Source organism: Uloborus diversus, chromosome 4 (assembly GCF_026930045.1).
Source record: "Uloborus diversus isolate 005 chromosome 4, Udiv.v.3.1, whole genome shotgun sequence".
Lineage (NCBI taxonomy): Eukaryota > Metazoa > Arthropoda > Arachnida > Araneae > Uloboridae > Uloborus > Uloborus diversus.
This window is the reverse complement of record NC_072734.1, coordinates 106,803,500-106,947,678: the sequence shown is the minus strand read 5'-3', so window position 1 is coordinate 106,947,678 and position 144,179 is coordinate 106,803,500. Positions and strand designations below refer to the sequence as shown.

Below are 144,179 nucleotides of genomic sequence, written 5' to 3'. Positions count from 1 at the left end.
GGCGGCTAGTAATAAATAAAAAATTAAATTTAAAACACAGTAGAAGATAAATTTACCAAAGTAGTATTCACTGGAACTTTTCAAAACCCACAAGAAAAGCTCACATGGCGTGATGCCCCAAAACCTGAGGAGCCAACTAACGTCAACACTTTTAGAAACCACGCAACCAGGGAAATGTTATCTCACACATAATTTGAAATCCATATCATTCAGATGTCAAACAATAGGATTTCCAACATAAATGTTTCAAAAGAAATTGCGATAAAATTAAAAGCTTGAGTACCAGATGGGTCAACCGATGTTGTTCAAACAAATTGTAATCCAACGAAATAGGACGAATTGACCACAGAAGCTGTCTTACAGAATTTAAACCTTGGTTTCCCACTCGTTTCGCCAGAACTTTGATTATTTTCTTATTTTTTAGTTTACTTTCCCAGTGCAAGTCAGAGAAAGATGAAGAAAAGCATGAAAGAAGGCTTAATGCAACTAAAAAATATCGCGAAAAACAAAAAAAAAGTCAAAAATAATTAAAATAACTAAATAAATATCGAAAAATTAAGTAAGTAGGTATTGAGATGGGTGAAAATGTCGGTCTGTGAGTCTGTATGTAGGCCTGTCGGTCTATCTGTCTGCCGGTATGTATGTCTGCCCCCCCCCCCTAATAACTTTTGAACGAATAATCCAATACGAACAATACTCTTTTTTTTTTTTTGTTCGAAAGATCTCGGCGAGGACACTTCATCCCCATTGTTTCGCGTCAAAATAAGTTTCAAAATTCAAAAATTCTTTCCACAAGCGTAACTTCTTCAACGCTTTCCAAAAGTCGCGGGGCAATGAAACTATTTGAACTGGTCCTCGGATATTCTTGCCTGTATAGAAATTGTTAACACTTTGACAAACACAGGAACTTTTAACTGAGAACAATTCAATTATAACACATCAACTAAAATGTTAGATAGCAAACTAAACTTGTTAGATAACAAATACAGCATGAAGATTTAATTACTGGAAACGAATTCGCGCGAAATGTGATGAACTCCTTAAAACTGAAACTGCTACATCTTTATACATAAAGGGCTAATCTCTGTCCGGATGTCCGGGGTAAACTTGAAAACTACTGGACGGATTTTAACCATTTTTTCACCATAGATAGCTACATTGTCAGGGAACAACTTAGGTTATAATTTATTGCTAAAGAACTTAGGTTTAAAAAGTTATGGTGGAAAACAGTACATTTCATGTAATTTCCCCATTAAATGATTAATCATAAAACCCATTGATAGGAAAATTCATTGCCTAACAACAGCAATATTAAAAGTAATCACAATTAATATTTTTAATCAAGGCTTCTCTGGACAAGCATGACATTGCTTTCTTAGGAATTGTATCCTCATCTTTATACATAAAGGGCTAATCTCTGTCCGGATGTCCGGGGTAAACTTCAAAACTACTGGAGGGATTTTAACCATTTTTTCACCATAGATAGCTACATAATTGGGGAACAACTTAGGCTATAATTTATCGCTAAAAAACTTAGTTTAAGAACGTCGTCATCGAAAACAGTAAATGTCATGTAATTTCCACATCAAATGATTAAAGATTAAACCCATTGTTTCTAAAATTCGTTGCCTAGCAACACCCATATTAAAACTAATCATAATGTAAATTTTGAATCAAGGCCTCTCTGGAGCAAGCATGGCATTGCTTTTTTAGGAATTGCATCCTCATCTTTATACATAAAAGGCTAATCTCTGTCCGGATGTCCGGGATAAACTTCAAAACTACTGGAGGGATTTTAACCATTTTTTCACCATAGATAGCTACATAATCGGGGAACAACTTAGGCTATAATTTATCGCTAAAAAACTTAGTTTAAGAACGTCGTGATCGAAAACTGTGAATGTCATGTAATTTCCACATCAAATGATTAAAGATTAAACCCATTGTTTCGAAAATTTGTTGCCTAACAACAGCAATATTAAAAGTAATCATAATGTAAATTTTGAATCAAGGCCTCTCTGGAGCAAGCATGACATTGCTTTCTTAGGAATTGCATCCTCATCTTTATACATAAAGGACTAATCTCTGTCCGGATGTCCGGGGTAAACTTCAAAACTACTAGAGGGATTTTAACCCTTTTTTCACCATAGATAGATACATTATGAGGGAGCAACTTAGGCTGTAATTTATTCCTTAAAAACTTAGTTGTAAAAAGTTATGGTGGAAAACAGTAAATTTCGTGTCATTTCCCCATTAAATAATTAAGTTCGTAACTCCAATAAATTATAGGGGGCGCAGCAGCCACTGTCTAATGGCGGATGAAAAAAGGTGAAACAAACAAATGCCAAAACTTATAACTTGCTTTGACGTTTAGTTGAATGACAGTACTTTTTCATCGTATTTCTGCGAAGCTTTTTTTTAAATTCTTCTGAAATTACATTACACCACAAACTGCTTGAAGCCGGAAATTTACCCCAAAGAAAACTCGTGGAATGGAATGTTTTACCTTTTTCTTTAGTATTGGTAATCACCGCAAGGTAGCGTATTCGAGCTTTGAAGTTGCGAATATAAAACCCATTGTTACAAAAATTCGTTGCCTAACAACAGCAATAATAAAAGTAATCATAATGAAATTTTTGAACCAAGGCTTCTCCCGAGTAGACATGAGTTTAAACATTTGGAAGCTCTACTTTTTGCATCCTTAAAGAAACATAGTAGAGAGCTTTTTTTTTTTTTTTCTTTTGAGTGTGTACTATTTAATTAAATAAAGCGCACGGTTTTTTCAGTGATCTTTGTTTTTGTTAGTTCATATTTTGGAAATTCTTCAAATTTTTATATGCTTAAATTCGTGTTTTCGTTTCTAAATGAATATTCGTTCGTTTTTTATACTTATTGCTATTTTACTTTAATGGGTAAGGAAGAAGCTCGATTTTTAATCACGTCAAAGTGATATGTTTTGAGTTCTTTCAGTTAAAACAGAAAACGAAAGGAAGTAGCGATTGTTTCTAACATTTATTTCTGACCCAGGCAACGCCGGGAATTTTTGCTAGTACTGCTACAAAATTCTAAAGACTGCCACGAGTTGCGCGAGTTCGGCTGATTTATAGAAACTTAACTACTCAGTTCAGTTCAGTTCTTCAGCGTTTTTCACACCCATATTTCACTTTTTGATTTGAACAATTTTTTGTTCAATTTCGAACAGTGAAAAAAAAACTTTACGTTTTAGTGCCCACGGTGAAATTAAAGGCAATCCCAAACTTAGAGGCAAATTTGCTTCAATCAAACTTTGTAGGAAAAGATTTCAAATCAAAAATATCTTTTTGATTTGAACCATTTCCTGTTTAATTTTGAACAGTTCAAATCCCTTAAAATAAGTGCCTACAGCGAACCTAAAAGTCAATGTAGATCCCGAACTTAAAGGCGGATTTACTTCAAACAAATTTTCTTGGCAGTAGCTCTTAACGACCCACTCCTGACTCCGACTCTTGAAATTTTCGGGCAGTCAACTCCCAATCTGACTCCTGTACCCGAAAATTAGTCGGACTCCGAATTCCCAACTTCGACTCTGACTCCGTAGCTTTGGCAAAAACTTAGACACGGAGGGAAAATGACTGACTCTGAATTTGTCTTCGACTGTGACTCCGACTCGGAAAAAATTGACAGAGTCGCGGACTGTAAGGGAAAATAACCGATTCCAACGCTGAGTCTTTGAATTGAAAACTTCCTACTCCCGCCTCTAACTCTTTTACTCCAAAATGAGATTGTCTCTGAGTCCGACTCCGCTGCCATGGTTTTTAGTTAGAAAAATGCCGTTTTTGTTGAGTTTTGCCAACGTTTGGACAAACGTTTGGAGAGAAGTTTCCAGAGTTGACCCCGTAATGTTTTTTTTTAAATAGTCTTATTAATTATAATATCAATAAAAACGAGGAAGGTTGGACTGTCTTTGGTGATGTAAGGGTAAGGAAGACTCTTCCCGGAAAAAAAATCCTAAACCGATGTCTTAAAGACGAGAATTAAAGCCATCTTTAGTAAACTTAGAGCAAGGGGTTTGGGGTTCTCTCCCAGAAATTTTGCAAAGTTTAAAATTTTTTTGAACGTCTTTTAAAGCGTATTTCAGAACTAGGAGTGATAGGATTCGAAAGTTCTCCCAGCACACCCACCCAGCACCCACACACACACACACACACACACACATATATATATATATATATACATATATATATATATATATATATATATATATATATATATATAAAGGTGTCCCAAGATATAATGGCGAAAAAAAAATTTGTGAAATCGAATACGCATACCCTCCAAATTTTTTCCATTTCACCTCAGAAACATGAGAAAAAAGTTTCATTGGAATAAAATAACGGGAACCCGTGCCGACTTGAGGTAAAAGTTGGACCTGAAATCCTGTAAGGCGGGGATGGAAAGATAGCTAACTGTATAATTCCTTACTACACGCAACATCAATTTATTTATAGCAAATATTTACAACAATATTAGACTACAAGGAACATTACTGCACATATTTTTATTTCAATGTTTGCTTTTTGCAGTCAGGATAGAGCTTCCGGTGCTCTTCAACGCAATGTAACACAAATTGTTTTCGTTCCTCATCAGCTGTCAGCAAATCATGAAAGTCCTGCATCATTTTTACCGCTCTTTCAGCTGCATCGTTTACTGCTCTAAGCATTGAGACAGTCTTTTTCACATCAGGGAATGAAATATTATTGACCATAACATAAAAGCTGGATGAATTTTTGTAGAGCAGCTTTAGAGATAATTGGGTCCACATTTTCGTACTTTCTTCAAAAAGCAAATCTTTTTTGGTTGCTTTGACTGCCAAAATGCATTGAAGCCATGGTTTCATGTATATTGTCACTAAAAACAAACAGACATCAAACAATGCTTCACTTTCCTTCGTATCTAATTTTAGTTGTGAACTAAACAGTAATAGTTTTAGGGAGTAAATCGCTCGAGCCATCCATCGAGCTTGGTGCATGGCTCCTTGTGATCTTATTTTAAATTCATCTTCTGTATCTCCACCTAAAAATATTATAGGCAGTTCTATCAACTCTTAATAGTCATCCCCGACCGTAATATTAGTAAGTTCAGCACAGTAAAAGTCCAGTAAATTTTCCAAGTTAGGGTACAGTTCGGAACAACTCTGCAGTTCCTCCATAGCACTGTATTTTAGTGGGATAGATCAGTTCATATATATGATAGCGGCAAGCAAAGGAAAGCATTTATCTATCAATTTGTTTGCTCAAGAATAGCGCAAGAACCACTTAAGGACCTGTTTTAGTATCACAACAGAGAGTTTTAACTTTGTCTTCGAGATTCCAATCTAAAACTGCCTTTCAAACAGCCTGTGTTTGTTCTTTTCCTGTAGAATTATCCAGTTTAGACTCAGATATGAGTTGTTCGTCAATCCATATGAAATAATTATAGATAAGCGATCTTCTTTTGATTTTTGAGCACCCAAAGCAGGCAACAGTTTCATATCCCAAAGTAAATTCACTACATATGGTACCTCGTGCTGAAAACCAATTTTTATTCTTTTCTCGTGCTCCTTCCGCTTTTCGGTTTGAATGTATCTCGATTGTGTATGTGTTTTTTTTTTTTTTTTCGATAGTCTTGAACTGTTAAATTAATTGTGCCCTCTTTCACTTGTATCATTCACAACTTTGGGCATTTTAGCAATATCTCTTTCCTTTAAATAGCTTCCTTCATTTTGCCATGAATCAGAATCAAGTAGGAAAAAATCTTTTGGTGTTTGTAATCTATCAAACAGTTTTATTGACTTGTAATTGATTCTATAAAGAGGAAGATCTTTACTAAGAAAGTATTCCAAATAATCTACTGTTATCTGAAATTTTTTATACAGTCATCAGGCACACCTTTCTTATTAACAAACATTTTTTTGGACTAGTCTTTTCCAATCTTTAAAAAGTTCATTCCTTCATCCAATACGGACAAAGCTACTAGTTCATCCCCTAAATACCATAAGAGTTTTATGAATTTTCCAACTACTGCTTCTACTGCATGTTTGTCATCATTTTTGTACGCAGCCATTGGCGTCGTCAGCTGAAATTTATTGGGGGGGACCATCCTGACTCTGTCATTTTCAAGTTGCATTAAGAAAAATTCATATATATATATATATATATATATATATATATACAAGTTGGATTCGAAAGGAGTTTAATTTGATGTTTTTTAATTTAAAAAAAAAGTATATAATTCACCGTTATGACATTCACGAACCTACGAAAAGCACAACTACAAAAATAAAATAAAACACAAATAATTAAGCTTTCATGATATCATATTTTAATAATGCAATCTTTAAAAGTATTTTCTTAATTTTTTCAGTTAACAAATGTACCAAAATTTTGCTTTTTTGTTGAATCCTCCATACACTCAATGCATATGAAACCAAAAAACAGCGAAAACCATGCCCATGTAAATACGTTAATTTCTGATTTCTCAAAGACAGCAGGGAAAGTTCTGATCCTATTTAGTTGACAACAGGGTTGCCAGGATTAAGAACAGTAAATACAGGACAGGGTGCAAGCTTCTAGGAGTGACAGTGGGGGGGGGGGGGGGTATTTTTGAGGCGGGTCTATTCATGATAAATTTGAAAAATTCAATCGCAACAAAGCATTAAACCTCACAAATGTGCCTATTATCCAAGTACAAAAATCGTTTTCATTGCAATTGACGGCGCATGTGCAGAGATATATTTCCAACATTAGTCAATGAACAAAGAAGAGGAAACCGTCCGGTTCCTCATGGTCTGCCGCGAAAACAAAAACATACAAACCAAATCAAAAGCAAAATAATTTTTGAACGCGATTTTCTTATTGCTTATTAATTCATTTTTTGTTTTACTTATTTTTTCTCCTTAAAATAATGTCTCTTTCTGTAAAATATTGTTATCAGCTAGAATACGGGACCTTAGCATACGTGACTGTCCCTTGCAATCTGGGACGTTTGGCAACCAGGATTGTCAGATTTAAGAACAGTAAATACGGGACAGGCTTCTAAGAGTGAAAAGAGGGGGGAGGGGTAATATTTTTTGGTTGAGGGCAATTACTGGTTATGGTGTATTTTTAAGGGGTGATAAACAATCATGTTTCAATAGTTTTTGAAAGATTCCTCTCAGTATGTTTATTTGTGAGTACACTTTTGGAGAAACTCTAACTCACAGAATAAATCAAGCAATAGAACGAAGTTCAGTATACATATCGACGTTGATAGGAACAGGTGCTAATTATTTCAGTCAAATTTTTCGTTTTACTTATTTTTTTTTTACCTTAAAATACTGTCTCGTATTAGAAAATATTGTTATTAGCTGGTATACGGGACCTAAGTCGTCCCGTAAGAAAGTTCCCCGGGACGCGGGACAATTTTTCAAAATACGGGACTGTCCCTCGAAATCCGGGACGTCTGGCAACCCTGGTTGACAGGACTGCCTTGAGAGGCACACCCCAGAGATTGAAAAGTACTGGCCTACACAGAGAACAAACAGCATTTGGTGTATAATTGAATTCTGATCAACAAACGATGGGAAAGAGATAGAGAAATGAACTGCTTTTTTCTGACACGTGACAATAAGTTTTAAAATGGTTATTTCAATAAAATTTGTTCAGTAAAGCAGGATTATTAATGGGATAATTTTTTGTTAAGCTTTAATAACTAAAAGGAGTATTATTTATTCCATTAAAATTTATAAAAGATGAAACATTTCAAAAAGAAAACAGAAGGTTGAACGCATTACTCCGATAGGACTCATAATGTCAAAATATTGACTGTAAAGCATACCTGATTAGCAGGCATTCAGTGGCTACTCGATAGGAGGTCAGAGTGAACTTTCATAAACTTTCCTTTCCCAGAAAATTTTGTCTGACGAGTCTTCAAATTTCGAGTACTTTTTTGTGAAATATTGCATTTAAAAGATATTCTCATTAGATCTAATGATGTGGGTAATTAGGAATTTCATTTGGAAAATCAAGAAGTAACCCCATCTGAATAATATAAAATCGGGGAGTCCCTGCATGTATTACACTAAACAGAATGGTACTTACCTATCACGGTCTTTTGACTTTTTGAAGACGGTTCCGTGGATGCTGATGATGATTCAGTAGTTAAAAATTGCTCAGGTTCATTTGATGTAGAAGGTTTGCTACATTTTCCAGTTTCAAGCCACCTCTCCATAGCCGTAATCGAATATGTAAAAAAAAGTATTTTACCAAAATAGGAGCGCTCTTCAGGTCACTTACTCTCACGGAGACCGAAAGACCACATGAAATTATCTGTATTTTTGTCGGAACGTTTCCCAATAGGGAAGCTCCTTTTATTTCTGTCTTTTTTTTTTCTGGTCATCTTGCGCTTCTTTTTTCGTTGGTCTATCGGAAGTGACATCATAATATCCATCGTTATGCTGGCTTACGATTTGCTTTTTAATTTGCACGTTAATTTTTAGACTCCTCCTCTTTTTTTCTGTAACGTAACGCTTTTTTTGGTCAAATTTGAGATGCCGCAAACACATTTGAGAAACCACGCTTCGGTAAGGTACTTTGAAGCCACGTGTTGAATAATGTCAAACATATGACACGTCTCCTTTCCCTTTCTACCTCAAACTTAACCTTTGACCAGCTAAGTGGTCTTCTAAATTTTTGTGCATCCTATGGCCAGGGTGTTGTTGCCAGCTGCAAAGAACCGCCAAAGAGGTCTGGTGTCTCAATTTCTTTGGGTAACATCGGGGTCGCTATAAATTGAATCGAATCGGAGAAACAAACACTGCAAAACTCGAAACAGAAACCTGGAAGCGCCGAGAAACGAGATAAGAAAGGGACAGAAACTCAGATCCCCGTCGGACTTCTGTTGACTTATTAGCACGAGAGTCGTAAAAAAAGGAGGGGGGGGGGGAGTTGTCCATCTAGTTTCAGTATCTCAAAGTTGTCCCGTTGTTTCGCCCTAAATAGCAGCAAATACGCTGGAATGACTTTCTGGCTGGGGAGTCCGGCGACACGACTATGGATGGTTGACATTGCACTGGGGAGAAGGTGTGCCCTTTCTAGCATCCTCCACTGAAGCTAGTGTGCGCAGAGAGCAGAGCAATGGTTTCATTGTAGTTCACTTTCCGACATTCCATTCACTATACACATCACCTATTTTGTTTTTTTAGTTTTGGTTTTTCGATGTTCATTTCGTTTTATTTGATATGAATTAAACATGGTAAATTATATATTATGCAACTATTTAAAGTCTTCAAAGCAAAAATAATATCCCCAAAATAATGAATTTCATCTTGACAATTATCGAGGGAGTCCGATTTTCAAATATTGAGGGGGTCCGGACCCCTTGGACCCCCCCGGCCGCGACGCCCATGTACGCAGCTACTTTAGACACATTATATTATTTAAAGGAGCCTCGATTAGGTTGCTGCAAAAAATATTTTCATGCAGCATTTAACTGTAAAACAGCATTTAAGAACTTTCTCTTCATGTAAGGTAAATTTATATTGTTTCCAAAATATATAAATTTCAAACAATTAATTCCTTTTGCCACCCATCTGGCTCAGGGATAAGCTCCAAGTTGCCGAAAACGTATCTCTCTAGGAATGAATTTACCAGGAAATATTATTACAAGTTATGAGAATTCTCTCTAATCTTAAAGGGAAAGATCTTTCTCAATTCCACTTTTAACGAAAAATAATCTATCATCAACTTCATCTCTTAGAATTTAATTTGTATGTGCACTTGATTGAAATGTTATAAGTTCTGAATGATGGAGATCTTTCCACAAAATTTTGAAGTGCTTAAATAATGAAATATCGGGTCTAGAAGAGACAAGAATTTCTTTAAAGATACTTTGCAGTGAGATTTGAAGTGCATGATGATGGCAATCCAAATGTAATATATCACCGTTCAGTTTTTGCTCTAAAAAATTACATGTACAATTTATACGGCCGAAATGCAAGCCGTTTTATCAAATACTACAGCTTGAAAAGTTAGCTATATAGAGCAATCATCTAAAATATCATATATAACTGAAAAAATTTCAAGTGCAGCACCTGAAAGTATCTCGGGAATTCCGAAGCTGCTCAATATTAGGACCTGAAGCTATCACGGTAAGCTTATTGGCGTTCTTTTTCAAGTTATCTCTGAATGTATAGCTTTGTATTCCAGTGAATAACTACAAAATCTAAATTCATTAAATTTGATTTTACCTCTCGAAGATTTTCTCTTGCTCTCTTAATTGATGTACGATTGTTCACAAAGTCATTTGGATTTAAATTGTCTGCATCTACATAGGCTGTTAATAAATGAACAGCATCCTTATCCCTTTTATGGCACTTGTCTAACAAAGCTGAAAGGTGAGCAGATATTAATAGTTGCCTAGCTTTTTTACGTTGTTTTAAAACAGATGTAGAAAAAGGTTTAACAAGTTAGGACAAATACTCATTTCGGTTTCTAAATCTTGTACATAGCAAGAAGAATTTGCTGATAATAAAGGACTATGTATTGAAATAGAAGAAAATTAATTCAAAGTATAAATTTTTAAATTATTCCAATCTATATTTTTTTTTTTTTTTTTGAATGAATGCTTTAGATATTGAAAATATAGTATATTTTATGTTAGAGTTATCAAAGATTTTTCAAAATTTAAATTTTTAAAAATTAAAAATTGCATAAATGTTTAAGTTTATTTATAACTAAAGAACATGAAACTAAAATATAATTGCCATTACTTATATTTATAGCATTGAACCATATCGACCATATTTGCCACATCTATTACAGACACAGGAAATTTTGTCAATATCACTTCTAAAGCCTGGAGGAGGCAATTTGATGTCGTCAAATATCATTCATTAATGGTTTAGGTCATTCATTAATGGCCTTTGGAATCCTTTGTGTCCATCTTGGTGCTAAGAAAAGTTCTCCGCAGCTTGGTTTGGAACGAGTACAGAAGAGCGCTATGCCTGACCCAAGGCCAATTGGTGTACATGTACCCTCTGTAACATGTAAAAATTTACAGAATGAAAGTGAGAGAACGGTCGGTCTGGAAGTAACAGTATCTATTTAGGTTCAAAATTACTTTAAATATAAAACGTAAGAATATTTTACATAAAAATGAGAAAATGCGCAATTTTTTCTTCGAAACTCAAAAAAGGAGGCACTAGGGGCACGTGTTAATATTCATGGATTGACTTACAATTTTGCAAGGATCATTTCTTTGTATAATGGAACAAATTGAGGGGGGCGTCGCGTAAAATATCTACAACTTCAAAAATAAGGAGTACCCTAATATACATACATATACATATATATATATATACATACATATACATATATATATATATATATATATATATATATATATATATATATATATATATATAAAGATCTCCGGATTTTTTTTTTTCTCTTTTTTCTAAATTGAAGTATTAAAACCGCAGTTTTACTTTATCTAGGGGGGTTCTTTTCTTGAATTCTTTTCCACAAACTGGAGTATTATATCACAAATTTAGGTCATCATTGAATTTAAAGAAAGGAGGGAGTGCACTCAAAGATTTTCTTCCGAAAAAATTTCAAAACTGAAGTTTTAAAACTGAAATTTCAAACAGTATTTGGTGACGTTAATGACGCATAACTCAAGAATGGTATGTCCTAGAAAGTTGAAATTTGGTACGTAGACTCCTAGAGGGGTCTAGTTGTGCACCTCCCCTTTTGATTGCATTTGGGTGTTTTTAAAGGGGTCTTTTGCCCTTTTTTGGGCGGAAAGCATTGCTAATTTCGATGTAAACTTAAGTGGTGTTATAATTTGTCGGACACTTGGCAATATATCGCCAGTCTTTTGATCGCCAAGTTTTGTGGCCAACTTGGCGTCAAATTTAGCGATTTTTTTTTAAAATTTGGATCCAAATTAACCACTGTTGGTGATATTTAAAGAGTAAACTATTGAATCACATTAAAATTGCCAATAATGGGGAAATGACATTGAATTGGAGTAAAAGGAAGTCATGTGATGCACACATCAGCTCGTTTTTTGTTTTGTTAATATATTTATTTTTGATAAAGTTACGCGGTTCTGGTTTTTTTGCCGCACCGTGTACATTTGATTCGCACAGTCAGCAGAAACATAGTTCTGTGGTTAAAGTAATACTTGTTTACATGAAATACACCGTCAGCTTAGTCATTCTGGCGGTGTATTTCATGTATTTCTGCCTTAGCCCTGGCTATAGGGCGGTAACTTACTGAATAATGCTTGTTTGTTTCATGAAGGAAAATAAATTCTTCACTAAGTATATTGGTTTCACTTTTTCTGCGGAAAGTATTAAATTTTTTTGGATTCATGCAAATTATATTATAATACAACAACTTGTATTATTAAAGTTAGACGGTATTTTAACATATAAACAGGAAGGTGGGGGGGGGGGGGGGTTGTAGTAAGTTACCGCCCTAAAGTCAGGGCTAAGGCAGAAATACTTAAAATGCACCGCCAGCTCAGTTATTCCATCCGAGGACTGCAGTTTCGTGCTTTTTAGTACTCATCAGCCTGGAATAGGAACCACAGGAGCTGGAGGTGAAAAACCTCTTAAGGGAGCCAAGACAGTCAAACAAACTGGTAGCTAATGCAGAATCAGCAAACCAGATAAGCGATCGCAGCAATGGTGCGGTTCAACTCAAATTTGAGTGCATTAGCTACCAGTTTGGCTGTCTTGGCTCCTTTAAGAGGTTTTTCGCCTCCAGCTCATGTAGTTCCTATTCCGGGCTGATGAGTGCTAAAAAGCACGAAACTGCAGCCCTCGAATAGAATAACCGAGCTGGCGGTGTATTTTAAGTAGGAGGGGGGGGGGATTAGTATAAGAGCTTAAGCATGAGAAATTTATAATTTTATCACTTTTTGCTGAAAATTTCAATTAAAACTTACTGAAAAATTGGAAAAAGTCAGCTTTTCAAATTTTCCGGAGTGAAAATAAATTCCTTCAGTAAAAACGTTTTTTTTCCCGTTTTTTTCTGAAATTTTCCCTTTTTTTATTTTCTTTTACAAAAAAAAAAAAAAAGAAGTATTGTATTCGCAAAAAAATTTTCACTCAAAAATCGACCTTAAGTTCCATTTTTCTCACCCCCGAATGAATGAAAGAGTTTTTTTCGACCCGACCACACGTGGATATATGCCTAGAAACGTACAGACACTCGAAATATCCATTTTGACGACTCACGGTTAATTACAAAGAATGTTCTTGTGACGTCCGTATGTCTGTATGTATGTGCGTATGTGTGTATGTATGTATCTCGCATAGCTCAAAAACGGTATGTCCTAAAAAGTTGAAATTTGGTACGTAGACTCCTAGTGGGGTCTAGTTGTGCACCTTCTCTTTTGGTTGCATTCGGATATTCCTAAGGGGGTCTTTTGTCCCTTTTGGGGGGGGAATCATTGTTAATTTCAATATAAACTCACGTAGTGATATAATTTGTCGGACACTTGGTGATATATCACCAGTTTTTTGGTCGCCAAGTTTCGCCGCCAACTTGGCGACAAATTTGGCGATTTTTTTTATAATCTGGTTTTCATTTGGCCATATTTAGAGAGTTAACTGATGAATCACATTAAAACTGCCAATATTGGCAAAATTTATCTGTATAAAACATTTTCTTTGCTTCGGTTCACAACAAACTTGGGGTGAAAATATTTAAAGTGTTTCTTTGCTTACTCCGAGGCACTATTATCATTTAATTGGAGTGAAAGGAAGGCATGTAATGCACACACATCAGCTTGTTTGATGCACTGCAGCGAGAACATGCTGACTGGTTGTTTTCTCTGCATTAACACTGCTCTCGCAATGGAACGACTTTTACAGAACAACGGTAGGAGAACAGCGTTCAAAATGCACAAATTAGACCCTAATTGCAAACACTTATTGCTAATTTATGCAGTTATAATGCTTTTCTCTACTGTTACTTTATGAAACAAAGGTATTTATTCATTTCTGAATCTTTCAAAGTACGGTGGAAATGAAAATGCAACGAGTGGTAGTACCCATGGGTTCGACAACAAAAATGTCGGATCCTTTTGGTATAAATACTGGAATCGTGTCATTCCTATCCTAATAATAGTAATATTTGATTATACCTAATGTTTGATTGATTTGGTTCTAAAATTTAACAAATTACTAAATTCATTACTAAAACTAAAATTAAATAAAAACAACAGCATTTATATCCCGAAACACTAACACTTTGCCTTCCGTGGGGTTATGTGTGCTTAAGTACAAAGGTACATCATTTTGGCTTTGTAAGCTTGTCACAAGGACCAACATTTCGTGACATTAAAAATCCCAAACATCAGCTTGAAAACTACAGGGAAAATGACACCTAGAACTAAATCGAATAATACAAACCACGACATACAAAAGAAAAAAGATTATAGGTACAGGTATCGCTCGTATAACGCGATACTTATACAACACTGTTTTGATATTACACGGAATGAAATTTGGATTCGATATCACATGGTACAAAACTTTAACTCAATACTACACGGTTTTGATATAAAACAAACTTTAAACTATTGAGTTTTATTTTTGTTCTATAGTATACTGTTAAAAGCGAGCTGATGTGTGCATCACATGACTTCCTTTTACGCTAATTTAATGATAATATTGCCTTGGATGGAGTCAGCAAAGAAACACTTTAAATATTTTCACCCCAAGTTTGTTGTGAACTGAAGCAAAGCAAACGTTTTATACAAATAAATTTTCCCAATATTGGCAGCAGATAATGTGATTCAATGGTTAACTCTCTAAACATGGTCAAATAAAAACCAAATTTACAAAAAAAAAAAAAAAAGAAAAAAAAACGCCAAATTTCTCACGAAGTTGGCGACAAAACTTGGCGACCAAAAGACTGGCGATATAGTGCCAAGTGTCCGCCAAATTATAACACCACTTGAGTTTACATCGAAATTAACAATGATTTCTCCTCAAAAGAGGCAAAAGACCCCTTTAGAAACACCCAAACGCAGCTAAAAGCGGAGGTGCACAACTAGACCCCTTTAGGAGTCTACGTACCAAATGTCGACTTTCTAGGACATACCGTTCTTGAGTTATGCGACATACATACGCACATACATAGGTACATACGGACGTCACGAGAAAACTCGTTGTCATTATCTTGGGGATGATCAAAATTGATATTTCGAGTGTCTATACGTTCTTAGTTATATATCCACGTGTGGTCGGGTTGAAAAAAGAAACTCAGCATTCCTTCGGGGGTGAGCAAAATGGAAATCAAGGTCGATTTTTGAGTGAAATGTTTTTCGCGAATACAATACTTCCTTTTTTGTAAAAGGAAGTAAAAATGGATGATATTAACTCTAAAAAGAGATTTTTACTTTGTTTTTATGAAACTGATACAAAAAATTGTCTGTCTCTGGCTTGGTTCGCCTGTGTAACACTAACTTTTAACTTTTAAAAGATTTATTTTTCTCATCAATGTTCTAAAAGCAAACAGATGAAATTACTTTTTTTCAAGATAATGTAAGAAAATAACATTCGCAACTCCAATAAGCTATAGGGGGTGCTGCAGCCACTGTCTAATGGCAGATGAAAAAGGTAAAACAAACAAATGCCGTAATTTATAACTTGCTTTGACGCTTAGTAAATGACAGTAATTTTTTATCGAGTTTGAATGAAGCATTTTTATTTTTTCTTCTAAAATCACATTACACCACAAACTGTCTAAAACCTGTAATTTACCCCAAAGAAAACACGTGTAATGGAATGTTTTACTTTTTTCTTTAGTATTGTTAAGCACCGCAAGGTAGCGTTTTCGAGCTCTGGATTTGCGAATAAACATATAAACTGAATTAGACAAACGATAAATAAAAAAATATAGCTGAAACAAAATATGGAATGAAATAAATAGAATGATTCTATTTATTTTATTCGCAACTCCAGCCCTCGAATACGCTACCTTGCAGTGATTTATAAAATTATCGAAGAAGATAAAACATTGCGTTCCACATGTGCCTGTTGAGGTAAACATCGGCAGTTTGTTATGGGTACTTATTAACGCATTCCATGTGTCTCAGATTGCTTTCAGCAACAGAAATTGATTTGTTCCTCAATGGCATTCTCGAGCTTCTCAAATAATGTTAGTTTCCACTATTTCTCCTTAAAAAGTGAGTTGATTGTTGGAGATAGCGAAAGTGTAAAAGGAGAAAACTCTGGATTAACAAACTTCGCATCGGCATGAAATTAGCGACGAATATGCTCGTCTGTTCGAAGCCTTTTATTTGAAAGAGGATAAAGTGTTTTACCAGGTAAGTTTTTTTTTATTGTTTTGTGTGAATTTGTATACGTATGAGGTTTTTATTCTATCTAAAGCTCGAAAGGAGGATTGGTTAACATTAGCTGAAAAATTATTAGGGCTGTCATCCTTACCTATTTTAAAAATAATTAATTTAACTTACCTTATTTTACTGCAGCATTTAGTTGAAATGGACAATTATGCAAAATATATTCTGAAAATATTGTCGCAGAACGGAATGAACAATTTTCACCGAGAAAGAATGTTTAGAATTTGAACTAAGAACCTTGGCGAGATTTCGCTTATCAGTTAAAACATTTTTATGATGAGTGGAATAAAAAGGTAGAAAGGATATAGAATTCCATAAGTTAAAATAAATAATGGGAAGATCAATAAAAAAGAAAACTACCACTATTCTTATGTGAGAATTTTTTGAGGATTTGCATAGCATGATAGAATTAAATCATTTAATTCAGAAATTAGAAACATAGGAAAATAATAAAATTTACCGATTCGGTAATTTGAGAAATAATTCAGATACAAATGTGAAACAATATAGTGCTAGCCAAAGAAATATCATCTTCCTCTTTTGATAAACAATAATATTTCATATAAATAAATTATCTAGTATTAAATGTTGTGAAAAATGTAATTCTATCAAGAATTGATAAACATCGAATTGAAATGGCTGCTTTAGAACAACAAACTATATGGTTTGTATTAATTTCTAACGTTTAGTAATGCTTCTTGATTTCTCATTTCTTTCTACGTGGGCCTTCGTTTTAAATGTTCATACATTTAATTCATTCGTCATGGAAATGATTTAATTGATAAGCGAAATCTCGTCAAGAAACATTATTCTTTCACACAAGACTAAAACATCTACCCTAAAACAATTTTTGGCTCTTCCACCGATAATGGCAGCTTCTGCAAAGCAATAAAGTAGATGTTGGCACTATTTTAGCGATTAAAATTCCATGCTTTTATTTTTTATTCAAATTTTTTACGTTCTTAATAGATTTTTCGCTTCTTTCTGCGACAAATATTTTCAAGAATATTTGCATACTGTCCACTTTAGTTAGATGCTGTAGTAATAAGGTTATTTAAATCAATTATTTGAAATTAGGTTAAGGGGAAAAAAGGAATTTTTCTGCGTGACCCCAGTATTTAGCCAATGTTATTAGGTCCGGTTTTTTTTCATCGAAATGAAAAACCAATATTTATTCAAATTCACTCAGAATAGGATAAATAAAATGTGTACTCAGTTTTTTAGCAGATATTTTTGATGTTACGCTGTATGCGTATGACGATTCCAAATGATAAATCACGCAAATAAAAACAATACGCTTGTTTCGCTTAAAATGGAGGACGTGGAACTCAATGTTTTACCTCTTTCGGTAATTTTGTAAATCATCGCAAGGTAGCGTAGCTCTGGAGTTGCGAATAGCAAATCTAATTTTGGATCAGTGGGGGTGTTGTATGTTTTAGTTCCCAGTTTTCGTTTGTATGTTTTAATGAATCGAAATTTCAGCGATTATAAAATTTGTACCTTAAGACTTGGTTTCGGTATAACACGGTACACATTGCATGATTCGCATTAGTTCAAAATCTCGTATAACACGGTTTTGATATAACACGAAACAAGTTTCGATACAACACGATACATATTGACCTGATTTATGTAACGTGCATGATTAACTATTTTAAAATTAAGTAAAAAAATACATAAAAAAGTCTCCTATAACGCGGTTTCGGTACTACACGGTACAAACTAATCGTGTCATCCGAGGGACACCTGTACTCACTTTTTTTTACTTAGACCCTAAAAAAAAGGAAAAAAAATGTGATAAAATCATATCTGTTTATTTGACGAAGTTAAAGCCTCGTGAGATACCGAAAAGGGCCGAGACGCACCTGTTGAGTCCCCCACCCGATAATACCCGGAATGGGGTCGTTTCCGAAATTTTGAAAGTACAGTCGGACCTCCATATATCGAACTTCCACATATTAAAATTTTCTATATATCGAAATCCCAGCAAATTTCTATGTTCATTACATAGAAAAATTGTTTCTATATATCGAAAAAATCTCTATATATCGAAATTTTTTTCGAGACATTCGTAGATTTTTTTTTCCTCTTTAGACTGTTTGTCTCATGAAAAATAAAGGTTAGGGGAGAAAATTATGTTCACTAAAGGCTGCTACGAAACTCATAAGGAATCTGGGGTTGAGAGGTATGTAGATAGGTCGTTGTTTCGTTTTAGAATTCTTAAATTCTTTCAAGTTTATTTCAAATATCTTAGGTGTAACCAATAACATTATAAAATCAGTTTCCAGTCATCCCTTTTGTCTGTTGATTATCGTTCCTAGTCGTTTTAGCTGCAGTAAAAATCATCAAGTTAAGTAGATTAATTTTTTACTTTTCTCTCGATTTGTCAAAATGAAAATCCCCTAATGTTGCGGATCAAGTTGAATTACCGAAGAATGAAGATGTATGAAGGCGCAGAAATGTAATTTCTATTATTTTTTTTAATTATTAACTTTCATTTAATCCGATGCTCGTATAAATTAGAAATTAGGTTTCATACACGAAAATTAGCTTTAATTATAATATTTTAGGATATTTTTAGGATAAAATAAGATCGTTTCTATATATCGAAATTTCTATATATCGAATTTTTTCCGGCAATTTGCTACTTCAATATATGGAGGTCCGACTGTATTTTTTTCTGGAAGAGTATGCTTAAAAACATAGAATTTGACCATTTTTTTTAAACATTTGACAAAGTTTAATGATTTTAAAAAAATATTTTAATCAATGCGCTTTTATGTTTTACGCTTCTGCACATGACATCACAAGTGATGAAATACCATTCACTGAATCCATTAGCGCAGGGAGCAACATTTAATTCGCTTCATTACTCATTTTAGTGACAACTCTATGGTTGATAGCCAATGTAGAGCGCAATATTTAATTCGCTTCTTTACTCATTTTAGAGACAACTCTATGGTTGATAGCCAATGTAGAGCGCAATATTTAATTCGCTTCGGAATTATTATAACCAGAAAACACGGTAGACAGTAAGCGTAAACATTCCGCACACCAATGAAGTAGCGCCAAAGTTCATCACTTGTGACGTCATAAATACCACGCTTTGTTTGAAAAGTCGGACATTTAAAAAAACTAATTAAAAATCAAACGTTTTGAAAATAAAAGATTTTCCTCGCTTCATGTATTTCTTTTTTTTTTTCTTTTGCTTATTCCATCAACTTCAGTCATTAATGTAGTACTTTTGACTGATGGGAAAAAACTCCATTCTTCGACCAGCGTCGTAGGTATAGCTGTGCGTAGGATCGTAGGTACAGTTTGTAAGCGCTGTTCCTATGAACGATATCACTTTAAAGGGTTTTAAGTCATTCAGTCCCTTCATAACATCCAGTGAAAGTGCAGTTCAGAATTCAAACTTCAGTATCTTTACTTTCGTTGTCTGATAACTCTACTAAGTCTAATATTTCTGAAAGCGCTGAGGTAAAAAAAATTTGCTCCGCAGCTTGTGAATCATTCAAAATCAAAATGAATCAAAAATCATCAATATTCAGTGAGTTTATCGATGAAAATCCCCATCAATGTTAATGGAAATCAAACTTTCATGAAACAATGAGCGATACAGTTTTGTGTCACATTTTTCTTGGTAGATGATATAAAATGCAATACCTCTTACACGATAAACTTTTTCAGATGGAATTTGTAGTGAGCTGAACGGAAAGAAGTTATGAGAAATGGATTAAATTATTTTTCTAGTTTCGAAAGAAATATGTGAAATTTGTCATCAAAAATGAACAAAGTCGAGTTGGCATTATTTGGATAAAATTGCAAACAGCTTGCATACGGTGAACAGAAAAACGTACTGCGAGGCATACAACAATGGTTTGGGGCGCAATTGCGTACAATTCCATATCACCTCTAGTTCGTATTCAGGGCACTATGACGGCCCAACGATATTTGGATAATGTGCTGAGGCCGATGGCAATCCCTTACCTTCAAGGGCTATCTAATGCAATTTTTCAGCAGGATAACGCCCAACCACGCAGTGTTCGCATCTGCCAACATGCTCTCCAAGGCACACAGTTGCTTTCCTGGCCACCATACTCTCCTGACCTGTCACTAATCGAACATGTGTGGGATGTAATTGGACGTCGTTTGCAGACTCTGTCCCTGTCTCGTTCAGAAGACGAACTGGTTGAAAGGGAATAGAGAGCCATCCCTCTGGACACCATCCGCACCCTTATTGACTCTATACCTAGACGCGTTTCTTCGTGTATCGCTGTCCGCGGTCGTCCTACACCCTACTGAGTCGACGCCGTTCTCGCTCTGTATTCTGCCTATCATTTTGAAATTAAGATCAATTATTATTCCTTGCTGTCTCTGTCTTTTTTCCAAATTTCATCACTTCCTGACCACTCCTTGGTGTTGCATTTTCAATGCCGAACAGCGTATTATGATGCTAAAGAAATAAAAATGGAGAATTTTTATACACTTTTAAAATGTGTCTTTCAAACTAGATTTTGCAATACCTGTATTGTAATAAACAATTCAACATCCCTGTTGGCTGGGTGGCGTGGTTGTAAGGCGTAGGCCTTCTGTGCCGTGGTTCCGCATTCTGCCCCGCGGTGGCCAGTTGGTAGATTTACCAGATACAGAAAATTACCACCTCTTACGTCATATGAATGCGTGGCATGTAAAAGATCCCTTGAAGTGTTCGTTTGGCTTTAAATGCTCTTGGCAAACAAAAGCCCTAGAGCAGCTTCGCATCGAAGAGAGCCCAGGTGCTAACATCTGCTGGAAGCTGGGCGTCTCAATATTTGTGCCACTTACGTCCACGACTTAACGGTGGCATGTGAAAGACTGGATACCCTACCGGGGGTTCGCTCTAGGTCTGCAAAAGGCTAAATAGCCAAACGCAGCACCATTAGAAAGAAGGGGAAAAAATAACATCCCGTTTCTCATATGGTTCAAAGTTTCCGTACGTGGCAAGATAACTTTGAGCAAGGTTAATAATTCAGTTCAAATGGTTTTTATTACTATGACTTCTTACTTTTGGATGACTCATGAGAAGGTTTTTTTTTTCTTTAAACGTCTTTAAATTTCTTTTCCTTTTCTTTCTTTTTTACAGCTTTGTAGCAATTGTAATTACACTAAAACACAAGTGATTTGTATAGTTAAAAATAGAGAAATTTTGAAGCAATGTTTCCCCCTGAGTACTTTAAGATAAGATTTATTAACAAAAACAGTCATACATAACAAACAGTATGCAAAATAAGATAAAGTTAAAACATACAACGTGAATTGCAAATGACAGTCACAAAACATTAAGAAATTCTAGGTTACAGCTCAACATGAGTTAATAGTAAGAGTTCAACACTAAAGAGCGCCAAAGGCACTGTCCACAGTGTTATTAAATACGTTTAATTTGGAGTACAAACACATAAATATGTATTAAACAATATTGTATTCACAATTTAAATATATATATATATATAAATATAGATAGATAGATAGATATAGATATAGATATATATACACTGGTATGCAAAAATTAAGGACGAGACGGTTTTTTCAATATAACTTTGTACAAAAGCTTTCCAAATCAACACATTTAATACCGTAAGATCACCAATACGTATAAGGACATGTGTAATGTAAGCAACACTTACTAAAAGAGAAATCAGAGGGGAAGAAAGAAGCTTTATTGAAAAAGTAAAGTAGCATGGAGCGCAATGCGACTGAAGGCCGAAATATCCCTGTCATGGGTGTCCCAAGAAACATCCGGTCTTTAGTAGGGGATATGATCTCCCCCGACTGCTAGGCAGGATTCACAGCGTCTGCCCATGCTGAGAATGAGGGTGTCAATGAGTTGTTGAGGCTTTGCTGCCCATTCGTCTTGCAGCATCGAAGATCCCGAATCGTTACTGGTGGTAAGGTACGAGCTGCCAAGCGTCTGCCTAGAAAATCCCATACATGCTCGATGGGATTGAGATCCGGAGATCGTGCCGGCCAATCCATACGTTCAATATCCTCACTCTCTAAGAGCTGTTCGGCAGCTACTGTGCGATGACATGGTGCATTGTCGTTCATGAAAAGGAACTGCGAACCCATAGCGCCTCTAAAAAGACGCACATATGGAAGAAGAATCTCCTTACAATAACGGGTCCCGTTGACTGAACCTGCGTCGAAGATGTGAAGGTCTGTACGACTACCAAGCATGATGCCTCTATAAACGAGAACACCGCGACCTCCATACCTGTTCCTTTCAATGATGTTCGAGGAATGATTGCGGCTTCCCCGCTCTCTCCAGATGAGTATGCGATGAGAATCGCTACTCAGACTGAATCTGCTCTCATCTGTAAAGAGTACTCGTCCCCATTCATTTTCTCTCCGATTCCGGTGTTCCCGGCACCACAGAAAACGCCTTCTCCGATGGGCAGGCGTTAGAGGTACACACCGTATAGCTCGTCGTGCAAACAGACCACCACCGTGCAGTCTTCTGGCCACGGTAAAACGCGATATCAGTCGTCCAGTCGCCTGTGTCTTGTGTCTAGCGATTTCTCCCGCTGTCTGCCGCCTGTTTCTTCTGGCCTGTAAGACAATATACCGGTCATCTGCGGATGTGGTTCCTCGTGGACGACCACTACTGAACCCCCGGATAGCTGTTCCTGTAGTTTGAAGTTGTCTCCAAAGTCGTGAAACGATGCTGTGAGCAATTCCGAACTCTGCAGTCACACTTGTCACACTGCGGCCTTCCTCCATCTTCCCAATGATTCGACCTCGGGTAAAAGCATCCAGATGTCGTCTAAGAGATTGATTATTCGCCATTTCTCGCTGAGGCAGCAACTCGATGTGATTTTAACTGCTATACGGCGTGCAATCTCTTTGCCAGAAATACTGGCAAAGCCTGCATATCTGCGTATGTGCTACCGTACATCACCTTACTTAATCTCCTGATTGGTCTTTCTGTCCGCTCTGCCTCTTCGTTCAGCTGATATGCTAATTTTTCGACTTCGTCCTTAATTTTTGCATACCAGTGTATATATACATACACTGGGGGACAACTGCTAAGTACGGATGTCAATAGCAGCGTTACCAACCACAAAATGGAAGGCAGGGAAATATGGAAATTAGTATAAGTTCTGGACACTGTAAGACGTGTTGTGAGTATGCAAATTTTAGACTCACGACGTTACTGGTCACGTGATTGCGCTGATAAGCGATATAAAGGTTCGGGCGCGTGATGACCATTGTTGTTCAAAAGCAAGTTTTGATGGAAAAGAATCAATTGACGAACTTGCATTTTTCAGTATGTCTTTCCTACATCCCTTAGATGATTTTATGAGAGGCCGTGAGGTTGGCAACATCGAAGAAGGGCATAAAAATTTAAATGTTGCCTAGGAGTTCGACATCAGCCACAGGGTTGTTTCTAAGGTTTGGAAATCATTTCAAACAAATGGAATGTGTAGCAAATGTTACGAGGGGGTCGTGAACGGAATACGAAGCAGAAGATTGGTACTTAGTGCTAACAACGAAAAGGAACCAGCTCAACACAGCTACTGAGGTAGCAAAGCCGTTTCCTGCTTCTGTTAGCAAGCTAATATCCCGAAAAATTGTATCCAGACGTTTGAATGCAGAAAAACTATACGCCTGTCAGCTTGTTTTGTACATCCCATTGCCTACAAGTCAGTGTTTTGCTCGTTTGTAATGATGTTTTCAGCATCGCATTTGGAGAGAAGTCGACTGCGCTTGTATACTATTCTCAGATGAAAGCAGTTCAATCTGTCGTCTAATTGTGAACTACAACTAGCCTGGCATGAGAGTGGTACAGCATACAAGCCGGCAAACATAGAAGAAAAGTACTAGTATCCTACAAGCTGTGTATGGGTGCAAGCATGGTATGGGTAGGGTTCTAATCAATGGCCGTACGTCGCTTATGTGCTTCCAAACAAGACTATGACGGCAATGTTCTAGAGTTCTGGCATAAGTTTATTTCACTTGGCATCGAATTACACTTACTTTTTACGCGCTACATAGCCCATTGGAATCCGTCCTTAGCAATTGTCCACCAGTGTATATACATATACATACACTTTATAAGCACATATTCCTGTAACCTGTTCCAAGAGCTACCCCCAAACGTAAGAGAATATATAACAACATTAAATCGCACAAATTTGTAGAAAACTGCAGACACATGTTTCGGGGTTTCAGGGAATCCCATTCCTTTTTCAATGCAGAAAAGTGAGTTCTTAGATTTCGGATGACTGCACATAGAAAAACTCACTTTTCTGTATTTAAAGAGGGATTTCTTGAAACCTCAAAAAACTTTTGAGGCGATTTTTAAATTTGGGCGATTTAACTTTGTTATGTTTTGGTTTACTTTCCTGCACAAAAGTATTTCTTTATTTCTCGGTATAACTGTGTTCGAATGGATTCTAACTTTCTGAATTGTGACACTGATATCAAAATAAGATGTTTTTCCATCCACAACTGTTTTCTGGTATGGCTTCTTCCTGTTCGATACTTTTTTTTTCTTTCTCTGGAATGTTTGCCCGAATATTCCAAGATAGTGCTTTTGAACGGGGTACTTTCTAATGGAAATAAATGTTCAGTCAGCCATTCATAACGTCGGTAAAAGAAATGAAATCAAATGGCGTAATGAGGAAAACAGATTGCGAAGGCGAATCGCTCTTTAACGAGTGGGCTGCAAAATAGGGTCTCAAATGACCGAATAATCGTAAGATTCTTAACGCTAACCAGGCGTGCGAAAGAAAAACAACAATTTGGAGAAGGAACAGCGAGGGGAAAAAATGAGGGATAAAAAGAAAAACAGAGGTACAAATTGTGTTAGAAACAATTAGCTCTTTAAACGCCGGCGCATTTTATCGTTCGGGGAGCAAAGACAAAAAGTTCGAAAAAAGACATCAAGAAAACAATCCATAGAACGTTTTCGGAAAAGTGTTTTGTAGAGGGAGATTATCGGTCGAAACAAAAAGAAATGAACGGTGAGATAACCGTTAAACAACGCAGCATACGCCGCGATGTGCGAGCGCCGTGTGAGTGTATTTCCATTCTGGCGTAGAAAAAAGAATGGGCGAAAAGAAGAAAGAAAATACCACGAAAATGTAATAAAAATAGAAGCGCCAACAACCGCAACCGCAACCATTAGTAAAGGCGGGAAAAGATAGCGACAAACGAAAAAACGGAAATAGCGGGGAGGCTGGAATAAAAACCGAACAGGCTAACTTTCTTAATGATTATCCTAACACGCGTAATTAAGAGCAAAAACTAAGACGAAAAGATAAAGAATGGAGCTCCGAAAAGCTAGGTGGGGGGCAGGGAATAGAAAAGGGGGGAGAGGTATTTTCATTACTCTAATTACACGTGCGGTGTATGTATAACAATAATTATTTAATGTGGTGACATTAGCAAAGTTCGGTGCGCGAGATAGCAGGCTGTCTGAGAAAACTTTTCCCTACCATTAGGGAAAAGTGAGCGCGTCTCGGGGAAATCAATGGACCAAGTATCGCTGCAACGCATCGGCTACGGGAAGGAGATAAAAATGACATATTACGCGATAAGGCATCAGCAATGAAACAAAGACAGCTAATTAATGAGCTAGATTAGTCCTGCCAAGTGCTAATAGCTTCCTCGAATAGCGTTTAACTTCGGATGTTAATTAGCAGCGCTGCGGTCTCCCTAATGACGTCCATGCAAAAGGTGATCGGTCCACGATCGGGCGTTAAAGGCAGGAAAAGGAACGAGATTAGTTTTTTTTTCCGTACCCCCCTTCCTTCCCACCTTCCCCTTTCTTTCTATCTCTTCCCTCTTATTTTTAACTCTTTTATATGTTATCTGCTCCCCTTCCATTCGTCGAACCTAGAAATCATTGATGAAGCATTAAAGAAGAAGATTCGGGGAGAAGAAAGTTCCAAATTACTTTTCTAAAGTTGGCAGCTTGACCATTAAGACAAAACATCCGACGATTGATAAGAAGTTGGAAAAGATTGCTCTATCTGCGCAGGGATAAAGATCTCGATTATGGGCGGGGGCGCTTAGAACATGTTAATGACGATCGTAAAATATCATTATGTGCGGAAACGACTCCTGAGGTTTGCTCTTTCGGATTTCGGGGAGAAAAGCTGCAACACAAATATTTAACAGATGGCAGTCGGAAGATTCCCATTAATGGAACATTTGTCGATATCATTGGAAACAGGATGAATCCGGAAAAGGTTATCTGTTTCACAAGTTACGCTGACTTAATGCGCTCTGCTAACCTTTTATAGCTTGAACCACTAATTTGTTGCGTCTAAGATTTGATTGATGTCTCTTTCAAGCTTCTAAATTCCATCAACAAACGAATTACGTTTAAAAAAAAACTGATAAATAGAATAAGTGGCCCCTGTGATGTTTGTTGTTATGCTGACTTAAGGCGCGATGTTAACCTCTTAGAGCTTGAACCACTGATTTGTTGCGTCTGAGATTTGATTGATATCTCTTTCAAGCTTCTAAATTCCATCAACAAAAGAATTACGCATTTAAAAAGCCTGGTGAATAGAATAAGTGGCCCCTGTGGTGTTTGATGGGGATTTTAAGAGAAATAAGGCATCCCTTCCCCCTCCCGTCACCATGTACAATGTCCTTCTGCAAGAAAAATTAATAATACAAGGAGTCAGAAAAGTCCTTGACACATTTTCAAAATTCATGGAACAGCAACAATCCTGCAAATAATCAAACACTTTTTAAACACTTTTTTTACACGGACACTTGTCCCCTTTTTCTGAACATTTTTTTTTTTTTTTTTGAATATTTATTAGAACCGTTGTGTGATAATACTTTTCAAAACATATTTTGAACACCGACACTTGTCTGATTTTTTAGAACACTTTCTTGGAACAGTTTTAAAAACGGTTCTAAAAATACTGTTTGTAACATAGTTTTAGTTCACCAAACTTTTTCACGCACTTTTTACACATTTATAGGACAGCGTTAATACACGTTTTTGAACACTTACACTAAACATTTTGCGGCACACATTTAGGCAGTTTTTAGGTGGGTTTTAGAACAATTTCTTAGCTCTAATATACACTCAGAATACCTGCTACACAAATATAAAAGAAACTTTTAGAAAGAAGAAATGAGCACTAAATTCACCTATGTCGTCTACAGGCAGATGATGGTTAAAGCTGTGTCTGAATCTAATTATTAACCAGCACAGCTTCTATGAAAATATAAAGTCCAAAGGAATCGCAAAAGCAACTGAATAGTTTACAGCAGAATTTTACACGAACAATTAGGAATTAATAAGAAAGAGCAGGAAAATGTAGTACACTATTATGCTACTCACTTCAGAAATTGCATTTAAATTTAAGATATTAATTACAAAATTTCGTTTTCAAAGCGAATCAATACTGTAAAAAATGGCCAAAAATATATTTACAAAAAAAAAGCAAAAAAAAAAAAAAAAAACAAATGCTCACAGAACTTTAATTTGCTGCTTCATAAATTTCATTTTCAAAAAAATTTAATTTCTCAAGAACGAAATCAATGAGACTCATTTGTCTTGTTACTTAGCTAAGTACAATCTATCCCTTGGTGTCTGATCAATGATCTTAAACATTAGTAGTGTTCTTTTAAACAATGGAAATGCAGTGGAATTCTTTAACGACTTTGAAAGATCACTATAGAGATCAAGGCTGGATCTGATAGGGGGGGGACAAGGTCCGTGCCCTGGCAGGCAACTTTTTATTTTTTGGGGGGGAGGGGGGTGACAAATTCACTCTATTTTCGTGAGGTTTTTTTTTCCGTTGAAACTCAATATAAAACGTGAAGGAAGATGAGTAGGGTCTGCAGTTTCAAAATTTGCACCTGATAAAAAAACAATCAGGGATCCGGCATTGATTGATGATGGAATTATCATTTAATTTCATTATTTTTATCTTTATTTCCTTGTAGGAAGAAAGAAATATGTCCACGAAAAAAAATAAATAAATAATAAAAAAAATTTACTTAGTCTTCAGTAGCTGGTTCACACTTTTAGTTTAGTAGACCTTTTTTTTTTTTCATTAGTAGCCACTCAATCCAAAACTTTTCATTTATTCATTTTTTGAACGAAAAAAAAAAAAAAAACTACATTAAAATATGAGTTGTGGAAAAAAGTATTGACGTAATGAGATATAACTGCTATTTCATTTATTTGCCTTCTCCCCCCCCCCCGCCCCGCCTCCACGTGTGTTCAAACCTTTTGTACAAGCTTGCAAGTTTGCGCTTGCTAGTTCTTAAGGGGTATGGGAAAGAGAGGGAAATTAAAAATAGCATTTACTCCGATTAACAGGCAATATGAAATATATGTAATACTATGTGAGAACTTGGGATTGTTTTTCATCACAAACTAGCTGCTACAAAATAAAAATGATTTGTGTATAAAAAATCAACAATGTAGTATTTTTCTGCGTGGCCCGAATGGACTTTTAAAAAGTGATTATTTTCAGGTCTAACTATGACAAAAAATGAAGTTCTACAATCCACAATCACTGACTAATGCAGCGTACATTGAATTTCAGGAAAAAAAATATTGATTTAAGTAGTTTTATAACCAGGGGCGTAGCTAAGGGGGGGGTTTTGGGGACAACCCCCCCCCCCCGAAACGTTAGTCTCAAAAAAAGAGAAAAAGAAGAGAGAAGAGAAAGAAAAAAAAAGAAGAAAAGGAAAAAATTCCAAGCGATCATATATATATATATATATATATATATATATATATATATATATATATATATATATATATATATATATATATATATATATATATATATATATATATACAGGGGCGGATCCAGACTATGGATTTGGGAGGGGAACTTTTCTAGCAAGTATGTTTATTGGGGTGGGGGAGTTATATGAAATTACTCATTAAAAAATAACCATAAATATTGAGTTTTACAACGTATCTACACTGTAAAAAATCTCGGAAAACTCTCTGAATATATAAAAAAGTTTTCCGTAATACACAGATTCGTACGCCCTCCGCAGTTTTCTGCTATAATCAAAAACGTTTCCCGTATAGCAAGAAAGTAAGAGTCGACGCATGCGCAGCTCACAATTTTATAGTCCAGCAGCAAATCTAAACTAAAACTTTCGAAAGCACGCAATGAAAACAAGTGCTGTGACTCATGTATGCGAAGTAACACTCATCAAGGGGATTAGTAGAAGTTTTGTTCCTCGCATGAATTCACTGAAGATAATTCTAAAGTCATATTTTCTTGCATATATATCGTCATAAGATTGAATTTGAAGCTATGTCACTTATTTTTAAGTACGAAGTGCAAATTCTCGACGCATGCTCGCGGAAGGAATACAAACTGAAATTGAAAACCAAATAACTACCGAGAGGACGCCATGTAAATTCATTGCGTCGCATAACTTGTGTAGGTAATTTACTTTTTTCTTGGATACTTTTCTTCTTTCTACCAAATGGGTAATTTTTGTTGGCAGAATTTTATTCTGTCATAAAAATCACCTTTTTGGTGACCAAAGCCTGCAAAAGACCACCACCGACGAATAGGTAAGTCGCTTTGCAACTCTATTACTTTAAAGAGATTTAGTTCATATAAATCTCGTTAAAAAAAAACTATTTTCTTCAGTATTATTTTTTCGTTGTGAACTATTGCAATTTGAAAATATTTTACATTACATAGAACACATATTTAAAGTGCAAGTGTGTCTAGTTTTATTCTGTAAAATTTATGAATTGAAGATTATAAAAAAATTTTAATATGTGTTATTGTGTACTTTGTTTTTATGTGTCAATCTCAGTTAATATTTGGCTATGTATCAAGCATTATGAATTAAATGTTATAATATGCAAATTGTCAGGTTTGATAGTTCGTCTTTAAGGTTGCATGTTTTCATTCTCTTGTAAACAGTGTAGCTAGATTGTATGAAGTAAAAAAAAAAAAACTATCTCTTGTAATTAGGAACATAGTGCTTCAGTATTATCTAAATGACGATATCTCTTTAAATATTTGCATTAGCGAAACGCTTTAAATTAGTTAAATGTGTATTAATTTATTTAACAAATAGATACATATATGTATTTAAAAGTGTCTTCATTTTTTTCGTTTTACGAGCCTCAATTTTACCAAAAGCAAAAAAAAAAAAAAAAAAAAAAAAAGAAAAAAAAAGACTTAATAAAATAATTTTGTATTTTTACACCATATTAAAGTATTTGACTTATAATTTATATGATACTTTGATTTATAATGTATGTGATACTTTGATTTATAATGTATATGATGTTGCTTTTTCAAGGGGGGGGGGGCGCTTCATAGCATTTTATGGGTGCACCATCACTTTTATGGTGGGGGAGGGGTTATTCTCGTATATATGAAATGGAATAATCATGTAATAGAGTTCAATGTTTTAATAAATAAAATATATAATGCATTTTGCGCACACTGTAAAAATAAAATCAGTAACCTATTTTGAATAAGTATTTATATTTGTGATGAACTGGAAAAGGGCAAGAACAGAAGAATCAACCCGAATGGTTCCAGCAGGGGGACTTGGTGTCATATTTAAATTCATCAATTTCTCTGTTGGTACTTTTCGGTACACTTTGTTCGTCAGAGAAATTGACTTGAGGTGAACGAATTCCGGAACGCGAAGGGTAGGTAAGTCCTGTCAAATTTTATCCGAAGATAAAAGCTATCAAGTTTGATACAAGATATGTTTTTAAGTTCTGCATTAAAAATACAATATGTTGATAGTTTTGTCTTGAAAATATTGAGATAAAAACTGAAGTTTAAGATTGTTTAACAAACAATCCCCACTTTTCAGAAGGTACCCCCACTCCAATTCCCCGACGATTTTGTGATTAGGAATGAAACTACTAGATTATTTCATAATTTTTCAAAAATTTATAACTGTGCATATGTTATGCTGTTAACCATGCTATTTGTCATTAGAAATTCCAAAAAAAAAAAAAATCCACGAATAATTCTAAAATTGCTTGTATTATTGCTCTTAGATATGAAAGAATTGAAACTGATATGGTATGCAATACTATAATAAAGAATTATGTTTTAGAAAAAATCACGGAAAAAGGATTCCGAAATTCTCGGAAACGTTTTTGAAAATTGTTTGGAGAATTCCGAAATACTCGGAAACGTTTTCGAAACTTTCATGAACCACAGCTGCACAGAATACTCAGAAACATTTCTGGAAATTACGGAAAGAGGATTCCGAAATACTCAGAAACGTTTCTGAAAATTACAAAAAGAGGATTCCGAAATACTCAGACACGTTTCTGGACATTACAGAAAGAGGATTCCGAAATACTCAGACACGTTTCTATGGACATTACAGAAAGAGGATTCCGAAATACTCAGAAACGTTTTTGAAACTTTCATGAACCACAGCTGCACGATCTACTCAGAAACGTTTCCGGATTTTTTTTACAGTGTACTGCTTCTTAATGCCTCTTATGAAAAAAATGTATTCATTACAAATTCTAAAAGTACAATTCTTAAATAATTAGTTTAAAAAGTTTGTTCATTTTTCTATTTGTATGTGCTTAAAGGAAATAATATTTGCACCAGTGGTTCAACCACAAAAGTTTTATAGAGGGTGCACTTTTAAAATTTTCACCATCTGATAGGGCGGTTGTTGGAAAAAAAAGTTGAAATTCTAGTCTTAAGGACGCAGTTTTAGACGGCCTCTGGTAATGTTACGAAAAAGAAAGGTTTGGGGGCCGCCTGCGGAAATTAAAGTTTTAAAAACACAATTATAGGCGATATTTATTGACAATAGGGTCAGAGATGGGATTTTTTTGGGGGCTGCATCCGTTTTTTTTGTAAAATAGATTTAAATCGAAAATCCCACCGCTAAATTTTCTGAAATTGAATTTCCAAAAACGCAGTTACAGACTAACTTTGACAATACTTCGAGCAGTACGGTTCTGGGGCTTTTCCCAAAAAATGTTTCGAAATTGAAGTCCTAGAAAACGAAGTTTTTGAGCAATATTCTGTGATAAAGGATTTAAACACTTTCCCCATTAAATTTTTCAAAACCTTAATTTTTTAATGTTCAGATTTTCTACAGGAGCATTCGGACCCTTGTCCGGAAATTTTTCGTTATCGACATCTTAAAAAAATGACTGTAGACCATATTTGGTAACGTCAGGGGTTTGGCAATTTTTAAAAATTGAAGCTCCAAAAAAGCAATTTTAAACGATTCTCGATGTTATTAGAATGCGAGGTGTTAGGTAGTTCTCCCCTTTAAAATTTTCAAAATTGAAGTCCTGAAAACAAGATTTGAGGCGCGCTTTAAAGGTATTGGCAGAGGAAGCGGACTTCCGACATTATGAAGACTTTCTTATTTTTAGACCGACTAAAAAAGGCGACTATTTCCAAGGTACGTTCTATTGTTCTCTTTAATTATAGGAAATGTTTTACAAAAACATTCTACTCGACCTTCTGGGGGATCACGGATCCTGTCGCCCTGTGTCCCCCCCCCCTTCAGCCTCCACCTCTAATAGCGCCACTGAATTGCAGTAGCTTTAAATATAATGATCAATCCTTCACCAAATAAATGCAAAAAACAGTTTAAACAGGTTTGTCTTTATTTATTTATTTATTTTTATGCAGGGAAGAGGGGAACATTCCCCAGTTCTCCTCTTTAGATCTGCTTTTGCAATTCTCTCCTATCTTTTTCTTGCGCCTTTCTTCAAGCTAAAGTTCTATATAACTGGAGAACTTCGCTGTAATACATTGTGAAAATTTTTAAGTACACATGAGAATTTAGAGGAAGGGGAACGTTCCCCCAGTTCCCTTCCAGGGATCCGCCTCTGCTATTGTTTGATCGAATTTCCTGGAGCTTTTCCTCGAGTTTAAGTTCTATAAAACAGAAGATTTTTTCTACTCTATTGTGAAAATTTTTAGGTATATATGGGGGTTTTGAGGGGAGGAGAAGGTTCCCCCAGTTCCCCTCCCGTGGATCCGCGCCTGTATATATATATATATATATATATATATATATATATATATATATATATATATATATATGTAAAAGAAGTAACCCCCCCCCCCGAAAGTCGGGTCTAGCTACGCCACTGTTTATAACATTTTCATTTCCCTTTGTATTTATGACCACTTTACCCCATAGGGTGGGGGGAAATGGTCATAGCATGGAGTAAAGTGGTCATAGTTAAAAACAGCTGCAAAACTGTTACAAATAACCCTATTATTTGTATATTTCGGTTATTTTTATAGTTACAAGTTTATGTACGAGTATATGCGGGTATGCACGAGCATATACGTGTCGTGTAAACAAGAGTAAACATGTTCATATATAAATAAATACATGTATACATCAGATACATGCAAGCATATGCCTACCCAAGTATATTCGTGTATACACGAGCGTATAAGCATGTATACGTGATTGCCTACAGGAGTGTATACGTGTCTACACGAGTATATACGAGTCACGTGTATATGCGAGTATATACGCGCAAAACGAACATCATTTGCGTGTTTGCACATGTATCTCGAGTATATATGTGCATACCTGAGTTTCTGAGTATATACGTGTATAGTCTACGTATATACGCATATGTAAGTGTACATAGATACACTACTGGCCGTTAAAATTGCTACACCAAGAAGAAATTGCCAGAATGAAGCTAAATTTTACACACGTGATAATAAAATTGACATTAGAAAGTGATTACAAAATTGAAGCAAATTGATCATTTATGGTTGGAAAAATCTCGAATAAATGGAGGTTTAAGTACCCTGTTAAGCCACCTCTAGCGTGAATGTACGATGTACTTGAAGCGAAACAATCGGGCATTGAGACATAACCGTCTCCTACGATATCCTGCGTCATCTAGTACCACAGTTGCTGTAAACGTGCCATTTATTCGATCAAACTCATACGTGTTAGCACTCACGACGGGGCTCCCAGGAACCATTTTTTAACATGACAATGCTCAGTCAAACACAGCAAGGGTGTAAAGAGATTTCCTCTTCCGCATTATCACTTTCTCTGGTCTGCGTGATGCTCTGGTCTGCGTTTTGTGACTTTTCACAAATTGAGCATATCTGGGATCACTTCAGACGGTAAATTGGACAGCTTGTAAATTTGATCAAATTAGTGGCGCGTTTACAGCAACTGTGGTACGAGAAGACGTAAGACATCGTACGAAACTGCTGTACCTCAATGCTCGACCGTATCGGTTCTTAAATTCCAACTAGAGGTGGCGCAACAGGGTACTTAAACCTCCATTCATGTGAGATTTTTCCAGTAATAAATGATCATTTTGCTTTCATTTTGTAATCGTTTTCTAGTGTCAATGTTGCCATCACGTGTGCAAAATTTTGTTTCATTCAGATTATTCCTTCTTGGTGTAGCAATTTTAACGGGGAGCAGTGTACTTACATACATATGCGGGTATACACGAGTTAATTCGTGGATATATCCAGTGCGTGTTTGGTACGTGTCTACTCACGTATATATATATATATATGTGAAAGCAAGAGTATATACGTATGCTTACGTGTAAACACGATTCTATACTTGTTAGACGTATATACGTACATTTACGTGTAAACACCGTACATATATCCACGTATATCTACGAGTATATCCGCTAATATACATGTATGCTTACATAGTGAATCCAAGATCTTGGGCAAAATCTAAGTGGTGTGAAAGGGGAGGATAAGAAGTAAAGAATCATAAGGAACTTATGGTCGTTGACGCGCTACATGCACACAAAGCCAGAAATCGATGGAATGAAAACAGGTCACAAATTTGTTACACAAAGATGATTTTACCCGACATTTTAGTTCTTAAGAAATATTTAGACAGTTGTTAAAAAGTAAGGCCTGTAGTAGCTCTAATACACGCATCGCAACAAAGGCGCAGCTACTGATGAAAGTTTTTCAAGAGTCTCGTAATTGCAACAGAGTGATTACGACGCATGTATTACAGATGCCGGCCGCAAGTTTCATCAATGACTTTAAAACTTTCTTAAGTCGTTGTGTAAAATTGTCTTTTTTGTAATAAATTTGTGATCTGTTTTGCATTAATTAGTTTCTGGCTTTGCGTGCATCTAGCGCGTCAGCGTTGAGTTTGTGGCCATATGTTTCTTATGATTCTTACTTCTTATCCTCGTCTCTAACACCTTTTAAAAATTTGCCCAAGAGTTTAAACTCACCCTGCATGCATGTATATCATATGCTAGTATGTATGTGTCAGCTCGAGAATGTACGTGTATATACGTCGTGTCTATCTGAGTATATAAGTGTTCGTATATGTAAGAGTATAAGCGGGTATATACGTGTATAGTCGAATGTATATCTGTATAGATAAAAAATACTACGAGATACCCAAATACGTGTTTATTGGTGCATTTATGTGAATACGTATATATACGTGCCTACACGAGTATATGCGTATGCATGCGCATATACTCATATATTTAACCTTGTTTACTGTAAAAACAATACATATTATAAGTTAAAATCATATTTAATTTATACCTGCCTTATATTTAAAGATTAAGTGATTTTAAAAGAACAATATTCGTTAAGCCTAATATTATGACCACTTTACCCCATCTTACTAAAATTGTTCTAAAAAATTATTCAAAATAGATTCAGCTAACTGCTAATGAGTATGAGTTCTTGAGACATGTAGGAAGCTTCCTGTGCAGTCAATCTCTTCATAATTCTAACAAACAAAATTTCTCAAGGAAGTTAAAAAAAGGTGTTTATATTAAAAAAAAAATCATAATCACTCAAAATATTTTTTTTTACCAAATAAAATTTTGCCAGTTGTAAAGTTTTGTATTCAAAATGTAGCTTCTAACTGCACTACTCTAAAATAAAATTTTCACTTTCATTCGAACATTTATTTTTAAGATATAGCCATTTATTTGAATTATGACCACTTTACCCCATTGACCACTTTCCCCCACCAGACCCTACTATACGTTCTTACTTTCTTACTATACCAGGTAAAAAATTACCAAAAAATAAATAAGAAAAAGCTAATTTGAACATTTTTAAACTTTATTACTAGAACACAAGCAATATGCCATATATTTATACGCACTAATGTGTTTGTTTTCATAATTTTTCTAAGAAGAGCCCGCCCCCCCCCCTCTCCCCTCCTCCTGTTCTTTTTACATCATCAAAGATAGCTAAAACGTTTTGGAGGTTTCAGTTTCAAAAAATTTCTGGATATCCCTCCCCTCCAGAGTTTCTTTCCTCTAGCGTTCTAAAGGTATCTTAACACTATACTTAAAAAAAAAAAATCAATTTCAAAAAATTACGGCTGGTATCTTGCGTATCCCCTCACTTTTAAGTTACCTCACAAATTTTTTTAACACGTCAACTACAAAAAAATTTTGGGTGAAATGATGACCCGAACCCCGTTACTCAATGTCCCTTTAAAATGGCCTAAAAACTTGCAGTTTTAAAACTGCAGTTTCAAATTTTCCCCCTGTAGTACCTCTTCTCCCCCCCCCCCTTTACATCAGCAAAGACAGCCTAAACTTCTTTTAAGACTATATTCGGTAAATCTCCAGGAGAGATCGCCTTACGCCCTTTCCTGAACTCTAAAAATGGCCTAAACTTGCGTTATTAATACTAATTCGGAATTTTTCTCAGAAAATTCCTGATAATTCCCGTTTCCTCAGTCTGTGGTCACCTCACCCTTAACCTACCTTTCAATGTGATAGATTACACAGATATTCATCTATAATTGAAATAGTTTTAATAACTGCAACAGACTACATGCTTAGTTTATTCAACATGTTTTCACAAAATCTTTCATTACATTTCGTTTAAGATTTTTGTTTTTCTTTTTACATTATCAGTATTTGTACTTATTTTATAAAAAAATTTGAGTTCAAATGTTGAGCAGTAAATTAAAAAACGAAATTTGAATGAGGCAAAAAAAAAAAAAAAAATGTGCGTCACGGGACGTTCGGCAGAATTGATAACTTTCATAGCATTAAATTATTATCATTATTCAGTTCTATGAAAGTAACAATTGGCTTATGGTAGCTATAATAAGCAACGAAATTTCTGCATTATATATTATCTAAAAATCTTGCAAAGACTGCATCAAGTACAGTTCCGTGAATTGTAGTATTTTATTCTTTGATCAACATTCAGTTTTCTTTTAAACATAACGTTTGATGTCGGCGCAAAAACAACCGATTAATTGACGCGTCGTTTCTTATATTTCATTTATCAGAAAAAAACACTCAAACTTACGAAACATTTTAAATTTTACTCTGTGATGAACAAACTAAATGTTTATTTATTATTTTGTTTTCTCTTTCGTCCCCTACCCTCGTGTTGCTGAGTCTGCGGGGATGTACCGTATTACCCCGCATTAACCGACATGCCGGAAAAAAGTGAGGTTGCCCAGCGTGCCGGGAAATTCGATTTTTCCAGCATGCCGGATAATTCAAGGCAAGGGCGGATACAGGATTTCATTTTCGGGGGGGGGGGGGAGTCATGCTCAAGAATGTTCGTACGATAATTTTCTGGAACTTAGGTTTTTTTCTTTAGGTGTCAACAAAAACCACTAAATGAGCCATTAGCTGGATGACAACTTAATTAATTTCGTAGGAAAATAGTTAAGAAGTGTTATTTCAAATTGCTAGTTTAATTGAATTACAATAGAATCTAAGAAATTACAGAAACCATATCCATTTTTTTAAACTAAATATGTAAACATGTTATATTAGCAATCTTAACAGAGAGAGATATAAAAAAAAAAATCAAGCACTGTTTTGAGCTCTATGGATTTTTTTTTCACATCGTCGTATCGTCGATCGTCTGCAAGAAATAGACAAATAGACTTAATATTTCCAAAAATATAAATAATAACAAGAAAAATAGTCGAAATAAATCACTTGGTTTGACCTCTGGGATTAATCTTTGAAAAGCAGCGAAGGAAAAGTAATTGAAATTTCCTGATCTAACGGAGAACTTGAAACTTTTACTGAAACAAAGTTCTAATCCTGTTTAAATTTACATAGCGACTTTGAATATGATGGGCATCTCGGATAAGAGTTGATAAAACACTAATCAAAAACGGTTAGTTTTCTGACTTTCTGGTAAGCATATTAGTTATAATAAATAAAACCGAGATAATATCTTCTTACGTCGGTCTGGTCACAGCTCTTTTTAATATTTTATGTACTGATACCTCCGTAAAAAAAAGGTTCATTTCATTCATATATCTGATTATAACAATTAACTTGTATTTTACTACAGTAAAAAAGTTCAAGGTTTCAAAAAACCCAGAGAAGACACATTTCATTAAAACGCAGGTCAAGAAGGTAATATTAAACATACGTTCTATTTACTTAAATATCTTATTGCAGCAGTATTCGCACCATCAACCAACACAATAAATAAACACAGCGAAAATCTAATAAAAGTTAAATGTTTTATGAACATGATAAATGGATTAAATATTTGCGTAATATTCGGCACACCATATTAGATTTTAAATTTGCAGATAATCGACACATCCATTTTGTATGCAGAAAAATACAAAATAATAACACAAAATGCGGTGAAAATCAAACTAAAAATTAAATATCTTATGAATATAATTCGGACATTAACAAATACTCACAGACCGATTCTTTTCAATACAGAAAAATCGGAGGTGGACGAAGACGTCGCAGCGCCCCCGAGTCTGATGCAGGAACTCCGGATGCATCGGTTTCGTGTTTATATCTGTTTTTTGCAACTTTTCAAAAAAAAAAAGACAGCAAAGTTTTGTCACCTGAACGCTTCATTGCATTTTGGGTGGTCCTTTCTTGACAAACGCAGCTTTCTTCAGCACAGTTTCCGTCTGGATTTACGAGAACTCTCGTATAACGAGGTTTACATTACTTGCACGACACTGATTCCAAAACACTGATTAAAACTAAATAACTATTTACAAGACATTAAAAAATTAAAATCAGCACGAACAAAAACGATACACCTAAAAATCACAATCACAAAAGAAGGGAGTAGTTATCTACATAGACTTTACATAAAATATTTACACGTTCAAATATTTATCAATTGAATCGATGCCTACAGCACAGGAAATAGTTTTACAATAGCGGACGTCGGTTAAATTTGTTGTATAAAAAGCAATAGGCGGGCGCCAGACACTTCTTTGCTACTTTTTTTCATTTGACTGGCGCCTGAGGACGGCTCAGAGCAAAGAATGACTCAAGCAAATATACTATTTTACTGTAGACACCTTTTATACTTACAGTGGCTCCCAAAAGTGTTCGTACACCTACGACTTTCAACGAAATAGGCCTCAAATCATTGGTTAGAATTAATATTTCGGAATAGGTATTTAATTATAAGATCTATGATCAATTTTTAACAAAACTGCATGAAAAGTTTTTAATAAATATTAAAACTTAATTTTTTAAAAATCAAAAATCGAAAAGTGCCGGAAATTTTATCTCACAAAAGTCTTCGTACACTTTATAAAATGTCTATATATTATTGAATAATCTAACTTTTGATTAAGTTATTAGTTAGTAGAATATCATACAGTATTCATAACATTTTTTAAACGTCTAGGAATAGATTTCATTCTTTTTCTTGCATTTTTTAGCGTAATTTCTGAGTAAGTGTTCAACCACACTTCGAGTCTTACTGTTTCTAGCTCTATTTTCGTTTTAAAGCCGTATTTTCGTAATCTAGCCTATAGATATCTCTAAATACGTTACATTAAGTTCAAATCTGGAGATGGAGGGGGTATTTTCTGAATTTTAGGACACTTTTCGAGGCATTAGACGCAAATGTTGAAAACCGTGTGCTTCATATCGTTATCTTGATAAAAAACAAAGTTGTTTCCAATAACCAAATTTTTAGCTAAAAGTTTAAAATTGGTTTTTAAAATATTTAAAGGAACAGCATGATTCATTATTTCATCAAAAAATTACTAACTACCAAGTCCTGATGCTGATATGCACCCTCACACTAAAACACCTTCACCGTCCTGATTAAGTGATCCAACTAAGTTCTTAAGGTTAAGTTCCTAATTTTTTCTTCTACTTACAGTTACACAACAATTTAACCAAAAATGTTGAACTAATTTTTATCTGTAAGTAAGTCATGATTCTAAAGTGTTTTTAGCTTATTTATCATTGATTTTGGGACGAAAAGCGTAAGCTTTCTGTTTTTCGCACGACCAAGAAAATTTCTGCGGGAAGAGGTCCCATTTAATCCAGCTAATCAAAGAACTGCGAACAATTTCAGGTGAAAATTAAATGTAAAATGTTTCATTTAACTCCGCAGAAACTTTTACAGTACTCAAATGTGTATTTTTCATTAATTTTTTAACTTTAAATCTACGATCACGTTTTGTCAACTTTGCCGGTTGACCTTTTCTTACCTTGTTTTCGGTCCGATTCCTTTCTTTAAAGCATTTTATCAAGCACTTTACTATACAAACGAATAAATTAACTAATTTAGAGACATTTCAAACCAATTTACCACTACTGTGGGAGAAAAATTCAAATTTTGAATGGCGTTTGCGGTTTTTTACGAATACCTGCCATTTTACAGCAATAAGCAATATATTAAGGAATAATTAAACAAAAATCAAAGCCAAATGACTTATAATTGTCAACACAATGCAAAAATATTAATAAAACAGCATATGATAATTTTAATCATGAATTTTTTCGAAAATATTTGAGTGTACGATGACTTTTGTGGCGTGTTATTTCTCTGTCTCTTCGTTTTCTGACCCATTTCAAAAAGAAGATCCGTCAATATTTTGAAAAAAACCAATGGGTTATATTTAGAATGACATAGAAATGATGTGAAAAAATATTGGACTTCATATTCGAATTCAGTTTTGAGTTATTTTGGTTTTACTAAAATATTTCAAAGTGTACGAACACTTTTGGGAGCCACTGTATGTATATGTAAATAGAAAAGTGACATGTAATACCCCAAAAAAAGGAATTCAAAATTTATTTACTCAGTATTTGTCTCGGTCAGGTTTTCTTTCCTTTTTTTTTCAAGCGGTCATTTTACTTACTTAAATTCAATAAACCTTATAACATATTGCAAAGCAATGTCGCAGATTGGGAGGGGACGTCACAACCCCATGACCCCCCCCCCTTCCCCTTTCTTGTATCCACTCATTCGTACAATGCCCCAAAAATTTAATTCAAAAATGTTTTTCTTCAAGCAAGCATTCATATACTGTCGTGGGTTTGGGGGGGGGTCATGACCCCCATGACCCCCCCCCCCCTTGTATCCGCCACTGATTCAAGGTTTATTTTGAAACCACATAAAAGTAAATTTTCCCCTCTGTTTTAACTGCAAAGCTAATTCTACAAGGAAAAATAATAATAAATTCCCAAAGTAATCTCCTTTTCAAAAACGAACCAATAAATTGCAGGTCGTCGAGATGAAAAAAATTCGTGGTAGTTTGATGATGCGTTATCTTACTATAGTTAATAAATATTTGCACAAAATTAAACTGTTTATTAATACTCATAAACTGATCTGTACTGCCGGGCTAAGCACAAAAACGGAATCTACAGCTGAGCTCAAAATGAGAAATCTGAAATCACTTTTTAAATTTTTATGCCTCCATGTATTTTATTTAGATGCCACTTTTTCAGGAATTTTATTTTAATATTTCCCATTCACAAATATTCATAAAACAATGTATTTAGGTAGTATATGTTACAAAGAATCACCTAGTGACAATAATTTGGATAAAAAGTGTAGATACGTGCTTAGCACACCAGTATAAAACCTATATTATTTTTTTAAAAAAGTTGAATATATTTTTGTTATAGTATTAAATTGTTATATGATTTTGTTAACCTTATTTTTTCCGGCATGCCGGAAAGGACCAGGAAAGGGTTGTTGAAAATCTGGTGACCCTCATATTTTGCGGCATGTCGGCAAATGCGGGGTAATAGAGTAGTTTGTTCTAATTCAGGGGCGGCAAATAGGGGGGTCAAGAGGGGGCGGTCGCACCCCCAAATTTTTTGAGCAGAATGATAGAAAATGGGTGAATTTAATTTATGCAAGTCGGAAATCAATGTTCAATTAAAAAAATCTCTCTGGTTCTCAGCAACTATTTTATGAAACTCGACACATTCCCAGACTAGAAAAAGGGTTTTTCGTTATTTGGATGATGACTTAGAAATTCATGAAGTATTTCTCAGCCTTTTCAGAACATAAAAAGCTGATAGAGCACCATGGTTAATTTTAACTAAAGAAGACATTTCCTCATATAGGCTAAATATTTCATACTTGTGTGCCCAGTGTAACGATGGTATGTCCAATAGGAGAGGCCCGTGCAAAGTGGTGTGGCTGCATGATGTTCACAAGAAAATTCCTTGATATTTTACATTCACTTTTACTCTCATTTTTTAAGTGTATATTTATTTAATGAGTGTTCTTTTGCTAGAAACACGTTTCAGCTGCTCAATGCGTTATATGCTTTCATAGTAACTTCTTAAAAATGCATGTGCTTATTAAATAAAATAAAAAAAAGTATCAACAAATGCCTTTTAGGGGCTCTATAATTATGCAATCTCGGAGTGACACAAGATAGTCTTCAAGAGTTAAAACCATAAAAACATTTCTCTATAACTTCAAAGCAGTGATTTGACGACTGGAAGAATTATTGCAAAACTATTCTTTCAATGGTGAAAAAGCTCATGCCCTTTAGCATGTATGTCTTCGTTTGAATTTTTATTCAATTTGTTTGTATTGAGGAAAGTTTTTGAAAAATGCTTTACTCTATCAACACATCTTCAATCCGCTACCCTTAATTTTCGTACTATTCAAGCCACAGTTCAATCTACAATTGATCTGTGCGTTCGTACTACTATAGTTCAATCTACAATTGAAACTGAAAATAGATTTTACATAGATGTAATATTGTATCTCAATCAATCGTGAAACTTTTCAAAAAAATTCTTCCTCCGAGTCAATTTTAAAAAGAAGCAAAAAAAAAAAAAAAATCCGCATGATGATATGAAGTCAAACATTGATTTTTTAATATTTTGTATGAAGTAATAGATTCAGTTTCGAATGAAATTAACGCAAGATTTGATGATAATTGGTTTTCTGTATGGTTGGCTCTATATATCTGGATTGGGTTTTGAAAACGAAAAATGAATTGTTTCAATTATGAGTAACATTTTTAGCATGAGGCAAGAAATTTACAAGCAATTTACCGAAAGACCGTTATTACATCAAAGAGACTGCAATTTCGTCCTTGTTATGGACTCCTCAGTCTGGAATAGTGAATAACAGAGCAGGAGGAAGATGACATCTCATTGAAGCTGAGAGCGCCGACGAGACTAAATTATTCAATGAGTAAAAACTAAGCCCCTCACAATTTTTGAAGTTGCCAGGGTGATTTTGAAGAGCAAGATATTTAAAGAGTGTTTTCATATGTAACTTTGTTACTTCAATTATTTTTTAACTACTCCAATCAGCTCCTAATAGAGAAAGATTTTTTTTTATGTCTCAGGAGGTTAGAGAATTATATTTTCGAAGTACAATGAGAAAAAAAAAACTTTTCTATTTAGCTGTACTGGCAAAACAGCTCGATACTGATGGGCACTGATAGATTAGTAACACGATTCCATGCTCTTCCATTTTTTCAAAAATCATGCACTAAAATTTTTCCAAAAGGTATAAAAACTTTAGTATCGAGATGTTTTGTATGATAACTTATTAGGAAACGAATCAAAATTTTAATTGTTTCTAAACACTAATTTTTATTCATATTAAACCGATTTTGTGAGCACTTCCTGTTAGCTAATGTGTGTTTTGTACTGCACTGTGGTAATACATTTTAAGAAACTCGACCCCCCAAATGAAATGCTGAAATGCCGCCCCTGTTCTAATTATGTACATCTTTTCACAGTTCAAAACCCTAAATGAAGCGAGATATTTTTAGTATAACTAATCGCAAAAATGTTTTTGTTTCGAAAATAAATTTAAAGATTTAATACTGTTGTAAAATGTTAATTGGAAATAAATGTTATCACCATAAACAAACCACAGGGTTAAGCTTAAATCTGCAATGATAAAATTGGCGTATTATTGCGACCAGGCTAGGATCTATATTTTGAACCCTCTTTCGATTTGTTTTTATCCGAATGAAATGTACGACATTTTCTTCTTTTTTTCTGACGATGATTTTTGAATGTTCCAAAGGATGTTTTTTTTTTTTTTTCGTTAGATGGATGGATTATGATAGCGTGGTTGCTGGGCAAGTTTGGCGATAAACAATAGAGTTGCGGAATTATTTTTACGTTTGAAAGATATTATTTGATGGCAGTAAAAACTGCTTCACTCGCTAAATAGAGTTTTAAAGCAACTGTAAATCTAATTTAATGATTTTACGAAAAGTTTTAAATTCCAAAGAAACTTAAATAGGGCTTTTTTTTTGAAAAGATGTGTACGCATTTTATATAAAGAAAAATTATCATTTTACATCAGAGGGGGAGAGGGCGTTAATTTTTTTTATTGAACGGAATTTTTAGCTCGGGCATCGCTGTGCGGGTACTGCTAGTACGATTATAATACAAGTTAAAAGAGGAGCAAACTCCTTCCAAAAATATTACAAAAAATAAGACTAAACCATTCAAAGTAAAACTTCATTTTTACATCGAAAAGTTCAAACATTTTCTGGAGGAGCGTCTCTCCCTCACTCGTTTATTCAAGATCGTCTTAAATTTTGACTTCAATTTCGTAAATGTTCCGAGTGAGAGTCCCCGAAAACTCCTCCCCTATAACATTATCGAAGGTCGACTAAAATAGCATTTCTGGAGCTATAATTTCGAAAATTTTAAAGAAAGGGCTTTGAATCTCTCCTCTCTGTAACATCACCTGAATTCGTCTAAAACTGCGTTTCTTGAACTATAATTTCAAAATTACAGGGAGAGAACGCTCGTAGCCCTCCCTCCCTTCCGTTTGAAGTAGTCGAAGGTACCGGGGGAGGGAACCCGAATCTCTCCGCTGCCGAAACCGAACATTATCAAAAATAGTATGAGAAACTGCGTTTTCACTACTATACAATTTCGAGAATTTTCTAATGTAGAAATTCCCGGATCTCCCTACTTCTGCGTGAATATTTTACTTACAACTACAGTCGAGCCCGCTTATTAGAATATCGGATGAAAGAATATCCCGCTTTATATAATACATTTTCTATGTACCAAACCAATGTAATGTGTTATTTTGATCCCGGTTAATCGAATATCCCGCTTATTAGAATATTTTTTCGTGGAAAAATGACTGTTCCATTAAGCGGGTTTGACTGTAGGTTCTAACATTTCATAATGAATTGCTAATGTTATTTTCAATAATGAATTTCTATGAAGCGGTATGGAAGGAGGATATGCTAGTCTTTAAGTTCACCAGCGACGCTATAGACCCCGTAGGTACGCCACTGAGCACCTTTAATTTTCACACGAGCATCTTTATTTTTCTTTCATGAAAAGCATGATATTCCTTGATATTATAATAAATATCCTTGATATTATGATAATATATATAGTTACTAACTGTTAAAATGTTTTGAATTTTATTCGTGCATAAAGGTGGTAAAAATTCATTTGAAGGGTGTCAGAAAGAGCGCCCCCCCCCCCAATTCAAATTTAGAACCTGACTTGATTTCGTGAAACATTAGTTCTTCCTCTCTGTAGCACCGTTTCATGAAACATTTTTTTTTTTTTAACTATCATATCAAAAATGAAATGCATACAAATAAATGATGAAAGTTGGGTGTGTGCAAAGTAGAAGCTGGTTAGGAGAATTTTCTTTGCCAGTCAGCCACAACAAAACATTATGGTGCTCTGGACTTCTAGCCTAGTCTTTTTTTTTTTTTTTTTTTGAGCTAATGGGGGCACCGGGTACCACGGTACCCCTGGTGACCCCCGTGTGCATGCCTCTAGGCACTAATGGGCTTTTTGAACTGTTTAAAACTGAACGAAAAACTAAAAAAAAAAGATATTTTCTATACTACGTGCTATTCATAAAGAGTTTTTTCCAACAAAGTATGTTTGAAGCAAATCTGCCTTGAAGTTCACAGGATATATATTGGCATTAAGTTTCCCCGCATCCACTAATGTTAAGTTTTTTGAACTCTTCGAAATTGAATGAAAAATTGTCCAAATCAAAAAGTGAAATTTGGGAATGAGGTGTGCTTAATGAGATCTTCCGAATAAAAAATTGTTTTTGTTGGAATCTAGGGGGTGCATAGACAGACAGACAAACCGACAGGCACATTATTCCCCAAATCTCAAAACCCTACTCTGCTAATTTAGTGTTTTGATATTTCAATTATTTTACTAATTTTTGACCTTTTTTTTTAAATTTTAAAGTTATGTTTTTCAGATGCATTCGGCCAGCCTTCTTTCATGCTTTTTTCTTCTTTCTTTTACTTCAACGGGAAAGTAGGATAAAAAACGTAGCTCATTCTTGAGGATTAGTTTCGTTTCTCCGTCTGTAATTACGAACTGCAAGTACAAATTTCAATTTTGTCTCTCTTTTGCAGTGGCGTACCAAAACGGATGGGGGCCTGGGGCGCTACTCGAAATGGGGGCCTATCTGGTATTGAAACTGAAGTTTCTCAAACTATGTGTACGTACCATATATTACAGTAATTACTTTAAGTGGTACATTTTTACATATTTCAGGTAGTGTTGGTTTGATTTCGGACACTATTGTAAATACCACAGTAAAACACATGGTTTTCAGTGAAATTAAGTAAATACTATATTTTTAATAAAATTGTGCTCTGTCAGAAAATATCAAAAACAGAAAAAAGTCTTAAAATTATATTGTATCTTAAAAATTTATTGCATCTGAACATCCAAGTATATATTTAAAAATCAATTGAATTTTGCAATTCTTCATTACAAAATTCAATTAGTACTCATGAATTGAAATATTTTTTAAAAATATTAGTAACTACATTTTACTGACCTTTTATGCATGTGTAGAAATGAGGGCATTCAAAATATAGAACCGATTTCTAAAGCGAAGAGCGTAATTTCCCCCGATTATCGGACAAAGCGCTAGGAACTATTTCTTTCGCTTGGCCGCAGCTCATTTCTCCACAGTCAAGTAAGCTTGCAATCGAGTATAGAATGGATGGGAGGAGGTATTATGCAGTCAAGGTGAAAAGTCCCGAAGGATTGACCAATTAAACAGTTTTATGCTGTCGAAAGGGGCATAGCAAAAACGAAATCCCCTTTGCTTGAGTCAGAAGGGGTCCGTCCGATTGGCTCTTAAAAGTTATATATATAGCTTCGGGCAGAAGACGAAACTTAAAACAACAGAAGTGCAGCTGGTAAAAAAAAAATATATATATATCTGGCTGATTCTTCAAACGCCACAAAGGATAGACAACTGCTAATTAATGAATGGATTTTCTTGGTTATATGTTTGAATTTGGTTTCAAAAATAGTGTATGAATTAAGACTAGACCGTCGTAGTCTTAATACACAAAACAAAACATAAAACAGATATTTTAGCTGTATACTGTAATGATCAAAAATTATAAACGTGCATCTGTTATGCATTCGTTTTTTCTTTTTTTTTTATATTATTATTATTAATTGTTTGAAAAAAAAAAATGCATAAAACTTTGTTGAAAGCACTTAACGAAATAAAAGCTAACGATTTTTATAGATTTGGTTTATTTAAAAATTTGGAGCCCCCATTAAATTCGTGACCCAAGCGCTCATGTGCCTTTGTACACTAGGACGGATCACTGTGAAAAAAAAGTCATATTCAACAAAATTTATGGTATATTCTTCGCATATATGTAGGCAACCGATTAATATTTCTAATCATGATGTATATGACAGGTCTATTGGAAAAAAATAAGATACAATTTCGGGGCCTATGTCAAAGCGGGGCCTGTGGGACATAATTTGCCCTCTCTTTGTTTAGGCAAGAGGGACTGAGAAAATATTCATTCTACATAAAAAGACAACTTTTTATTTATCTAAACCATGACATAAGGCACGTCTGGCGAAAAAGAAAATGAATTAAAATTTTGGGGCCTGTGTCAAAGCGGAGCCTGGGTATCACAAACCCTCCATTGATCCCGAAGAGGAGTCACTGTGAACAAATATTTGTTCTTAAAAAAAAATTATGATTTATTAAGCCAACTTGTTTAAGCATTCAAACCAAGATCCAAGATATGCGACAATATTGGTGAAAACCAAAAATTGAAAATTAGGGGCCTATGTCAAAGCGGGGCCTGGGGCGGACCGCCCCCTCCGCCCCCCCTTCGGTACGCCACTGCGTCTTTTGTTTATGCAAAAAAGCCAAAAAAAAAAAAAAAAAAAAAGTCAACTTAAATTATTTTTCACGAATTTTTTATAAACATCTAACAAATAAAAAAAGTATATAAATTAAGCAACAAAAAAAAATAAATTTTCTGATGAAATCAATATTATCATTCATTATGATATGTAACGACTGATTTGTTTTAAAAAAATTAATGGTATTTTCTTTCATTAATATTGAAAAAAAATTATAATTTAATGAATATTTATGACTGCAAACTACTATTACTCGTAAAACTAAAATAGCAATAAGTATAAAGAACAAAATAGTATTGATTTAGAAACGAATGCAAGACATTTAAAAAAATACAAATTTGAAGAATTTCCAAAATATGAAATTAATCTTCACATGTTTAAAAAGATTTATCTGTTAATACTTTTTTTTTTTAATATTGAGTCTAAAACCTTCTATGTATGGCTATTACAGTACGAAGTGTTTAAAAAAATGTAGCCGCCCGTAAATCCCTTATACTAGCTTTAGTTATTTTGTGAAATTTCAATCACTGCGGGCTCTTGGTGCGATTTTACCAAATTTGCGGAATCTGTTTTAAGATACCTTCGATAATGCTCCCCCCTCTTTTTCTTACTTTGTAAAACAATATGTTACTAATTTTCATTACAGAAATATTGTCGCCAGAAGCTGAGATACTTTTGACCACCGTAAAATGGCGCTAAATAGTTTCATCCGAAATGTTTCTAAAATAAGCAGTAAAATTTGGCGATAGTTTGAAATTGTGCAAAAAGAAAAATTAATGGAAGTTTTTGTTCTGTTAATGGCATGGTTACAGTTGTGTGCATCGTCTACTGAAATCTTTCTGCAAAAATTTGGCGATTTTTCTGCTGGTTGATTGGATAATGAATAAGTATCCAATCAGCATAAATAATGAAATTAATTTGAATTTTGGCATCTTGAATTCAAATTATGCTTTTCGCAATCACGAGTGTGTGTGTATGTAGGGGTGTGTGTTTGTGCCCAGGCATGAGTATGTGGGTATGTGTGTGTGTGTGTGTGTGGTGTGTGTGTGTGTGTGTGTGTGTACATGCAGGTGTGTGTATGTATGTGTGTTTGCAGGTGTGTGTATGTATGTGTGTTTGCAGGTGTGTGTATGTATATGTTTGCAGGTGTGTGTATGTATGCGTGTGCGTGTAGGATATGGAGACCTGGAGCATTAGAAACGAATAGCATTGAATATTAGTACGACTATTTTAGCCTATAATGCACTTTACACAATACGTCCATCTGTACCTATATCGATTTACTGTGTTTCTGATGCTTTTTATAAAGCTTTTTTTTTATAAAAAGCATTAGAAACATATTATTTTAGGTGTCACTACTGTAATTTTATATTAAAGTTTAAAACAAACCGTGCAAAAAGCCATTCGAATCAGAAAAGTCTTTTTTTAAATAACTCCATAACATACTAATTATGAATGATTATATTTCCGAAAGTAATAGGAGTGACACCGATTTTTTTAGCTCATATGTTAGACAAACATGTTGGTTATCAAACTTAATTAGTTTTAGATCTCTGCTATGAGGGCGAGAGTAGTAATTAGATTTTAAACATTTGCATTTTTGTGAAATTTATCACATAAAAGTTCCAATATCTTCTGACGCCCTTATAGTGACACCAATTTTATTACATATTTTTGATGTATGCAAGTGTAGCTAGGAATTTATGTAAAAACGTTGGTGTCATCATGAAGGCGCTTTCAGAAAATTGGCATTGAATGTAGTAAAAAAATTTCATTTTCGGTCATTTTTAAACGGAGTTTGTGGCCGTCGCCCTCGTAGTGACGCCGATTTGACAGCTGCAATAATATCTAAGACCATATAATAGTATAGAATTTTAAAATCCATGTAATTATAGGGGCACTTAAAGCAACAAAAACTTTAAAATCTGCAAATTTGAAAAACACGCAAAAATGTGCCACGCCCCCTAAATTTAAAAATTTAATTTCCCAAAAACGATAAGGCAGACAAAGCTCATATTTTGCACAAACATTACATTCATGATAAGGAACATATGTGAAAATAAGAAAAATTAAAAATGTCAACAATCAAATCAATCAAATGCCGTGGAAGCAATGTATCTTTCTACAGGTAAGAGTCAGTTTGTATTTAGAAGCGTAGAATTTAGTTTGAGCTACTATAATGTTAAATAATGTTAAATAATCAACAGGAGTACAAATATTGTAACGCATACTGCTCTATTTGATAGGAAAAATAAAGGAGGGTTGACGAAACCGACTAAGGATAGTGTTAAAATTTGCTCAGAAACAGAAAAGTGTATCCGTAAGTATATTAACAAAGGTTTACCAAAAATGGTCAAAATAAGAACCAAAATTGTCAATTTAGTGCTAGCCAATTTTACTTTCATTTCATTATTTAAAGAGATCAATCATGGCAATGATGATAAAGATAGGGAGCATACACTTCAACTAATAAAATTACTTGCAAACCAATATGTTAAATTTAGATGTCACCATATTTCTAAGAATCTCAATTATAAGCGTAGTAGAATCAGGCAAAAATTAACAAAAACCATACTGTTTAATAACGATTAAATTATCTGTTAAGTATAAAATTAGCATAAATAAGCATACTAAACAGCATTTTATTTTAATTTTGCTTTAAGAAAAGCGATGAACAATTAACAAGTTAACATATAAACTGATTACGTATAGTTTTATGCAATTTACTAGCTTTTAGAACAATATAACGATAACTAATGCTTCAACTTTAAGTTTCGAAGATACTAGGAAACCATACAAATACAAATACAAATGTGACGACCAGCAACAGGCTCTGGGCCCAGCTAGGCTGGTCCTAGTCAATTAATTAGTCCCCAATGAAGATCAATGGCCCTCTTAAAGCTATCCACTCCATTGCTCATTACCGCCTCTTCCGGTAAGCTATTCCAAGTGCCCACGACCCTGCTAAAGTAGTAGTTTTTCCTGATTTCCAAGTTAGCCTGAGATTTAAATAGCTTAAAACAATGACCCCTTGTCCTGCTTTCCCCGCAAAAATTTAATCCATTTACATCTTTCATTTTGATAAATTTAAATAACTGAATCATGTCCCCTCTGACTCTCCTTTGCTCCAGGCTATACATGTTAAGCCTATTAAGTCTGGTATCATAATCTAAATCTGAGAGTCCCCTTACTAATTTAGTTACCCTTCTTTGAACCCTTTCCAATACAAAAATATCTTTCTTCAGATAAGGCGACCAAAACTGAACAGCATACTCCAAATGAGGTCTTACTAAACTCCTATATAAAGGCAGAAGAACTTTCTTAGATTTGTTTGAAATAGATCAATTGATGAACCCAAGCATTTTGTTGGCTTTGTTACTAGCAATACTGCACTGTTGACTAAACTTGAAGTCCTGATTTATAAAGACACCCAGATCCATAACATTTTCTGCCCGATTTATGACTGAACCCTGTAAACGATATCTCATACGCTTATTTCCATGACCTAAGTGTAGCACTTGACATTTCCCTACATTAACTGCCATACCCCATTTATCTGCCCACTTAGTAATATGATCTAAATCCTCTTGCAGCTGTTTTACTTGTTCTTCATTTTCGACAATCCCCATAACTTTTACATCGTCAGCAAAACAATTCATGCTTCCAGAAATATTTTCATTGATGTCATTCATAAATATAATAAACAAAAGAGGCCCTAAAACTGATCCTTGAGGAACCCCACTTAAAACATCACTCCAATTAGAATGATTTCCTCTCACAACTACTCTTTGCTTCCTACCAGTAAGCCAATTTCTAACAAAAAGTAAAGTTTTTCCTCCTATTACGATAGTGTAATAACGAAAAAATATTGATGATTTAGTAGCAATGGAAAGAGCTAAGTACAGCATGTATCTAGATTCGTAAATCTTTTGCTTTCGTGTCTCCGTAACCGAAATATGAAGTTTGTAGGTCTCGTAATTTTAAGAAAAGTTTAAATTTAGCAAGTTTCAGTGAGAAATGTATAACATTTTCCCCACGCATGCAGGCAGATACCGCTCGAAAACTAAAGTCTTTCGTATTTTTAAGGACATAAAACTTTTAGATCAATCAAAAATTAGCGTTGAAAAGTTGTCACCATTAAAAACTGCACATAATAGAGAATTAATAGCAAATTTTCGTTTTTTATCAACAATTTAGTTGCAAGTGTTACATATTATTTTATTTCATAATATTTGTTATTGATTCTGATCCGAAAGTGGAGATTTACAAACCTATGTACCTTATGCCATTTTTGTTCAATAAAAATATTTTGTAAATTTTACTTCTTGCAACTTAAAGTACGTATTCTGATTACGAGTAATTAAACATGTTATCATGACTTTAAAAGCCATTCAATAATCAATTTTGATTTCTTAAATTTATAATTTATTACTAACCAAAAGTACATATAAATTTACCCATGAATTGCAAATTTTATGCAGTAAACTTCAGATATATCCGAGTTAACTAAAAATCCCTTTATTTGAAAATATGTGAGAATTCACACAAGGTACGAGATGCAACCTAAAAAATCCTCGTAGTGATTAAAACTGACTTATCCGTTACCCGAAAATTTCTTTTTCGTTAAAGACAAAAGTATACTTGAATGTTTCGCATAATTCTGAATGACGAATGAGTTACAAATTAAGAAGATGCGAAATCTATTTTCTGTTTTGAAATTACCTCCAGTAGTTAATTTCGAACAGAAAAATGATTGATATTTTTTTTTTTTTCAAATTAAAAAAAAAAATCTTTCACTGAAAGTACTATTTTAAAACAGAAAAATCCCAGAAAAATTGCGGAAAACGAGCCGATAGTAAGCTTATATGATGCGCGGTGGAAAGTTCTTGCCCTACCAATGGCGGGACGATCGTTGGTTGAAAAGGAATCACTATTCTATCACAGGATGATCCATCTAGTTAAGAGAGCGCGAGCGAACCGGTTTCCATGTCTATGCAAATACTAGTTTTCCCCCCAAGAACATGACCCCCCTAAGGCCCCAAAAAATAAATTAAGACTCCTGAAACTACTATTACTAATCAATGATGCAGTCTGAGGCATTCCAACTACTTCGTGCGTTTAATGTTTTGAACAAAAAAAAAAAAAAACGCATTTCAACCCTAATTAAATTCAGTTTTGAAGCTTTATATAAAGTAAACTAAATACAAAAATCTTTTCAATTTCAGTCAATGAAACTTATGAACTTAACAATTGATGCATGACTTCTACTTCTCTTTCTAAAATATTCAAACAAGATCGTGACTTTGAGGGGTCAAGGCAGGGCCCGACTAGAGTCCCTATATGAAAACGTAGTTTTCAGAGTTGCGACAACAGCTACGCTCGGAAGGAGCGCAACCGGTTTCCAGGGGAAGATAGGGGTTGCCGCCGAGTTGCAAGATTGGCACCTTGTTCGCTTTCGAGTTTCCTTTAAAAAAATAGTCACAAGCGGGAGCGGGAAGAGTGGATGAAACGGGTTATGAAGGATGTAAGCACGCTGATTCGAAAATGCATGTTGTCAAAAAATGAAGCGCTCGATTTAGATTCAAACATTAAAAAAAGACAAAATGGCTCTGTGTTAGCAGAATTAAAAGCAGATTTTTTCTTAAACCTTATTCTCTTTAATACTATTAATTTTAATTTAATCAAAAGATTCCGAGACAACGAAAATTATATTACTTTTAATTGATTCCAAATGAATGAAGGAATAAAAACTGATTAAGAAAATGAAAATAAATAAATTGGTAACAAATAGCGAACTTAAAAAATTGCTTGTTTTTGCTACATTAAATTAAGCTTTATAAAGATTTTTGAACTTAGAAATATTTCTTATATTGATATCAAAAGCATTACTTATTTATTTTATTTCTATAAAGGGGAAAAAATACAATTTTCTGATTTAAATGGAACAAAGTTTAGCATTAACTTAAAAATTCCGAAGGGAAATATATGCCTGGGATGGCCATCTGCGGGGGGGGGGGGGGGGGGGGGGGGGTATGGCACCCATGTATATGCAAAGGAAAGTTTGAAAGAGTAATACTAGACATATGTAGAAAGCTTAAAACAACGTACCCTATCCAGGCCTGGATCTATACATTTTGGGCCTCCCTGCAACAAAATCTGTATGGCCCCTCCGGTGAGATACACTGAGGTGATCAGTGTAGGTTTGTAATGTTAAATAAGTCTTAGTGCTAGGATTTTCTCAATTTTTTTTCTTCAATTTCATAGGCCGTTGGACCCCAAGACGTGGGCCACCCCACACTGTGGGGATCCTATCTCGTTCCCCCCCCCCCCACACTCCAAAAAAGAGATTAAGAACCTCTGAATATTTCAATGGTTTAGTGGGCACACCTAGTTAAAAGATTAATTTGTATAAAGTTGAAAACTGAAATTATATTAATTAACTAGATGCAGATCGAAATATTCAGAAAGAAATTGGGAAGCTAAAGGGGGGGGGGAGGACATGTATTTTAATACATTATATTTTTCAACATTCGTATATGCATAAGAAACAGATGTCTCCATTGTTTTATATTTATTTCTCGAAAGTACACTATCTGTTACTTAAAAGTTTCAACAACATTTCTATACCAAAACAATACTGGAATGAAAGGTAGTAAGGTAGTCGACATTTTTTTTAATGAAACAAAATTAAAACAATTCAGAGCACCAAAAAAAAAAGGCTTGTACTTATTTTGAATTTTTATGTGCTTGATGTACAAAATATGTTTATTATTACAAAATGTTTAAAAATTCTTACTTCAAAGTGTTGTTTCCCTTAACAAAACATTAGTTTAATTAAAAACTTCAGTCACTAATGGGCCTAATCCTCAAAAAGTGCAACTTGGCTGTCACATGCCTTTTACAGTTAAAACTAAGGAATAATTTATTATTTTTTAATTACAGCAAAAATATATCCATTTAAATCTGTCTTTTTTTTTTTTGTAATAATTTGTTATTTTTTTTTTTGGGGGGGGGGGGGGGTTCGCAGCATGTGAATTCTCACCTCCATGTATTAGAATTTAATTGATTCAAAATAAATAAAATAAATGAAGAGATAAAAAAAGGTAAGAAAATAAAAATAAATAAATGAACGACAGATAATGCACATTAGAAATTGCTTGTTTTTTTTTTGGGGGGGGGGGGGAAAGGCAAGCGTTATAAAGAGTTTTAAATCTAAAAATATTTCCTGTAACCATCTAAAAAGCAATATTACTAATAAAAATGGTTTGCTATTAAAAAAATTGCATGTTTACGTTTACCCTGTACAATTTTCTGATTTAAATGTGATTAAGTTAAACATTAAATTAAAAATTTGAAAGATAAATATGCAAAGGAAAATTTGAAAGTTCAATACTAGAAATAGGTAGATGGTCAAAACGAGGTAATCCCCCCCCCCAAAAGAAAGAAAGAATACCAAGAACCTCTAAATATTTTAGTGGTTCAGTAGGCACTCTTGGTTAAAATATTAATTTGAATGAAGTTGAAAATTATTACTTTAATTTGATGTAGATAGAAATATTCAGAAATAAATTGAGGAGTTGAGGGGGTGTAATTTGAAACATTACTTATTTTCAACTCATATGAATAAGAAACAAATGTATCTATTGTTATTTAATTATTTTTCTGTATCACATCATGCATCTATTACTTACATTTTGAACAATATTTTCAAATCAAAACAATATTATAAAGAAAAGAAAGTAGACACTTTCTTAATGAAACAAAGAAAAAAATCATTCTCAGCACCAGTAGAGGACTTGTACTTATTTTTAATGTTCGTAGAAAAGCAATGTTTACATTTAATTTTGACAGAGATTTTAAATACAACTTAGCACGAAGAAAACTCATTCATTCCATACTAACAGTTCAGGTCATTACCACATAAAGATTACAACAAAAGTCTGTAATGTTCAATTTATTTTTTGGTGTTGTTAAATCTGTACACTTTATTTCAAATATAGAATTTCTAACATTTTTACACACACAAAAAAAAAAAAAAAAAAAAAAAAAAAGAGAAAACAAAGACATTTTTCTCAATGAGGAAATTAAAATCAAATTCAGGGTACCCAAAACAGAATTTGTAACTTTTAAGGATTTTGGGGCAAACTATTATTGTCAATAACTGCTTAAGTAACAAAATAAGCAAAGATTAATCTTTGTGTTTTCTGAAATGCAACGTAACTTTAAAATATTCACATGTTCAAAATGTGGTTATTACTATCAAATTTTTAAAAATTCTTTACTCCAAAGTATCATTTCTTAAAACTAATAACTATGGACAAAACACAAGTTTAATCAAAAATTTTAGTCACTTATAAGCATAAAGAAAATAAATTTTGTTATAGGCTTTACTCCCATCTACTCAATTAGGGAGTTTTGATTATACAGGGCAAAATATACTGATGCTTGTAATTTATTTTCTTTTATACTATTTGTGAAAAAAAAAACCCTTGATTGAAATAAATTGAATTTTTTGTTCAGATTTTTTCATATAGATTGCAATTCCATTCAATACCCTGTATCATGGATGGATGAACATGACCTATATTCCAACATCCTGAAAAATGCTTCCAGAATTTAGTCAGAAACAGAGAAGGTGCATTGACAGTCGGAAGTGGACTAAGATAACAGTTGCTACCTATCCCTTCCAAAATTGGAGTTATTTGCAGTTATTCAAATCCTGTCCTGTAGTTTAAGTGGGGAGAAAAATCTGTTTTTTAGAAGGGGGGGGGGGATTTCTGGATAACTACACAAAGAGAATAAGCATCAATGAACTGTTCATTTAATGCTGAAATAAACAAACCTAAATATATCTTTCATAATTTTATGTATACCTAAATTTTTTAGCCTTGCATTGAATACCGAAAAATTTATTAAAAATCTAAATTTAAAACAATATTTTTACATGACAAACAAAAATAAACCTTAAAGCATTTGTTTTACAAAACAAATCCAAAACTCTTAATTTAGAGAATCAAAATAGAATTCCAGCCATTTCTCAATTTCTGTTGCAAAATTATTGTTTGTTTTACCTCTTTACATTTCAATATTATTATACAAATGAATGATAATAAATATGATAATAAGCGTGACAAATCAGAAATACAGCACTGTTTGTATGAAGAACAAAATTTCATTTAATTACACTATTTAGCATTTAAACACAGAATTTTTGTTGGTTTGTATGTCATTGTTGAAAGTCCAAAGACCATTTCGGCAACAAATTTCCTGAAGTCATCAGCATAATAAGAAGCATAACAAACATGAATGGCATATTATGTATGGAAGTTTATTATTTTTTTAAACAACTTCATTAGTTTTGATAAAGCTGTCAAGCTAAGAAAACTTGGAAGATGATTTCTGGACATCCTTGTAAACTAAATATTGGAGATCATTCTATTATACAATTCTTTAAACGAACAGTAAAATACTATTATGAGTTTTCTAGAACATCTGCATCAGGGCTATAATTCAGTTAGTAGTCGAGCTTTCTTCAAGTTGCAGAATATCTGGAAGAAACTTAAAAAACATTAAGGGCAAACAAATTTAAAAGCAGAAGTAAAATTCTTCAAATGTGCTAAATCATCAATACGGCTGAACACAATTGGCAGGAATGTTTTTTTAAACTAGTTCATAAAATTATAAATGGAAAATAAATAAACACACTTTAATTGAAATAGAGCTGTATTTCAACTACTTTGCATTAAGTGTGTTGTAAAATTTAAGTTCAATTAACAAGGTGTGTTTTAAAAACACTTGAAAAAGTAAAACACATATTACAGGGGAATATTTTATCTAATTCATCAATCTCTTTTGACTAGCATAGATTGCTTTTCATTTAATTATGTACACAAAATTATGTACATACTTGTTACTGTGCATCATCTTTGCTCTTAAGAAGAGAAATCATCAGTTTATGATGACTAAAATAAATAATGAACGTTCATGATTCTACATTTTTTAGGAACCGTGAGAAAACTTGCTTGTTTTTTCTGCACCTCACTCAGGAATATCCACAACAAAATTGTAGGGGGAGGTGGGGCCCGTTGGACAGTGGGGCATGTTGTACAGGTTCCAATTATTTGAATAATATTAATATTTTTTGACCAACAAATAGCTACTATGGTCCTACAAATCCTATAATGAAATCACATGGTACAGTTATATTGAACAAATTTTATTCCAGAAAGTGTTATTTCAGCAGTCCTGAGTACTTTTCAGAAAATTATGAATTAATTTTTTTAATGGTTTTAGTCAAGATTGCGGGGGAAAAAAAATTGAACTCCTGTCTTAAACTTTTACATGAATGCCACCACCTCATCAAAGTGCTTACTTGTGATTGTGATTGAAAAAATGTGAGTGCATCCTACTAAAGAAATTAATTATAAACTGTTTTTGTTTGTTTTTAATATATAAATTTAAGTGAAGTAAAAATATAGAGAATGCAATATACTGATGCTTGAATTTAAATTCTTTAAAATAAAGCCACATTTTTTAGTAAATTCATTTATCTATACCTGATATTTCAGCTGGCCACATGAATCAGTTTTGAAAGATGTATGTTGGGCACCACTGTTTTAGAGCATTTGAATTCCCCTTTATTTCAATGTTCTATTTCCTGACAAAAGTATTGATTTGCTAAAGACTTCAACAAATTAAGACAAGCTCTGTCAAATTGAATATTTATTTATTTATATATTTATTTTTATGAGTGGTTGAAATGAACTTGGATGCAATTGAATTACTTTTTGAGTGGATGAGGCAAAATCATAAACATGTAATAAATGAATATAAATAATGAAAGAAAAATTACTTTTAAAGTTGATGCATTATAATAATAATATAAGAAAATAAATAACTCTGATATAAGGAAGCAGTTACTAAACACTTTATTTTGCATTGGTTGAAAACATCGGATAAATATCAAGATATCCAATATACAGTCGACTCCCGCTACAAAGCGATCCGACTTACGCGAAATGGCTATAACGCGATTTTTTCAACAGTAAAGAATTTTTGAGCTAGCGTGAATTCCTCGCCTGCAACATGAAAATTTTCGGAAAGGAACCGCGGTGAATAAATTGTTTTTCGTGAACGGACCTTCATCCCTTTAGAATCACTGAGAGCAGAAGTACCCACACTGTACTAGTCTTTTATCGCTTATATAAATAACTACTTCTCATTTTCCATTATATTTTTTTCATTCTAAATGCGAAAGTTAACAAAATATAACGACACCTAGGAGCGCTGCTTTATCTAAAGTTGGTAAAGATAGAAAGAAAAAGAGAAAGTTTCTGACAATTAAAGAAAAGGTAAAGCTTCTTGAAAAGCTGAAGCTGAACCAAAAAATGCTTCGAAGGGTCGCACAACAATTAGGTATGACGGTATGAGTAAATCTTCCATACGTACAATTAAAAGTCAAGAAAAGGAAATCCATAAAAGTTCACCGAGTAATAGTATCCAAGCAAAATGCAAAAATTATGAAAATGGAAGCTGTTTTTTACTGTAAATTAAAGAAACCAGGAAGAGGGGTAATGCCATAGATGGAAACTTTATAAAAGAACCAATGAAGCAACTGCATTTAAAAATATATTAGAATAACTGCAGCATAAATCATCATTTTCACTTTTTTTAAGTTACAAATATCATTACTGAATCAACTGTACAGTACAACTATAGGGCATTTGTTCTCTTTACTTCATGCCATACATACAGTACTGGTTTATTTTATGTCTTTCTTTCCCATTGATCATTGTTTTTGTGCATCATAGCAGAATTTTATGTTGAATAAAACGGCTTTTTCTTAAAATACAAATAGGAATTCAGTTCTTTATGTAAGAAACAGTAAGGTATGGTTAAGAAAAGGTTTTTAACTGTTTAAGGTTGTGTTTACGCATGTCTAAAATGATTGGTTATGTTTATAAAATTTCTTACATACCTTTTTCCACAACGCGAAATTCCGACTTATGCGAGGGGTCTTGGAACGCATCCCTCGCATAAGTCGGGACTCGACTGTATATCAAAATATCGGATATTTTCGAACCCTGACCTTAACAGATAATCGCAAAACCCCACGATGACAGCCTTTATTTTAAAATGCAATTCCACACTAGTTAAAATTTAAATCCACATTAATCGAGATAGGATTATTTAAAAATCATTTTCCCACCAAATATTGAAATTTTTACGAACTTGATGTGGGGTAAGAACTTCATGTACCTTATTTTTCTGCTGATCTAGAAGAGTAGAATTCTTCTAAAGTTTGATTCCAAGAAACAGGTTGTGTCATAATGACACACGATAGACATGAAACATTTTAACTATTCATCAAACACTTTTGAACTCAGATTGTGTTTCTTATTCATATTTTTTACATAAAATTATATACATGTGTCTACTGATAATGATCATCTTCTTCCTTCTTAAGAAGAGAAATGATCTGTTTATGATAATTAAAGTAAGTAATTACAAATGTGCATACTGATCTCTGCGCTGCCTGAACGCAGTACATGCAACCATACAAAATGAGAAAGGAAGCGAGAAGAGTATAATGTCTCACTTTTCTCCAATACCTGAAGGCAAGCAAGCCACTGCTTTCCTTCTAACCGACATTGCTTATCCCCACCACATTTCGTCACACAAAAAAAGGTTGGATCATAACTTCAAAGCCCTCGCATAAAAAGTTTCACTTAAAAAATCTTTGATTCAGCATTTTATCATAAAAGTATTGATATTTCAACCCGCAAAACTTTAAATGTACCTAATTTAGACAAACAAGAGCTGTGGCTGGGAGGACTTTTACAATCTCAAAAACCCATGATAACGGTCCTGATCTCATAGGTAATTCAACACTTGTTAAAACTTAATTATGTATCAATCATGGCCATAATTATTTAAAAATCATTTTCTCAATAAAAATAGAAATTTTTACTAACCTGAAGCGGGGTGATAGCATGCACTTTATTCTTCAGGTGATAAAGAAAGAGTAGCATGTAAAGGAAATAACTAGGCAACCTAAAAATTAGTAAACCCTAATTAGAGCATAATAAAAAATACCAACACACTACTTGAAACGAACTTAGAACATCTCAGTTTTCTGTTTATGATGGAACACACAGTGAGTGACGTGCTTGTTGAATAAAAAAGAGTAAATTACCAAAATAACCAAAACTGCCTACAATTCATTAAATTTTTAATAAAATAATACATTTTAAATTGGCTCGCTCAATCTAAAAAATCGATAAAAACTGCCGTGTATCAAGCAAATGTTCTACTTCATATCCACCTCAAACGCTTTGGCAAATTCATGTGGTGACATTAATTTCATAATCGAATTGACATTTTTTTTTACAATTTTTAACTAATAAATATTTGGCAGAAAATCATAACAAATCGTTTTTCCTTCAATCTAAATGTTATTACAAGATACTGCCAGCAAGCATTGAAAGTTCTATAATTTATAAGCATTTTATTTCCTCTGCATCTCCTCTCAAAAAAGAAAAATTTGACACTGTAAATACTTACGTTGCATAAAGAGAAGATTTAACTTGGAGTTTTATAGCTTGAAAGAATATTAAAAACGATACATAAGTCAATTTTTGTCAATGATCAAGAAAAATAAAAACCCTAACATTAAAACATAAGTTAAAATGGGTTTTAATATCAAGTCACATTTATTTTTAAAAAAAATTTCTGCAACATACAGCATTTATAATACAAATCACAAGTTAAGACATCATCACGTACATCACAAGTGTGTGTTTTGTTTACTTTCACTCGTCGCCAAGCACGAAATTGATCGCGCCAAACCGAATACAGAGATCTATGGTTAAAAAAATTTAATTTACACAATTTAAACTTTTGCCTTGTCTTAAAGTGTTGTTTTTCAATAACGTTGTGATTGGAATCATCGATTTAACAGGAAAACTAACTATAAAAGACCCAAATAAAGTGTCAGAAGGGAATTTTAGCACACTGGAACACATGTTCTTGATATAATTACGCGATAGTTAAAGAAATAGGAATGGACTCACTCAAGTAAAGCTACACACGTATAATTTGAACATTGTAGAACAGTAATATGAGCATTAAAATCTTGGACTCACCTTTAATTTTCCAGATTCTGGGTTTTTCCACAGCACTGTCATACGCTCCATGTTAATCCTACGGGAGAAGAAGAAACACTGCCTCAGGCGGTCTTCGACCAATAGGAAAATGATGCCGCGTTGTCGCAACTCTGAAAACTACGTTTTCATATAGGGACTCTAGGCCCGACTAACTAAAATTGAGGCCCTAGACCCACAATAATTTGGAGGCCCTCTGAAGACTCTATAGCGAAATACAGTGGCTGATTTATAAGTTTGAAACTCGGCGGAATGCATTTTTGTCTCCTCTTTGTCTATCACAGAACTAAGTAAATCATTTATCGTGTGCATTCATGAATCTCCTTCGGGGCCCCTCATAATTTTGACAGGGTAAGTTTTTTGCTGGCAGAATGAATAAAAACTCTCCTCTAAAGAAGTTTTTTCCTATTAACAAGTCATTACTTTTCTACTATTATTTTAAAAATACGTGTATTATTTCTGTAGTCGTAATACTATGCATAATTCTTCAAGTAATTGAGGCCCCTTAGAAAGATGGGGCCCTAGGCCCGGACCCAGTTGGCCTGTGCGGTAATCAAGCCCTGGATCAAGGGGGATTGCACTCCCCCTCCTTTCGACTTTGAAAAAATAATGTTTTTACATTTAAGTGGAGCGTGGTTTTTGTTGTTTTTCGACAAAATTTGAAATTGAGCATCATTGTTTGCCCCTCCTTTCCCTGGAAAAAAGGGGGCCCCCAATGGCTACTTTCTTTGAGAAGGGAAGGGGCTCCATAAAAGTCCCAAAGAAAGGTTCAGTTTTTTTTAAGTATCATTTTAAAAGGAAATTTTCCCAAAAATTCTTTCAGAATTTATTCTTTAAATAAATAAGTACTATCTATTGATTACGAGTATTTTTTTATGCATAGATTTAGCTTATTACGCTGAATAAGGTGTCCCTTATGCTACTTCAAAAAGCGTGCATCCATATTTTCAATAAGTCTCACACGCAAACAACAATGAATTTGTAAAGGTGTGAAATAAATTTGAATGTATTTTCTTTTATAAACAAAGTTTTGAGTGCGGAATAAATCAACATTGCTAAAAAATGGTTTTAAAAACTCAATGGATATAAACATAGCTAAAAGCTAGCGTGATGTGTGGGACATCTTTAAATGAACATTTGTAACAGTTACTAATAAGATAAATCGAAAAATGAAGCTGAAAGGATTTATTTAAAAATCGAATACCATTCAGAATACTATAATACTCGATTTAAATTCGCAGAGAAATGTTTGCTAAGTACTCCATAAGAATACTGGTTAGCAAGTGATAGCTCATCAACTGAAGAAGACTAGCTATTTTCACAACATAGGTGGCGCTATGGAATTTACAGCATAGCGTTTTTGTTTACGTTGCTGGTACGATTAATAACTGTAAGCCTAAAGGATTTAAATGGAATTTAAATAATGTATGGCTATTATATAAGCAACATATGATTTAAAATCGCCATGACGAAAATAACCCTAAAGCCTTTGGACGATGGACAAAAGGCCGTTGATATTCCGGTGGGGAAAACAACAATTGGGCGAGGGCCTTTCCTCGGCGTACGTATGGAGATATCTATAAATGTTACTAAGAATATATTTAGGCTTAATACTTCTTGTTGGTGTGTCTGACAATATTTACAAAAATATGTGAAGCTTCATTTTTCACAAAAATCAATAAAATGTATACATGTTACATAATCAACTCTTTCCTGCATCCAGAACATAATTTAAATGGCACATCGCGAACCCAGAAAATTGTAACGGATATAATGTTTCCCTTTCGTCGTACTTACGTTATAATATGTAACGTTTCAGAATACGTGATACAATAATTCTAATTCTGAACTTAGACCATCATTATTACAAATCGATATCTCTTATTCGTAAAAGACCTCTTATTACAAATTGTATTACTTGAATATCGATAAGATTCGAAGTGTTATACCAACTGTAATGAAATTTCTTCATACAATTCCTATTTAATACATAGTCGTCAAACATTTTTAAATTATTTTCAAAATATCCTCTTAGAAGCCACACATTTCTATGTTATGGCATCAAATAATTAAATATTTTTGACTGTTATAGGGATGTTTTTGCAGAAACATGAATCTTAACAGTTGATATGGTCCGAATTTTTGTCATACCTGCTTTTAACCACTAGGATGTTTCCCCAAAAGCATCCTAAGCTTTAGATTAAATGAATTGTATACTTGCAATAAAGTGAATTCATTTATTTATTGCTTGATTTACCTCAATGCTTGTTGTTGATCCACTCTTTTGGATTAATTAGCAAATTATTAAGTTATTTTACAAGTCATTCATTTAACTTTGCTCTGTGAGTGCTCCAATCCACAACATAAAAAAAAAAAATGTTTCAGTTAAAAAAAAAGTTACAAACTCACTATAATGGTGAAATACACCGCCAGCTCAGTCATTTCCAGCTGAGGATTGCAGTTTTGTGCTTATTAGCACTCATCTGTGCGGTAATTTACTGAATATATTCACTATAATGGGTTCAGTTAAACTATTTATGGCTCTAAGGTAGAATTTACTCTTCCAATATAAGCAGGCCAAAATATTTTAGAGAAATGCTCTTTAAAGGGAAAATATCTGTATTGTAAAATAATATACAAAATGAAGTGAAGCTGAAAGATATACTGTGTATTGTTTGAAACATTTATTTTTGAATGATAATTGATATTGAAAGGCAAGCAGTACAAAACAGCTCAGTTACAGCATTCAGGGACTGCCGTTACTCTTATTTTGTCTTCATCAGTCTGGAATAGAGTTGCTTATGTAACTTGATGATAAATGTTATTAAGTAACATAATTGATGCTTTAAAGCATTTTATATTTTTAAATACTGACAAATGTACTATATGATATGATATATAATTCAAATATCATTGACCAGTAAGTTAATTGATTTGCAAAATTACTGTCAAAACTCGCTATAATGATCCCCGGGGTGTAGTGAGCAAAATTGTTTGAATAGTATGTATAAACGACTTTAAATTGCAGCAAAATAACTTTAATATGTTGAAATCAGAGCTTTGTAAGTAAATGGCCAAAAAACTACATAATGATTACAAATTACGAAACTTGAACTTTGAGCTAAAATAAGCTCTGGGTTATCCCTAAATTTTGTTTATTTGTGATTAAATTTTGCTGTAGTTATTTTTAGATATAAGGGAGGGTGGGCCACCATGAGACAAAAACATATTTTTTGTACATTGGTGAGTTCTAAAGCACAAAAACATATTGATTATATTAAAGGTGTCAAATTATAGTGTATTGCACTAAATTTAGCGCATTTAATGTTAGCAAAAATAAGTTATGAGGCTTTAAAAATTCGATGAAAAGTGTCTCATTGGACCACTATGAGACATTAAGTGGGGCCACAATGGGACACCTGAATAATCACTGTATTTTTACTTAAAATATTGCCATATCATATGCTATTCTCTTAAATCTCTCGTACTTTTTCCATAAAACATGTTTGAACTGTCCCCCAAGGGTGATGCCCCCCCCCCCCCCAGTCTTGCATAATATAGACGAACGCACAAACGGCGTTCGCAGAAAATTTTTGGCTCTGCAGAAATTCTTTTTCAAACTGCTAACGTTAATTTAAAAATAAAAAAAAAAATTAAGGGATTTTTTAAGGAAATCCCAGAGTTTTTCTGTTACAGCCTTTTTCCAAAAGCCTTTTAAAGCACTTGTGTAAAAAAAATGGTTTTGGCAGTTTTCTTCAGATGGTGAAAAATAAGCAAACTATATGTTATTGTAAAAAAAAAAATTAAATGATTTAAAGCACTTTTTTTTTGTCTCTTTCATATTTGAATATAAATTTAAATTCTTTATTCAAGGGTGAGTTAGGCAAAATAATTATTTGCAGAAAATTTTCCAATTTGGTTTTGTGTTCGCAGAAAGCTTTTCATTTTATCTATGTCTGCCCCCCCCCCCCCCCCCAATTGGGAGTACCCGCAAAAACGACAAGTAAGACTCTCGATAACCGACTCTCCACTTGGACCGAGGTTAGCCTCCTCCCTCCCCCCTTGCTTGAGTTCTAGATCTGCCACTGTATGTATATTCTAATTCTAATGCATCAATATTTTTAGGCATATATTGTAGGTAGTACTTGAATTTTCTTATCTGCTTCTTTGAATTGTTACTTTAAGAAATGCTATTGTTTTGATGATATTATTTTACTAATTGTTCATATTCTTAAGCTAATCTTTTTTATGTGTAGAAAAAATATGAATTTTAAATGTTATTTTAACCTGCTTTTTCTTTTATTACGTTGTAGTGTACTGATAAAAAAGTTTCCAGAAATCATGCCGTGTTGGAAGTAACTAACAAAGGAGAAGTGTTCCTCACACCTGTAAGTTTTTTTAGTAATTCAATCATTAATTTGTGTTAATAACCATGGCATTTTGATTTTATTTATTTATTTTTAAACTTTAATGTTTTGTATCGGTATGTAATGTGTTTTAAAACTAAACAAAGGTTTTATCTGTTATTCATGTCAGTATGTAATATGCATTTCAATATAGTGTGAGAAAATGTTATGATTAAAATGATCAATTATGCATTGAATTGTCATGGAGGGTATTTCAAATTTACCTTTGTCATAAAATTGCAAACTTATGTATAGTCGGACCTCCATATATCGAAGTAGGAAATTGCAGAAAAAAATTCGATATGTAGATATTTCGATATTTGGAAACAATCTTATTTTATCATAAAAGTATCCTAAAACATTAAAATAAAAACTAATTTTTGTGTATGAAACCCATTTTATAATTTATACGAGTATCGGATTAAATGAAAGTTGATGATTAAAAAATTAACAGAAATTATATTTTTACACCAACCATACATCTTCATATTCTTCGGCAATTCAACTTGATCACAACATTAGGGGATTTTTGTCTTAACAATGTGATCGAGAGAAAAGTAAAAAATCAATCTACTTAACTTGAATGATTTTTACTGAAGCTAAGAAGACTAGAAATGATAATCAACAAACAAAAGGGATAATTTGAAACTGATTTTACAGTGTTACTGGTTACAGCTAAGATTTGAAATAAACTTAAGGGAATTTAAGAACTTCAGAACGGAACAACGACTTAACTACACACCTTTCAACCCCAGATTTCTTATGAGTTCTGTAGCAACCTTTAGTGAATGTAATTTTCTTCTCTAATCTTCATTTTTCATGAGACAAACTGTCTAAAGTGGGAAAAAAAATCTACGAATGTCTCGAAATTTTTTTCCGATCTATAGAGATTTTTTCGATATATAGAAACAATTTTTCTGTATAATGAACATAGAAATTTGCTGGGATTTCGTTAGTTAGAAAATTTTGATATGTGGAAGTTCGATATATGGAGGTTCGACTGTACTTCAATACCCCAACCTACACGAAATTGGAGATAGTTCCAGACAATTTGTAAGACATACAGTTGAAGAAATTATTCATCTTGCTAAGTGGTTGGAATAAGAAGCTTAATAGTGAAGATTTAATGAATTGCAGTCAACTCTCGATGACTTGAAGTCTTATAACTGGAATATTCCTATATCTTGAAGCTTTCATTGGGTCCCAAATCTTGAGAAAGCTGTGTGAACTTCCCATAACTGAAACTACCAATAAAGTGAAAGTTTTAGCTGCCCCTTGGAACTTCTAAGAAATTTTTCGGCATTGAGGCTCTAAAAACGCAATTTAAAGCATTTTGAATATGCCCGGCGCAGAAAAAGGGAGTGTGACGTGAATGAAAACGTGCGGGTGAAGTGAGTTCAGAATGTTAAACAGGGTTCGTACGCTCCTTCAAAACTCCTCCAATACTCCTTCATTTAGGAAATTTTTTTGAAGGGCCCTTCAAACTCCTTCATTTTGATTTGAACTCCATAAAAACTCCTTCTTTTTAGTTCAATACTACATAATCTTCCTCTATGACATTAACTTGAGCTACTTCGACCAACAACTAACTTTGTCACAAGGGCAATTTTGATGTAGTAATTTAGTGTATTTATTTTTTTTCATAAAGATGTAGATGTGATTTACAAATTGATCATAGTTAAGTCATAATAGTCGAGGGTGAAAATTTTATTAGAAGACTTAAGACATTTCATAAGTGAAGTAAAACATGCTTAAATGATGCTTGGCTATTTTTTCAAGTTTCATAATTATTGTTTTTCCCTCCACCACACTCTCAGCAGCAAAAGTCAGGTTGTCTAATTATTATTTAAATATTTAAAAATACATAAGTAGATGTACTATATTGAGTGATTCTGTAAAAAAAAAAAAACAATTGTTTGGTAAATCGCATTTATAATATTGTAAAATGAGTCATCCACAAGTGATGTCATGTCTTGAGGAGGAGACAGGTTCACAAAATTGTGACAAGGGGAAGAGAGAGGGTGACAAAAAGTGACATCACACAGTATTGTAACAATATGTTTATAAAAAATGACATGTGACAAGAGGAGGAGTTAAATGAAGTGTGACACTTAGTGACAAAGAGGGGAAAGGGTCAAATATGTTGAAAAAAAAATTTTGACATATAATGACAGCCCATTAGTACTCCTTCAAAATCTCATTTTACTCCTTCAAAAACTCCTCCAAAACTCTTTCATTTTATTTCTGAAATTGAGTACGAACCCTGTTAAAAAAAAGAGTTAAAAGTTTCAGATCTATCGTGTGCCTTTTACGACACACATTTTTTAATTTTGATAAGAAAATTTCTAGGAAACATTCTTAAATCCTTTTATTACGAAAACTTATGAAATTTCATTGTTTCTCCCCTGTAGTTAAATTCTACATAGAAAAAAAAAGCGGAAAAACCCTTGGCTCCTTGATTTTCCTCTGCCAACTCCTCAGTTTGTAGCTCTATACAAAGGGAAAGAAAAACCAACAGTAGTGCTGATATGTCAATAAATGTTTTGTGGTACATATGGGACTATATAGGCAACGTTTTATAAACATGAAATTCTGAATTTCCAAAAAAAAAGTTGATTCGGCCTAGTACATAAGAGCTAGAGTAATGCCGCCTGGGACGGACCACCTCCTCCACCCCTCCCTAGCTATGCCACTGCATGCTCCCAATCTAATTGAAAACTGCTGTCTCTGCCAAAAAGCTTAATCTCCCAGTTGTTCCTAAATTAAATAATAATGTACTTGATACATTTAACTGCTACCTTTCAACAACTGCTGATCAAACTTAGAAATTAGTTGAATTATAAGTAGGCGTAGCTTAAGCGGCAGATTATTGAACGTCCAATGAGCATGCTTCTAGTTCCTCTTAAACTCCGATTTAGGAAATTTCTTTGCTGCAGTTGAAATTACCTCTTAGCTCTTGCAGTTTTGCCATTTTTGGTTAATTATATGATCACCTTCACCTTTAACTGTTCTTTGCATCTTAATTATTTTTAATTACTAAATTTACTTAACTTTTTATGATGTGGGCCTAACCTGCAATCCGATAAAAGCGAATCAGGGAAGCCTTGTTAGGCGTACTCCTTGACAAGCTGCTTAAAAATTTTTCTGAAACATAATCATGTTTAGACCTGTCAAAAGAGATTAACTGCTCTAGCGTAAACAACACCCGCCTGCGATGGGCGCACATCTGATTGACTTCTATGAATGTTTTTAATATCTTCTTATAAATTTTTAAAAAGGGATTAAGCTCGTTTTGATACTTATCACCTCATGTGTAAACAAAAATAGAGTTGGAATAATCTTTTTTGTAGTTCTTTTACTCAAAACATAATTTAAACAGCCAAATTGATCCTTTCACTCTGCAAAGTAATAATAAATACAGTCAAACCTCATGTCTCAAAACCCTTGATGTCTCAAGAAAAAAATTTGCATTTTTCGTTTAAACTTTTACTTATTCTCCTTAGTTGTCTCAGAATTTATTTTTTTTTGACATGTCAAAATTTTTGCCAAAGAAGCAAGGTTTGATTCACCTTTTGTAAATTTTGTAGTAGAAACAATTCTGCAGATGTCTGCTTGTAGTTTTTCATCTTTTATCCTAGAAAATATAAGAATGGAGCTTGGGGAAAAGTAATAGGGATGGATATGGAAGGGGTGCTGTCCTATTCCATTTTTTTTTTATAGTTTATACAAAATGGCTGGTGAAACATTTAAATTGAATGTAATATTGATTGAAGATGAAATTAATTTTGGAAGTTTGGGGATGAAAACAAGCTGAGAAAAAGTCGAAATTGCTGCTCATTTCAAAATCCTTTCTAGTACACTTTCCACAATAATTAAAATAAACAACAAATTTATTGCAAGAAATTCAATAATTCAATGCTAAATATTGTTTCATCAAAAAGAGTTATGTAAATCAACTATGAATCTAGCAAAACATTAAGAGGAATAACTTTTTATGGCAAAGCTAAGTGTTTTTTTACGGTTAGTTACTGCAAAAAAAACCCAGTATTTTAAGTAAAGCTAGGTGGTGGCATAAAATATGACGTTTGTGTGTTATTGTATGAGAATAACTGTTATATATAGAAAGAGTTTTTCAAAGCCTTGATTAATAGAAAACTTTTAATCTTTTTTTTTTCTCTCTCTTCCCAAGAGAGTTGATAGTGAGCTTGTACTGTATTTCAGCATTGCTGAAGTGTTGAAAAAAAAAGTTTTACTGTCTTTGTTATTTTTCCTTATTTAATATGGATAAAAATATTTTTAAGATAAGATGATAAAGAAAAGAAATGGGAACAAAATACAAAAATTGCTTTTGTGGCAAAAGTGCTTCAACTTCATATTCGCTTTCCTAGTGTTAGAACTAGCACTGAAGACCATACTTTGCTAAATACTAAACATTTGATTGTAATCCTCCCCTAATATTCAGCGAAACATTAAATATTTCATTAATCCCTTTTAACTGTAATAATTGCTTTTTTTTAATGCTAATTTAAAGTAGAAATTTTTTATTTAATTAGTGTCTTTTGTGAAATGTAAATGCATTTCCATTTAAGATCCTATAAAGTATAATTATTAATTGAGAATAAATAAAAAGAGTAAAATATAATCATTCCTGAAGCAAAAGCATATTAATAAGGTAAATGGCTCTGTAATCCTGCATAAATTGATAATTTCTTTCCTCATATATGATTTGACAACTCATAATCATGTTAACATGTTATGTAGTAAATGAAGAATCTTGCATTTATGCCCACTCAAATTGCTTGACCTATTACAATTTATTCAAGTGATTTTTTGCTGTCTTAATCTCTTAAGTAACAAATCAACTGATAAATACTCGTAAATGATAATTTCACATCAAAGTATTTCCTTGTAATTAAAATTTGAATTTTTTTACAGCAATTTGAATTAGTTTTGTACTGTGGTACTGTCCTATAACTTTCTTTCATTGTGTAAAAAATATTTACTTGTTTACTAGTTGTCAAATATTTAAATTTATTTACTATTGGGTTGGTGAATATTAAAGCTCTGGGCTAAGCTGAATATTTCGTTTTGCCTTTCAAATATGCAGTATGCCAAACATTCCGTGCATCCCTCGATAGAACTGTTAATCATATTTGCTCTGTTCCATTTTGTGGTATTTAATTTGTTGCATTCAATAATCACTGAATTTTATAAAAAGTACAAAGCATATTATTAAAAAATGCTAGTGAATTTTATTGTTTTTCGTTGAGTTAAGTGAGCAAACATGGAAGTCTAAAATCCATAATCCTCTGGACATGAGCCATATCAGATTTTGGATTTGCAAAAATGCATCCTAACTCATGAATATTTTTCTTGTTACAAAACTAGTTTATGCCTTTCCTTCCACATGCTATTTAAATTTGGCGCATTGAAGAAGCAGATTTTTTTTTTTTTTTGAAATGTATATTTTAGAGGTAAAAGGAAAAAAAAATCGCAATATAAAAAGTTCCACTTGCGAATCTTAAAGGTATTTGCACATTTTTTGAAATAATTACATCAAAGTTAGTAAGTTAGTTATTTTGCAGTTGAATTTTTTGGCAGTCCCCCCCCCCCTTATTTACTTATATTCCACTATCCAATTCCTTTGGTAATATCAACTGAAAAGGTTTCTTAGGAATTTTCATTTGTATTTTTAGCTTGTATTTGTAAGGCAGGTTAATATAAACAGGAAGTAAAAAGGGTTGTACATTGAAAGGATCTGTAAGTATGCATTGGGTAAGTTTAACAAAGCTTAAAGAGCATTATGTACTTGGAGAAAGCTATCTAACCAGCTAAATTTTAATTGTCAAGGTTAAGACTTAGTGCAGTTAGAAGTCGCTTTAGTTTTTAGTTATTATTCAGCTTTAAAATATGTCTTATTCTTAGAGATATTTATTCGATGTTTTTACTGTACTACTTTACATAGGAGTGTTCTGTTTGTGATTTTCAGCCTCTTGGATTTTTCCCCCCTTGTGGTTATATTTTTGAATTTTAATTCCTTTTTCTAATTTTTTATTGTACTTTTGATTCTAGGGACTTACTGTCTTGAAAGTAATTACTTTTCTTTTCTTAATTTTTACAATGACATTGTAAACTGACTGTGACAAATCTAAGATTTATTTGTTCCTTAGGTAACCCCCCCCCTCCTAAATAAATGATAATAGGTAAAGGAACTTATGCTCCAACCTAATGTACATTCATGAAAGTGCACCACTACTAACACATGAACTAAATATGAGTGAAACAGTACTAAATTTGTTTTCAAAATTGTTTTATTATTTGTTTATATTTTTAGTAATGCAGAATTTAAATTTTATTTGCAGACCCATGTAAATCCTTGCTTTTACCAGCCAACTGCTGATAGTCCAGGTCAGATCTTAAAGAAAGACACTCCACATAAATTAGAGAATGGTGATTCCTTCTCCCTTTTACCTAGGGCTTTTAGGTATCAGTTAATTGTTGTTGGAGATTCTGCAATAGAGAAAAATCCTGACCAGTGAGTTTGTTTCTATTATTCTTTTTATTTTGTGAAGTTCCATTAATTGAGGCAGTGAAAATCAAATAGATACAAGGTGAACATTTTCAAGTAAAATACGTTTAAAGATAACGTCTTAGGTTGAATTTTTTTCTTCTAAATCATGCTTTACAGCAGCATCTGCCTGGATTACTAGTACTATTGCCCCAAGACAAGAGTAGAGGTTCCCCTACTATTTGTAATGGTTATCTCCAAATTTTCAATTTTGCCTCTTACATACCTTTGCTTCTCTCTGCCTCAATTGTTATGTTGAAATTTGTATGACACATTAGAAATAACTGTTCTTGAAATCTAATTTCTTGAAAAGTCATAGTGTACATGTTTTAAATATGTTTAATGCATTCATTTTTTATGTATAGGTTACTTTAATCATATAAATTTCCATTTTTCTATACAGATTTAAGAGTTCTAGCTGCCCTCAGTACCATAGTGGATGGGTAGAGTGTTGTACATTTTGCTACTCTTTTCAAATCCTAATTTTTAACTTAGACAATTCTTTACCAATAATCCTTTGTGAACAAATACACTTGGAATGAATGTGATCATGCACTTGCAAATAAAAACTGACCCTTGTAGAAATATTCTTTCCCTCCCCCATTTTCGTGCCTATTTGTAACACAAACACAAGTATGACAACCAGCAACATTGTCTGGCAGTAGCTAAGCTGGTCATAGTCAGTTTGTTTGTCCCCAATAAAGGTTAATAGCCCTCTTGAAGCTATCCACCCCCTTGCTTATTACTGCCTCTTCCGTTAAGCAGTTCCAAGTGCCCACAACCCTACTAAAGTAGTAATTTTTCCTAATTTCCAGGTCAGCCTGAGATTTCATTAGCTTAAAACAATGACCCTTCGTCTTGCTTTCTGTGCAAATGTGTAACCCATTAACATCTTTCATTTTCTGTCAAAAAAAAAAAAAATGTGCATCACAGGATGCTCGGCAGAAGTGATAACTTTTGTAGGATTAAATTATCATTATTTAATCCTACGAAAGTAACAATTGGCTTATGGTAGCTATAGTAAGCAATTAAATTTTTGCATTGTATGTTATCTAAAAATCTTGCAAAGGCTACATCAAGTACAGTTCCGTGACTTGTAGTACGGCTTCTTTTGACTTGTTAATCTTTTGTAATTGTAATTTGGATTGTAGAAACGATACTAAATTTTTAGCTCTATCAAAAGCAAAATTAACATTAGAATCTTGGGTTAAAATTAAAGGAATTGTATAATAATCTTCATTAGCTAAAGCAGAACCTTCTTGTGTATAATTTAAAAGCTGTTTATGAATAAATTGAATAGTACTTGAAATACTTTTGTTTTGAGATATATATGTTGGCAATAATAATTTGTTGCTTTGCTTCATTGAGGCATTCCACTATACACATTTCACCAATATCATTTTTGTAGCCATATTAAAGCTTGTAGCATTATTAACATGTAATCCTATATTTGGAGTGACAATATTTATGAAATCAAGATCATTCTGATAAACTGCTATGCTTCCTGCTCTTATATTTTGACGCTTTAATTGCACAATATGTTTAAAAGATGGAAAAAATAGAACCGTCTTCAAAATTGCTCTAAATGAAAAATAATTTTATTCTTTGATCACCATTCAGACTACTTTTAAACATAAATTTTGATGTCAGCGCAAAAACAATAGATTAAATGATGCGTCGTTTCTAAACATTTCCTTTATCAGAAAAAAAACACTCAGACTTACAAAACATTTTAGATTTTACTCTGTGGTGAACAAATTAAATGTTTATTTATTATTTTTGTTTTCTCTGCGTTCCCAACCCCCGCATTGCAGAGTCTGCGGGGGTGAAGTTCGTTTAAAATATGTATGTACACCTTATCACAGTTCAAAACCCTAAATGAAGCGAGATATTTTTAGTATAACTAATAGCAAAAATGTTTGTGTTTTGAAAATAAATGTAAAGATTGAATTCTGTATTGAATATATATTGTTTACAATGTTATTGGTACTATATCGTAGTATTAAACTCACCTTTCGTTAGGAGATTGCGTAAAGTTGCGATGATCATCCATCTTCTGTTTCATTTCTTTTTCTACTATCACTTAACGCTTAAAGCTGACCCAAAGAGTAAAGAAACAAAATTTCCCCGACCATGCGCTCTTCTGTCGTATGCGCGAATGAAAGGAATGCCAGACGCGAGTTGTGCCGTTACGCACGTTATGTCACAAATCGGTTTACCCTCCCATAAGAAGTTATCACTTCAAAAAAAAAAAACAATTTCAGATGAATGGTAATCTGACTTCAATGCAATTAATATTTATTCTAATTTTTCTTAAAACACCACATTTATTTTTTTGATTTATAATAATGTAATGTTTTTATTGCATTTAGGAATGACTTAAATAAACAGTGTGGGAAAACAAATGGTTCTGCCGGTGACGAATCTGAATGTATGCTTAATGAAAGAAATAAAGATTCAGCTAAATGTAATTCCAATGAAGAGCTAAACAGTGACGCAAGTAATATTCTTTCACTGATTGTGGAAACATTGTATTATTTTATAATGAGTAAAAATAGTTTCTACTAGTTTTTAAAATTTTAACATTTTATGTATATAAAGCACATAATAATTAATGTATTTCCAAGTCATAATTCTGCCTAGCTAAGTTGTTTTCTTGTATCTGATATTGAAATATTTTAACAGTATTGCTATCAAGATTTTAATGATTACTTGATTCTTTTTTTTTTCAACCTATTCTAGTGTTTGATAGCTAAAATAAGGTTTTAGCTTGTGAATTATTTTTTTCTGTTGTTTGATGGATTTAGGCTTTTTAAAATTCTTTCTCGAAATCAGCCTTTTCCCAACTTTTCATGAAAACAATCTCATTTCTCTTACTGTCTTATTTTCCCAAAAAATCAGCTTTAAAATTTAAATATCTTCATTTCAGGCCCGGATCTGCATACTCGCAGACCCTGCAGTACAGGGGTGGCCACTTCCTTAAAGGGCCAACGCCCCAAGAAATTGAAAAAAAAATAAAAAAAAAAAAAATAAAGCAAAACTAGCACTAAGACATTTTTGGTGCAAATATACCCCTACCTATCTGTAAGGCCCCTACAAATTTTGTTACTGGGGGCCCAAAATTCATAGATCCACGCCTGCTTCATATCTTGCAGTTTAAAGGTAGAATATCATCATATTCAAAAGAAAAGCGAAAATAGAATAGTTTTCTCAAGCTCATAACAACAAGTGACTTGTTAAACTAAACTTGGACTAACCATAAATATACTCTCAATGCAGGAAATAATTCATGATCGCATGAGATGACTCTTTGTCCAAAACGTTCTTAGTGAAGAAATAAACCACAGCTAGTTTCCCTTTCCGTCACTGCAAGAAAAAAAATCATTCTAATGCATTTTTAGTGCTTTTAATAAAGTTTATTTGTTGAGGAATTTCTGCCAATTTTAATCAAAAGCTCCTGTTTAATAATATATTCATTCTAGTAGTGAAGTAATTGTAAGAGAAAACTATTTTTGCAAACTAAGTTTATCAATATGTTATTTATTTGATAGGTGCTTTGCAAAAAATAAACTATCAATCTTATTTCTACAAAATTTTAGTTAAAAATTATGCCACAATAGAAACAGTTAGTTTCTATTCTGGCATAATTTTTATGAACCATTCAGGAATATCTCTAATACAATTGGGTCCGCAGAGGCCTGATCAGTAAGTCATCAACTCGTAACTGGAGGGTCCCGAATTGGATGCCAACCTATCAAAGATCCGCCATGTTCATTGATGGTGATTGTAGCACATTAAATTTGTTGGAAGTCGCAAAGTCCTTCAAGTTCCCATTCCAAATCAATAGCTCTTGTGGTGCTGGATTAGGGGTTGCTCGACTCCTGGTTTCGCCCAAAAATCAGAGGCTGTCTTTTGGGCCCCATCCAACCGGTTAAATCACATGCAGTGATAGATAATGTATTGCTTAGATTTCAATTTTCATAATTTTTATTATGTATAAGTAAAAACATTTTTTTTTGGGGGGGGGGGAATGCACCAGCATCAATTACTTCGCCGAAAACTGCGTGCCATGTTAGCGACTCCAACTCTTTTGCATCCTGTAAGTTGTTGAACTATTTTGAAAACTGGAAATAATTTTAAAGAAGTATGCCCCCTTTAGATTTTTATTTTTGTGATTTATCAAAAAATGATTTTTTTTTAAATATTTATTTCATGTTCAAGAGAGGTTTTATCTACAGTTAGTTGATACTTGTTTTTTGAGAAAGAATTAAGTTTAAACTAATACAAACATAATTGTTTAATATTTCTTTTATTTTTCTTTTTTCTTTTTTTTGTTTCAAATATTTTTAAGAGTGCTTTAACTTGATTTTTATGGTATTCAAGATAATAGAGGAATGTTGTTGCTTAAACCACTCTGGTATCTGAACCTGAGTAAACAATGCTACCCAATTTAAGGCAGAAAGCTATACTGCCGTGTGCAGGCAAAGGGCAGTAACTGCAATTTCTTTTTTTTGCATTTTTGTCATCTATTGTATATTAGCTTTACTGTACAAGCTTGCTTATTTGTTTTCTGCTAAAAAAAAGGTGCGAAAAAAACATCTAATTCCAGGATTTCCCTATGGCTAGTATTAAATCTGACACACATTGATTCAAATATCTCGAAAACTCATTTCTACAGAAAGTGCCGTTTACCTACACACAGCAGTATAGGCTTACACTTACAGACCACCGCCAAGGAACTCTGATGTAACTTAAACAGCACACGCTAGATGGGTTCACCAGCTATCAAAAGTTTCAATAATTTTGAACCCAACCCTAAAGCCAAACAACTCCTTGTTCAGCAGCCCCAAAGGCATTAATTTAGAATGGGAACTTGGAGGACATTATAACGGTTACATTTTACCCCACTCACCATTAACGAACGTAATGGATCGTTGAAGAACCAAATCAGAGGCGCCGACTTGCAAAAATTGAGGGGGCTAGACATCACCGGGGGTTTATATGTGGTTACGCAATCCCACGTAGGTCCCCCCCCCTTCCAAATAAAGGTCAGCATTTTGTACCTTGAAAATGCCAATTTACATATTTTCTGGTGTTTAATTTAAACAAATGTGACATGGCGTTTTTAACATAAAACAATCTAAAAAATGGTATACAAATTTTCTAGTTCAGCTAGATCATGTCACTTGTCTTAGAAAGAGACAGTTTTTTGTCCTTTTCTACGGGGAGCCGTGCAGTGCCGTAGCGAGGCATTGAAAAAGGTAGGGCACTTGACTTGCATAGAAGGGCACTCCTAGAGATGTCGACTTAAAAAAAAATATTGTGAAGGGCGGGGGGGGGGGGGGCGTCTTGCCGTGGGAAATTTTCTAAATTTGAGATCAAAAATAGTGAGCTTCAAAGTTTTTTTGAAGCATTTTAAAGTCATTTAATCAATATTAGAACCCCGAAAACTCGACAAGCCTGACACATATTTTTTGGCTTTGAAAAAAGGAAATAATAAATACAAACACGCACAGTATTTTTGTAAAAAGGTAATTTAATTAATGCATGTTTTTTAAAACCAGTTGTTTTTTCATAAGTGATATCGGCTGACATATTCAAGTGTAAACGCAGTTTCTCAATGTCTAGGTCATTTTTGAAAAACTCACTTGATTTTTCAAAATTTGTTTCATTTTTGTTTAATAAAAGCAAACACTCTTGTTCAACTGCAATGACTTATGTGAGTTCAGTTGATGTAAACCGCCCAATAATGCAAGATTGTACCATTTCACAAACCTCAATGTATTGCCTTGTAGTGCTTTGGGATTTTGAAAGTGTGCAGTGAGCTGGTTTTGTTGTTTTCGTACTTCTTTGGTATACGTCGATTCCGAGGAAAAAAAGGATCATCATTTTGTGAAGGTTATCCTTTTAAACACAATTCCCAAAAGCATTCAAAACTATCAGGCCTCCCATTTAATATACAAATCAAACCCTCATATATTTTTTCCAGATCAGCAACTCTTAGAAGAGCGCACTGCAGCGCTGCCCACTGGCAACAGACTTGACCCGTAAGTTTGCGCACTGGGACAAATTCTTAGTGTGCTTGCAGCACCGTAACACCATCATTATTCACACCACTCGTTTTCAGTTAACCTGCTTACTACCATAATAATTATTTGTTTTAACTCATTACTGAATGTATTTTACAAGGTAAACTATCTTCAAACAAGAAAAATAAAAGATAAATTTATGGGTTTAGAAAGCATAATATGACTAATAATTTTCTTGATTTATTGGGGGGGGGGGCTCTGCCCCCTCAAAAATATTTTTGAGGGGGCTCGGGCCCCCTCAGGCCCCATGGAGTCGGCGCCACTGAACCAAATAAGAATAAAAGATATAGATGTAAAAACTAAAATCCTGTAAGAAGATCTCTTTTCAGCTTTTAACTGTTGAGAGAAGTAGTAACCAATAATTATAAAATGTATTTGAATTCAAAGATATGAATAAAATAAAAATTGCTTCCACAATTCATGAACAAAAGTTTGGAATTATATTTTTAAAAAAGAGAAAGAGTTAATATTTAAGTATGCACTACCTTAAAATGTTTAGATTTTGCTGTAAGTAATTTTAGAACGGTGTTTAACTGTTTACCTGTTGTCTAGAATTGGGCCTTTCTCCTTTTATTGCAATTAGTGTTGGTGATGAATGCTTACACCAGGAAAAGAAATCATTTATCTGTGATTAATTGGATATCTGTATGGAGCCATTCCATTTCAGATCAGGCAGGGTCTGTCACATGACCATCACCGATTTTTTTGAAAAAATTACAGTAGTTACAACTAAGGGACATATGAAATATCCCAAAAGGATTTTGCACGAAAATTTTTTTTTCTTCAGTTACAGCCTATTAAAATTCTGCACAAAATCCGCCATTTTGGAAAAAACCGGCAAAACACTCCATTTGAAATGGACACTATTTCAAAAGTATTTAACCTATTCGAATAATTCTTTTTTCTAAAAATAAATAAGGACTCATATATCCTCTAGACATCATTTTTGAAAGTTTAGTTAGATTTTTTGATAAAGAAAAAAATTCATTTTTGCCGCGAAAAAACTGCATTTTTACCGATTTCATGATTTTTTTTCTCCATGAAAAAAATTTTTTTTACTAAACGGAGATGGCAGTCTAAAGACCTTATATGATAGTTTCATAATATATTTTATTAGAATCCTTGGATGCATACAGCCTCGGAAATAAAATTTGAAATTTTGAAAATTTTCAAAAATTAGCAATTTTTGAAGTGATTTTACTCAACCCATTTTTTAAAAATCTAAAAATTAGCTCATTTGAACCCCATATAATGCTTAACAAGTGGATAGACACCGCATCCAGTATTTTTTCCCATAAAATGTTTTATGATTTTTTGAAAGTGACCTTATCGCCCATGGCATGCATGTAAAATAAAAATTTCTAATAATTTCAGTCACTGAAAATCTGATCATATGAATGGATTAATGCCTAATAGCTACAATGATGGTGCACTTTATCAGCAACAAATAAAATTTTACTGACTTTTAATAATATAGCAATATCAAACCGCTTTTCATGACCCAGTCAATTCGTCTTTTTGTAAGACTCTGTGTGTAGCCTTTAGATAGAAGAGCCTTTAGTGATTATATTAATGGCTAATTCAGTGGCTCCCAAAAGCGTTCGTACACCTTGAAATTTTGTAGTAAAACCAAAATAACGCAAAACTGAATTCGAATATGAAGTCCAATTTTTTTTCACATCATTCCTATGCCATTCTGAATAAAACCCAGCAGTTTTTTTTTTTTCAAAATATCTGATGACCCAGTCAATTCGCCTTTTTGTATTTCGTTATATAAATATATTTTTCTGCTGATCTGCCTAATTGTTATGGGAGCTGAGCTCCCATACTTCCTTATTTGTTTCACTCGAATTTTTGTATTTTTGACCGAATTCAGGCCACTTAAGCATTAAAACAAGTTCTGAAGACTATAGGGATCCTGCTCTTCTTTTGTTAGAAATTGGATCCCTGGCTATAATAGTCACCTTTAGTGATCTGTTTGGTTACCTCAACTTACAACCATGTTCAATTGATTACTTCTCTCATAAAACAGGTGGGCTTTTTAAATTCTTAAACTACAAGTGAGTTTTACGGTTTGAATTTAGTATAAATATTCTTACGTACAAAAGTAATCATACGAGGTAGGATCCAAAAATTATGTGACAACATTCGCCAATGACAACCAAAGCACGAAATTTAAATTAATCGTTTTAAATGCATTGTATTGTTCTTCCCTTTGATGATTACCCTGTCGTGTAACTGAGTTGAAGAGAATGACTATTGAAAGAGAAAAAATATGATTTGTTGCTGCATACGAAAGTAACGGTGAATGCATAGCTTTGGAGACGAAATAAACTAATATTTATTTTAAAAAAAGGAAAGATTTTAACTGTTACTGATAAAGTACATCATTATCATAGCTAGTCATTAATATAATCACCAAAGGCTCTTCTATCTATAAACTACACACAGAGTCTTACAAAAAGACGAATTGACTGGATCATCAAAAGCAGTTTGTTACTGATATATTATTAAAAGTCAGTAAGATTTTAGTTGTTCCTGATAAAGTGCACCGTTTTTGTAGCTATTAGGCATTAATATAATCAGATTTTCAGTGACTGAAATTATTAGACATTTTTATTTTACATTCATGCCATGGACGATAAGGTCACTTTCAAAAAATCATAAAACATTTTATGGGAAAAAATACCGGATGCGGTGTCTATCCACTAGTTAATCATTATATGGGGTTCAAATGAGCCTATTTTTAGATTTTTAAAAAATGGGTTTTTTGAGTAAAATCACTTCAAAAATCGCTAATTTTTGAAAATTTTCAAAATTTCAAATTTTATTTACGAGGTTGTATGCACTCAAGGATTCTAATAAAATATGTTATGAAACTATCATATAAGGGCTTTAGACTGCCATCTCCGTTTAGTAAAAAAAACTTTTTTTTCATGGAGAAAAAAAATCATAAAATCGGTAAAAATGCAGTTTTTTCGCGGCAAAAATGAATTTTTTTCTTTATCAAAAAATCTAACTAAACTTTCAAAAATGATGTCTAGAGGATATATGAGTCCTTATTTATTTTTAGAAAAAAGAATTATTCGAATAGGTTAAATACTTTTGAAATAGTGTCCATTTCAAATGGAGTGTTTTGCCGGTTTTTTCCAAAATGGCGGATTTTGTGCAGAATTTTAATAGGCTGTAACTGAAGAAAAAAAAATTTTCTTGCAAAATCCTTTTGGGATAGTTCATATGTACCTTAGTTGTAACTACTGTATTTTTTTCAAAAAAATCGGTGATGGTCATATGACACTTTTCATACCTGCCTGCCTGATTTGAAATGGAATGACTCTATGCTTCTTTATTTTCTATGCATAAAGCATAACTAATTCTTATTGTTTAGAGTATTTGTACATTAAATTAATGTTGACCAATTCTAAATGAGTAACTATGCAGACCAGTGCCGTAGCGAGGAAAAATCTTTGGGTGGTGGGGGGGGGGGGTATTTTTTCTGAAGTTTAAAGTATATATATATAAACTCTTTATCAATTAAAAAACAAAGGACATTATAAACAAATTTCTTCTTTAAAAATACCTTGATCAATACTGCCGTCATAAGAAAGAAAGCCCTGTTTCCAAGAGAAAAAATGTTGCGCAAAACAGGAAGACATAAGCTTTTTACCGTCATAAAAGCTATTATATTAAATAAAAATCTTTTAGCTCACAAACAGAACCCTTCAGGTTCGACTGAATAATAATATTTTTGGGGCTCATGGGGGGGGAGGGGGGGGGGGTTTGACCCTCCTATCCCCCCATGGCTATGCCACTGATGCAGACAGGGTTGAAGAATTTCAAATTTCTGGATATTTCTTACGCTTTGTTTACACCAAGTAATATTTTTAGAATATTTTTAGAATAAGTTTTTTTTGGTAAATGTTTAAATGCTATCTTCTCTTCTATGATGTTGTATCTACAATATCTTATATCAGCAATTGATTGATGTTTATTTTTTATTATTGCTTTTAGCTGTTACCGAGAAAGCTTTTACAAAGGAAGACGAACTTTTAGCAAATATTGATAAAAGTTATTCCAAAGAAGAAAATACATTTTCTAAGAAAATTTCTGAAATCACAAGTGAAAATAAAACTCAATTTTGTAGTGAGGATAAAAAAATAAATGAAGAAGAAGAAGAGTGTTCAGAAAGCGAAAAGTCACCATCAAAAGAAAACAGTTCCTCTGAAGCACCAGTGAATGAAAAAAAGGGGTCAAATGAAAGTGTGCAGGATGCCAAAGAGGATAGCTGTGAAGATGACGTTGTTGCTGAAAGTAAGTGTAGCACACAAGAAGAAAATACCGAGTTGCCTAAATCTGAATCCGTGTCAGAGAGTGAGAAGAACGCTGAGGAAGAGAAGCCCAAGTCTTTCAATGAAAAAATAACCGAAGAAAATGAATCCACTCTTGGTAACGATGCATTTCTTAAAGAAAAAACAGAAAATGAGGAATCACTACCTGAAGCTGATAAAGATTCTAAAAGTGCTCAAGATGCTACTGAAATTAAGAGGATAGATCACGTTGGGGAAAGCAATGGTGATGGAAATCCGGATAATGTAAGTAAAAAGTTTTTTGTACTTGATGCTAATTATGTATTGTTCCTAAACAATTATGTACATAAGAAAAAAATCTGATTTCATTTGTTCTTTTTATAGATCTTTATATTTACTCAAAAAGTCTTGCCTCAAGTTGTGTTAATGCATGCTAAAGTGTGTGTTGAACTATGAGAACTTAATAAGGATTGAAAGTTTTGAAATTATTATAAAGAATTAAATGGGTCCACAGAAGAAGGGCATATGTTACAGATTAAAAATTTATTTTTCATTTGTAACCTTCTTCTAGGATATCAAGGACTAAATATTAATGAAAATAAAGTGTAACATATGCCCTTCTTCTAGAAACCCATTCAATTTCCTTAATTTGATTTTAAAAAAATCACATCCCAATTAGCAACTAGCGTTTGATACGCAAAAGTGTACCCTAAAACTGTTCAATGCGTCTTAACAAAGCATCGCTCGTAGGGTATGGAAAATGATTTTTGAGGCAAAAGTAATGCACTTGATGAAAACGTGCGCTGTGACTCCACTGCAGTTGGTTTTACTGAAATTAAATACAGTAAAACTCAATAAGTCGAAGCTGCAGAGAATGCGAAACTAATTCGACTTATTGAAAATTCGGCTTAATGAATACGCAAAACAAAAGAATATAATAAAATACCACCACTGAAACTCATCTGAATAAAAGGGTGGTAGAAATATATTGTTCCAAAGATAATATCGTCACTTCAAAGCAACAGTAGAATATTTTACTGCTTTTCCTGGGATTAAATATTGTACTATTGCTCCCATGTGACAATATATACTTGACAATATTAATACATAATGTAATTATATAAATTCAAGTGTTTGCATAGTTTTGAAAACAAACGTATAATTTTATGTAGGATATAACAATCAGTACTTATCAAAAAATAGATCTTTGCTATATATAATGAAGTTTATTTAAAATGAAATTTCTTTCTATCAGATTTTTTTTTCCGATAAATATAAATACAAATTTTAAAAAGCAGGTTCTTTTGTTTCAATGTACGAAGATTATATTACTCATGAAACAATTGATAAATTTCAAGAGTATTTGCTAAACATGCAATTAAATTTGCAAGTTCTATTTTTTCTTTGGACTTCTGTTATTTATTTCATTTTTGTTTTTTTGATACGAGTATAGATATCATCATGCTAATGCTATACTTGAAGTCGAAAAACAATCACCCCTTATTTGCAGTCAAAAATTGAACTTTCTGAAAATGACCCCCTCCAAAACCAGAAGCTGATTCTTCCAATGCATATTGTTGCATTGTTTTTGAAATGCAGATGTAAATGTCTGTGTGAAACGAAAAACACTGTAAGCTTAAAAATCAAAAATCATATAATTTTATTTGTTTGCTCTTAGGAGTCTTCAAAGGAAACTGAAGAAGGAAATGACTCAAAAAATCGAGACCTTCCAAATTGGATTTCTTCCGACACTATGCCACCACCAACAAAAGGAGCACGGAAGAAAACACAAGCTACTAAACAGCCTCCAAAAGAAAAACCACCTCCAAAACGAAAAGCAGGTATGTGTTTATGCATCTTTTCAATAGCTATTTGCTTAGCTACTACTAAGTAATTTCCAATTTTGTTTATTCTGTATTTATTGGCATTGCTTATGTTTACACAAAACTTATTTTTTTACTCGTGATTCCTTTAAAAAAAAAATTTAATTTCATTGGCATGAACTTTTAATGCAAATTTGTTGGATTAAAAATGGTTCTGCTTATATATAGTGCTAAAAAAAGCTTTAAGTAATGTAGAAAACTTAATAATTCTTTTTTCTGATTTTTTTTTTTTAATTCTGTGTAAAATCTTTTTTTTTTAAAGGTTATTGTGAAACTACAGAGTTTGACATATTTTTCTTTTCCGTACTTTTTTTAATGTTAATGCTATCACCAGTTTAACTTGGTAAGACACTAATGATAGTAGTATTACAATATTTTTCAACCTTCTTTATTTGGCCCCGCAGTATATACACACACACACATACACGAAGTCTGTTAGAAAAGTATACAGTCTTTTTTGTGTGTATGGGAAAACCTGATGGACTTGAATCAAGAAATACACTGCCAGCTCAGTGAATTCCAGCCAAGCACTGCAGTTTCACGCTTATTAGCTCTCATCAGCCCGGCATAGAAAAGTAACTGAGCTGGAGGTGGAAAACCTCTTAAGGAAGCCAAGAGTGCCGAACAAACTGGTAGCTAATGCAGAATTAGCACTGACCAGAAGAGTGACCAAAGCAATGGTTAGGTTCAGCTCGAATATTGAAGGCAAGGCAAGTTTATTCAGTAAGTTACAGCCCTATAGCCAGAGCTAAGGCAGAAATACATGAAATACACCGCCAACTCAGTCAATTCCACCTGAAGACTGCAGTTTTGTGCTTATTAGAACTCATCAGTCTGGCATAGGACAGTGACTGAACTGGAGGTGGAAAACCTCTTAAGGAAGCCAAGAGTGCCAAAAAAACTGGTAGCTAATACAGAATCAGCACTGGCCAGGCGAGTGACCGAAGCAAAGGTTCAGTTCAACTCGAATATTGAAGGCAAGGCAGGTATATTCAGTAAGTTACCGCCCTGTAGCCAGGGTTAAGGCTGCAGTCCTCAGATGGAATTGACTGAGCTGGCAGTGTATTTCTTGTATTTCTGCCTTAGCCCTGGCTATAGGGTGGTAACTTACTGAATGAATTAAGTGTTTGCATGAGCTGACCTTGAGCCGTTGTGCATGTGTACAGGGCTGCACTGTCCCGATGTGCAAGGTTGTGCGCCGCATGACGCTGCCAGAGTCAAAAAGGCGCCGAGCTCAACCAATCAAAAATGCTCCACCAAATCTCCCACCAAAAAAAAAATTAACTTTTCGTTCAAATAGTAGTGGTGAAATAATACTGCTCTTTAAAACAAGCAATCTGTTTCACTGCCTATCTAAAAGGAAAAATTACTGCCTTGTTGTTTCTAAACATGCTATTTAAAAGTGCAATCTTTTGGGCCATTCCACGGAAAACGGTAATTTTGTCCCGCACGTGATGCTTCATATAATTCATAAAAAGTAATAATTTAAAAGGATTAGTAACAAAATTGTGTTGCTTAAGAAATCACAAACGCATGTGTGACTTCTTAAGGAAAAACTTTCTTCAAAAATTATTTCTTTTTTATGAAACATAGGAACTGTCACGTGCGGGACAAAATGACCATTTTCAATGGAATGGGCATTTACATATTTTTTTTTCAATGCCTTAAATTAATTATTTCTAAACTAATGAGACATAAAGTCAGAACAAACAACGTAAGTAGAAGCACAAATTTGTAAATTACCGCAGACACGTGTTTCGGCGTTACAGGGAACGCCTTTTTCAATGCAAAAAATAATGAGCTTATGGATGAAAAGACATCCGACAAAAGGCTTTTGTCGGATGTCTTTTCATCCATAAGCTCATTATTTTTTGCATTGAAAAAGGCGTTCCCTGTAACGCCGAAACACGTGTCTGCGGTAATTTACAAATTTGTGCTTCTACTTACGTTGTTTGTTCTGACTTTACTATTCAGCACAAAGGTATTTATTTATCTTATAATGAGACATGTTTCCTTTACGTTATAACCATAGCTTTCAAAATCTACAATTTGTTTCGTCATTGCTATATTAATAGAGCAAAAATATTAGCTTATTCATAAGCAAGTTACCAGAGGTTGACTTTGGATGTCCCGCACGTGACGCATGCAAATAAATTTTATTTTAAACAACAAAATTGTTTAATAAAAATATAATTGTGTCAGGAGTATCTTTGTATCAAATGTAAAGATTAAAAAAATTGCTTACCCCTGTTTCATTAAAATATTAAGAAATATGACGAAATGTTAATAAAATTTAAGCGTATTTTTGTCCCGCAATTTACGGAGGAATGACCCTTTTACGTTGGAAACACATGGTGCTAATTAATGCATACATAAAGCATTTTTTTCATATGTGGAGTCGTAGCATTTTGGTTCTTGCGGTGAATATATGTGATATATTGTAATTTGCGATATGTCTGTAATTTTTAACTATTGTTTATAGTAATTCTGCTACATCATGCTATTATATATAAAAATATACGATAAGCAAAATTGCATATTATTTACTTGCGTGTAGTATATACATTATTGTGGATAATAATTTAGGTTAACTTTTTAGTTCTGAAAAGTAACGACTTGAGTATTATTAAATGATTCCCCCACTCCCTTTTTCTTTACCCATTTTCATACTAAATTAAAGAAAGAGTTTTGGTCAGTATTTTTGTTTTAGAAATTAAAATCAGTGCTTTTTTAACGATTTCGTATTTTAGAATCATTTGTCTTACTGGAAAGAATTCCAGTTTCGGATTTTAGGGTAGAATATCCTCTACATAAGGGTAGACCGGCAGTCTACCCTAATGTGTTTACGCAGTGTCCTTTATTCAAAATGAATTATAACTGGAGAGCCAACAGTCATAACAGATTGATGCTGCTCCCTAGCCAATATTCTCACAAGTTTTTGAGCATTTAGTCGAGCTTCGATCTAGTATGCAGAAAGAATCTGTTTTCTACCAAGTCGAGTAAATCTTGAGTTGAACATTTTGACACTTTTTGTGAATAAAAAATATTTAGTTAAGGAAGAACAAATATTTAAATATTAACAGAATTTTATCCTTTTTTGAGATTTGTAGTTGTATGAACTGAAATGTTATTAAATTTTTATGCACGTTAAAAAGAAATCCAAACTTGGCGATGGAGCAAGTTTACACAACTGACTTGGACTCAAAAAAAATTTTTTTTAATGGTTTAACACATAAGCTGAGCAACAACTGGATATACCAATTTTGACTCCATTAACTGCTTCATAAAACCGTAATGTCTAAAATTTCCTAAGGTAAAACAAAAATTAGAAAATTCATTGAAAAAAATCCTAATAAACATGTCCCGGTCTACCCTATTATCCTTCAATTTACAACTATAGTAATCAATACCCTCCTGCTCCGTGGCACAACCAAAAATGGGGAGGGGTTCCATGGGGTACTCCTCTGGTTGCGCCACCCTATCCCTCCCCCTCTCCTCTCCAGAGTGCAGAATTGAATTGTTTTCAAAAATATTCTTTATTATTGACGAAAAAAAAACTCAGGAAAACAGTTCTCTCGTCTCAGGAAAACAGTTATTTTAATAAGAAAAAAATAATTACTCTGAGGTAAAACTCAATTTCTTTGAAAAAGAAATCTTTTAATTAAAATTTTTCCATAGTTACAGTTGATTGGCCAGCTACCCTCCCCCCCCCCCCTTTTCCATTTTTCTTTTTTCTAATTCGTCTGAAAATCAAGTCTTCAAAATGCTACTCCTTTGAATCTCCCCCCTCCCCTCCGCCAAAAGCATTACATAGCATCTCAGATTTTATTTCCAGATCTTCAATTTACCAAAATATCCAGGAAAAATCCCTGAATGCTAACCAACATAGCTTCAAAATGCGTTCGAAATCCACCTAGAACCTGGAATTTTGTTTTTGGAGCTTCAATTTCGAAAGATTGCCGTCTCTAATGTTACCAAATATGGTCTTAATCGCATTTTTAAGACCTAAATTTCAGAAAATATTCGTGCAAGGTCGTCCGAACTGCCTTCTTTTAATATCATCAAAAAGTAGGTTTTTCAAACATGACTTAACAAAAATTTTAAATGGAATAGCCTTTGAACATCTCTTTCAAACATCAGAGAACATTGTTTACTTTTTTAGGACTTTAATTTTGAAAAAAATTTCCTGGGGAGAGCTCCAGAATGTGATTTCCGAAAAAAATCTTTGAAGTTGTCTGCAGTTGCGTTTTTGGTTTAGAGAAAGAATTAATTTAAATCTATTTTTCAAAAAAAAAAAAAAGATCGCTCAGAGTTCCAGAGTTCCATCCCTTACCCTAACGTCAGTAAATATGACCTATCATCTCGTTTTAAAGCTTTAACTTCTAGAAACTTCCACAGAGCCCCTTGTACATTCGCGCCATAACACCAACAAAGACAGTCTAAAATTGCGTGTTTAAAAGTACAAGTTTCAAAATTTCCCCGGGGTTCTTTTTTCTCCCAAGTTCTTTTTTTTTTATAGCAGATATTTTCAATGTGCCTCCTTAAAATTATTTCCCTGCTGCTCCACTGCTTATGTTGTCATATTTTGACAGGCATAAAAGTTTTATCAATTATTTATTATTTATCAATTATTTAATTTTTATCTTTTAGGGATTAGATGGATGTTCAAAGTGGCAACATCATTATCTTTGATAGTTAATGTATTTTCTTTTTCCAAAACAAATTATTAGCATGTCAGAGGAGTTGCTGAACTCAAAATAATTTTGAGTTATGAAGTAAAAACATATTCCAAAGCTAAATATTCACATTATTTTTTGAATAAATTAAATGCCAAACATACTTTTTTCCATTTAATATATGTCTACAAAACTTCACTTCAGGTGTTTACTATATTTTCCTGGAACACCAGTGCATAATGGCGCCCAAAAGACATTCGCACGATGGCGCCGATCAGGCTTGGCATGGTCCTGCACATGTATAATTCCCCCCCCCCCCATCTGTCAATAGCATCAATTGATGCAAGCAGAGTTTGACTGAGGCAGTGTGTAGTGCTCTTTACAGATGTTTTAATTTCATGGAAAATGACTTGGTGACAGAAGCAGCTTTCAAATTTTGCCAGAAACTGGACAAGAGGCCGAGTTGAAACCGTTCAGAACTGTTATTTTTTTAATTGCCTGTGCCTGGTGTATAGGATTTCTTGCACTCACATACACAGATATTGCACATATGATTTGTTACATCTTAATATTGTTTGATATCAAAGATATTCTCTAGAATTAATCAAGACTGCTAATTAATTTAGTGCTATTTCAACCAGAAAGGTTTAACATTGCATGAGTTACATTGTTTTAAATCACCCAAAAATGAGCTTTGAGTTCTATTTTAAGCAATATTCATTTTGTTCCATTATGTGTTTCAGCTACTGAGGATTCTGAACCAAAACCCAAGGGCCGTAGAAGAGCTCAGAAGCTTGACTTTGATGATGGAGGTGAAGGCAATTCTCAGAGACAGGTTGCTGGTCGAACTTCCTCACGCACCAATCGACAAACCAGACAAGGACTATCACTTGGTGTGTATTAATGACATTTGACAGGATACAGGAAATTGAATATTTAAATGAATTTCATGTGCTTTGAGCTTAGTTCAGTGTTTGAAACTAATAGCTAGGTATTCAGCAAATTTAAAACCAGTACTAATCAGTTATTAAGGGTTCCTTATGTTGGCAATGAATTATATGGTAAATAAATAGTTCTGGCAATAGTTAAGGGTTTTTTCAAAACGCTTTTGAGAGATCCATTTTAACAACATCAAAAATAAATAAAATTAATGGAGCTATTCTGCTGCTGCCTTTTTTATTCATTTTTTGTAAACCCACCTATTTAAACTCAACTAAAAGCAAGAATCTGAGAAACTGCTACAGCTTGCATAATGTCATTTTCATACCATCTCAAATTTTCTTCAAAAAATTAATTGTTGTTTAACTTATTTACACATTAGAATTAGTAAAAATAGCTTTTAATTTGAGGCAGTGAGAAGCAAAGTGATGTTAGTGGCAAAATTAAAAATTTGGAGATAAGCAGTACACATGGTAGCTGAACCTCTCCTCTGTCTTGGGGCAAGAGATGGCATTATTAGCCCTGGTAGTTGCTGCTATACAGCACGATTTAGAAAGAAAATTCAATGAAAGTCTACCTAGGATGTTATCTTTAAACGTGTTTTACTCAAAACTTGAAAATGTCCACTTAGATCCCTTTGCTTCTCACTGCCTCATTAATACTAGAAAATTCCCCGTTATGGTATGACGGGTGAAAATTGTTTCTACATTTGAACAAAGCAATTGCCTGTTTGGTAATATTTTGATGATTGAAATTTTAACCCTAACTCCAGTGAATTAACCCTAAACTCCAGTAGATATCGTTAAGCTGTTAACCCCTTTTTCGTTTCTTCATTCTCCTAAAATGAGTCTTACCAGTAAAACAGTTAAGTTACCGCATCCAGTTCAGCCTTGTCACAACAAAGCTTTTCCCTGTATTTTAAACATTATCAAAACATATTATCAGCTGTGGCCCAAACTTCATTATTGATGACATCAGGAGCTGTTACTCGATCATTTGCTATTATATGTATGAGGATAATTTTTTTTAAAATGGTGTTAGCTCATTTTTTAGAATTGAATTGATGTAATAAAAATGTATTTTTCTTCGAATTTTTAGAGGATTTTATTGTTAGTGATGATGAGGAATGGCAAAGTGACAGGTCAGAACCAAAACAGAGGCGGAAAAAGCGAGGTTCACGACGGGGTGATGACTCTGGTAGTGACTGGGAAATTGAACATAAAAGAACGAAAAAGCCAACTCACAAATTTGGTTCTGGTAGTGAATCTGGCAGTGATTGGGGCATTCAGAAGAAGAAAAAGGTCTGTATTTCTCTTTGAATCTATAATTTTCAGGATTAGTAAAAACTAGTTCATTTTCAATTTGTAAAATTAATTTCAGCAGTCTTATTCATTTTTGAAAATTTGCGTGAAATGTTAAAAGACAGTAAGAAAATATGCTCTTAATCCATTTAGCGCCAAGTCTCCCATTTCGGGAACCTTCAACTAAGATTTTTTTCTTCATCAAGTAATTAAGATATCCTTTTGAATTTTTTTAAAATGCATGATAGAAAACTAAATTTTATTGATATTTTTTTCAAGAAGGTTTGGAATGTAAATTCTTTTTTTAAAAAAAATTTAAATTTTGCAAAAATTTCTTGTTTTTGCATTACACGGGAAAAAAATTCCCTAAAAATAATTTAATAAATTTCCCCACAAATTATGTGAATGTAGGAAATTAGAAACATGGAATATGAAGCTCAATAGACCTTTTTTCAAATCAGAATAAACAGGGGCCAAGAAAAATAATTTAAAGGAGTTTTATAGGACTTTATTTACTAAAGTCCCAAAATGGGAGACTTGGCGTGTTATGATTAGCAGAGCAAGTCATGCCCAGTGGAAGTAGTCTTCACCCATTTTGCGTGAATGAACGCTCCCCCTTTTTTCTGTTGAAGCCACAGCCCCCTTTGTATTTTCTAATATAAACATTCTGTTGTTGTTCAAGGACAAGAGCAGGTGCTTTTATCGAAACAAGTGACATTCCATTCGTTTAGAAGAAAGTTCTAAAAAAAACAGGGGAGCCAATTCTCCCTAAGGAGGATGACGCATCTCTCTGAATTTCTACAGATCACCAAAACAGATTCCAGTAAAAGGAGATCAAAATTCTCTTTAAAACTATTCCCCCCCCCCCCCCATAAAAATATTTTGTAACTCAGTCAGCGCCATGCTCCCCTCCCCCTTGAGGGCTCCCCTTTCAATAAGGGAGGTTGAATTTCAATAGAGAAATTTCTTCACTTTTTTTTTCTTTAAAGCAAAAATGTCATTAGAATTTTTGACTTTGCTACGAGCTTCAAACAATATTAAAATAATATATTTAAGCTTAAAACAAGAAGATGAGTGCAGGATCACTTGTTTGTGAATTGCAAAATTCTGTTTAGATAGTTGAGAAAAAAAAAACTTGGAAATCGCTTAGATCACAGATAATGCAATAACTGTCTCAATTTACATTTTTACAATTTATCGTAATTTGTTGGATGAAATCGGAGAAACTTTAACCGTTGATAATTTCTCAATGTGAAACAGGCTGGACGTTTATCTCTAGAAACATTATGATGATGCATAAATCATGTCATCAAACATGTTGTGAAGCAACCGAAATGTTAACTATAAAAAAACCCTTGCCTATAATGACACAAATACACCGTCAGGGAGCCCAAAAATATCTTAGTTCCATTTTATAAGAGCCATTTTTTATAGTGCTTCGGGTCATTGTCATTTACCGTTGCTCGATCCCCGACGTGGTTAATAGAAAAAACCTACCTCTTCTCTTTTTGTGTATGAAAATCCTAAGGCAAAAAGCAAAGGTAGTACCAAAAAGGTAGTAAAATGTGTGGGAAAAGTTCCGTTTTGTACGAAAACGTATAAGAAGAAGTAATGAAACAAGAATGAAAACCAGACTCGGAGTGACGTACGGGTAGAGCAGGGAGGGGGGAGACGTCCTTAAGGGACTCAACGGCTCAAGAAATTGAAAATAACTAGCATACTAATACTTATTAACGTTGCAAATATACACTGCTAGCCAGTGGTGTGAAGTAGCGCGCTACAAGTAGTGACGCTACTGTAGTAGCTACATTTTTGAGTAGTTTTTAGTGTAGCGAACTACTTTAAAAAAAAGTAGTGTAGTGAGTAGTTAACTACAAAAAATAGTAGTTTGTAGTGATTTCTGGAAACTACTTTTAAATAAACTGGAAAAAAAATCAAGGTTCAAACGAATTTGACTGGCGCAAATTTTACACAAGTACATCATCGGATGCAATGAGAAATAAGACTCATAAAAATACGAGCTGACCTGAGGCATTTCATTTTGACGCCATACGTTCTATCTGTTTGACGCCATTAGTTTGTTTGCCGTCGTAATTTTCATTTTTCACCAATATTTATATTGAAAAAAGCACTTATTTTCGCGAAAATGAAGATATCGGTGATTTCACGAGTTGAAAATTTGGTGAATTTTGTGTGAACAGACCAAAGATTGAAAAACAAAAATATTTTAGCGAGTTTTAAATATTCGACAGTATTCACCAAATAAAAAGAAGCTACTGAAACTGTTATAGAAAAGGATGAAATTGAACTGTTCTGGAGGACTTACAATAAATATGAGCATTACAGTGTTTGAGAGTATGATAACGGACATTTTTCTTGGTGTCTTCTGAAGAGCTAATTTATAAATCTGTTTTTGTTCAATCCTCTTACGGTGTGTGTGTATTAGGATCCCCCCCCCCCCCCACCAAAAAAATAAAAGTTGACTTTTCAAGTCGCACACTCTCTTATATTTAATCCTTTTACGTCAAAAAAAAGAAAAATCATATTATTTGAACAACGGCAACAAGTGCTGATCATGTCTGAAAAAGTTAACCAGCACTTGTGTAATGCTAGACCAAATTAAAACAGAATGTTTTTTTAGAAACTCGATATTTCTGTTGGTAAAACGTTGCTCCTATACTCCACATATGCAACACAAAAACATTTATTCAAATTAAAAACCATTTAGATATCCCACACGTGGTCTGACATTTATAATTTTCTTCAAAAAATTAAGTTTTTTATACATATTTTCAGAAATGTTAGATTTTACGAAATTATCAACCTGAAAAATATAAACAGTAAAGTAGAAAAGTAGGTAATTAGCGTTAAATAGAAATTTTTGTTTTCCTGCAATTTTTAAGGCTCCCACATAGTACTCAAAGATATGGATTTTTTTCAGGTTGAGTTAAATTTTCCATTTAAAATATATTATTTTTATATTATTCGTTTGTAATTGTTGATCTGTAAATGTGTTCACCAGTAATTTTTAAACTTGCTATTCTATATAAATCTATATGTAATTTTTTAAAAGATAACTGAAAAAAAAATCACGTTTTTAAATAAAATTATAAATTTTAGGTCAAGTGTGGCATATCAAATGTTTTTTAATTTGAATAAATGTTCTTGTAATATACGTGGGGCGTTGGGTACAGGGGCAATGTTTTATTAACAGAAATTTCGAGTTTCTAAAAATAATTTTTTTTTTTTTTTTGCGATTTGGCCCAGCGTAGAAGTACTGTTTTACACTTTCAGGTGCAAGTCGGCACGGGTTGCCGTTGTGCAAATTTTATGAAACTTTTCGTCACAATTGTTTTGACATAAGAAGAAAAATACAAGAGTGTACGCGACTTGAAAAATCGACTTTCATTTTTTGAGGGACAACCTATTGTGTATGCTTTTTATTTACTTATTTTTTGGAAAGTAGCGAAGTAGCGACTACATTATACCTCAAAACTCAAATTTTGAATTGGTAGCCAATGGCTACCAGATCCTCACAAAATGGTAGCCAAATCTCAAAAAATGATAGCCAAATTTTATTTTAATTTAATTTTTTAAATTTATTTTATTCCGTTTATTTATTTAGTACGTCATTGGCGTAGCAAAGAACGTTTCTTATAAAATAATAATAATTAAAAATAAATAAGTAAATAAAAAATATTTAAAAAAAAATAAAAAACGTGCTAAAAACAAAAAAGGAAAAGAGGGTTGAGGAAAAATTTTGGAGGGGGGGAATTGAACTTGGGGGTAACGGGCACCCCTGCCCAGATATTATTTAACACATCTTTTGCAAATTATAATCTGCATTAATTTATCTTTAAGCAAAACACATCCCGATAAAAAAAATAAATAAATAAATAAGATTATTATTATTGAGCAATCACGATTGCTTTTTCATTTGACCGTCCTTGACGTTGTGGTTCCTTTTTCAGCTTGGACCAGGGCTGCAGCACCACCGTCCACCGGCGGCGTCGCGGCTGGCCCTGAACACCGTCCACCGGAATCCACTTTTGCTGGGCGGTGGCGTCCATGTACTACACATGCATGCTCATACACATTCCCCTACGCGCGCACGCCTTTACACACATACACACGTAAGCCTACACACACAACTATACACACGTAACCACCCAGGAGGAGGGACATGCTTGGGGGGTGGAGCCATTTCTAGAAACAATAACTCTAATCAGTAGGGTCTTGTCGCAACTCGTGATTGCGAAAAACATAATTTGAATTCAAAGTTTCGGAATTCAAATTAGAGTTAATTGGGGGAAGTGGGTCACAGACTTTTTTTTTTATTATTATTTTTTTCAGCTTTCAAAACTTCTAGAAACATCACAGCTTTCAACCAAAACACGAGTTAGTTCCTTGATAAAGAGAACAACAAAATACCAAAAACTTGAACAGAATGTAAAACCTAAACCATTTGCGATTCTACAAAAATATTTTTTTGTTTTTACAAATGCATGCAGAATTTTATAAAAATCGAAGCTTGAGTGTCAAAAAATGAATAAATAAAAGAAAGGTAAACAATATAAAAGAAAACGAAAAAAAAACAAAAAATGAAATAAAAGATCCAGCGGAAGAAAAAAGGGAAGAAAAAAGGGTTTCAGCCGTATTCTTTCCACCTTCTCTGGACGCAAGGGTGCCATTTTTTTTTTATTATTTTTATTATTTATGTGTTTTATAAATATGATTGTACTTCCCTTTATTTATTTTGGAACACACATTTTCCTCTTCTAACTGGTGAAAATGGACAATCTACAACGCGGCGCCATTTTGAAAATTTCCGCGAAACTTAAAAATAACTTTTTTAAGGAGAAATAAAATAAGTAAACGGATATGTCCTCTCCTCCAGTAGGTTTTATATTTTAAAAAGAAAAAAAAAAGGAAAAACAAACAATATGATTAAAACAAAAAAATCAAAAATCTTGCAATTTTTTTTTTTTTTTTTTTTAGCGATATCGTTTTTACCTTGTTTCGGTGCATTTTGACTCAAAGGCGCCATTTTTTTTTATTCATATGTAAACCAAATGTACAAGATTAATTCTTTTCATTTTGGAAAGGATATTTTGGTCTTTACTGGTAAAAATGAACAATAGCAACGCGACGCCATTTTGAAAACGCGTAGTTTAAAAATACCGCAAAACAAAGAAATAGCCATTTGTTAAGGAGAAATGAAGTTGAAAAATGAATTTAAGATCAAAAAAGCATAATTTACTAAATTGGTGTATGAAATTTGTCTATTTTTACGATCGCGTGTAAAGAAAGCCGAGTTTTCGAAATAGAAATTTTGTAACGAATTTGCCGCCGTGATTGCGATTTTTGTTTTCTATTCAGAACAAGAACACATAGCACAATTAGCCACAATTGGACAATACTCCCCCCCCCCTTCCCTCCTTCATCCCCGGCGATCCGATAGCCGAACTTTTAGTGGACAAAAGAATTTGGGGAAAGGTCATATGTCAAGACGGGTCAGGGAAGGTTGCATTGGCGAATGGTAGCCATATTGGCGACTGAAGTGAAAATAATGGTCGCCAAAATTTGAAAATTGGTCGCATTTGGCGACTGGCGACCGCGAGTTTTGAGCTTTAGACTACATTTCAAAAGTAGTTTGTAGTTGCTACATTTTGAAAAAAGTAGTTGTAGTTGTAGTTCAGTACAAAAAAAATGTAGTTTTTCCAATCACTGCTGCTAGCCTCTGGGGCTGGTCTCAACAGCTTTTGTTGCAAGGGGCCCAAAGTTTATATTTTTGGGTCTCATGAAAACTTAAAAGTTCTACATTTTAAAGCTTGAATATGTTGAATATGTTCTTAAAGTACCAATAACTAGCTGTATTAATTACATAAAAATTATTTTAGGGCTTTCTAATTGGATTTAGCTAGAAATTATTCAAGTATCAACATAGTGGCAGGAATATATATGTTATCCCCATTCAACACCAAGTCTCCCATTTTGAGACCATACCATATCTCCTAACCTAATAAATTTTTTTGCGAAATTTCAGCTACATATGATTAGAGATGTGTATTGAACATCAAAACTTATGAAAACTTAAATATTTTTAAGGTGGTTCATATAGCGGTGCTTAATGGGTTAATAATGCTCAAAAATATCCCCAAGTAAGTAGTATTTTATTGAAAGTATTGAAGGAAAATGTTCGCTACTGAATCTTAATACTCCATTACTAGTCACATTATTAGTCTTTGCGAGGGTTCATCAGTTACCGTAAATAAATTCCAAAAAGAAAACATAGTAATAATGAAATACTACTGTAACTCTTACATTTTCAACACAGAGACAAAGCAATCTTAGCACATATATTTATGTTCTTATGTATAACCATGCAACTTTTCCACTTATCTGCCATTGTGTCACACAAGGCTTTGATGGTAATTTAAAGCCTTTGAAATTTTATTTTGTCATGGTAGGTAGCTCATTAAAAATGAAAAATTTTTATGGTTCTTAAAAATATTTGTTTGATAATTATTTATCGATCTCGACACTTATTTGAGCAATACACTTACTTTTAAGAAGTCAAGCTCTTTATGCTTACAATTACACCACCGAACACAAAAATAGCTATTTCCTAAGTATTTTGCCTCGCTAAACATGAAAGCACCATAACAAGTTGAGATTAACTCTGGTTTTCAAAAAACTGAGCAAACTGTGATAGTGAAATCTACTAATGCTCTTTTTTTCTGGCAGATAGGAGCACCTCCTATGGGACTTACTGTCTTCTAAACCTCTACCCCTAGTTAGGATAAAAATCTCATTTCATAAAACCCAAGTAATTTAAATTCTGCGAAGAGAAAGACTCAAAATGAGCCTCTAGTATATGCGCCCATTTCTGCTTTCACCCATGCTCATTCTGCTGTTAATAATAAAAAACTTCAAAGCTGTGAACAAAGATGGCTTTCTAATACTTTAGAACAAAATTTCCAAGATATTTAAAAAGCGAGAGAATTTTTAAAGATCCTTCAAATAAGAGCAGTTACGAAGATCACTGTTTTGGTTTAAAAATTTAAAGGGGAAGAGAAAAACTCCTATGAAGCTTTTAAGAGTGTATTACAAGTATTTCCAAGTAGCAGAAAAGACAAGAGCTAAAAACAGTTGGTCAAGAAATCCCTGCGGAAGTTCTGTGACCATTGATGACATTTACGTCTCTAAAATTCTATTTTGTTCACTTCCTAAAGGATATTTTGCTTAATAACTGTGGAGCGATGCTCATGAGGAAAGGTTTCACTAAGATATCTTTACAATGAAACACAGACATTCAGTTTCTTTGGACTGAGTTAATGCTCCCCAAATGCTGCCAAAATATTACTAAAAATGATCCTTCTTTGACATACAAGAAGAAATCAAAAATGAAGTGTTTATAGCAATAGGCCAAAAGCAACCTCTTCTGTGGGAAAAATAATCATTGCTTAATGAAACGGGACCCCCCCCCCCCCATATAATAACATTAATTGCACAGGATTTTTTTTTCTTTTTAACTTTCCCTTCAAGGCAATGTAAAGTTATTGTGCATCTTTCTCCAGTGTGTTTTTGTATCTTGAAAACAAAAGCCAATTAAAAAAATTCACTAACAGATTCGGTTTTTTTCGACCAAAAATTTAAGAATTGACTATTTAAAACAAGGATGCAGAGAAAAGTTCTTTTTTGTTGTGTAGTGTTATTGATTTAGTTTTTTTTTTCTTTCTTTTTTTGCTTGTTTTAAAACTTAAAATATTTGCATAACAATTCTAAGCACTTTTAATTTTAATTTGATTGATTTTTTTGGAATTTAAATTGAATTTTTTAAAGCCGAATTTTACTTTTGCTAGTCCAATCTACAAAACGTTGTGTAAGCCATGCAAAAATTTCTTATACATAGACTTTTCTAGTTTAGATTCATGCTGCTAAAAGAATTCAACATTCTGAAAAATCGATGTGTTTAAGAAACTACAGCTTGTGTTTGTGTGGTGTTAATAAATGTACTAGATATGACACGATTATAAGTTTGTTTTGCATTACTTTCTTCAAAAATTTAATGGCCTTAATTATGAATATGCCAGAAATCATTTTCTCTTTTGGTTCAAAAATCATGCACCATCACTATATTTTCTGTTTTTTTCTTTTGCGATCTGTAAATAAATTTTTCTGCTCCAAAAATATCCAATTATTTTCAAATGTGATATGTACGAGGGTCGATCGAAAAGTAAGGTTCCCATCAATTTTACAAATATACAGCACTGTCTATTCTCATTGAAATTTACATAGTTGCTAAGAAAAAACGTCTCTATTTTTATACATAATCGCCATCTTTTTCTATGTATTATTGTCAACGGTGCCTTAACTTCTGTATCGAGTGTCACAGAATTCCACCTCCAGAGTGGGACATGACAGTCAACAAACTACTCTGTTCTTGATTGCAGTCCGGATCTTGAGTCAAGTGATTGCCACTTGTTTCCTAAGTTTAATGAACACTTGAATGGCTGACGTTTCCAGAGCAAGGACAAAGTCAAACAAGGCATAAATTGCTTCTTAAATGGGTTGCCAGTGGACTTCTGTGATACTCAAAACAGAAGATAGGGCACCGTTGACAATAATGCGCAGAAAAAGATGGTGATTATTTGTAAAAATAGAAAACGTTTTTTCTTTCCAATGATGTAAATTTAAATGAGAATAGACAATGCTGTATATTTGTAAAATTGATTAGAACCTTACTTTTGGATCGACCCTTGTATGTGTAGTGCTTTATCTGCTTCAATATCTGATGAGTTCGTGTATGTATTGGTATACCATACTGCATTGAATACTCTTGAGTCCAGCTTTTTTGAGCAGTGTTAATCCAAGAAATTGTTTAATTCAAGCATTTCATTGTACTCTAAGCATAGTCATTGTACTTCTGAAATTGAGTTTTCATTTCATCATCAGTGGTTCAATGCAGTTCTATAGGCAGTACTCATTAAATTGCAATTCTCTCATTTAAATAAAGCATGGGACAGTGTTTTGTGAACGCACTGTCCTGGGTATAAATTGCAGCATTATGGTTTAATGTTGTTTAATTTCAAATGAAAGTTCATATAAAATGGTATCAGTATGTAACAAAGTAGCTCTAACTTGACAGAAGGTGTCAAGAATCCAAAACTGCAATTATTTAGACTAACACTTTATTGACGACACATCACATGTATGAAAAAACACAAAAAAAAAAAAAACAATTTCATTGTAGCAACACGAACATAGCAGTGCTGTTTCAATTAAATTTCAACAAATGTCAAACAGGAATAATAATGCAATTATGTAGCTTGAGGTCAATTATATAAGCACATACAGTGCAGACGAAAAATAAGTAGATATCTGCTGCAAAATAGCAAATATCCTATTAAAATAAATTTCCTGCATTCCGAACAATGCTAAGTCCAAAATAATTTAGAATGTCGGAAAAGGTGCACTTGACGTTCTGAAATTCTAATCAGTTTGCTTTCTTATTTTATAGGGACCAAAAGGAAGGAGAAGGAAAACTAAACTGAGTGCCAGTGAAGTATTATCTGAAGATGAGGCAGAAGAGGCTGAGGAGCCTGCCTCAGAAAGTGCAAAGGGAGAGAAAATCCCTTGTGTATATGGCAAAAAATGTTATAGGTAATTATAATTTATGCATAGTTGATTCATATTTTTAAATATGTGTGCTTATGTATAAGTTTCTTAGTGATTCAAGTAGCCTTTTTCTATGTTCATGTGACAAATGAAGATGCGCTAAATGTTGGATGAGGTCAAAATAAGTCATTAAACCATGCTTGGATAAACTTCAAACATGAGCCTTTCAAATATGTATAATAGACATTTTTTTTTAATGTAAACCCCAAAGTCCTTGAAAACTTATTGAATTTTAATTTAAAATTAGAGGCATGGGAAAGATACTTAGTTTTCTTATGGGTCCATGAAATGCCCTCAAGTATAAGAAAACTAATCCTTTTCCATACTTGCCGAGTTTTACAGAATATATATAAAATTCACACATTTTACCATTTTTTGCGCTCTGGTCCCGATTTTTTTTCGCATATTGAAATCTGATTGCATCTCTCTGTAAAACTCAACTACTTTTCTTTTATATGTGATTCTACTATTTGGAGGTCATTAATTTTATGTTTACCATTATTTTTAATTCGTTTTGTATTTCATATTCTGTGGAAGAAGACTTGCATCTGCGTGCTCCCCAATTTGCCACACCCACTCAAAAAGTTTCGGTCCAATGTTTAACTTCAATTTATTATGATTTTAGGAAATGAAATTTATTGTCTAAAGGACAAAAGTTGTATAAAATATTGATAGAATATTGAAATACCAGAGGCTCAATAGTAAAATCATGCAAAAGTCAAGAAAAGTTTAGAGTTTCTTAAATTCAAGGTTCTTTTTACTGAAAACTTTGAGAATCATACCAGTTAATTTAATTAATAAATTTTAGCCCTATCAACCCATTTCAATCAAATTAAAGTATCGCAGGGTGGCGACAGATCAGGGAAAAGTCAGGGAACTTTATTAATCAAGGAAATATCAGGGAATTTTGAAAAAATAAAAAAAAATCAGGGAAAATTGATTTTATGAAGAAAAAAAAATTTTTTTTTTTGCTTTACAAAATTAAGTACTTTAATTCCCTACGCATTTTCTGCCAATTATCTGCTCAAAAAAAAGTACAATTACTGAGGTGTGATTATACACTGCCACATATTTGTGCATCTTTTTTCCTCAACGTCAAAGTATTGAATCTTACTTATTCCCCACAGGATGAACTTCCTAAGATTGCTTCTGTGTCTGTTAGGTTGTTTATTTTACCTAGCTTGAAATTTCCTTTTACGCTTTCAATGTTACGTAAAATAAACAACCATACAGGCAAAGAGGAAGCCTTCTTTAATGCCTTAGCTCCTTTGCCTTTATTCCATTGTCTCGAAGTCATTAGCATACTGTAATAACAATTTCAAGAAGAAATCTTTGGTTTTTGAATTAATACTATAAAAGCTTAAAAGTTATTACTTCTTCGCGTTTTTAATTTGACTGATAAAATTGAACTTTCAATAAAAAAAAACTTTATTTTTTGTCGTTATATTATTTGTCGTCATTGCAGATTATAAAGGTTTTCTTTTCTTCGGACTTAAGTGATTCTTTTATTTTATAACCAAGTTGTTTCTTCTTTTATATATTTTGAAATTAAATAATTGCTTTTTTATTTCTTTTTTTTTTCCCTTGACTTTCAAAGTTGTTTGTTACAAAAGCAATGTAAGATTTTTTTTTTCATTACATACTGAAATCATTTGAAATAAAGTTAACTTGTGTACTTAAGTAAATATCTTTATTTTTTATTGTTAAAATGCTGTATTCATTCATATAAATCTATTCTTGATTAGAGAAAATGCCTCCTTATGAATGGATGTCAAATGGTTTCATCTTTTGCATAAATATGTCAATTAGTTCTATAAGAATAACTACATTACTTCTATTCTTTCACTATTACTTGTTATTCTTGCAACAATTATTATACTGTTTGAAAATTTAGTTCAAAATAATTTCAATTACTTTTTAGTTCTATCATAAATGCACACACGTTTTTAAGAGTGATTTTAATAGTTTCTTAAAATTCTTATGCTAAGTGGTTTCTGAAGTTAAGTTTTTTTTTTTTTTTAAATTCTCTATAATCTTTCCACACAGAAAAATTTAATATACTATTTTGTAGGTTTTTTCCCCCCAAAAAAATTGACTTTATGTTTTTTTTAACCATTTAAATAAAAAAATTAGCATCTTTTTAAAATATACCTTTAGTTCACCAACTTTACACAACTTAAAACGTTTAAAATACTGCGTTTTATACAAACATACAATGGATTTTCAAGTAGAGCAAAGAAAGAAAACCCTTATCATTGGTAACGTAAATCAGGGAAATTTGGTGAACTTAATCAGGGAAATCAGGGAAAAGTCAGGGAACTTTTTTTCACAGTTCCTGTCGCCACCCTGTATCAGTCTGATGTTTTTGCAATCTTAATTTAAATTTTTTAAATTGAATAGAACTTATTTTAAACAAACAAGTTAATGGTGTTGACATAAAAATTTCATTGATTTTAATTTCTCCTCCCAGAAGTTGGAAAGTCTGTTTTCTCCATTTTTACGACAGTGCTAAAATTTTTTAACCCTTATTTTCCAAGTGCAAGTAAAAATTATCAAAATATTTGTTAAAAATATAGTGTTTCAAACCAGAAAAACTAAATATAAATGAATTGAAGCACTTAACTTAATAAACAATTTAGATCTTGAGCATTAAACAATTACTAGAATAGAAAATATTTGTAAATGGCCCCATTTAGGCATTTTCTCCCTAGTGTTTTCTTACTAAGGATAAGCATTAATCAGCAATAGGTTACCACCCTTAACCCAGGGCTAAAGCAGAACCACATAAAAGTAAATTCTTTAGCTGTGTGAAATTTGTACAACTTTTCCAGAATCAAGAAATTAGATTATTTTTCCAGTTCTACGCTGAAGTAGTAAGCAAGAAAATGATCCTACATTTTAAAGTTCACTGAGAACATGTTTGGGTTAAATTTATCATGTGCTTTTCCATGTCTAAAATATATAAATTTATGATAGATGAATTTTCTGAAAAAGTCTGAATTTTTTTCTTGAATGAGAGTGGGAACTCTGGTAGCTGGCTATATTTACAAAAATGTAAGTCCAAGAAAATAGTGGAGATTGCAAAACTGATGCTTATCTGTTTAATGACTGAAAACAGGAAAATTTCCCCTAAGTAATTTTAAATTTATTTTCTTTACATCTAAACCTAGGAAGGAATACTAATAAGATATCCTGCAGTTGCTCTGAGACGGCTATGTATGCAAAGTTATCTCTTCAAAACTTCTATTTCTCAGTAGTTTTTACTTATTTTAATTTTCTCCTTTTCATACAATTCATTGATAGATCTTCTACAGAAATTCAACTTATACTCCAAAAAATTAAATTTTGGGAAAAAAATTAAAAGTTTTTTTTTGTTAACAATGTATTTTGTAGCTACAAATGATGCTTTGGAAAAAAAAAAGTTGTGTTTTTTTAATGCAGTGCATATCCCTGACACAAAACGGTTTGAATGTTATGTAACAACAGAAAAAATACATCATTTGTAAATGTTCAAATAATTTTTAAGTGCTACTAATATTTCTGTATTAACTTGTTTTTTTTTTTTTTTTTTTTTTTTAATTCTTTAAGTTTTGTGAAATGACAGTATCAATTACAATCAAAATTTTTCAAAATATTGACATTTTTCATGTCAGGTGTGTCTAACAAATAAGGCAAAATTGAAAAGTAGGAATATAAATTAGCAAAGTATGGGTATGGTATTTCCATCCAACAATTTTGACATTTTTGTAAAAACTTTTGGGGCCCATTCTTTCCAAACAGGACCTAGATTTATGAGGATGCTAGTGTCTTTGTAAGCTAAGGTGAAGCAGTTAAATGGCAACCCTCGAAATGATGCAATTTTCATTTTATTTATTAAAGTAAAACTTGCAACAGTCTTGTTTCAATCGGTTGTATTTCTTCATAACATTAGGATAAGTAGGAAGCTCTTTCAATTTTAATAAAAAAATTATAAATCTCTAAGTACGTTGTTATAGTTCTAAATACGTTTCTAAATACTTTTGCACATTTTTAGAAAAAAACTCATTTTGCTCGGACATATTTTCAGGAGAAATCCAAATCATGTGGGGCAATTTAGTCATCCAGGAGATTCTGACAATGTATCAGAACCGGAAGCAACTGAGAAAAATGAGAAGAATGATAAAAATGACAAAAGTGATGCTAACAGTGGTAGTGAAGTTGAAAGCAATAAAAAAGAATGTCCTTATGGAGCAAATTGTTTTAGGTTAGTCAATTTTCTTATATTCTGTTTATTTTTTTAACTGATTAATGCATTTTTGGGGTTTTTTTTAGTATACAACGAAACTTCTATGAACAACCACCTCTATACAGCAACTACCTCCATTAACGACCAATTTTTTAAGGCACTGAATTTCCATACTCGCTACTTTTTGATAAGAATCCTCTAGGAGAGAGACCATTGAAACCTCTCACAGCAACCAGCAAATTCACAAAACTCAACACCAACAAAAGATGGAATTTTTGGTGAAAAAAAAAGAGAGAATGAAAGAAAGACATTGTGGCTTACATTGTTTTGTTGGCTAGGACCGAGAAAGTGTAAAGAAGGGTGTAAAATGTATTCTGGGGTTTTCAAATGGATTCTTTTCATACTCAATGTTCTCTCTGTTTAGTATCCAAAAAATGTTACAAAAATGAGGGATTAGTTATCTCACCTTTGTGAAGCTTACACATAGGTGACACACATATGGGTCATTTTCCAGAAAATGTAATTTTTGAATGCAAATATTTTTCAATTTCAAAACCTTTTCTTTCTTTTTTTAAAAAATTCTTACATGAAAGTTACCTACTAGAAATAACCATAAACAATGCCCCAGCTAAGTTCCAATTATTTTACTCATAAATAAAAAAAAATAAAAAAATGCCTTGTTCATGGAAATTAAACAAAAAGAAAAAAACTTTTAATGTTTAAAAATCTAGGCCAATTTAATATTGAAGTAGTAATTTTGTTAATTGTGCAAACAATGAGCTTTTTAAATGAATAGTGGTATTCTAATATTAAGCTCTCTTAATTAAAGCAGGGGTCGATGTAGTCCTATATTTCCTATATTTTTCAAAAATGTCTTATATTTCCTATATTCCTATTTTTTACCCAATATATCTTTTAAAAGGAACAGTAAATAAACTTTCTGACATCGGATTTTTCGTTGAAAATATGTGCCCAAACGAATTTCAAATTAAAAAACTCAACTGATTAAATCCTACGACAGGCACCTACACTCATTTGCTACAGCAATGTGGACGTCACTCACTCTATGGTGGGTGGAGTTTCGAGAACTACAGGGTGCGGAGAAAGTTCCAACAATTTTGTTTAAAATGTTTTTTTAGCGTTAAAATCATATGTTGGCGATTTATTTGGCACATATTGTTTATTGGCCTTAAAAGTATATGAGGTTTAATCATTTGTTCTTTGTTAGTTCATTGAGTTGGTGAGCTATGAATCGTGAAAATGTGCGCATTACTCTCGTTGGATAACACAAGAAGGGAATGAAAACAACCGATATTATTCAAACAACTGGATTCAAGAGTAAAACAGTCTATGACGCTGTGAAACGCTCCAAGGAAACTGGAGGGACTGCCGACCGTCCACAGAGTGGTCATCCAACCACTGCAACGACTCCAGCAAATGTGCAGAAGATCCGCTGGCGCATCTGTCGCAATCCAGAGCGCTCAATGTGAAAGATGGCCAAAGAACTGGAGATCAGCGAAAAAAGCGTCCGCACCATTATGAAAAACAAGTTGGGACTTTGGTCTTACAAGATCAATCGCCTCCACTTCCTCAATGACACAATGAAGTGGAAAATATTGATGAAACCTCGACGGATGCTTCGCTTGACCGCTGGTGCTCGCCTTTCGAAGGTTCTCTTTACCGATGAGAAGATCTTCACTATCGAACCCACACATAACCGTCAAAATGATCGCCAACTGCTTAAGTAGGGTCAGAAGAAGACCGCTGCTGCAAAAATCATTGGACACAGTCACTTTCCAGGCTCCGTAATAGTATGGGCTGGCATTTGTGCCACTGGGAAGACGCCGCTTGTTTTCATTGACAGAAACTTCAAAATTAATGCTGCGAGCTATCAGCAGCGGGTTCTATGCGATGTACTGAGGCCATGGGCAACAGAACACTTTGGCCAAGATGGATTCGTACTCCAGCAAGACTGGGCTCCTGCGCAATCGGCCCGTTCGACGATTGCCATCTGCGAAGATCTGTTTCCAGGTTTTTGGGGTACGGATGTTTGGCCCCCTAACTCACAGAACCTCAATCCGATTGATTATTCAGTGTGGTCAATCGGAGGAAAAAATCTCGGGAAAAGGATACGCCACGGTCGACAAGCCCAAAACGGCTCTGAGGCGTGCCTGGAATGAGATAATGGTGGATGCGTGCGCGAGCATCGTCGGCAATTTCAGACTGCGACTCCGTAAATGTATTGAAGCCCAAGGAGCCAATTTTGAACAATTGTTATAATTTTTTTGTTTAATGTTATTAGTATTGTTTCAATAAAGAGTTTTTATTGCTTTAACTTGTTGATTTGTTGAATTTTGTGTTAGTTACAGCCTATTGAAATATCTAATAAAATTGTGGGAACTTTCTCTGCCCCCTGTAAATCTGAAGTTGGTTTTAGAATTTTGCGTTTGGTGGGGGGGGGGAGGGCAACAGCCATTTGTTTTTTTTTTCCATCTTGGTTTTCGTTGGTATATTGATATATTTTTTGTTCAGTGCATTTTCTGATTGGAATGTTCTAATCTTCTTTTTGCAATCTTTTGAATTTTGGGATCGTGGAATGTTAGTTCCTTATGATGTTAAAACGTAGTTTGTGGTAATAAGTGGAATTATAATGGCGAAATTGCATCACTCGACAAAATTTCGTGTGGAGTGGTTGAGTCAGGAGGACATTAATTGTACAAATTTTGGTGCATGGTGCACTAAAGGGAAAGATGATTTTACTGCTTTTTGCCATTTTTGCAACTGTTCAGTGCCCATAAGCAATAGTGGAATTTCGCAATTGAGGCTGCATGCTAAAACATTTAAGCATAAAGAAAACTCTGAAAAACATCAGAAGGATCCTTCTCAAGCTCTGTTTGCTCTTAATACAAGTGGTAAAGGGTTCAGGTTAGATATAAAATCAAAGAGCAGTAGAATTAGTACTTGGGTCAGAAGTGGGATAGAAAAAATAAAAATTTATCTTTGTTTAAATTTTGTTAGTTATTTAGTCTGTAAAGTACACTTTTTTTTTTTTTTTTCAAAAATATTTCTTTCAACTACAGGAAAGTCATTTCAGATGTAAGTTATAATTTTGTTTGAAATTTTTTTTTAAACGAAATCATTGATAAGAATAACTATATAATATATGATATGTATTTCTTTTTTTGTAGCAAAATTATTCATATAATATGTCCTATATTTTTTGGGGAAAATGTCCTATAAGTGACAAGTCGGTCACTTCTACCCCTGTTAAAGTATGGCTTAATTAGTTGTTAATCCTTTTTAGTTCAAATGTGTGTTAAAAATAGTATTTAGTAAATTTGAGAATATACTGGCAATTTATGATTTTGGTAGAACGCTTAAGTTTGATGTATTTCCCCACCATCATTTATGTTCACCTCAGAAGTAATGACATTGATAAGATCTGTCATGGAGGTGAGGAATTTTCCATTAATATAGTATCTACTGGATACATTTTTCAGGGAAATATTTTTTTTTCTTCGTTGCTACAATCTGCACATGTTAGACATATGAAAACATGTTCACTACTTTTTTTACATTAATTTACATTGCTAAAATTCAAGTTCACAGAGGTGAGAAGTCACAATAACCACACTTAGTTTTCAAAACAAAATCTATTTTCTTGTTCTTCCACAAAAATCTCGCAACTTATTTATGGCTAAAAATTAACAAGAGAGCTGCCTTGTATCAAGGAAAATAAAATGTGATATCATTACTGCCACATGTTAATGAGAAATGGCGTTTGTGTTTAGGTAACAGAGGTGAGAATTCATTGTGTAACATAACTTTTCCTACTAAAACGAACTAAAACACAATATTAAGCAATTAAATATACTTAAAAAAATAGTATTTGGTACACTTGTGAAAGGAAAATAAATAAGTATACAATTTTAATTAAACAAGATATTAAGCAATTAAATATACTTAAAAAAATAGTATTTGGTACACTTGTGAAAGGAAAATAAATAAGTATACAATTTTAATTAAACAAGATATTCAGCAACATAAACAGTCACACCAGGTGTGTGATATGCCACGGAGGTGAGAATTCACATGTTGTGAACCAAAAATATATTAAAATAAAAATTATTTTTAAAAACTTGTTGGCAGATTTAAATACACTATATGACCAAAAGTATTGGGACACTTTTCAAAATTCACATTTTTACGGATTTCTCAAGAAATAAGACTAATTGCTCTGTAAGTTTTTTCACATAAAAGGTGTACTCCAGCCGCCATTTTCCAACAAAATTTAAGTCTACTATTTATTTAGGGGACAAGCAACTAAGTGAGGAAACAAGCAGAGGTTTTTGATTATTTTTCATTGTAAATAGCTGGGACTAGCAATAAATTTCATAAATAAGTTAAAAACCTATCTAGAATTAATTTTTATCTATTCTTGAAAGTATCTCTTATAGCCATGGAGATATAAGCCTTTCTTTCAAGAATGCAAAAATTTTTTGAAGGTTTTCGGCTTATATCACGCAGAATTTTCCATCAAACGTTACTAAACTTTCAGAATATTTGACAGCATATTAGAGAAACATTATAACAAAATTTGATGTTAAAATATTGAAAATTTAATGAAATATGAACGTTTAAAGCAATTAATTTTTCACTGTGCAATCAAAGCCCAGATATATCCCACATCTTATAAAAAAATTTCAACTTGATATCTTTAAAATCTAAAAAGTTATCAGCAATTTAATGAGTTAAATTTTAATAATTCTTGGCTATACGACGCATTGTGAAGGATTGTTTGCAAATAATCCATTCTTACCATGAATCACTCTGCAACGATAGCAGGAAAGTGTGGCCAGTTTGCAAACGACCCCTTACCATTTGTCGCCTATCCAAGAATTATGGAAATTCGGCTCATTAGATCACTGATAACTTCTTTAGTTTTAAAGATATTGAGGTGGAATTTTTTTTATGAGTTAAAGGATATATCTGAACTTTGGATTATTAACGTTATAAATTGCTATCTTTCGTGCATGCGCAGTGAGAAATTAATTGTGTTAATCATTCATATTCCATTAAATTTTCAATATTTTAACTTCAAATTTTATTATTATGTTTCTCTAATATGATGTCAAATATTCTGAACATTTAGTAACGTTTAACAAAAAACTCTGCGTGATATGAGCCGTAAACCTTTAAAAAAAAAAAATTTGCATTTTTGAAAGAAAGGCTTATATCTTTGTGGGTATAAGAGATACTTTCACGAAAATATAAAAATACTTATTTGATAGATTTTTAAGTAATTTCTGAAATTTATAACTGATTCCCATTTATTTACAATGATAAATTATCAAAAACCTTTTTTTTTTTGTTTCCTCATTTTGTTGCTGGTCTCCTAAATGAATAGCAGATTTAATTGTTATTGGAAAATGACAGCTAGAGTACACTTTTTATGTGAAAAAAATTACAGAGCTATTGGTCTTTTATTTCTCGAGAAATAAAAGACCAATTGCTCCGTAAAAATGTGAATTTTTGAAAGTGTCCCAATACTTTTGGTTATATAGTGTAGATATATTTTTGATGAAATTAAAAAACATTGTTAAATGAATTGTTTTTTAAAGGTTTTACTGTAAAAGGCATATGACAGAAAAGTTACACTTTTTGAAGAATATATCTTGCAGCAGGTCATTATGGGAGGCTGATGAGAACAGTAATTTTCCATTTTCTTAAAGGTTTCTTGAAATTTCACGAAGGTATTCCTGGCAGATTTTAGTGGTCAGAATCTATTTTTAGCACATTTGAACAGTTGAAAAATAGATAAACCCATGTGCACTCGAATTGCACTGATGATTCCAATAATTAATTTTTGCGCCTAAAAGATCAATTAGAAACATAAGTTCTTTCAAAAAAAAAAAAAAAAGCAATGCACATGAAGGAGACAAATCTCTTCTCATATTGTAAAACCAATTAGTTTCAAAATTGAAAAAAAAAGCATATTTTGTGTTTAAAATTTGAGAAAAAAAATTTTAGTTTCTCTGTCTAAATGTATTTTTATAATACTGTCCTTAAGCAATATACCGTAAGCTAATAAATGATTTCTATGGGTGCTATTATTGTTTTTACAAGTTTGAAAATGACATCTGAGAGTGACCAACTTTCATTAATGACCACTTTTCCCAGGAATGGAGAGCGGTCACTACAGAGAAGTTTCACTGTATTGAAATTCAATTGTGTATCCCATTCAAAAGTTTCTTTTTCCTGTTATAAACAAACAGGTTTTGCATTCCTCTTAAATTTGTTAAATAGTTTAGGTATCCCTTAAAATTCACAAAACTCGACCAAAATGTGCTGTTGTTCTTGAAATATTAAATGCTTTTCTCAGCTCTTCCCACTTCTTGCTTTAGGGTAAATCTCTTTTTCGTGTATTAATTCATTGCCCACTAAACAGCTATTAGTAGAAAATCAACAAGTATAGCCAATTTTAACACTAAGTGTTGGAATCATTTTCATTAACTGTAAAAGAACGACCATTTGAAATAATATATACTGGATGTTCCAGTGAAACCTGCAAGGCCTTTATTTTTGCAACCGTTAGTCCCTAGATGCATACTTCCAATTGCAAAAATGTTCAAAATCAGATGCAGAGTTACGATATTGAAAGTGTGAGGCAAAAATAAAAATAAGTCAGAAAATAACACAGGCCCTGGGTCCCCTAATTTATATTTTGGTGGATAAGCTCCATTGAAAAATATTACAAACACAAAAAATTGACAGCTGTGTGACCAAAACTCAAGGAGATATTTGAGTTCAAAGTTTTAAGCGACGATACAGAAGATAAGATTGAAACTTATCACTCAATCAGAAGAATGACTGGTTGTCAAAGTAAAAAAACAAAGCATATGTATTTTTCATTGCTATTCGAAAGTAAGTGCAAATGGTATGCCATGATATGCAAAAACACACTACAAAACCGCAAAACAATTTGAAAACCCACACTCTATGCACATATAATTTTAAACCCTTGTTAACCGCTCTATTTTCCACAAAAAACGTTACTGAAACGAATGTAAATTGGTGTATGTCACAAAACGCTGCATTTTATCTCTCAGTGAATATTGGTCATACTAATGTTAAACTTTTTGTGTTGGAATTAGTTTTTAATGGAGATTATTTCCGTAAATATAAGTTAGAGGACCTTGAACCTGTATAAAAAGTTAAATTTTGTATTTTTTGCCTCATTTTTATTTTTGCTTCAAAATTTCAATGTCTTAACTCTGCTTCTGATTTTGAACATTTTTGCATTTGAAAATATACATCTAGGACTAACAGTTGCAAAAATAGAGGTCTTTCAGGTTAAACCGGAACACCCTGTATGAAATAGTTTTACCTAATGAATTTGTTTACAGTAAAATGCTTTTAATACAGTCGGATCCCGATTTAACAAATTCATCGATTTTTAATGAATTCATCAGGACCGAAACTTTTGTAAGTGAAATCGGGGTTATTCGTAATATCGGGGTGTGAAAAATTTTTTTTAAAAAACTGCACATACCTTATCTAAAACCCCTAATAAGCAACTGCGCAAAAATATCCATAATTAGAAAGGGAAACTGAATTAGAAACTTTTTATTCAGCATTTCACGACTTATTACACACTAGTGAATTTGATATTTTAAACTACTAACTAAGTAATCATGTTTGATGTTTGACAATTTCCTTGATACTTGACCGGAAATACAGGGGTCGATCCAGCGCGAAATTGGGGCCGCTTTGCGGCCCCTTCACAAAATTCCGCATGGCAAAAGCGGCCCCTTTCACAAAATTCTGCGTCGCAAAAGCGGCCCCATTCACAAAATTCCGCGTCGTAAAAGCAGCCCCTTCACAAAAATTTATAAAAAGGCAGCCTTTTCACAATATTTTTTAACCGCAAATGTGTACGCATCTACGCGAAAGCCTACCCCTCTTCCTCCTTCCCCCATCTTATCTTTTTGCCTGCTGCGTGAGGTGTTTTTGCTTGAGAGCGTCAGAGGGGGGGGGGGGGGACGCTTGTGATTGGTGGCTAGCGAAAATCCAAGAAAAATAATGAGCACGTGATAAAGAATTGATTCGATGATTTTCTGCTGTTCCACGAGTGCGAAATGAAGACTGACTCATTTCACGCCACGGCAAATTAATCGCCTATATTCTGTTGGTTTGATTTGCTTCAATGACCAAATACTTCTGAATTAAATATTCCTTTGAATCATTGTAACTTTCAATTGTGTCTTAGTTGCACGCATCCTTCCTTTATCCATATTATTTTGCCAAATTATGCAATTTTAATTCTCAAAAGTAGTTGCAAATTGAAACCTTGCCAGTTGCAGATCTTCTAGTTTTTTTCCTCTTTCTTTTTTTTTTAAATTTTTTTAAAAATATTCTCCTGTTTTTTCAATTTGTTCCTATTTCCTTCAATTTATTTTGAAAAAGTTTAAGGTTCATAGTTGGGGGGTTATCTTACGGAACGGACGAGCAAAATTTCTAAAAATTATTCCCAAACGAAGGTTAAAAAGAATACTCGAAAATCATGTATTTTCCTTTTTTAATCAATTGCATAGAAATTCGCATTGAATACTGGCGCATGCTGATGCAAATCGTATTGTATGGCAATTAATTAAATCCTGTTAGTGTATGAGTGACTACGCGGGAAACGCCGAACAACCGATTGGCGAAATTCCCTGTAGTTTATAGTTGATACTGTCCGTTCTCGAAAGCTCACTTGACACGATTGCATTTAATGAAAAAAAAAAAAAAAAGGTGTGATTAGGCCAGGGGTACCCACTTTTTCTCATATTCTTTAGTTTAAAGCAGCGTTTCTTGATCTTTTTTTGAATCTCGGACCGGTAGAACTTCGTCAAAAAATTTCACGGACCGGTAGAAATTTTTATTTATTTTTTTTTTCACTAAAATAAACTAATCTGTTTTGTCCTTTTTTTTTAAAACAAATGCCAGAAAGAAAACCCTTCTACTTAAAATAAACTTACAAAAGTTAATTGTAAGATTTTTTTAAATAACTTACACACTTTGAATGTAAAAATAAGCGCAGCTAATTTGTGTAAATTTTCATAAGCGAATAAATCTTATAGAGAAACCACAAAACGTATGCAAAGTAATGGATATATTAATGCATAAAATATCGTATAAAATTAGGAATAAAATTAAAATAAGGAAATTTTATTTTATTGGAAACGGGTATAATTCTTCGAAGACCGGTCAAATTTTCTCGCGGACCGGTGCCTGCGGAGAATTGCTGGTTTAAAATGCATTATTCATTTTTTCTTTCCTGCTATTTTTCTTGTAGACTGTACGCGTAAGAGCAAAAGATAACTTCCAAAGTCACGCTAGTTTGAGCGTACAACATACAGTAAACCAAAAGAATAACGGTATTTTTTTTTTTTTTTTTGTAGTTGAATTTCTAGATTCCTTCTTTTATTGATAAAATACAATGCCAGCTGAAAAATATCGCCGGTCATTCTATTTAATCTTGCTGTCTTCTTAAAATAAATATGAAACTTCCAGATGAGCAATTTCGGAATTTTTTAACGCATGTCCACTAATGGTGAGCAACGGGAACAGCGCGCAAAGGAAGTTTTATTGAGTGGGATTTTATTAAAAAGTGGCGGGAATCGCGTAATCTGCAGACGATAAATTAAAACTAGTATGTTGTGGCCATCACGAAACTTTCTTCTATATATTTTTTTTTTCTGATCCCTCCCCATGCTTGACGAGGAAGCAATATTCCTAACGAAAACAAAATGACACATGCAAAAACTTGACGACTATCCCAATGTCTGAATTATTGCAAAAGCAAAGCAAAGAGCGAAAATTGAAAGTTATTTTAAAAGCCTTGCTTGAATGAATTACAAATATTTTATTTGTTAACAAACATAAGATGGCAACAGTTAAAAATTTTAAATCATTGAGATAATATTTCCTATCATTTCCATACAATTAAAATCACGAGAAATACGCAGACGACAATCTATTACGATTTATCTTTCTTATTGTTGCATTAATAAAAATATTTTTATTCGCAAAAAAAAAAAAAAAATCAACACCTCTTGGAGCGATCGGCGTCAAAATAGAACCAAAGCCTGTTTACATATGGATTCACATATATTCCAAATTTCAACCAGAACGTAGCATTACTTCTTGAGATAGGGCACTCAAAATGGAAAAAAAGAACGGGTGATTGCGCTGCCCCCTTTTTAGCTGTTGACACAAAAATAAAATCAGTTCTTATACCCACTAAGGGCTACTTGCCGATAAATTTTTCTTTCATTCCGTTCATTATTTCTTGAGATACAGCAGTCACAATTGACGACAAAAAACGTTCTATAGCTCAACCCCCGTTTGAGTTATTGACACCAAAATTGAATCAGCACCTGTTCCTGTTAATACCAACATATGGACCAAATTTTGTTTGATTCCGCCAGTAACTTCCTGAGGAATAGCAAGCACGCGTAACTCGAAAAACGTCCCATTGCTCCACCCCCCTTGGAGGAATTCGCGCCAAAAACTAATGGGCACAAGTTCACATAGGGGCACATATGTGTACTAAATTTCGTTCGATTTCATGCGGTAGTTTTTGTTGTAGAGCGGCCACAAAAAACTGGTCACACACAGACGTGACACACATACACACACACATACATACATACACACACACATACACACACACACACACAGACAGACAGACATTTTCCAAAAATGGTCGAAATGGACTCAGCACACCTCAAAACGTTTGAATCCGTCAAAATTCGAAATTCGAAAATTTGCACGAATCCAATACTTTCTTCTATATATTAGATATAGAAGAAAGTAAAAATGTGGTAATTGTATATTATTCCAGTTCATTTTCTTTCTCAGTATTAATTTTTCTTTTGTAACAGATCGTCTGCTATCCAGGAGCGCAGACGATATTTTTCGTAGTTAGCTTGTTCGCGCCTTCGCGTGTTTAAGAGGACATTTTTTAGGCGCATCAAAGAATAAATTGATATTTTATTCGATTATAATTTGTGTGGGAGCGGATAATGGATAATTTTAGCGGATAATGGAGCGCTGGAGATAGCAGCCGCAATAATCTCAGTTTAGAGAGATTGTTTGTTCGTTGAAAATTATTCTTCAAGAAATTAAAATATGAAACGAGGACGTCCTGCAACGGGAGGTACCTCCCGAAATTGTGTGTATTATGTTAAAAAATTTCGCTCTTCGAACGTTCGGTCCCAAAATATTGTGAATTTCTTTAAGTCAGCAATCATCACCCCGATAAAATCGCTACCACCACTTCATCATGCAGTAACAGTAACGTAAATGTTCCCGTTTTGGAGGGCTCGGGAAATGCGGTAAAAGATAGTACATCAAATGATAGTGAGGCAGTTCGCGAAAGTATAACGATTTTTGAGGCAGAAAATACTGGAAGTGAATCTGGAGCAACTTCAACTGATGATGATATTGAGATTGAGCCATCAAATAATGATTCAAGCATTGTATTTGAGAATACAGATGGAAATAAGAAGCATGCAATAAATAAAAAGTACATTGCAAATTATAAAAAGGTGTATAGCTGGCTTTACTATAGTTATTCAGCTAAGGGTTTTTTGTGCAAAATATGTTAATCTTTCATGAATGTTAGTGATTTGAACAAACCTTGAGTAAATATTGGAGTTGATATCAAGAAAAGCTGTCACCCTATAGAGTTTTAAAAAAACATGGGTGCAGTAAAAATCACAGAGAGGCTGTCAATATACAAAAATCTAGTGCAAAAGAAGGAATTCTCAAAAAAATCTGAAAGTGAAGAGACTGGATATGAAGCAAAAAAAAAAAAAAAAAAACAGAAAATTGATTGGTAAGTTTATTCAAATTTTGTACTTATAATCATGAAGCAATGGGCCATTTTTGAGAATTTTGAATCTCTAGTTAGATTTTTGGGGGTAAATTTAGATGACAATGAAATGAAAAAACATTTGCTAACTTGTGGTAAGAATGCCACGTATTTATCCCACATTTCAGTTCAAAACATTTATCTTTGAAAATACCAAAATTCCATTGTTTTCAGGAAAATCCTAAATTTTACTTTGATTACGCAATATATATTTAGTATTAATTTGTGTTGAGTTTCGAAATCCAATTCTAAAATAACTTTACTAAAAATAAAATTCTTTTATATGCTGTTTTTATATTTTTATTTCTTTCGAAGATCTTGATTTCCTTACATGCGCCATGGTAAATGAATTTTGATGTTGACTGTACCTTGTTAAGTGGCAAACAAAAAAAATTTCTTTATATATTTATTAACATCATTAAATTGCAAAGTTTTAAACGAAATACCTACTCTATAAGAACGTCAAATGTCAAAAAATTAAACGCTGAATGCTGGTGCAGTATTATTTTGGGTTTTAATTACTTTTAAGTTTTTCAAACACATACATTCTTCTGTGTTAAGAAATATGTGATATCTTTGAGTCTGTTCATATTGTATTTATTGGGAGTTATCATTACGTTCAGCAGCATGTGCAATTTTCATTGATCTAAAAGTATTTGAGAGGGGCAAACAGTAAATCTGTTGTGAGACTTTCACCTTAAGAAAGTGTGCCTTGCATATGTATATTTGTAAAAAACAATAAATGTAATGTGTGTCTAATTACGAATAAAATGTTAAGGGTCTTACTTCACCCCTCCCCCAGCGCATTTTCTCTAGGCAGCTTTCAGGTATTCTTCAAGAACTTGCAATCACCCCTGAAACCTGTCTAAGGCTTTTCTATAACGATACGACAGCTAAAAATGCTTTTATATAATCTTTTCCAAGAAAAAAATCACAAGAAGTCCTTTTTTACAAAAATAAAGAAAATTCACAAAAATATTTTGCTTTTTCACAAAAAAAAAGGAAATTCACAAAAATATTTTGCTTTTTCACAAAATGGGGACCCAAAAAATAAAACCTGGATCGACCCCTGAAATAGTTCTCTTTTGACTTTATGGAGAGAAAAAAATACTGTGTCATTTGCAGCCTGCTGCATGAGATGTTTTTAGTTTCCAGGCCAAATAAAGCATTTGAAAAAGTAAGTTTTAATGTGAGTCTCACTATCGCTTTTCTGCATCAAAATCAATATTCCTTGGTTGCTCCCTCGCCCTTTAAAATTGCTGATTGATTCCTAGAAAAGTCTTTTTCTATTTTGCACAATATGGATATAACGTTTGGAAAACAATCCAATATTTTCTAACTCAAATTAACAAAAAAAAAAGTTCGGCTGTTAAAATAATTTGTTAATTCTGGGTTTATTATTCGGTAAATAGGGAGTTTTGCCTTTATTTTTGTTAGGAAAAAAGAAAAATTCGTTAGATCGCGAAATTTGTTAAATAGAGGTTCGTTAAATCGGGGTTCGACTGTATTTTCAATTTTTTTAATGACTTTTGTGCTATTTAACTATATTTACACTCTAAAATCATATATAGATGGTTAATTTGATTATTACAACTCACTAAAGTTCAACTGGCTGCTCACAGGAATAGGGAATGCAAATTAGGAAATGTGGTAATCAGCTGAAAAGAAGGTATTGAGCAGGGCCTTAGGATGAAAACTGGACTGTCATCCATAAATAGAAAATTATTATTATGTTTATGCATATAAAAATAAGAATTTATTTGATGTGTTTAATTTTTTCTATTTTTTAATGTAATTTTTAGAAAAAATCCTCAACACAAAAAGGATTTTAAACATACAAAAAAAGTCCGCCCACAAAGAGAAGCTGCAAAGCAAGCTGGTAAGAATGCAATTTTTAGTTGATTTTTTTAATGCTTTTATTATTCCTAATTGTAAATATCTATTACAATTCTCAATTTAACCACTCTAAGCAGAATTAAACGTTTCAAGGTATTTCATGCCATTACGTGCAAATTCTTTTCATTATGACTTAGTTATTCTTATTCATGGCTTTTGTTATAAAATGGGTCATGAAGGTATTTGAATCTCATTTTCTAATGCATACATAGTGTTTGGTTCTATTTTCAGTTTCATTTTTTTTTATAGTTTTCAAAACTATTAGGAAAAATATTCTCCTTTGGATCATTTTATTTAATATTTATCTTTATTTTGTTTATCTTTATTTTATTTAATATTTATCTCTATTTAACTATTATTAATTTTATCTACTCAGTTACCACCAAAAAAAAAAAAAAATGGCAGATCTAACTCCTTGAAATTGTGATAGTGGAAATTCATAACCTTTTACAATGAAGCTATTTTTTCAATGCAAAAGATGTGAACTTATGGAAGCAATCTTAGCTTCTTGCTATTAAAAAAGGGCAACTTGAAGCACCAATATTATTGTATGCAATTTTTGTTGCTGTTTTGTGGTTTAAGCATTGCTTTTTTTTTTTCTTTCTTTATTCATTTTGGCAAGTGATTATATGATAAACTTTGTTCATCAATATATTTTCTGTTAAAAGCTTTAAAAGAATTGCATTTTCTTCAAGTTTTGGAAAAAGTGAAGGTGTTTGTTTGCTTATGATACTTCCACACAAAGATACCCCAAACTTGAATGTTTGGAAGGGGACGATTTTGCCAAGTGATACCCGAATTTTACCAAATGATAAAATATGAGAATGAATACAAACGTATCTAATGAGAAGAAGCATTAAACGTCATTAATAGAAATATAATAATAACTTCGCATGCAGTCTCCAAATTTACCGAATTTTCAGAAAAAGTGTCGACTAGGAACATCTTTGGTAGGTCACAGTGACCTCTCACCGGGCGTCTCTGCTTCTGTCAGCATTTTGAGACAATTAAGAGATCAAAACGGCAAGGATGGTATATCGATGTCCATCCCTCAGTGCTTGAATTTGTAGTCGGTGTGGTATTGATGCATCGACTTAGAAAAATTCTAAACCAGTTTAATGATGTAGGATGAACACCGGTTTTTTGCGATGTCGCCCAGCCCTAATGCTTTGAAAATTTTTCTTATTTTCTGTACAATGTATAAGGTAAGATGAAGATAAAATAGAAGCAATAAGGTATACATGACAGCTTCAAGAGTTTCAGACAAAGTGGGGAGCAATTGCCCTCCTTGCCTCGTAGGTGCCCCCCTCCCCGACCCCCCTGATTACAGGCTACAAAAGCAACTATTTTTAGAAGTGGAACTCAGTGGCAGCCCTGCTGATCACATGAATTCCAGAAGAATATCTTCAAGTTTAAATAAATTTTTATCATTAGTAACTCACTTATTAAATAGATCTCAAATCCAATTGCTGCCAAAATTAGGACTGGGAAAATAATTCCGAAAGTTGCTTTTTATATGCATAACAAAATCTGCCACTTTTTCTCAGGGAAATATTTAAATAAAGGCAAAAAAAGTTAGTCATCGTAAAGTTAATTGCAAGTAGTGTTTTGCATCCTCACCCATTGATCTGCAAACCACAGTTTAAAAACCCGTGGTATAGATAATTTATATTATCATTATAGCGATTATAAATGAATTGGGACTTTGATAAAATGACAATTAAATTCAAATTTTGCCATAACAAAATCTGCCACTTTTTCTCAGGGAAATATTTAAATAAAGGCAAAAAAAGTTAGTCATCGTAAAGTTAATTGCAAGTAGTGTTTTGCATCCTCACCCATTGATCTGCAAACCACAGTTTAAAAACCCGTGGTACAGATAATTTATATTATCATTATAGCGATTATAAATGAATTGGGACTTTGATAAAATGACAATTAAATTCAAATTTTGTAAAAATAAGACTTATTTACTAATAGAAAATTGCTTTTCAAGGTATGACGGGGGAAAATTGCATTTGAACAAAGTATTTGCCTGTTTGTTGATATTTTGATAGTTGAAATTTCAACCCTAGCTCCAGTCCTTTAACCCTAAAAATTGTTGACCATTTTTTCGTTTCTTCATTCTTCTAAAATGACAATCTCACCAGTAAAACAGTGAAGTTACCCAATCCAGTTCAGCCTTGTCAAAATAAAACATTTCCCTGCATGTCTAATATTATCATGCTACGGTGGGAGTTTCATTGTTAATGACATCAGAGCGTTACTTGATTAGCAAATTTACTATTGCATAGAGGGTAATAAACTTGACTGGGGGAGATGAAATAATGTTTTACTGTGTAGTGAAAGGGAAAATTCAAAAATAATATCAAGTTCAATTGTATTCCCAGTAAAGTGATCAATTTGTAAATAATATATTATTTTCTAATATTTTAGATAAGAAAACAAAAAATTCCAGAAATAGTGGTGAAGTTGATAGTTATGATTTAAATGACAGTTTTCTGAACGATGATTCTGATGAATATAAACCTGTGGACTCTGGTTCTGACTATGAAAGTGGGAAAATAAAAAGGCTTGCAAAAGTTAAAGCTGCCAAGAACAAAAGAGGGAAAAAGTTTGAGTGTATGTTGCTTATTTCTCCAATTCATTAAAGTTCAAAACAGTGGATTATCAAAATCATCGTCATCTACATTTACTGACCAAACAGTCTTTCTAGGAAGGTCAGAATTATTCCACTAAAAGAAATAACTGTATGCTGGTCACTCAAGTTCATCCTTTTATTTTCTTCACAGTCATCATCAGATTCTTAACCTTCTGTCATCATAAGCTTTGTTGACGCTTGATATTCGTGTTCCCAATGATTAGAAAACGTGATTTTGTTTGTGTTTGGAAGAAAGCTGACTTTTGGAAGAATAAAATGAACAAATGGTTTCAACATGTACCTGAATGTATTCAAATAATTAAAATTTATTCTCTGTTATTTAGAAATATTTTATTATATAACTTATTTATTTTAATATTCTGCGTTGATGTTTTTCATAGTTTATTTTGTTCTAATCAAATTAATGCTAATATATTAAGTTTATTGTGTAATTTAAAAATAGTTCTGTTTGTTTAAAGATTTTCCTCCTAATCCTGTGTTTTTCATTACAATTATCAATTTATTTTGTTACAGTTGATGGTTTGTTAATTTTTTGATGCTGAAATAGTTTTTTTACTAATATTGGTGAAAATGATTTTTGAATTATTTTGCTCAAGTTTCATGTACTGCTTACGAACCTGAAAAATTTCTTTCCATATCTGCCTGCATATTTATTTCCCTTTTCAGATATATCAATGCAATGAAAAAGTCAAAATCATGTTTTTGAAAAAATCGTAAATTTGATTTTACTGATTGAAGAATAAATTTTTAAAAAATATTCTTATGCAACTAATATAGCTATTGACTGAAAATTAGAAAACTGGTTGGTTAATTTTAAATGGTCTGACTTATACTAGTTTAATTAGTAGTCATAATTTTATTTTTATGTGTATTTTAATTTTTAAATTTCGTGATCATTTATTTACAATTTGAATTTTTTTCCCTTTTGCAGTGTTAATAACTGCAATCTTAATATTCATGACATTAAAAAAAAATGAATCATTACCATCCATAAATGTCCTACTTTATTGATTTTGCCCATTAAGTTACTTACAAGTTTTAATGTATAAAACTGAGAAAAATGAAAAATCCAAGCCAGTTGTAGTTCTGCACATATCCAATGTTTTTTTTTTTTTTTTTAATTTCATCAAATCAATGTCTTTCCTAGTGCTGCAAAATGAGTCTTGCTATCTTCTTTACTTGTACCATACAATGTCAGCCTAACAACCTGTAGCGAATTAATCATTTAAATGTATATCCATCTATTGTAAAACAAAATTCATGTCTCTTCTGTAGTCAATATAGGGATCCAAAATATTTCTTTTAACCGGTTTTTGTTTATTTTTATATTGTACTTAATATTGGAGAGTTTTTTGTGTAAAGCAAATTGAAACGGTTTTTGTTGAAGTCAGTATGCTTTACTTATATCATTGAAAAAATACTTATCTCTGTCTGTAGGCTTGATTAGCTCTTGCTTATTGGCTAACTTCATACATTAAAAAAAAATCCCCCTTTTTATTTTTTAACTTCCTTTGGCTTTATCCCACTTTTTTCTTCTTAATTATTCATTTATATTTAAAATAATGAAACTTTCCTCATAATTTTATATAAATTAATGGTGTAGAAAGTCTTTTATTTCTGCTTTGAAGTTGCATTACAAGATAAAATGTAACTTAGTTATGATTTAAAAAAAAACACCCTTAACTAAGCAATTTAAATTCCCTTAAAAAAATCTATCTACATGGTTGAAATTAATTTTTATTTAATTGCTGTTAAATTGAGAGTGAATTAAATGTGGAGAGTCAACTTGTGCTGAAAAAAGACCAGTATGTATTTATGATTAAAAAAAAGCAGCTAATGTAATCACATTATAGATTATTTTTTACTATTATCATTTTAAAACTAAAAGGCGTTGCTTTTTAATGCTATGTAATTCAAATGTAAGCTTAATTTATTGAAGTTTAGTTTTTCCATGATACTGAAAGTACAAATTTCCCGTTTTTGTTACAAACTGAGAAAAGTATTTAGAACCTAAGTATCTATTCAGTTGCAGAAAAAAATGTGTAAAAAATTGACGATTAATTCATCTGTAGAAAGTTAAGTTTCTTAGCTACTTAAGAAATATTTTGAAAAAATTCATTATGCTTCTTATTATCTCCAGAGCACTTGAATATCAATGAATAGACAAGGACTAGATTAAATGTTTGTTTAAAACCAGTTGTGTATTTACAGCATTCAGATTCAGGGTGCTAAAGCTCATTATATTTGAGTATTATCCACCTATAATTAGTGTTTATTTGTGCTAAATTTTCTAGTGCATTTATTTGTGCTATTTTTTACGCATACTTTTTTTGGTGCAATTGATCATAAAAACTGTTTTTGTATTAGTACAGTTCTGTATTTCTGATTTGTAGACTTTTTTCTTTTTGATGTTTGGTTTCAATGCATTTTGTTTGTTCTTTTTTTGTACGTTTTATTTATGTTTGTAAAGCTCGCTTCTTGTATATATTTATTGTGTAATTTTCTTTTGAAATTCTGTTTATTTATTGTTTTCAATATATTCACAATGCAGCTTTCTTCCATACATTTTTAGTTCTCATTTTTTGCATAAAGTTAGAATACTTTCATTCTAGAAAATACATTTGCATGTCGTTCATGATTCATTGTAAATTAGTTGTGTGTTGTGTAGTTATAGTTAGATGTTACCCGAATTTTTGTCTTTTTCTACAAAAAAATAAAGAAAATTTCTATATTAAATACAGATAATTTTTATGCTTCTTTTTTAATTATAAATATTGAACATCTTATCTAAAGTGCTCAAAATCATCTTGCCATGTCTTGAAGTTTTAATTATTTTGTTACCAAATTATCTACATTGAGTACTGAGTTTGAGAAATAATTGGAATTTAAATGCAGTTAATGAAAACTTAACCTAAAAACAAAATTTTATTTATGCACCTTGCCCCTGTGATTTAACTCCTTCATAAAGAATTAATATTCAACAATGTTTTTCATTAAGAACTTTCTGATTTGAAACTTATTTGAGCAATGTATTCCAAATTAAATTACGCTTAAAATACGTGCAAACTTAAAGCTATACTGCTGTGGAAATGTAAAGTGCAGTACTTGCTGAAATAATCTTTTGAAATGTTTGAAGGAAACTGTTTTGGATTTCTCACAGGTAATAGTGAAATGTTGAAGTTGAACTCTTTTTTTTTTTTTTTTTTCCATGCTTTACACTCAAACCTGTTTTTGTGCAATTTTTTCTGTGCAGTTTATAAAAAATTCAATCAAATTTTGACTCAATTGACTAACTTATATTTCTTTAAAACGAGTGCTTAATTGGGCATCTTTGAGAGAATTTTTTATGCGGTCCCTATCTACCACACAAAAACAGGTTTGAGTGTATTTACAGCAGAAACCAAATTGGCAAACTTGTTCAATGAAGCTAAAATACAGTATATGACAAAAATGTTAAAAAATTAAAAATTTGCAGATACTGCAAATGAGTATGAGGTGAGAAAAAAAATACACACTTTACTTTTCAACGGCAGTACAATTTAAGGTAAAGAACTTGGGACTTATGTACAGGGTTGCCAGACGTCCCAGATTTCAAGGGACAGTCCCATATTTTGAAAAATTGCCCCACGTCCCGGGGAACTTCCATACGGGACGGCTAAAGTCCCGTATTCTAGCTAATAACAATATTTTACAGAACGAGACATTATTTTAAGTGAAAAGTAAAGTAAAACAAAAAAAGCAAAACAAAGAGCCACATAAAATCTTGTGGCAGCAATCGCAAAAATTATTTTTCTTTTGATTTGGTTTGTATGTTTTTGTTTTGTCGGCAGAGCATGAGGAATCGAATGGTTGTTTCTTTGCTCATTGACTGATGTTGGAAAATATATTTCTCAGGGGTGCCCACCTCCCTAAGAACAAGGGTGCAACCCCTCTAAATGTAGCGAAGACGCCCTCCAATAACAAGAGCGCACCCCCAAAAAAGTGAAAATTACCTATTAAAACACTCTCTCCCCTCTAAAAATTTCATTGCCGCAGTCTGCGCCATTATCCTCTCATAGGTGGGCACCACTATTTCTGCGCATGCGTCATCAACCGCAATGAAAACGATTTTTATACTTTGATATGCGACATTTTGTGAAGTTTAAGGCTTTGTTGCGATTGAATTTTTCAGATTTATCATGAATAGACGTCTCAAAAATATCTCCCCGCTCCCCTTTTCACTCCTAGAAGCCTGTCCCGTATTTACTATTCTTAATTCTGGCAACCCTGCTTATGTATCATATGAGATTATAATCGACTTCTGCTGGGAAAGTTTAACTTTCCTTTGCATATGATTTTAGGAAAAAATGATGTTGTTTAGAAATTATGTTAGAAAGTGTATACGTATTAATGAATTACAGTTTAAAATTATATCATTAAAATTCTAAGATAATTTTTCATTTTCTTATGTTACACTGTTCTTGAAACAGTCCGTTGTGTTGAAATGTTTTGGCCAAACTGTGCTCTTGGCCTTGAAAAAAAAATGACATAAAACTGGTGTGAGTCAATATTTATGCTTGAAAATTTGCAAATATTTAGCATACTTTAAAAATTGTTATTTTCTAGGACAGGAGACGATATTTCAAGTACTAAATGAGTTGTAAATGAAAACTAATTAAAGTTGATAAGTTTGTATTTATGACTATGAAACTTTTAACTCAAATGTAACAACTGTGTATATATTAACATAGTTGCAGTATTGGTTTCAAAAGTTTGATGCATAATAATTTTATAGGAATATTAAATTTGTTTTATTAATTTTGAAGCCAACACTATAGTGAAATGCATTTTAAAATACTGTTCTAAAAGGTTACTAAGAAAGGAAATGATTTACCTTTTTATGAAATTAAGGAAACAAAGGTAAATTCCGAAAAATATTGGGAATTCAGATACATGAGTTTTCAGATGTATTACCAATTTTGACCTTTTACTTATCAGCTGTTTGCCTGCTTTAGACTGAGTTTTGACGTTGATATGCTTAAAATTTGTATTTATTTTGTTATTTTACAAATGGTAGTTTTGTCTTAAGTACCTATCAAATGTATCTAATGCTAGACCTAATTTTGTTTTAATTAGTCTTCAAAATCCTTCCACAGAGGAACTAAGGAGTAGTTTTTAATTTTATGCTTCAAGAAATACAAATAGTTTGCTGAACTTGCATCAGACATTTGCTTTGTAACTCCTACTCTTAATAATAATAATAATATTCATAATAACTGTAATACAATGAAAAACTTTTATACAGTCTAAGCAGTTTCTGCCAGAATTGTAAAAAAATATTTGCTGTCATGACATTTTGTTTGATTTTCACTTAAACTCATTTCATTTTTACAATGTACTAGGGCGCTACTACCTCCTATCACTCACCAATCCCAGGAGCTCGAAGCAGTTCTATTTGAATCGCTTTGCAGTTCAAACTCACTGCTCTTGTTAACCATATGACTAATGACATCACTAGATTCGAGCAGGAGATTCAGTATAGTATATTCATAATGACAATAGCTACTGGGAACTAAATTGTTTTCGTCCTTGCCTGTCTTGCCAGAATGAAACAATCACTGCCCAAAATTTGGCGATTGTGCCAAAATCTGAAGTATAAAAGTATTCCTCTCCATTAGGAATACTTTCAAGTCTAATGATTTTGTTGAATCAATGCATAAATATTATGTAGCAAATTTCTACAAACAATGCTGCTCCAGTATTATTTTAATCTACTGCAAACTTTAACATTTGATCTATATCAGCCTTTGCTGGAAATTTTCTTCGTTGGTTAAAATTCCACCCAACTGCGTTATGCCATGATGTTTCAGCACTTTCATTGGGTGCTGTGATGCCATCAATAGAATTATTTAATATAGTTAGAAATAGGGCCATTTCCATGGACACTTTTGACCCCAGAAAAAACCTGCTTTTAACCGCATTCCGATTATTTGCAGGGTTTATGTGGAATCTTTCTACTCCTGCTAGCATCCGGAGTGAAAGAGGTGTTTTTACCTAGGATGCATTACACGAAACAAGTTCGTCTACTAGCCGCTAAGGATGCTGGGTAAAAACCGCTTTCTCTTCTACAATGGAAGAACCTCTTTTTACATGGAGACTGGGAATTTTTCAATCGGTTTTTTGTGGAGGCAGAGTGGGGATTTACAGGTCGAAAAGTTTGTTGTGAACGCGGCTAATGTGTCACAATTTACACCTCATTAATAGTGTCATAACTATTTGGAAAGATTTTGGTTTTGTAGAAAATTTCCGCTTATTCAAGAGTATCTCCCTCCAAAGAGCAATGGTGCACCCTCTCAAATGTTACCAAGCACCCCTGCCAAGAACGAGACCCCTAAAAGTAAAACTAAAACCCCTAAAGCAAACCTCCTGAAAATTTTAATGCCGTAGTCAGAGACTATAGTTGGGGATCAGTACAAAAAAACTTATTTTAATAAAGTTCTGTCCCCCTCACTCCCATGGAATATATTACCTGTAACGTATAGAAAATATATTTAAAAAATGTTCTTCTCAGAAATAATTATTTTTTTGCTCTTGATTTTTTTATAACAATTATATTTTTTGTGCAATGTTTTTATGTGATCTGAACTTCAGCCTGTTTCGAAGACAATTCTTTCTTTAGAAATAATCATGTGCACTGAAAATAATTGATCTACCAAAATAATGTAACGGTCTTTATCGAATGTTTTAAGTCTTACAAGTACAAACAAATTATTTGGAAATACAAAGTTTATCTAGTCTTTCGCTTTTTCTAGGAGTGTTTCAAAATCTTATTTTATGTTACTCATTTCCTGCAATATGACATAAAAAGGTAAAATATATTGCCCTTCATTTTTTTTTATTCTTATTGGTATTAATATTCCATATAATAAGAGAGCTCAAAGATTTACCTTGTCATATATTCATTACTGTACTTTAAATCGGTATGTTCATGTGTTTTTAATTAGCTATTTATGCTTAAATCTTTCTACCTCACAACATAGGCGTTTGTATTATGTTCCATTTCATTAATAATTACATTACATTCAGTATTATTAACAGGCATAAAAATTTTTGACTCCAAAGTAGTATATACCCCCCAGGTACCCTCCTTTCTGGAGGGAGGGGGGGCTCCAGAGAAAAAGAGTTCCCCTTAAATAAAACAAGTAACAATCCATTCTACTCCTTTTATCTTTTTCTTTCTTTTTTTTCACATAGTCTTGGAAAAATTGAATAAATGAATACATTATTTTGAATTTTATTTCAAATGCATTTGTCTTCTGTTTACTCCAAAGAGAAAGACATTTTTATGTACTAATTTTAATTTCATCTATTACAAAAGAATGGGCATTCATTACTTTCACAATAAATGGTGTTTCTCTCTTTTTTTTTTTTTTTTTTTTCAGTAATGTTCATCTTTTTCAAGAAGGTGGTGATGCTTTTAACATGAATTTAAAAGCATCAACACCTCAAGGATGAAATAAAAATTAATTTTGTTTGAACGAAGTGACTTGTTGTGAATAAGACCTAAAACCAAGGAAATCATTTCAAGTCAAAACGAACATAAAAATTTTATATTTGTGGCAGTAAACCTCAAATTCTCTCAGTTGTGTATAATTGATAAGAGGTAGGTTTGAGTCTGCTTCTTTCAATCTTGAATACCTTATTCAAAAGTATTTTACTTACTTAATTACTTATATCCTTTATTTGCTGGCAGTGTGACACAGTGATTAGGCGTTCGCCCATTAAAACCAAAGTCAAAGCTTCAAATGTGGTTCCAATCTGTGGAGGTTTGAGGTGTTGAAAATTTTCACATGTTTGTATGATTTAGCGGCATGTTAAAGATACTTCATTTATGCGGCTTGGATGCTATCGACTAAATTAAATCCCTTGTGCAGTTTCTCATTATAAGAGCCTAGGTGCCTCAATATGGTATGAAACTAGATGCCAAAATTCTTGAATGGTAATAGCTGTTACCGATCGTGGTGTCACATGAATACCAGTGCCTGGGTTAATGTTAAAGGGCATTGATTCTTAAAAGAAATTAGTGTTGTATTGGCTTTGAAAGATATCAAAATATTTTTTAAAAGATTTGCTTTCCCAGTTGCAAAGAAACTTATCCTTTTCTTACAAGAGCAACATACAGGTGCCTATGTTATTGTATCATTTTACTCATTTTATTAATTAGAAGACTTCTTGCTCTCTTTTTTTTTCAATATTAGGGCCAACACAATAGACAAAGCTTCTTCCTGGAATTAAGAAAAAGTACCTGAATCCATTCTATCAAAAAAAATTCCATTATTTGTCAGATTTTTTTTTTTTTTTCAAATTGTTCAAAAATAACTCCCTTGCAAAACTGAATGATAGCAGCAAATGATAATTATATTAACACATGTAGGGAGTAATTTTCAAAAATCATTTGTGATTAATAAGTTTGGGTTTGTAAGTTCTAAGTTGGTAAGGGTTTGTAACTTCTGTTTGGAATTTATTGAATCTGCACATTATTTCAAAATTTATCGATTTTCCTTTGCAAATTTAACCTACATGTTAATTTCTTCTTCATTTATATAATAATCTTAGTATCAAGTAGTAAAATGATCAATAATTGTACTAGTCTATATCTGCCTAACAAATTTTTTAAAATAAATTTTACTTAAACAGTTTTTTTTTTTTCTTAATATCTCTAGTTCTCATATTTCTAGTCAATATTTTAAAACCTAGTCATGTTACTCTTAAAATTTCAATATTTTAAAGCAGTTGATACATAATGCACTTTTGCCACCCAAAATTTAGTTTTTGCTAAAAAAAATTGTTTGGTCAAAGAAATTAACTAATTTGAGATTTGAATTAGTTAATAGGTATATTTTTATTTACATTTAATATAGTAGATAAGTAACATTTAAGTCTTTACTTTGATCCTAAGTTGTTTTCGAAATGAAAGTTTTGATCAAAATGCCTACAGCCAAATCACATAATAAATTATTTTTCTTTAGTTCTTGAATAAATCAGTCTAAACTAGTCATTTATTTTATCCACAGCTTAAAATTTAATCGCACCATGTTTTAAAGCTTTTATACTTCAGTGAATCAAAAAGATAGCAAAATAAAACATAGCTTGATTTGCATATTTTGCATTTTAACATTTTTTTTACATTAAAAACTTCTATGCAAATTAGTGTACCTTGTTGCAAAAAGCCGATTGAAAAAATTCTGAGATTTAAGTTTTTTCCAAAAAAAATTTTTTTTTTATGGTTTTTTGATTCAAAGGTGACTATTTTCTTAAATTAGAAACCTCTACCATCACATCCAGTGGAGAAGTTTTGTCTGGTTTTTAATTTAATTCTTAAATGATAAAAGTTCAGCTGCTGCTCAATATCCCTTACATGTATTTTTTACAATTGGATCTGAAAGTATTATGAGTACACATAATGTTCATTATTTGAAGCAATTATTTTTTAACTAAATTTGTGTGTGTAATGTTTTGTTTATAAATTCAGTCAATCAAAAAAAAAAAAACTATTACTGTTGTGCTGTTTTTATTTTTTTAAGGTTTTTGCTTTGTCTTTTGAATATTACATGAATATAGTGTGAATGTTTGTTTTAATGTTGATGGTCTGTATCATATTTCATTTTGTTTTAATGCTATGGATTTTTATTTCATGCATGTAAATCGTCATTTCATCCATCACATTATGCTGTAGTTAAGACGCTTATGCCTCTATGAGGTGTCATTTTGTTATCATCCATTTCTTAGCTCTCGTCTCATGTATATGAGTAGTGTATAGCTAATAGTGTGATGCAGTATTCTTTAAAAAAAATACTGCATTTTTGCATGTTATATGCATTGCATGTACTGACCAAACAAGGTAGGAGTCGGGCATTTCTTAAATTATATTTTATACGAACGCGTTGGACGAAATATTAATTACATTTTATATTGCGCAGATGAAAAGTTTTTAAGCAAATCCTGAGTTAGAACATATCTTAATGGAGTCCAAATTATGTGCCATATGATTTTTAGATTTGTCTCGAAATAAAATGCCTGACTCATTCATTATGTATACAGTTTTTAGTAGACAAATTATCATTGTGACAAGTGTACAGTGAAAAAGTGTACAATACTTTTTAGTTACATTTTTCTTGTGAGAGCACATTTTAAGCGATTTAGAACTGAGGGCACTTGTGCTTTGTGTATATCCGTAAACTCACTCCCAGTCCATCTCTTGTATATAACGAAAATTTTGCCTTTTGCTGCATACAAGTATGAAAATACTTAATACTTCTGTACAAGAATACTTTGATTTGCTCTACTCACCATTTTGAAGCTAATTGGTTGAGTAATTTGGATTTTTAAATAGAAATAAAATTGTTGTAATTGCTGTGTTAGTTTTTACTCACTTTAGTTCAATCCTCTTTTTGGATAAACATTTGACAATAATTAAGATAATCACATATCGCTTGTAAGAGAGATGAACTTTTTTCAAACATATAATAAATTGTTGGGGGGGGGGGGTATTCTTTCTTTTTTCTTTACTTGAAATTCTAAAAAGTTAAAAACTTAATCTCAACTTCCAAATATTGTGCATTGTACACACATGATTAATTTAAAAAACCCTTACTTATGTTTTTAAATCCCTTTTCCACTCATACTTTGTTAAATTTATTCATGCCAAGTCTCCTAATTTTGATCTGTCAAAGTTGGTAGCTTCTATGGCTGATGGCATCCAAGAAGAAAACTTAAAAGAAAGCTTAAAGAAGTTGCATGAAAAATAAGGTAGTTTCCCTTCTGTCAAAAGTGCTACTTTTGGTCGTTCAAATTAGTAGAATAAGCAGGATTCGAAAATATCATGATATTTTGATATATATCAGATAATTTGATATATGTCTGATATTATATTTTCAATAATCACAAATTAAGTCTTCAAAATTGTAAATGATTCCTCAAATCATTCTTTATTTTCCTATATTATTACAATATGAGTCGTAGACTTAAAATTGAGGTTTCCTCATTATTTATATCTAATATTTCATTTTACATTTTTATCATTTTAAAGGACTTAATTTAGCATTAGCTGTTTTACTCATTTTTCTTCTGTTAACTACTTTTACAGTTATATGATTCAAAAAGAAGATGCATTAGTCTGCAGAGTCATAAGATTTTTTTTTTTCGTCCAACGTTTAATATTTAACTATGCACTTTTAATATTAAAATTGTTACACTACTAATAATTTTATGAATATAAAATAAAAAAGGAATATTCTATTACTTTACGTTACATTAATGATGCATTAATACATCATAAAACAATAGTACATAACTTTTTGGTTATTTTTAATAATAAATGAATAATATTACTATGATTGATGTAATTTTGATATTGAAAATACCGTAGCTGAAAAAGTATCATGATATATATCGGCAAACCCTGAGAATAAGCAAAAAATAATAATAATAATAACATGGAGCCAAAAAAACTTTTTATTTTACAACAGTTATTATTTTATTTTATTTTTTTAAAGTCCGATTTTGGAAATAAGGCGCGATCTTTGACGCCGCAAGTGATGTACTTAGGTGTGGTACTCCATTGGCGCACTAAATGTTTGCGCTTTGCTGTCAACCACGTTGCCTGGACATGGTAATTTGCGCTGTGCGCTAATGGCATTTTATCACTTGTGATATCATGTGCAGAAACGTAAAAAATGAATTTCAATCTGCTCATCAAAATAATTGTTAAAAAATATTTAACTTTGTCAAATTATTTTTAGAATGGTTATATCCTGTGTTTTTAAGCATGCTGTTTTAGAAAAAAGTACTTTTAAAATTTCGGAAACAACCCAATTAAGTTCAGCATCAAGTGTGCTTAGTTTAGCCAAGAAACAAGTACGATTTGAGCTAGCAATAAAGTATTTCAATCTTCCGGAAATGGTTGGAACTCGAGTGCAATTACAGGGAGCAAAACAGAAAAGAATAAAACTACTAAAACAGCGGAGGAAAAGAGAAAAAAATAGCTTGACCATGGAGAGATGGCTGATTAACTGCGAGAAAGCACAAGCTGTCAAGTTTTTATTACTAGCTGATCTTGCTGGTTCATGCCAGCAAGATTACTTTGGTCCCAAAAACTACTTTTTTTTTCTTTGTACAACTACTTTATTAAGAATGTAGTTAACTGCAGCTGCAATTATTCTTTTTTATACAGCAGTTACAAACTACTTTTGAAATGGAGTTGCTACTGTTTAAAAAATAAATAAAAAGCTTTACCATTTGATGGTTGAACGAGAAAATTCGAATAGTGGTTTTAATTAACTAGTTCATTATTTTACATGGAATATTACTATAAATTATCTTTTTTTTAAAGAAAATTAGCATTTGATTATAAAATGAAGTGATTTGTTTCCGCTTCTAATTCACATCTCCGTGGTCAAGCTATAACAGTTGCATGACTCTCAAATAGTCAATTTTCAATTAAAATTATCATTATTAGGGAAAAAAATTCTCTCCCAATTAAGACCTAAATTTCTTGGAAAGTAAAACACATGAGTAAAATTTTGCTATCGCCTCATAATATTTTCTTTCTTTTTTTTCTGCTTAAAAAAATTCCTACAATCACAAGGTTTTGGGAGAGGTCGTGGTTCCCTTGGAATTTTGAGATTGATTGACAGTCAAAAATTTGAAGATGAATGTAACTCAAGAAAAGGGGCGGGGGATTTCATCACAAGTGCATCAATAAAAATGTTCCAAACTTTTTACTGTTCAAAAGAACGGTCGTTCATTTTTTAGCTGAACGAACGTTTTCGTTCATTTTAAAGATTCGTTCCTTTTTGATCCGTTCGTTCATGAACGACACATCCCTACACTAAAGCAAACAAACTTTCCCTGAGGTAAATCCTTGAAAGTAAAGGTAAGTTTTGATCAAAATTTTGATGAATTGAAATGACTTATGTATTGCTTATACTGAAGAATTCTAAATTGCAAGAAAGTTTTATATAATTTGAACAATGGCAACCCGTGCCGTGTGTGAAAAGAAGTGAAAGTGTGAACCAAAAAAAATAATAATTCTTTAAGTTTTAAACTTCATGTTGATAAAACGTTGCCTCTATAGCCCCACATGTACCGCAACAATATTTATCCAAATCAAAAAATATTGAAGTGTCTAGCAGGAGGCCTAAAATTTGTAATTTTCTTCAAAAGAATCGGTTTTTTTTCTCTCTCTCTCTCTCTCTATATATATATATATATATATTTTTTTTTTTTTTTTTTTTTTTTTTTTTTTTTGAGCAATCACGGTTGCTTTTTGTTCTCATTTGACCGTTTTTGGTGTCCGTGCCTTTTTCAACTTGGAACAGAAGCCTCTGCAGCACCACCGCCCACCGTCCTCTGCTGGCGGCGCGGTGCGGCTGCTCCGGTTTTGAGCTATCCGCTTCTCCTGGTCGGAGGCGTCCATGTCCTACACACACGCACATTCACACACATACACACACAAACACTCACACACGCCTGCGTGCATACACACAGGTCTACGCACACACACAACTATGCACACGCAACCGCCCAGGAGGAGAAGCAGGCTTGGGGGGGGGGGACAGGAGCCGTTTTCTAGAAACAATAACTACAATGAGTAGGGTCCTGTCTCAGTTCGTGATTGCGAAAAACATAATTTGAATTCAAAATTTCAGAATTCAAATTAATTTTCTTTTTTTTTTTTTTTCCCATATGAGGTAAATTTTAGGAAGCTATCAAGCTGAAAAATATAAACAATAGAATCGATAATTAGCGCGAAAAAACCAATTTTTGTTTTCTTGCTATATTTAAGTCTCCCACATGGTGCTCAAAACATGGATTTTTTTAATTTTAAGTTAAATTTTTCATTTTATATAATTTATATTTTTATTATTCATTTGCAAATGTTGATTTGAAAATGCGTTCGCTAATAATTTTTGAATTTGATACTTTATTTAAATGCATTTCTAATTTATTAACAGGTAAATCGAAAAAATCACTTTTTTCGAAGAAAATTATATATTTTAAACCTCTTGCTGGACACCTAAATATTATTTAATTTGGTTAAATATTTTTCTGGGGCTATAGGGGCCACGTTTTATCAACATGAAATTTTGCTTCCAAAAAAATGTTTTTTTTATTCTGCCTAGTACACAGGGCTGATTTACACTTTCGGATGCAAGTCGACACGGGATGCCTTTGTTTAAATTATATGAAACTTTTTTACAATGGTTTTGACCTGAAAGGGAAAATATAAGAGGGGGGTGTGCGACTTGATAAACTAACTTTCGTTTTTTTTGGGGGGGGGGGGGAGGGACACTCTAATATAGTATACATACTCTCAACTCTAACAGTTCCCCTAATTGATTTTATTGAGAAAATTTTGAGAAAAAAATTCATTTTTGTGCAAAAAAGTACTCAATGCTTTCTGATCTATATGCAAATTATATTATCATGCAACAGCTTGCAAATTAATGCAAAGATAGATCGTATTTTAACATACAAGGAGGTGGTGTGGGGAAAAGGAAATAGCATCAGAATTTAAGTTTGAGAAATTTCTCACTTTTTGCTCAAAATTTCAATTTAAACTTCCTGAAAAGAAGGAATTCAAATTTTCAATTTTTCCGGATCGAAAATAAACCTCTTGGGGGAAAAACGTTTTTTTTTTCTGTTTTTTTCAGAAATTTTCCGGTTTTTTTCGGACTGTTTTCATCTCTAGTTGTAACTCAAAAATTATTTTTTTTTTTAAATGGTAAAATTTCTTGTTACTAACATTTTAAATATTAATTAACACCTACTAATATTCAGTGCAATATTTAGCATTTAGCTTGTTTGTATTTTAAAAGCTTTGTACAATTAGTCAAGCGTATACGGGGCAAAGTGAAATAGTTCAATTGGTTCACTTACTCAACCATTTATTAAATAACTTACATATCCATTTATTAATTAATTCATATACCATTCCTTCATTTAATAATTCACGTATTTATTCATTCATTCACTTATTTTCTTGTTCATTCACTATTTTATTCGATCATTTATTTTTCTCACATATTAATTAATTAAGGAGCGAATTAATTCATTTATTGCTTCATTATCTATTTATTTACTCATTCTTCTCTTTATTTACTCATTCATTTGTTAAAAAAATATTTTTTTAATGATCAAAAAGAACATATTTCATTCGAAAAATGATTTCTTTTCGACTTCGCCCCATCAAAAAAAAAGGTGAAATTTTTCTTTTTTTTCTTTGAAGGTACAAATTTACTGCCAAAATTAAAAATAATGCTTCAGTGCAATTCTTATTTTACTACATTGTTCTTTCTTTATGTGTACAGCAATTTTCTAAACAGAATTCTAATTTGTTCATTTTGAAGAAGATTCGTTATCTTAACTATTTCACTTAGCACCACATTCCCCTACTGAAATGTGCGTATACGGGTACGGGGTACGGGGAGTCACGACGCACAGTTTGGGAATCCTTGAGCTATAACGGGAATGGTTTTGTATTTCATTGGTTTGGAGAAAAGGTGCGGAAATTATTGCAAGCCGTCGCGAAACAAATTTTGAGGAGGCGTGTGTTGTTGCCTGTTGGGGTGTAACTGATGGGCGAATGATGGCAGGGGTGCCCACCCCCTTAAGAGCAAGGGCTTGCCCCCGAAAAAAAAAAGATTCCCCCAAAAGTGAAAAATACTCCTCAACCCCTCCCCCTCCCCCCAAAAAATAAATAAATAAAATTCAATGGCCTGCAATATTGGGTTTTAAATCCAATCTTTCTGCATGTAGTTTTCTTAATCAGGGATATGCCTTGATGGGAGGTCACGAGAGGTGACAGTGACCTCCGAAAAATTTTCCTATTTGGCTAATTTTATCTGATGGTTCGGTAATTTTGGAGACAGTATTACAATATTAAACAAATATTGTACTGCTGCCTAATGTTTCTTTTCCTATAATGTGGGTTGTGCAACGTGCTTGCTCGCATTTAATCATTCGGTAAAATGCAATTTGCTTCGGTGCATTAAAAATTTCTCCTTCCCAAAATTTTTAGGTTCGGGGCGCCCCTGTATTTAATGAATATTTATTCCATTGAAGTTTTTAGAGGGGTTGTTTTGAGGGGTATTTTTCTCATTGGGGGGGGGGGGCTCTTGCTTTTGGGGTGGGGGTCTTTCGTCTTTGCGATATTTGGGGGGTTGGTGCGTCCTTGCTCTTAGGGGGCGGGCACCCCTCACTTATGTGTAATAATTACATATTGTTACATTTAAAAATTATTGTAAGTAAACCAAATTATAAATTCTACAATCAACTTGTGTAGCAATTCTTAACTACTCAGTAAAAGTTTTCTTGTAAAACATAAATAAACAAATAATTGTTATTAAAAAAACCCTCATCGGTTTGAAATTTTTAGAATATAAAATAATTTCAACGAATTTTTCCTGGTCCTGCGGTCAAAGGTCATAAGAGGTTGAGAAGCGCTGACCTAAACAATGTGGGTTTTACCACTGAACTTGAGTGCATAAAGTGTTGGTTAGGCTAAAGTGAAAGCAAACTTCCCAAAACAAGTTTTCGTAAGCAAACTGTGAATGGATCTGTTTGTCTGCTCTCGAGTGAAGTTTTTCCGAGAACTACGAGGAATTTTCAGGCGATAAGAGCACTGGATAAGGGATGTAGGAAATATATTCCTTCAATTCAGTGTCAAACGAAGAAAACTACAAATCAACCACGAAAAGTTGGAACTCAAGGTATTCCAAACTGACATGCTTGGTAAGTGGATTGTTTCGAATTCTTATTTGAAAATATTAGGTTTTAGACAATTTTTTTCAGAAATTGTTTATGTATGGAAGTTTTTTTTAAATGCATGTCTTTTTTTTTTTTTTTTAATTATTTAATTTTGACGACAGCCAATAAAGTGACCATACGTCTCGTTTTGCGCGGGATAAAAACATTTTTACGTATTCTGTCCTGTTGTCCCCGAATGAGGATGTTTGAGGGGGGGGGGGGCAATGTCTTAATTCGGGGGCTCTTAATTAGTTCCAAAAAGCTGTCTTTACTCAAAAGAGTTAGGGGGAAACTACTTTAATCTATCAATTGCAGTGGAGAATTTAAAATATCATAACTGCAAAGATCTCCCATCCAGCTGTGTAGCGCAGGGGTGCCGAGAGCCAAGGCGGGCTCCTTATTAACTTGGTCGCCGAGTCCCCCTCCCCATAAAACCATAAAATTTGTCAAATTTATACAATAGTACTATATATATACTAGTCGACCCGTGCGGAACTCCGCACTGTACTTCGAATCGTTTCATAAGGCATTTCGCTTTTTAAAAATTTCAAAGAAAGAATATTATAAAGAAAAACCGAAAAAAGTAAGCGCACAAGAGAAGGCATGTAATTTGAAGACATTAGTAACAAAACCTCGTTAAATACAACGCTGTGATAATTTGATCATCGCTCCCCTTTTGGTTGAACGTATTTTCAATGCAAATATAAATATCATTAAAAGTGTGGCTGAGTGACACGTGAAAAATCAGTAATTTTGCATGTGAAAAAACAGGTTGTGGCAAATACAATCCTGCCCATGTGAGCATCTGACGGAAAAAAAAAGAAACATTGAAGAGATATTTAGTGGCACGAATTCGAACTGGCGCCATTCTGATTAACAGTACGACGATCCAACAAGCCTAGCAACTGTGCCTTCCTTTTCGAATGCTATTCATTGAAGGAATGCGTAATAAAACGCAGTAAAAAAGTTTTTCGCCGAAAAAAATATAATAAGATCATGCGTCTACGTTTTGTCATTAGCCAGCATGATACGATTTAAAATTATTCGTAAAACATGGAATTTGATTAAAGAATGAGGAAGATCTCACGTAGCGATTGAAACAAACATTCTAGAGAAGTAATAAATTCGGTTGAAAAAATAAGTGTTTTTATTTTTGAATATTCAACAATTTTCCATAGCAGGCTTCTTTAACCTGTACGGCTTAAAAGCCCGCACTTGCTTTTCTTTTAATCGAACACTTAAAATTCAAAACCAAAACCAGTTGAACTGAGTCCGTTTTTTAAGTGTAATTTTTCGAACGTAAACAATTTTTTTTTTCAGTCGAAAACAGAAGAGTAGAAAATGATTTCTTACTAATGAAGTTGATTATAATTTTAATGTTTTATATCGTATTCGAATAAATAATTAAAGATTTACTTGTTGAAACTCGTAGTTTTAATTTGGCGTAGTATTTTTTCATTTGTACAAAAGTTCGAACACTGCTATTAGAAAAATCTACATTTCAGCATACAATGAAAATGTTTTTCTGCACAAAAAGGATTCCCTTGAGGTATATCTAATACTTTTTTTATGCTTACATTGTGCTCAGTGGTCTGGACGGAGTCAAAGCTTTAAAAAAAGGGGAAGAACACCCTTCGATTAGCAGTTAACTTACCTGAATGATAACTGTACCCTGCATAAAGGAGTCGAAACACCAAATAGCATTCCCACTGCATTTATTTTATTACGTGTGTTATCTGTTGTATGTTATGAGTACATGTAATGCGTAATATTACTATAAATTTGCTATTATGTCGGACAGCCCGAACTGGCCCGAAGCTCAGACAGTTTATAGCCGAACGCTCTACCGGAAAAAAAAAAAAAAAAAAAACCCACAGGTAATTTTAAATTTTTTTTCTTGCCGAGAAGTGCTTTTATTTTTGAAAATTTTTACAATTTTGTTATCGCAGGCTGCTTGAACCGTTATGACTTAGATGGCAGCACGTGTTCATCATTTAACAGCACGGATAAAATACAAAATAATTTGAACTAAGTTCTTTTTTAAGCGTAGCTTTTCAAATGTAGTAAAAATGTGATACGCCATTTGTTTTTTTGCAAAAAGAAGAAAAATATATCTATTACCCTTTAAATTGAGGTAGTATTTTTTTTATTTGTACAAAGAGTGAAAAACTCATTAGAAGAATCTATATTTCGACATACGATTTATTATATTTTACTGAACAAAAAACATTTCCAATGTAGTCTGAAATCTAAACCTGATACTTATATTTTCGCTTACATTATACTTTAATTTTCTTCCCAGAGCCAAAGCTTTAAAAATAAAAAAAAACCTTGCAATTGAGTATTAATTTAGCTCCGTGTTGCATCAAGTTTTCATAACAGCTAGGAGTGTTTCTACCTCATGTATGCTCTCATAGTTGTTATTCATTGTTCCTGTAATGCGCGATATTTTTCTAATTTTTTGATGCAGCTTGTCCGGACGTGGGCCTGAACACGCATTCTCCTGGTTACCAGTCGAACGCTCTGCCGATCAAGCTATTCAGCTCTGTCGGTAGCAGTGCAAGTTAAAGTTATAAATTTAACCAAAAACCTCATTCTGGTTCTTTAAAACAGGTTTTTTTGCCCGAAAAAACAATTTTTAGACCATGGGTCTATTTTTCGTCAGTAGCCTGCACAATAAGCTTTAAAATAAGGTGTAAATCAAAGAAATCGATCAAGAATTGAGGAAAATCTCGCGTAGAAACCAAAAACAGGCTACAGAAATAATATATAAGGATATATATATATATATATGATCATGGGTTTGTATGCACGGAATATTATGTAACATGTCAACATGTTGGACTTTGAAATTAAATACAGTCACATGTGATTTAGTTCCAAGTACGTTCTAGTAACGCAATACCGTCACAAAATGGATCTGGATGTGCTATATAGCGATAACCTATTGTCGAAATTGCTATTGACAAGCTCTGTAAAACACTTTTTGCTCTGCGTCGCATACCGCGTGCTTGCAGGGGCGTGCATAAGGGGGGGGGGAGAGACACCTGTTGGCCCGGGCCCGAGCCTGAAGGGTCCCAATATTTTTAAAACTAGAGGTGAAATATAGGGGTAAATGGAACGGGGCCTGAAAACGTCATTTGTGACGGGCCCCAATATTTCTGTGCACGCCCCTGCGTGATTGCCAGAGGTATGTCCCTCATCCCTACCTTTCACAAAAGCTATTTGTATCCAATTAAATAGATACAGCTATAGGTTGTTCTAAAAGTTGTTGCAGTATTTCAAGAAATACAAACATGTCTAAATTTACTTTGGGCCACGAAATCGTTTTTTCCCACAAGTTGAATTTACGCAAGTTACACAAATTTTACATTTTACCGCATTTCTTTTTTTTTTTTTAATATAATCCTGATTGATGAATATGCGTAATTTTAAGCAACTTTTATTTTCCAAGTTGACCGTGCAACGTTGGGCAATGAAGATAGTGTTATATAAATTTCAATCGTATAACTTCAACAAAACGAATTTCAAGCAATCACAATGCATATACTGTCTCATGGTTACTTGATATAGCCAAAATTAATATGACAACAAAAATGACTTTTTTTTTCTTTTTGAGCAATCACGATTGCTTATTGCTTTCATTTGACCGTCCTTGGCAATGTGGTTCCTTTTTCCGCTGGGACGGGGACACCAGCACCACCGCCCACCGGCCTCTGCAGGCGCGGCTCCGAGCACTGCCTCCTGGAATCCGTTTCTCATCCGTTCGATGGCGTCCATATGTCCTACACACAACACGCCCATACACACAAGCCTTTACACACACACACATACACACACACGCTCATATACACAAGCCTTTACACACATACACGCCTACGTGCATACGCACAGGTCTACGCACACACACAAGCCT

At 33.0% G+C, this 144,179-nt stretch overlaps 1 protein-coding gene across 1 annotated transcript; it reads left to right on the top strand.

The window, feature by feature from the left end:
* Positions 1 to 64,273: 64,273 nt before the first annotated feature.
* Positions 64,274 to 116,347, top strand: LOC129220750 (aprataxin and PNK-like factor). Its single transcript, XM_054855179.1, has 11 exons — positions 64,274 to 64,483; positions 67,236 to 67,310; positions 73,691 to 73,863; positions 76,269 to 76,396; positions 83,997 to 84,577; positions 85,971 to 86,133; positions 91,595 to 91,744; positions 92,889 to 93,091; positions 102,615 to 102,757; positions 106,839 to 107,015; positions 116,335 to 116,347. The coding sequence occupies exons 1-11, from the start codon at positions 64,388 to 64,390 to the stop codon at positions 116,345 to 116,347; spliced, it is 1,902 nt and encodes a 633-aa protein (XP_054711154.1). The 5' UTR covers positions 64,274 to 64,387.
* Positions 116,348 to 144,179: the final 27,832 nt, after the last annotated feature.

What these genes read in the sequence shown, in the direction of transcription:
- LOC129220750 (XM_054855179.1), top strand. Translation starts at nt 64,388, where the DNA reads ATGACGAAAATAACCCTAAAGCCTTTGGACGATGGACAAAAGGCCGTT. An exon ending in GAGAAGTGTTCCTCACACCT is followed by an intron (nt 67,311 to 73,690) that starts GTAAGTTTTTTT and finishes TTTTATTTGCAG; the next exon opens with ACCCATGTAAATCCTTGCTT. An exon ending in AGAGCTAAACAGTGACGCAA is followed by an intron (nt 76,397 to 83,996) that starts GTAATATTCTTT and finishes TATTGCTTTTAG; the next exon opens with CTGTTACCGAGAAAGCTTTT.